The sequence below is a fragment of the Melospiza melodia genome, chromosome 3 (assembly GCF_035770615.1).
Source record: "Melospiza melodia melodia isolate bMelMel2 chromosome 3, bMelMel2.pri, whole genome shotgun sequence".
Taxonomy (NCBI): Eukaryota; Metazoa; Chordata; class Aves; order Passeriformes; family Passerellidae; genus Melospiza; species Melospiza melodia.
The window spans coordinates 108,134,633-108,256,528 of record NC_086196.1 but is presented as its reverse complement, the minus strand read 5'-3'; the positions used below and the strand labels follow the sequence as shown (position 1 = coordinate 108,256,528).

General features: G+C 39.3%; 1 protein-coding gene across 5 annotated transcripts; it reads right to left on the bottom strand.

Annotated features, from left to right (window-relative positions):
* Positions 1-1,245: 1,245 nt before the first annotated feature.
* Positions 1,246-87,814, bottom strand: SPTLC3 (serine palmitoyltransferase long chain base subunit 3). 5 transcript variants are annotated; one of them, XM_063152531.1, is made up of 16 exons: positions 86,360-87,814; positions 84,155-84,236; positions 84,006-84,080; positions 82,527-82,781; positions 82,035-82,203; positions 51,492-51,683; positions 49,796-49,950; positions 48,667-48,815; positions 37,900-38,024; positions 35,200-35,293; positions 26,006-26,111; positions 18,447-18,666; positions 16,197-16,323; positions 5,129-5,264; positions 4,023-4,152; positions 1,246-1,719 (listed from the first exon to the last, which is right to left on the bottom strand). In XM_063152531.1, exons 5-16 carry the CDS (start codon positions 82,149-82,151, stop codon positions 1,606-1,608), a joined length of 1,665 nt encoding a protein of 554 aa, XP_063008601.1. In that variant the 5' UTR covers positions 82,152-82,203; positions 82,527-82,781; positions 84,006-84,080; positions 84,155-84,236; positions 86,360-87,814; the 3' UTR covers positions 1,246-1,605. The 5 variants fall into 5 exon arrangements, with proteins under 5 accessions (XP_063008601.1, XP_063008602.1, XP_063008603.1 ...); XM_063152532.1 differs by lacking the exon at positions 84,155-84,236 and having other exon boundaries at positions 84,006-84,126; XM_063152533.1 differs by lacking the exon at positions 86,360-87,814 and having other exon boundaries at positions 82,035-82,200; positions 84,006-84,727.
* Positions 87,815-121,896: the final 34,082 nt, after the last annotated feature.

The window sequence follows — 121,896 nt, the reverse complement described above, 5'->3', positions numbered from 1 at the left end:
GTTATATCCTGAAAGCTGCTTTAACAAGCAGGGAGTAATATAGTGTAATTGGTACTCCGCAATTTAATTGTTCTGTTCTTAAATCTAATATTGCAGCTGTGGGTTAAGTTTACACCACAGCTTTCAAGAGAACATGAAAGTGTGGTACATCTGTGCAACAGAAAGCTAAACATCTCTCATCTGATGTGTTTACAATGACATTTGATAGCGTGGAATTGTTTGGAGCTCATTCTTAAAGCTGCAGAACTGCTTTTCAACGCTGGGAAAAAAAAAAAGGCAAAAGCCTCCAATCTCCTTCCAGCACCAGCCCACACAGACCTGATGCTTGTGGCTGCTGGCATTGCAGGGAACTGCTGGCTGGAACAATTCCTTCAGGTAGCCTTGAGCATTTGTCACTTGGGCAGTGGACAAGGGGACAAGGGCATCTTCCTCTTGAGAAGATACAATAATTATTTGAAAAACAAATGACTCAAAAAAAACCCCAACAAAAACAAAACCAAAAAAACCTGAACAGAACAACTCTTGACATGCATAAACCAGACAAAAATATTTCAAGAAATGTTATTTCATGGATGACTGTAGCATGTATAGAAATGGTGGAGTTTTCTGTTTAGCAGGTGGCAGAACTGCTTATGGTATCTTCAACTTCACATAACTAACAGCTTCAGCATTATGTACTTGTTAGTCAATTTATGAGGCCCATAAGTAGTTCAAGAAACTTAGGAATGAGCCCATAAATGTCATCTGCAGTTTGTGAACTGCAAGTATCTGACTGTTTTGATCAAGGTTTTTATGGGAAAGTTAAATGTTTATTAAAATTATTTACTACTGCCCCACAAAAAGGGAGCAAGCCTGCTGAAGAACTTAGGTAGTGATAAGATGTGATAGGTTGTGGGTCAAATGAGTTGGCAGAAAAGCATTTCTGTTTATGTTTAAGCCCAAATTTTTATACAATTCAAAGTTTAGAGTGCATTTAGGTGCCGAGGAAAGGTCTGTGGAGAGGAGGAATTTTCCCTTTCCCATAACCTGCTGTCAGAAATACATGATCTCATCAGGCTACTTTTCTTGTTCTCAGCATTAGCCTTTTTCTAACACCTTCTGTCCTTGGAGAAATGCATGATAGTGCAACTTAGTTAAAGAAATCACTTTCTGCTCATTCCTTTGTAGCAGTCTACACCAGCGTCTTGATTAATGCTCTTTAACAGATCAGTCTCACTGATGAAGCTCAGCTATATTACACTGGAATCTATTAACTTTTTAAACTTTATTATTTCAGTCACAATTAAGACTATCTGAAGCCTCTTCATAAAAAAGGGCCATATCAAAAGCTGTACGTTAACAACCGGATCAATGGATGCATTCACTCTGCATCAAAAATACCTTAAGAAGGACAGATCTCCTGGGGAGGCAAATCTGTATCAATATTTCAGTCTCTTGAATACAGAAGTTTGATACAACGTGATGCAACACCTGAGCTTCCCCTCCTTTCAATTAACTGAGAAATAAAAATTGTCCTTAGAAGGGAAGAAATGCATTTGTATTGTTTCGTTTTCAGGTTTTCCGCCCTTTCATAGCATCATAATGTTCTTTTCATGGGTGGAAAACTTAATCTTCAAGTTCAAGCCTAGATTCTTCATACAGTTCAGGATGAGCTGACTTGGAATATCGGGAATATTTCAGATGTAGAAAATCACCCAATTCATCCAGAGCATTCAAAACCTGTAAGACCATGAGACTTTGTCAATTCTATTGGAAAAGAAATGAACTTCTGCTAACTTTTACTTTACTGCAGAACAAGAAGATTATTTTAAAAAATCAATTAAAGTTTAAAGAACAAATAGGCAAATTTTGCATTCAGTCCACAACAGTGAACATCAGTGCAGTTGTAGATGTACAACAGCATCTATGAGAAAGGAATTTACTCCTTCAGTAGGTTATGGGTTATTAGTAAGTACATTAATTGAGCACAGATGAAAAAAATTACTTTTTCCAAAAGCACAGAGAGGTAACAACCAAAATAAAAAGTTATCTTTGCATGTGCAACAGAAATGTGTGAGGCTATACTTCAGTATTCCTCTGTAGCTCCCAAAGATTGGGGTTGCCAATGCATTTTCTTAGGTAGTACTCTGTTCAAAGTGCTGAGCAGAGACAGCATAAATAGTCTAAATAGTTTAAGATCATTTTAGTGAATGCCATTATTTTCTATATCACAGGGACAATTTTTTCTTCATTAATAGTGTAATGCAATTTGCTGAACTGTGTCCCCAGCTCTCAGTGGATACAAAAATTAGCTGAGGAACTCTGTACCATAGGGAAGCAGCTCAGTGTTTTGCAGCATCTGACCCCTATTCAAGAGCAGCCAACTTTTTGGCATCAAAGAAGGAAACTGCAACTTTGATTTTAAGCCTGTTTCTGTTAAGCCACTAAAACAAGCTCATAAACAAAAAGTAATTTAGAACAAAAAGAAGTAATTTAGTAATGGTTTATGCAGAAAGATAGCTTCCAGGTCATTAAGGAAGTTATTCTTGGGAGCTTGCCCTTGCATGGATCTTCTCTCTTTAGCTGCAGGCTGATATACAAAAACATTTGTTTTCATTGTGCTTGTTACCTGTTGTTACCCTGGATTTAGGCACAGCCACAAAGTGTTTTGTCCTAAAAGCTTTCTTTCTGCAAGTAATTAAACTCAGAGCATTTCCATTCCCCCATGCTGAAAGAGTGCCACAAATACTTGGCAAAAGCACAGCATGTTCAGTGATGGCTGGGGAGTGACAGACCTTCCCTGGAAGCAGCAAGGTGCAGGTAGCAGGAAGTGAATGCACCATGATGGCCCAAAAATGAGGTGGGCTTGACACTTGGGGATGGGGAGAAAGGAAAAAATCAAAGCAGCAACATTAAGAGATAAATCTTCAGATCAACTTCATTGCCTGTTACATAAGCCAAAATCCTTACAGTCAAACAGCAAAAGCTGGTAAGGACCAACACAAGAACATAGCCATGCTCTGTTCTACAAAATGGTACCTTGTTAATAACTACTGAACCTTTAAAAGCAGCAGGAATTTTACACTGCACACATGCAAAGCAGGTTTTTTGATGTTGTTTTAAAGCTACCTACACTGGCATGGGAGCTGCTCAACAGCTCCATACATCCACATGTATCTCAGGATGCAAAAGGAGATTCAGGAGCTCTCTGAAGGCCCCAGTGCTTGTCTGCATGAACCACAGGCACATTTAACCCAAATGCCTTTCCATGTTCAAGGATTTTTGGCTTTGACCATCAACATTCGTGCAAAGAGAGGAAAAGCAAAGCCTGAAATTTATTGTTAAGCCTCTTTGCTTCATGCCTGTAAGTTGGCTTATTCTGAGAATGAAAGTATCTCAAGCCAGGCCAAAAACACCTTCGGCAAAAAAAGGAAATGAAAAATTTCAAAGAGTTTATTTTAAACATATTTCCATGTTGGAACAGAGGTTTATGATAGAAGTCTCAACACACTCTTAATGGTATTTCTGATATCAGAGAAAGACACAGAACTGAGACTTTCCAGACAGCACCAATTAAACTTGATTAGGTTCAAACAGTTCCAAAACTGTTTGCAATTTCCACCTGTACCCCCAAGGCTGTCCCATATACTTCTGCAGTTCAAGAAACACATGGAAATATGGAGTGGAACTATGGGTATGGAAAACTTGATTTTCAATTATTTCCATATAGTTTCAGGTTTCCTACTCTGATAGTTTTGACATAGGATTTAACTTTTGTCTTGCTGTGCTTTTCATGTAGGTTTTTATTAGTGATGACAGATTTGGTCACTATTAGAAATAGAAGAACATAAGAAGTTAACTGACTCATAACTCATTTCAGAAAATAAAATGTATAAGGCTCAAATGCCTTTAAAGATCAAGTGCCAAGGCCACAAAAACAAACGTAAAAATGAATTATTGAGATTCAAAGTAACAGAGGCAGAGCTTCTCCCGCTCTCCTTGGCACCTGAGGTTGATTTGGGCAGGACATGTGCTGCACTCACCGTGTCCAACATCTCCCGTGTATGTGCAGCTGACACGCAAAAGCGAGCCCTGGACTCTGTGATAGGAGTAGCTGGAAACCCAACCACAACCACCCCGATGTTCTTTTCTAACATGCGTCTTGCAAAAGCCCTGAGGAGAGAAAAAGCAGAAGGAGAAAAATCAAAAATAAATTATCCCCAATAAACTGAACACAGACAGAAAACATTCACATATAACGCAACAATAGGTTAAATCCTGCTTTCAATTGATTGAATATTCCCACTGATTTCCATAAAAGCCAGAATTTTACCAGCAGGACTGAGATTCTTTGCTGCTTAGCAGCTTATGAAGTCAAGTGGGTGTTAAATGTGATGGCACAGAGGGCTCTGCAGGTAGACACGATTCATTATGCCAATGAAAATCTCTGAATACAAATCAAACCATGTGGGCATTCATAGTCCATAAGGATGGAAGAGGCTGGGCTTGTGGAAGGTACAGATTCTTGGTTCCTGAACACCAATAGGAATAAACCTGAAATCTGTGTGATGGTTTATTTGATCTCACAATTGATCTGCTAGTTAGGAAGGCTTGTGTAGCATGTAGGAGACCTAAAACACACAGCCACCCTAAGCTACCTACAAATACTTTCTACAGCTCAACACTTCCATTATGCTGCTTCTGTCTTCTGGTCTCTGTGTCCAAGTCAGTGCACAAGTGGTGCTTGAGATGAACTGAATGATAAAACATGTAAAAACCATTCAAAGATCAGATGGGGAAAAAAAAGCATCCTTCTGAACCAGTTCATACATCAAAGGCAATGCGTCTCCTTTAATAATTACAAATTCAAAATCAAAAAAATTCAAATTCAAAATGTTATCAAAAGTATTATTCCAGACCATGTTAAAAAGGGAAAAGAGAAAAATTTTAAAATTCTGACATCTGGAACAACTCAAAATTAAACCTAGGGGCAAAAGGAAAACAGAACTAAATGACAGATTCAAACTACAGTGTATGTTTCCCCTGGGAAGCACCTACCACAGAGAACATCATCTTCTGCAGTGTGTACCAAATAACCCACAAACTTCAATAGTGCTTGTTTTGCCAGCAAGGTTTTTTCAGTACTTACCCTATCTTACCAGGCATATAAAGGAGCAAGGGAACAACAGGAGAATCATCATTGCCATAAATGATGAAGCCCATTTCATGCAGTTTTCGTCTGAAGTACCTTGTGTTTTTCTCCAGCTGACGCACTCTTTGGAGCCCTGAAATGAGCCAGTCAGGAGAAAAGTCAGTGCAAAGATCATAACTGGAGTCTAGTCACAGGTAAGAACCAGGGCTAGGGGATAACAGTTTGGCTGAAATGTGAATGTTGCTATTTGATTGAGAAGAAAAACATGGAATGAGCTAAATGCAGCTGCATTAATTATTATGGCATTGTAGGATGGATGGCTGATACTCCTGTACTTGTGAGGTGCCTTCCCATGGACAGAAACAGTCCCTGTCTGGGGGTAGACATCAGGACAATTCCCTGGACTTTGTTGTGCTAAATGAAGCCTGCTAGATGACGCACACTCTTCACCTACAGAGAAGTAGTGCAGACAGGACCTGGAAATCAAGTATTTTCTTTCTCAGCATAACTGACTATTATCTCTGCATCATCCCTCATTTGGCCACGGATCCACAGATGGGACCCCAGCAAAACTGACAGGAGAGAAAACAATTATTTTTAATAAAGGAAAAAGACAAAAAACAGCAGAGAAAAATGTGCTTGAAAGGACATTTCAGCCATTTCTTTTGCATTGCCACAAAGGAGGTTGTTTCTGACAAGTGCAATTGCTTCCCAACCCACTGCATAAAGAGTCAAGTAGTAGGAGATATGTCCTTCCACCATTCCACCTGCATTATCCCTAAGCAGTGAGCTGATCTATGTGCTGCTTTTGCACTGCTGTGAGGTGCTGACAGGAGTGGTGCCACCTCCTCCATGCCCACATGCCTGTCCAGTGCCAGATCAAGTTCACACAGCCAAGTAGAGCCGGGTCTGCATCTGCCTGACCTCGCCAGGAACAAAACTGCCAAGCCACCCTTAAGCAGATGGAGTCTCCAAACCTAACCACTGTTCAGTAGCTTGTGTCTGCCCAGCAGAGGTGGTGAGAATGTGTGGTAAGACTGGGAGTTAGCAGGACACAGTTACACTCTTAACTTTCATTTTCCTGCTGTTCATCAGCCCATACTTTCAGTATCACTTACATTATGTCACCAGACATGAACACTGAAACCTACAGTGCAACTCATTTCCTCTTTTCCCTTTGCCTTTGCACAGATATTATGTTTTCACTCTCCATTTATGTTTTCATTTTACTTTACATTTTGTTGGCTTGATTCTTCATTTAGCACTTTCTGCTGTCACCATTCTCTGACTGGAAGCCAGCTTTCTAATTCTCCATCTTGCTCTGAGTAATCACAGTGGCCAGTAAGGCACTTCTAGCAGCTACATGCTACCTTTGGTAGATTTGTCCTCAGACCACATTCTGCCCCCAACATCTGCTCTGGCTTTTCTTCCTTTTTCCTCTTGGCTGAAGTGGGGAACAGCACACTTACACGAACATCTTCTACATTAATATTTCTGAACATGTGTAGGGTTGAACAAGATCTACTACTTCATTTGTTCTGTATCCTCCAGAGTCAAGGTTCTGCCAGTGTTCTGGTTGGGAAATTTATAGGGAAACTGGGACTTGCTTCACAGTGTTCGGTGTTTTGCTTGAACAAATTAAGAGATCTCATAAAAACAGTGCATTTGTAACTTTATGCACAAAACTGCCCACGCAGACAACCTGTTACTTACAGTCACAGTCATTCAGTTTAAAGCACTCAGTGGAAGAGATCTGCTGGGTTAGAAAAGGCCACAAATAGTTTAACTATCTCTCTAATGCTGCTAAAGCAAAAACAGCTGTGCCAGAGCAAGGAAAACAAATGAAACACAAAAGCATCCTACTACAAAGCTTTCCAGTCACTAATAAAAACAATAGTCTGTGGTATTTCCAAAAATATTTTTGGTGTAGTAGATCTCAAAGAAACAGGAGGAAGTATTGTTGAGGAGGAGAAGGGAAGGGGAGATGATGGTAAGGACAGGGAGTTAGAGAACTAGAGAATAATGTGGTTGAAGTCTAAAAAGATAATTTTTCCCTTTTTAGAAATTGTTAAGATGTTATTAGCACCTCCTCAATGTCCAAGCTATGGGGAGGAGGGTGGGGGAGTAACCTGAACTCAGTGCTCAAAGCCACTGCTGTTTCTTGCTATCTTAGCAGCCCCTGAGCGAGTTTCCAAACTCTCAGTTGGAAAGCATTTGAAACTACTAGATTTTCAATTAGGGAAAGCTTTTCATAAATGCAGATGTTCTTGGCAAGTGCAGTTTAAGCCTTGCTGCCTTCTCCTTTCTATTCATGTGTTTACCACAGAGCTGAAAACACAGTGTGAGCCACGCAGGATTCCAGGCTGTGCTGTTTGCTATTTATCAAACCATATGCGCAGGACCCAGAGTTGAACAGTTTTGTCTCCACTTATTTTTGGTGCTGGAAATTTAGACTCCAGCTAAGGAAACTTTAGAGCTGAAAGAGGAGGTTCAGGCAACCCCCCAAAAGTCAAACCCCTCTTCCTTTTCTAATCTTCCTTTCCTGATTCTACATCCTCAAACAGTTTGTGATGTGAGATCCCCCCCTTTCAAGGCTCCCTCTGGAGCTCATTTCAAGCCAGCCAGTGCTGATGCAAAAGAGCCACTTGGATGTTTTAGCAATATCCCAGAATACTAATTTCATTTGCAGGGATGCATTAAAGAGCCAAATAAAAGATCAGAGCACTCACATATATCTGGAGGGAAAAAAAGCACATTAGGAGACGATTGCTACACACTCTGTATTTGTGGGTGGGTGGCTGGGAGGAACCTATTTCTTTACCAAATGTCAACACTTTCCTTTCTCATGTTAAGTTTTGTGGTCAAAGACCACAGACACACATCATATATGCACACTTCTTATATGCTGTCCCAATAAGAGCAATAAAACCATTAAAATTTGTAGCTGTATTTCAACACTCTTTTTCATTCTTTTATGGGACCTTCCAACATCAGATAAAGAGGCAGATCTGAGCAAAATGTTTACTTTTGTCTCGCTTGTCTGATTTTGTCCCCCCACTGCAGATTAAGAATGATGAATTCAGTTTAGAATCAGGTCTTAATCCAAATTCACTGTGGGATGTTTAACTAAAAGCACCACCTTTAGGAAGCATTTTCTTTGATTCCCGAGGCTGGGATCTTGCATTCTTTAATATTTATTGAGTCAAAATCTGCCAAGCAGACCCTTGAGCTAAAAGAATATGCCTGCATCTATGTGAGTGTAAGAATTTACCTGTATGGGACTAATTAGAGGATCAGGCCCCTAGACAGTAAATATGTGTTACAAAATTCTTACTTTGCAAAATCCTTGAGGATTTACAGTCTATGCAAAGAGCTTAGAGCACAGCATGCAGCATATCCAGAGAGTTATATTCCATGAAATATGTGAACCACAACACAGCATATGTTTGGAAAAAAAACCAGCCTGGACAGGGAATACCAACACTCCTCTATTTGAAACTAAGCACACTAATGCTCCACAGTATTCAGCTAAGGCTGAGAACAACTTTATTAAGTGCCCTATATCTTCTTATTGGTTAAATTAAGAAGGGACAGAAGGACAGAAAAGTGAACAATAAACAATTCCCAAATTTCATAAGTTATCTTCACAGTGCTGGGAATGCACACAGGTGGTTTATGGGGATTTTTCTGAAATAAAGGATTAATTGCCTGGATGGTACAAGAAAAGCAGATTTACTGCATCAGCAATCCACCTTCTGCTGGCAAATTTAGAGTTTTCATTTGGTTGCACCACTTTAAAAATATTTGGTTTACTGCAAAGTTCTAAGATGTCAGCAATTCTGGGAAAAATGCTGATTATATTTTTATGTGACATGGACCATTGCATACTGCTGGATTTAGCTCATTAATTTATGCAGGCTTTTAGAAAGTTTTACAGCTCAAAATTAATACGGTTTAGTTGAAAGAAAAATACCAAAAGAAGGCAAGAGAGATAAATAATAAAATGCAGTAGCTCATAATTTCTTTGAAGCAACCAACTTTTTAAGAGAGCCACTTGGAGTAACAGACTTGTCAGAAGCTTTGTCACACATTTTCAGGGCACCTGACATCAGGAAGGCATTCTGATTACATATCTGATACCTGATCTTAGGCTGCCTTTACCTGGCACAGCCCCATGCACTTCAATAGAATTCTACTGTTCATGCCAGCTGAGGACCTTATCCTGGCAGCAAAAGAGGCAGTAAAACAATCAGCTCTCTAAAACAAAACTTCATTTTCCTCTTCCAGAGATGTCTGCTTTTGCCTTGTGCAAAATGCTCACGAGCAGAGAAGCTGCCTGCATCCAATTCCTGCACAAACATTCCACCCTTGAACTCTTCCTGTCTGTTCCTACCCTTGGAAGTTGTGACTCAGTCTATTGAAAAGAGGAATAAGCAACCTGGAGCCTTTCATATCAAGATCTCAGGTGTAGGAGGTGAAGGAGAGATATCTTTCCTGAACCCAAGCCAGCAAAGCTAACCCCACACCGTGCTGGTTTTTGGCAGGAGGTGGACTCCTCAAGACACAAATCCACCTGCTTTAATCTTTTCCAGCTGTTGTTTCATAGGGTCTTTCTAGATAATTAGTTACACAATTGAGCTTGTACACTGTCAGTGTCAGTGTTCCTTGGACGGAGCACTCAACCCCCTGCCTTCCTCTACTAACAACTAGCTAGGAAAAAGCAATCTTCTATAGGCTGAAAAAAAACCTGGAAAACAATAGCTCTTTCCCACTAAACTACTGCAGATAGACAGATTTCCTTTTTTTTTCCTCTGGTTCCATTATAAGAGTAACACACATGTACCTCCATGTGCATTAAATCACAAATAGAATGCTATAAAACCGGGGCACCTAAAGGAAATATGTTCTTGGATAAAACAATCTTCATAAAAAATAACTTTGCTACAAACTGGAGAGAAATGAAGACATTTACTTCTACAATCTAATGCTAACTAGAAATCTAGTAATTTCAACTTAATTCAGTTGCTAAATAATCCCTTAAGGACTTATTTTAACTGTGAACTGCTGTAAAACACTTTTCAGAGAAGATTAAGAGAAGAAAAATAGCAATTTCAATTGAAGCAGAAATGAGAAAAACTGAAAAGATTTGGTCATTTGTACTTTATTTCTCAAATGAGTCAGATCTGCCTACCCAGCACCTTATCTTTATTTAAATATAGAGTGCAGGGACAGCCTTGGCTAAGCCTTATTTCCTCTCAGCACAGGTCTCCATCCCACTGCTGATGCTTATGTCAGGATACAGGGAACATCTATCCATGGGAAGGATCTTCTAGAGGATTACAGCACTGGTTTAACTTTGAGTATGAAATAACTTTGAATATGAGAAAAGTGACTGCAAATGAGGCAGAATTTGATAAATCCTCAGATATGTTGCAAATCCCTCTTAGTCCAAAGGCCCTGCTTGTTCAGATGCACTGACCCTCTATGGATACATCTGATGTCCTGTGGCAGGTGGATCACAGGGCAGTGTCTGTACTAGAACAGCATGTCTCCCTCATTTTGAGAAAAGATATCAGAATTTAGCTGTGTTTCATCATCCACTGTGATGTTCACCTTAGACAAACAATAATTGTGGCAGCACATTATCATCACTAATATCTTCACTGTAATCATGACTGGGAGCCCTAGTCATGGAGCCAACGCTGTGCAAACAGGGAATAAAGGTGCTTAAGGGCTTTAAATGTTACCACATCCTTACTGGGAGTATTAACTTTAAATTAAGCCAGGGTTCAAGCATTCTGCTTGAAACAATCCCCTCTGAATGAAGCAGCAAAATGAGAATTTGAAAAAGGCTTTATTTAGCATGACTGATTCTGCAAACTGTTTTGAGCAGGTCCAAGGGGTCCATCACTAAGTCACTTTCAGATTTAAAGCTTACAGCAATAGTTTCATGATCAGTCCAGTTGGGCACAGATTTATTTTGCTGCAGAATGGATTGTTCCTCTTGGCTCCAGCTGCTCAAGTCCTGACAGGGGCACTCGTGGAGCCATGTGGCAGATTAGCTCTGGGAACCAGTTTGGCTGTGGGCTAACCATTTTGTGGGAGGGCTGGTTATTTTTCAGCTACATCAGTGCTCTGATTCAGTTCATTGCATGGCTGCATGAACGCTCACACTGGCACAGGGAGAAGGGGCATGAGAAAGGGGATAGGCAGGGGGAGAAGAAACTGAGGACAAGACTGCACTTCCCTGCACCAGTGTTGGTTTATGTCAGGCCATAGTGACGCGGAACGAAGGCTTCTGAATTTACAGAGCATCCTGACAGTGCAAAACTAATGTTTTCAAAAGACTGTTGAGGACAGATAGCAGAGGAAGATGGAAACTGATTCTAAGGAGCTGGTCCAGTTATACAAAAAATCTGAGGCTGATGAAAATATCTTTAAAAGGAACCTTTTAAAAACAATTTCTTTAATGCCAAACCAAAACAGAAAGCAGCATTCTGCCATTTCTCACAGTCTGAATGAGCTCAAATGCAAGAACTCAAGAATTTGCTAAAACACAAATGAAAACAAGTAGTTCCAAAAAGACAAACCAATCAGCACAAATGGCAAAGTAAAGGAACATTTTAAAGAAACACAATCTAAACAACTTCAGGAATTATCTTTTAACAAAACATATTTTACTTGTAGATTCCAGAGGACAAGCTTTTAAATGTTTCAGCATCCCATAAAAACATAAAAAATGCCCACTTCTGTTGGTGAATTATTGTTTGCCATGCATTAAACAGAAAAAATGTTTCCTTTACAAATGCTGCAACTTGCTTTTTACACCAGTATAATCTATTATTAGTCATCCAAAAAATTGCTTTGGACTTGCCAGCAGTTTTAACTCCGTCTGCCTGGTGGTTCTATTTTATCCCTATCAAATTTAAGTGTAAAAATATGCTTTCAGCATTCTCATGCAGAAAGTGGGGAGGAAGAAAAGGTCTGAGGGCACAGCTGGAGGGGCTGTGTTGCATGCAAGTAAGTGTACTTGCAAATTTGTGCGGGGTCCAAACACTCTGAGTCAACTCCAGTGTCATCATGGGATAAAACCACTAAGGCAGCTGTTGAGTTTCCTGAGGTATCTCCAGTGGTGTAATGATAAAGCCATGAGGAAAACACATAAAGAATGTCTATATTATGAATTATAAAGAGTAAATGCCATGGGAACTTCTGCTTCCCATATTTTCTAATAAATGAGCAGAGACACATTTGAGATGAAAAGGCCACAAAGGCTTAAGAGGGATACATTATTTTTTTTTTTAATAGACTACATGAGCTGAACTGCAGAACTTGCTGCCTTATGACATTACAAGAGGAAATACAGCTGCCAGAAGTTCATTCACTTTTGAACAACTCTATTATAGGAACTATGAAAGTGTCTATGATGTTATGGCACTAAGAACAAATGTGTTTTGTTCTACGAGACATCGATTTTCAGAGTTCTGTAAAATATGGCACTGAGAAAAACAGGACTTCTACTCCACTAAAATTTTGATTTCACATTTGCATATTTTGTAGTCATTTCAGATATTTTGTTTCAAGTTCTTCTGGAGCAACTTGCTCAAGAAATAATAGCAATATTGACCTCAACCTTTTCCTCCTTCCTAGGCAGGAACAATGCTGTGTATCGCTTTTGAGGGAGCTACTACCTTCTCCTAAATTAGCATTTCTCACCCTTCATTTTCTTGAGTCACCACAGAAAACATGGCAAAATAAATGAAACTGTAATAGCTGGCTGTGGGCTCTGTAATATCCTCCCAGTGACATTATCACGACATTGATGTCCCACAGCTATCACAAATATTGATGTGGGATGGACCCACATGTTTACACCTTTCAGTGTGGAACTGACACTGGCTGTGGGTAATTTCCAGCTGAAGAGTTTAGGTTTCACAGAATTACTCTGAAGGTGCTAACTTGTTCCTTCCTTGTGGTGAAGCAGTACTCCCTGGGCCCATAAACATCTATTCATGTCCTGCATTCATGCATCCCCTAAACAGATCCTATCCTGGAAATGCCTGTCTTGATTCATTTTCCAATCAACCATATTCTTACTAATTGAAAATAATGGCTCTGGCATTACCTACTATATAATTGCATCTTTGCTACTCTTTTTTAAGTCAGCTGCTTCACAAATTAGCAGAGAATAACCAGCAAGAAATTAAAGATATTATAATCTCTTATCTCTGGGAAAATAAAGAATACTAAAAAAAAAAGGATTTTTCTGAGTGGCAACTTAAATGACCAAGTCAGTTTTCCTTCTCTTAGCTGTCTATTAATCTGCCAAGAAGTCACAAAGTTCAGAAGTAAGAACATGCTGGATCAACACATTTTTTGTCCCTTTATTTCATCCTCTTTCCAACAAGCACCCTCTAATTCACATGGAACTTTTTAGCAAACTCTAATTTCATTATTTATTAACACATTCCCAGTGATTTTTGCAAGGCTCACTCCCTAGAGAAATAACCTCTGGAAGATAAGCCCTTGGTGGACCTCTCCTTATAAAGGATTCCCCAAATTGTCCGGTGGGAAGAGAATGTTATTTGAAATAAATTGCAGAAATAAACTTCTTCTATGGATCAGAGAGGCTTCCAGAGAACACATGGCCAACACTGCCCTGCAGCAAGTTCATTTTACTTGAAACGTCTCAGCTCCACAGCTCATGCTCTCACAAGAACGACTCACAAGGACTCACCACCTTCCATCACAGTGCACCAAAAGAACTCTGCCAAAGTCATTTTCCTTGGAATGAAAAATATCTAAGGAGAGACAGTGCTTTCTCCCTTCTTTCTGTCCTTGCTCCTTTCTAAGCCACCACCTTCCTCTCTCCAATGCCAAAGCAATGCATTTTATGTAGTGTGGTCCAGCACAGCATTTTTTCCCCCGTGTTTTGCCTTGTGGGGTTTTTTTTGTAGTCCACAAGACAGCCTAATGAGGGAAGGCCCACATGAAAGAAAACCTAAAATAATGAGTCTGGCTCAGAAGGACAAGAAACATTTTTACACATCACAGCCAGCTTGCTAGCCTTTGTGCAATGGTCTAAGTTGTGATATATGATTTATTCATTTGTTTTTCTACTCATTTGCATTTCATATTACAAGACAATTTTAAAAAAATTGAAAAAAACACTAATTTACTTCATAACAGATTTGCAGAAGACTTAATAAGTTCTTATTTTGTGCAGAAATCCAAACACTGTCTCATTAAATAACACTGGTTCTTGAAGAGAAAATGCTTCAAACTCTTAGACCTAAGACAGACACGCACATCTTAAAATACTCCATCTTGAACCCAGTTCTCCTGTTATCCTGCACTGAACTGCATGCAGAATCACGCTAGCTGAGGAGCATTTTTAACAGGCTTTGAAGGCCGGGAAATGCTCTGCATGTTCCGTGTTTTACACGGAGCATCTGCGAGCGCCTGAGTCAGCGAGTGCCGGGCAGGCTCAGCGTCAGACCGCCCTCTCACGGCAACGCCGGGGCAGGAGCTGCGCCCGCTGCCGCGGCCCCAGGCTACGAGAAAGATGTCAGAGACGTCTCTTATCTCCAACACATGTAGGCATCAGCACATGCAACCAGGACCTTCCGAATTTCAAGCTGGAAGCAGTTTTTTATGCTCCGGCTTCTCTGCGAAAATGACCGAAGCATCGCTTTATCATCGCGCTGGAGTTTTGCTGCTTTTTGTCCTTGCACTCAGCAGAATTAGGCATTGGGATTGGATTCTCCATTCTTCCTTCTGTACTCTGAGTCTTGTAAATTCTGGCCTCATTAATAGCCTTGTATCTATCATGGCTCGAAGCAGCCCTCTAGGGCACTGCTACAGAACAGTGCACAGAGTATCTTACCTGCTTTCATCTACTCTTTATCTCTTCCATTCCCACCTTATCCCAGTCACATCTATCAGGGAGGACTACTACAGAATTAATTCTGTAACAGAAAACAGCACTGCTGCACCAGTGTAAAAAAGATTGCAATTCAGTGCAGAATCTGTATCTTCAGCTGCACGTTAAAGAATATCATGACTTTCACACATTCCTGGAAGAAAACTACACAAATTCAATCACTTTTTCTCCATGTTGGGATTTAAGTTCTAGAATACTGAAAACATATCAGCATTGCTTTGAAACAGTAATAGAGAGGTATGTCACAGTTGTTTTGTTGCTTGTTGTATAGAAAACACATTGCACAGATGATAAAACATCACAAAGAGGATAAAGGATGTCACACAGAGGATTGGACAGTAGCTGCATCTGCAACTTCAAGAGATGAATAGAAATACACCTAATTTTTCATGAGGACACCAAGTAGTCAATTCTTTTGGGACAAATTGCAAAACTAGGCTCAGGACGCCATAATTGATGCCCGAGTGAGGTAGGAATTATTATAATCATCTTCTCATACTATTATTTAACATACAATACCTGTTCTGAAAAGCTGCACCATGCCCGAGTTGCTTGCCATTTTGAAGGTTTACACTTACAAAGAAGCTAAACTGACAGCACCTACCCCATAAATGAAGTCACATCCTTATGAAACCCACTACAAAGTCAGACAATGTACTCCAAGGGAAATATATGTATTTCAATTTGTTGCTGTAAAGCAGGATGGGCTGGCAACTACACAACCAGAAGTGCAAAATATTTCCATCCCTGCTGCATGTGGATGAATATGGAAAAAACCTCAGGGTTCACAGTACTTAGAATATGAAGGTCTGAGTATTAATTTTACAGTAAGAAGGATTTCTTTTCCACTGCTATTGCAATACTTGGCTGATGGATGATGTTGGGAAGGGAAGGGAAGGGAAGGGAAGGGAAGGGAAGGGAAGGGAAGGGAAGGGAAGGGAAGGGAAGGGAAGGGAAGGGAAGGGAAGGGAAGGGAAGGGAAGGGAAGGGAAGGGAAGGGAAGGGAAGGGAAGGGAAGGGAAGGGAAGGGAAGGGAAGGGAAGGGAAGGGAAGGGAAGGGAAGGGAAGGGAAGGGAAGGGAAGGGAAGGGAAGGGAAGGGAAGGGAAGGGAAGGGGGCTTACCTTGTGTTGTCCCGTCCAGTCCCATGAGACATTTCATTGCCCTGATGATTTGCTCTGCTACGGGGGGACACATGGATGTGGCGTACACAGCACTATGAGAATGAGTTCGTAAAAAGTCCACAAGGTCCTTACACAAGCAAAACAGAGCATGAATGAGCTTTGAGCTGGCCAGACAGCAGACCTCCCTCTTAACTACTGCAGGAGTGGCAATGTGCAGAAGTAGGAGGACATTTCACCAGCTACTGCATTGCATTCTTGACTGCCACTGTTAATACATGGCCTGAAGAAACATCAGGCAGGTCCAAATGCCTTTACTATATAAGTGGGACAATTACAGCTGAAACAAAAGTCTGGAATAGAATAATATTTACTTCTGTGCTCAGACAACTTATAAAGGAGCCAAAATAATTTCAAGACCAATGAACAGCCACACTTGAAATAATGCTGCTCAGTTCCCCTCTGGTAATGAAACAAAGGCTATATGACATCAGTATAGGTTCTCTGCCACATGACTTAGCCCAGGAAAAGCAACCTCACTGAGATCTATCTTTGTCTATAAGCATATAAAACTTTCAATCAGTGTGGCAGGTACAGTCATGTCAGAGTTGGTATAATTGCTTTAACATTTCCTAAGAACACAATCTGTCCTCTTAGAAAAACCATTGATATACTGTAGGCATGTCTAAAACACCAGTAACTCTCCTGAATTCAGACATGCAGTAGGAATTCTGATCTTACTAGGATAATGATTGTTATAAATATCTCCTAGTGCAAAATATCAGAGTAACAGTTACCACACTAAAAGTTGAGTGTGTGTTAGTGAGAAAGGGATGAGACCTACTTGAAAATTGACTTTGATAAAAAAATAAAATCAGAAAAGAAAATCCAGTGAGAGTAACACAAATCACTACCAAAATGCTGTATGAGTCTACGCAGTAACTCCAGTGCTGAGGATAAAGATTTACCTAACCTTACACAGGTTGCGCATGGCCATATTGCAATTGTATTCCTAAGGGTTTGGTTAAAAGCTAAGAAGGCTTCTGGGCTCCAGCTGATGCAGAATAAACAGCACCACTGTGAGTTTTTACCTACAGAAAGGAACATAAGTGGGTGAATGGGTGACCAGCCTTCCAAGGCTGAGAAGCCTGAGGCAATACTTAGTGATACACATAGGCGTGAAAAGAGTGACCTGTTTTCACTCAAGAAAACCTCCCAAGGATTAGAGGATAAATTACATGGGACTTTGCTTTTCATAGGTCTAATCTTTCTATACTTTCTAGCTACATTACCCATCTTATTTTTGGTAAGAAATAAATGTACAGATACAAATTCAGGAAGCCAAGGAAACAAAGAAAATTGATTCTCGATCTATTATGACACTTGGTTTTAAGATCTCCAGGGGCAAACCCAAAAAAGACAGTAAGAAATACACAGTTTATACTTTCTTATAGCCCTTTTATTCTACTGTAGGGCTACCCTTATTAATGTTATCCTGACAACAACCATATGGGCTGAATAAACAGGCTTCCCACTCATTCAGCAGACTGCTTAAAAAACACATTCAGCTGGGTATGAAAAGAGAAAATAATCAGCAGCCATTTGATCTCTCTGTCAAGCAACAAAACCAATGACATTTCACAATGGTGCTGATTATGCTTTCTCTTCTAGACCCCCAGTTAAAGCAAGCTCAACTCTACTTTTTGTTGACATCTGTTGTTGGCAAGAGATTGTTTTGTTAATGTATGCGGAGCAACTGAGGACACAGAATTTACTATTGCAAAAGGCCCCCAGTAACCTCTTTCTCCATTCTCCTAAAAAATGCAACTATGTCAATTCACAACTCTTTAGGAATTTTATTATCAGTGGATGAAACTGTGGTTTCAATCTCTCAATATTGCTTCACATACTGTTTACAAATGTGAAACAAAGTAATGAGCAATCCGCATGCAAATTAATGTAGGGAAGTATATTAGCCAACCACAACATGTCCAAACATTTCCAAGACAAACAACAATCATCAGAGTGGCACAGAATAATCCAACTCAAGCAAATTACATAATATGAACATGAGACAAAAATAAGAAAGTCTGACTGTTTGATGTACATTTGGGATCCAAGCAAAAATGATGCTAACTTTAGAACAGTGCTTGCATTAAGCAGTCTGTTCAAAAAGATACTGAAAAATATCATACATCATACAAAAGCAGTTTGCATGCTCTTGATGTGAAATTGTTTATGATTTCCTCCTACCTTTTTGCCAGCTATGTATCCTCCAGCTGCACCAAAGCTCTTTGTGAACGTTCCCATTAATACATCAACGTCATTGGGACTCATCCCGAAGTATTCCACAACTCCTCGGCCCGTTGCTCCCACTGCACCAATGCTGTGAGCTTCATCCAAGTAGAGGTATGCTTTGTATTTGTTCTTCAGGGAGACTATCTCTGGCAGGCGCACGATGGACCCTTCCATGCTGCTCATGGAGAGAATCAGGGGTGAGCAACAAAAATCCCTGTACTCTTTCCCATACTGGCAGGAAATATAGCAATTGATTGCCTTAGTCCACCAAAGTTCTTTTGGAATCTCAATTTTTACTTACAAGCCAAAAAAACCCCCCAAATTCGCAACCCATTCCCACTTGCAGGTGAGTATACAAAAGAGTTAAATGGTTTTAGAATTCAAACATTGAAAACCAGTCAAAAAGTCTTTGGATGTTTGTAAATTATCAACGTGTCAGAGGAGAGAAGGAAAGGTGTAAAGCAAGGTGGAGATACTTACCCTAAGCAGCACACTACAGTTCTTCTCTACAAAACAAATATTATAAGGAACAGCTATAATTCAGTCTGGTCCTTACTTCATTGTCAGCTACTGTGGCAGTATTTGGGCATAACAGCTCTAGAGCAAATTCATCTGGTGCAGAGGACTTGGGTCCAACATACACTGGAGATGGGCCATGTGAAACCCACAGCTGGTGCCATAAACTCTAAGCATTCCCAGTCTTCACAGAATCAGGGATTAAAACAGGCAGCTGAAATCCAGTCTTGCCAATTTTTGCTTCGATATGAACTTTTTAGGAAAAGCAGCCTGCTACCTAGTAATCAAAAGTAAAAAAAAATCCATTCCTTTTCTCTTTACTTTCTTACAGCCACGCAGAAAAACAAAATATCCAGAACTGGCACAAGTTGCCCAGAGAAGCTGTGGATGCCTATACCTGGCAGTGCTCTAGGCCAGGCTGGATGTGGCTCTGAGCAACCTGGTTTAGTGGAAGATGTCCCTGTCCATGACAGGGGGTGTTGGAACAAGATAGGTTTACAGGTCCCTTCCAACCCAGACCATTCCATGATTCTGTGATTAATGGTGTGCTGAGATTTATAGAAAGGGGAAGAGATGATCTTTTGCACTGTTGGTGGTCGTGTCAGTAAATGGGAAGGCACAGAGGAGGTGTCCAGCAAAATGAAAGCACAGGGAGATAAATAAGAAATGCTCTCTTATCCCATAAAGATGGCATTTGCAAAGTATGGCTGTGAAGACTTGTGTCTTGAAAACCTTTGTGAGATGACCACAGCTATGATTTGATATGCTCAGATGCGCTCAGTATTAATTTCATAATGACTTCTCTTCCACTGGCTTTACTAAGCAAGTCTTCAAAGGCTAAAAACTTCTTATCAAACACAAATTCAGTGTGCTGTGGGCCAGTAAAAGGAGGGCTCTGCAGCTGAGGCCCACAGCTAAGGTGTATCCACTTGCAAATGCAGTGAGTTTCAGATGACCAAAATCATGGACTTTGGTCCCAAATAGCAAGTACAAAAAAGAAGTGCAATCAATAGTGCCTTGGAAATTTTTGGATCCTGGACCAATGGCTTTCACAGGCTGCTTTGTTGCCACTTGTACTGTGCAGCTGCAAGTTTGGCACCACAAAAGGAGCACGATGTGTTTTTAGCACTTGGGAAATTTCTCACAATTTTAGTCCTTCTTCATCCTTTGGTCTCCTGAATAAACTTGGAAACTGGTCTCCAGTTTTTCAGGAGACCTGCCCAAAGACAAGTCTCCATTAGTGTAACAGCATGGGGGAGAGCCACGGACAAGGGTTGCCTGTGCTGTTCACACTGGGAGGTTCAGAGAGCCTGGCTGTGTGTGCCTGGAGGCATATTTTTGGCTGTTGCTGACTGCTGGCAAATCATGTCCTTCTGTCTTGCCCAGCCATCAAAGAGGCAGCTGTAGGACTGTGTGTTGGCACCACGGTCCCTTGCAGCAAAGAAGGGTGGGCTTGTACTGCAATCTCCTGAGGACTGGGCTTTTTCACTTTTCCCAAATAGCACTTGGCAGCTGGGGGAGAAGCAATTTAAACCACCACAGCTATTTTCCTAGTGAATACAAGGGAAGGGCCCACAGTCCTCACATAGCCCAGAGTCAAAGCATCAGTCAGCTAAAATGACACTGAGGCACTGGATGTGCTTGGATGTGCAGCATCGTATGTGCTGGGCTTGGCAGCTTTCAGCGGTGTCTGGTGGGTCTGCAGGGACAGAGAGCCAAGGAGCAAACTGCAATCTGCAAACTGCAATCCCACCTTCCACCTTCCTGCATGCTTGAGTACAACAGCCAGGCATAGAAGCACAAGAATAGTTTTTCCACATTTATATGGTCGTCATTAGGCTTGGTGGCTAATGGAGATTCAGGCAGGAGACAGCATTTAACTTCAAAAAAAAATAAAAAAGGGTAAATTAAAAATGCTGGGTATTTGTGTAATGGAAGGAAAGTTGTGCTGAATCCCAGAATACATGAAGCTGGTACATGGCTGATGCAAGATTTAACCATCTAGAAGATTTACTGAAAACTTTTCTTTCTCATATGAATAGGAGATTTCTCTCGGAACTCTAAGCTGCTTAGCAAAACAAGGCACTTGTCTTCAGTTTCAGTTTTGATCTACTGCTCTTGAAAGATGCTGGCTGACAAATACAATAGTTGTCAGAGGTCCTAATGTGGCCTTGAAGCATCCATGGAACAGATAAAGCGCTGCTGGAGTCATGTGTATGTTCTGTGCTGCCATTGCAACAGGTCTCAGCCATCCTGATGACAGAGATGAGAAGTGTTTTGCTGCCAGCTCTGGTCTCGGTCTCTCTCTTGACCCTGGGAGATGGTTAGTGATATGCACACCACTCTCTCTCAAGTTGCTTTAAGATAAAGCTTCACATAACCCCTTGAGTAGTCCAGATGCAAAGTCGACTGAATCCTCCAGTAAACGTTTATATCAAGTGAGCTTAAACCAAAGAGCCAGAAGTGAACTGTACTGGTTCTGTCTCACTCTGGCCTCTTAGCTTTATATACAAATGTATTGATCTGTTTCCAGATCTGCTCAAGCACACAGAGCACATAAAAAAACTCCAGATGCAGATGAACTAAAGCTGGTTCTGCCCAGGCCAGGTGTTCTCATTACATGGTATGACATCTTGTCTTGTAGCACAAACTCCTAGCTTGGTGGCAGGGATGGAAAGCTTGCAGATTGCAGCTGACCCTCATCTCCCTTGTGTGGTGGATAGGCACAAAAACTTGGGTCAGTACACACTCATTTTGAATGTACTTCCAGAAGTGAGGAGATAATCCTAAATTTTTAGAAAACTCGAGTTTGGAACTTGATTCAATCCCCACCAAATCACTGATGCTCTTCCTGATGCAGCTGTTGAATTGTGGATCCAGTGCTTTGAGAGATGGGAAGTGTGTGCTTGGATTGGTCACTTCAGTTGGAATACAGGCTCGCCCTTGACACAATATTGATGGGGTTTTTTGGCCAGTTACATAGTGAAACTTCTTGGCAAAAGGGGTGTTCCACCTCTTATCTAATTAATCTCTAAACATGCCCTAGAGTACCACTATCTTTTCAACATTTGAAGAGTTTATCTGTTCCCCTTTCAGGCTAGTTTGTAATTGGGAAAAATCCCTCCTTTCCTGGCCTGCTACTCACAAGACAGAAATGTTACACTTTAACAGTTACTTTAGGTACTGTTTTCTTACATAAACTTTGTACATTCATACAACAATCCCTGTTTTGTAGTTTACAGTAATAATTTTAAGGAAATCGTTCAACTCTGCCCTCAAATAGAACTCCATTTCAACAGTGAAATTATAGAAATTTTAACCTTTAATGCTGGTCCTTGGCCAAAGACATTAAATGTTACCTCATTTTTTTCTGGAAGTCCAGTCACTTAATCCCAGAAAATAAAAAACAAAAAAAAAATAACCTGCTAAATTTCCTACACTATTGGCATTGAATCCCAAGGAACTTCTAATGTACATGAAAAGGCATTGGACAATATCAAACTGATCAGAGGTATTTTCTTAGCTGGAAGGGAAAATACACAAAATAAATTAAAAGTAAGGAACAAACAAATGAAAACCAATATGTTTTGATCAATTTCTGATTCTCCATAACTTCTGCCCTGAGCCTTGGCCTATCTGACTCCTAAGTAAAAATGCATGGAAGAGAGCAGAAGCCTACCACAAACCATGTAAGAACACAGTAACTGATTAATCCTGAACTGGAAATGGTAGAAGCCAAGGAAAACATTAGCTGGAATTCAAATAATAAAAATACTATTTAGCAAGTCAGTTTAACTTGTGCCCTGGTTACTGCCAAAACTTCTTCATGCTTTTTGGAGTCAAGATTGATGGCTAGATGGTCTCCCTCAGTTTGGAACACAAACTGAATATATTTGCTCCTAGGCTGGTCCAAGTTCAAAACCAGCTTTCACTAGGAGTCACATTTACTTTTGATGATTTTTTTCTTTTTAAGATAATAGAGACATTAAAAAGCAAACAAAAACATACCTAATGCTATTTATTTGACATGTAGCTTGAGTGCTTCCCAAGTCAAGGGGCCAATTTTGCCTTAAGTTGCCTTAACCAAGGCAATCTGTGGTTTATGGTTCCAAACACAAGTCTGATTTCCAGAAACGTTCATGTTGGCTAACAATGATCCTTTTCAAATTTTGCCAGCTGGTAAGTGTAAACACTTTAAGATACTCCTAATGGAAACAGAAGGCAAATTTCTTTCCATACCATAAACTTCATCATACTAAGACTATGGTGCCCGTATAACAGTATTTTTTTAAAGCAGGAAAGCTTAGTGTTTTCTTTTACTTCTCTGGAAAAAGCATTTCTGTAAAAATTTGCCAGGCCAAACTTGCAAATCAAGATATTTTAACTTGGAGAATGGCTCTGACCAAGTTATTTAAATTCTACATTTTCTGTCCCTGAAGCATAACTTAAGGAAAAAAAAAATAAAAAGCGGTAGTAACTATTGTAAGAAGAATACATTAACAGCACTCTAACTCCTGTTAAACCCTCTGGATGAATGTTAATTTGACATTTGGCAAACCTTCAAGAAAACTATCATTAGCCAATATGGGGCTGGAAAATTTTAGTCTTTCAAAAACCCGGGCCAAGAAAGGAGAGAACATACACATGAAAAGAGTAAGAGTATTTCTACTCTGTCCTTCTCCAGCTTTCTTTTTTTTGGTTTTTTTTTTTTTTTAATTGGTTTTCTTGTTTTTTGTTTTTTGTTTTTTTTGTTTGTTTGTTTGTTTGTGTTTTTTTGTTTGTTTTTTTTGTTTTTTTTTAATTTTTGCATAGTTCTTAGCTACCAACAGGCTCAGAGTGCCCGTGCTGTGAGCCTGCTCCTGCATGTCCCAAAGGCTGGAAGCGGTGGCAGGAACATGCCACGGTGGCACATTGTGGCATTCACCCTCAAGCCACAGCAGATTTGCTTTACAACCAAACCACACTCTCCAATTTCTGATCTGCTTAGACTGTGAAAACAACTAACTAACTAACCAACCAACCAACCTAGCTACTGCTAGGGACAGTTTCCAATGAGAGACTATTAGAAACCTGAGCTTTGTTCTTTCAGAACCTTATGTCTTTCAGAAGCATAGGCACTCAGGGCATGAGTGGTCTTAACATTATTTAGCCTTTATGGAGCTGAAGGAACTTTATGGTTCCTTTAAGTAGGTATTCTGAGGTTTAAGGTGCTTTTATTTTGCATTCCAACTGAAAGTTTTTGAATTCTGGCAAATAAAAGCTAATTTGAGAATGAACTATAAAAATATAGGAAAAGAAACATAAACCAAAAGAAACATACACCAAACATAAATCTGGAAATACAGTTACAAGTTAGTATAGTTAAGTAGCTAACAGTGGGTTTGTTCCATTTCTTGGACTGATCCACACCTCTGTGCTACCAGTCTACCTTCTTCCCTAGTGATCAATACTCAGGGCAAAGGATTTAAAAGTGAACAAAGCTCAGCAGCTGGAGCCTTTTCTGCCAGCCATGTGACCCTTGGGAACATTTGTCAGTAAAATGTTGGTGGTCCACTTAATTTCTGTGTGATCAAAGCCTTTAAATCCAAGCTTTCTTTTAGTAGTGCCAAGCAATGTTTATTTGTAGTTTTGCTTTGTTTATTCTGGTTGAAAGGACATGTTCAGCCTGCTTTGGATCAGCTGATCTGTTGATCCTGTTTCACCTCTGAGTGACAGGTGCTTAGATAAGGACTGATTTGGTCTCGTTGCAGATGGAAAATGTTAGGCAAAAAGAAAGCACTGACAGCTAAGAAGTAGTGATGACATGAGATCCTAGAAGATTTCTTACAAAAAAAAAAAAAGCTAATTGGCTAAGCTGTGCCAGCATTTTGCTGTAAAATGGCATAAGTGACTGCCCATTGAGACTGGCTGTATTTCAGCAACACATGATACAATCCCCACATATAGAGTTTTAATGTCACTTTCATGAACCCTGTCATGGCCTGTGAATGAGTGGTTCTGGTTTCCTTCTCTCTGGGGCAGGTGTTGCTACTCCCCAAACCATCCTTGTCCTGCTCCCCCATCTCCTGTCATCACTGCAGTAGCCTTGACTACATCCCTGCAAACCTTCTTTCTGTTCATATCCCTGCTTCTTCAGCCCTTCCCTTCTCCAACTCCTACCCAGGAGTGTGTCCCCCTCCATGAACTCCCTGGTTGCCTTCTCCAGACTGGAGCAGTGGCCAGGATGAAGCCCAGGATGATGAGCCTGGCTGGTGCCACTGCTTTGCAGCTCAACTCCAGTGATTGTTTGCTTTTCTGGTTGTGTGTAAGCTGCACCACACTGTGTAGCTATCTGACTTAGGTGCTCTATAATTACATTGTATTATTGAAGCTGCTATTATCAGATGCATTCTCAAAGGCACTTCTCTCATTTGAACTCCTCCAGGGACTAGGGCTATGTTAAATACCACTACATAATTCTTTGAAAGCCAGTCTTTCAATTTTCCTGTTTAAGTGTGAGTCTATTAGATCCAGCACTAGTTACTAAAAAGGTGCTGATATCACTTAACCTAAGTTTAGCTTAAGATTTCAGCAGCTGGGCAAGAAGTGGGCATGCAGAGCTTAATCAATTCTGTGTGGATGTCTTTTGAGCTGCCCATGTGTAATGAGCAACTCCTACTCAGCAGAACCCCTCACCAACTATAGTCCCACAAACTTTATCACATCTGTCACAACATACATCACCTTACCTGTCTTGCTCTCAGTACATCTCCCACTCAACTGTGATTTGCTAAATCAACATTCAGAACAATGTACAGGATCTAACTGGAGTTACAGGATACAAGGTTCAGGCTGTCATAATGGAAATCAACATATTCATGAGATCACAGAAAGTTAGTGCAACTTCCACCCTCATTAAGATTTCCCTCAGATACCTAGAGTCAGAGTTTGCCCCACTCAATTCATCATTCCGTCCTCAGAAATGATAGAATACTCATCTTTCTACCACACAGACATACCTGTAAATGCCCTCCACCAGGATGATAATTTTTCTCCATGCTCTGTGGGTGCGAGGCTGTCCATATATTATTGCATCTCTCAGCAGCTTCTCGAGGCTCTGCATATCTTTATTTAAAAATAAGGAAAAGGAGGAAGGAAAAACATTAACAGTTTTTTGTCAAGAACTTTCAATTGGGTGCTACTTTTCCTAGTCAGAAAAAGACAACATTAAAAAAAAAAAGTGTCCTAAAGATAAACTTATTTTATTATTAGGCAAGACCTAACAATTCCTTTCACTAGTGTGAATGCAATTTAGTGACAAGAAGAGTTATAAAAAGCTTCCATTATTCACCTGATCTGGGAAACTTCTAGAAATACTCAGCATACATTTGTATTTAAAGGCAAAAGGGAATCACTTTGCTTCAGTACTGAGGCTAACTGCCAGCAGTTCTGTGTAGGGGCTGCTGATACTCATAATTTATCAAGGCTTCACTTGTGAGTTTTGGTTGCTTTCCAACCACAAGCTCACAAACAACAAGCATTTCTTCAGCAAAGGCTTTGACAAGGTTGCATGAAGCACATAAGGATGGCAGCAAGAGAAGTCTTGTCCTCCTCAAGAAGGAAAGAAAGTGGAAGGTTGCTGATGAGAGAGGAAGAGGCAGGTGGATACAAGCACATGGCATGGACACACTGATCTGGTGCCCAAATGCTTGGCACTGGCAGGACTTCAATATAAGGAGGCCTAGAACAAGGTTATGATCCTTAGCTGCTTCCTTAAGGGCTGAGTGTGGGTCATCAAAAATATCTTGAAGGAAAGCCATTGAAATTTTGAAAAAGATGGAAGAAACAAGAAAGTATACCACAGAAATCAGGGTTAGGCCAAATGTGACTCTCAATGCACCAGCATTCTGGTGTCGCCAATGAATGGACACTCTTCAAAATGAATTATTTGGGTGCTTTTCAGGAATCTGGATTGGCATTTCAGAATGTTTCCCAACAACATCCTGTAGAGTCTCATATTACCCAAATAACACTACAGATCAGCTCAAACCATGGGCTGAGAAAATCAATGGCATTTTCCCACAATATAACCCCATTTGCTTCAGCAACACAACACAGTTGATACAACCTTCTACAATAGGACAAAGTTAATATGTAAAATGAATTGTTCTGAGGAAAAAAAATACACCTTAGAAATATTAATACTGATCCTAGTTTGGTTTCTGCCCCAGGGGAATGGAGCCATCTGCACATTAATTGGCCATTGTGAGTAACCTGTGCCCTGAGAGAAGGCCAGGTTATGACCTGAACCCTTCCAGATCCTGATGCTTCACCTCTTCCTAGGAACATTCAGTGATGCTGGTGGAAGGTGAAGTTCTCAGTAACCAAGCTGCCACTCTGCACTTGACCTAGCAAGTCCCTGCTGTAGTCTACTAAGCACAAAATAGGCATGGACAATATCAGCTGCCCCTTGTTTCAGCGGTGCAGTGGCCTGCACACCTGAGTGAGCTCTGAGATGGAGAATGATGCTAGGAATAATGCAATGCAGACAGCACACTTTCCACTAGATGGCAATCAAGGAAATGAAAGTTCTTCAGTGCTTTATATGGGAAAGTTAAAACCAAGCTGAGAATTTGCAGCTGCTCACTTGCCTTTCGTTTCAAGTAGACAATATTCAGAAACCCTCTTAAAGGGCTCCCTCAGGATGACAGAGAGCTCACAGTAAAATGTGGACACCCCCTTTTCTCCACCAAATTATTCTCTACTGATGTCAGTGTCTTCTAAATCCTTTTGGGACCTCTGAATCCCTTTTCTCAACCACACAGGGTTTTTCAATTCAGTGTTCTATATGTCAGTCCAGATTGGCTCTTGACTTCAGAAAAGCCATTCTGCCTCTGAGCTAAAAGCATGGCTTGAAGATTTAGTTTTAGCACACGCACATGAAAAGAAGAAAAAAAGGAAAGAGGAAATGAAGTGAAAAGTATGTAATTCTGTTTTTAAAAATACATGGCTGTGAATAGGTCCTCTGTCCAAACTACCATGGAACATGAGACCTCAGACTGGAAGAACCTCTCCAAGGGATGAGGTTCCCTGATTTTACACATAATATGTTCTGCTGGAGTACAGGCTAAGAACATATCTGTTTGCAGGATCAGGGCTATCTCACATTCTTTCTGACATCTCATTTTGAAAAACATGTATGTGTGACCCTTTCTGAAGCCTGTAATAGTCAACACATAATTTATTCATGTGCAAATGAATTTTACCAATCTATTAATTGCTTCATTTGGAAAGAGGAAACAGGCAGAAAGAAAAAAAATCTTTAGTAGTCCCCACAAAAGGCTGCTTCTGTTCTTCAAGGTGAAAACAATGCTCTGTGTGCTTGTGCTTAAGCTTTTGAGAAAGTGGGATCTACTAAATGCCAGGAAAAACAACAGCACAACCCCAGATGACTTTCAGATATCAAATTATTTACTCATTAAATATAGTTAGATTGAGAGACATTACAATATTAAGATGATGAGCTGCACGAGTCCATCCTGAATAACCAGTTATAGAGAAAATAACAGTCCTTCCTTGTTTGACCATCACCAGCCCAGGGTTTGCAGCAGCAATGGCCAACAGCTGCTCACCAGCCCAGGAGGTGGAGTTAAGAATTTGACTTGATTAATCAGTCACAGCACAACCAAATCTATCCACGTTTCACTTTCCACCTTCTCCTTACAGCATTTTCCCCAGATATGGAGGATAAAGTTTCCTAAGAGGGGACAGTGGATCTATCAGTGGGTTGGTGGACTTGCATCATCCTTGTTTGAGATGTCTCATAGTTAATTCAAGAGCAATAGCAAACTGCCAGTGGGCTGGAGCAAGTCTGAACCTGGGCAGGCAGAGTGTCATGCTGCCTGCAGTGCAGGTGGGACAGCAGGCTTCTGGAGGGAGCACAGCATGCTCAGGGAGACATGATGTCTCCACCCCTCATCCTTACACTGCAATGCTGGGGATGTCATCACCATTCCCCTGTGTGGGCTGGAAACCTGTGTGATGTCAGCTTAATTAAAATAAACAGGCTGCTGTTATTCTTATCACATTCTTCTTTTTGCTTTGTGCTTGTAACTCTGATTTTCAGTTTCTCCCTTCTGTACGCTCATGCAAGGTGGCACTGACCCCGTGGCTGCACACAAGTATCTTTGTTTGGAACGTGGGAGTGGTGATCACTGCAGCCACAGCAACAGTCTGAGACTCCCCTCAATAAATACCAATCTCTCTGAAAGTAAAGGGCAATGGCTCAAGAAAGCTCCCTGTGCGCACCTGGCAAGTCAGATGTGGCTTTCTCAAAGCAGAGAGGGGGAAGGCAGCCACAGCATGCAGAGAGCAGGACAGACCAGTCTCCTTGCCCTGGCAGCGTCTGTGTGTGTCACAGGGAATTACACCCAACTGGATTAGGCTGCAGTCCACCTATCTGGGCAGCAATCTTGTCTCTGATAGTGGCCAGAGGCTTCAAGGAGCACAAAACCTTAGTGGGTAATGTGCCTTTCATCCTACTCTGTAACTGCTGTAACACTGCCCTCTCTTCTGAAATTCAAGGGCTACCTACACAGTTGGAAAAAAAAAATTAAAAATTAAGGAACCATTTTGTACAAAGCCACCACAAACTCTTGGAGTTTTGCAACCAAAGGGATCTCTTTCTAATTTTTATCTGCTTACTTATCTCTTTAATTTCCCCCCATTTTATTTGCTTGCTTGATTAGTTGTACTTAGTTTCCACTTTTATTTTTTTTTAAGTTTTCCTTTAATTTCTTTCTTTTTAGCTAGAGAATATATTTGCTCTGAAAGGTGAAGGCCTTCTGCCACCTAGAATTTCCTTCATTTTTAAGTACAGCTCCTCCAGGTAGCTGTGCATTCTCAAGGTGTCCTCATGGCACTTGTATCTGAACTGCAAAGCAGTAATTTGACTCAGTAGAGGGAGAAATGTCAGAGTTTGGATGAACATTAATTCAGAATTGTTGTTCAAGCTGGAAACAGTGTTTTGTATGAAAACCTGGACAGCTCACACCTGCATCACACAATTGTTGTCAATTACTTGATCTGTGAGAAACTAAAAAATCTCTTACTACTTTCACAACATTGAAAAGGTGCATAAGGAGGAGCTAGGAATGCACTGCCCTGATTGCCATTTCAGATGCAGATTCAAGCACCAGATTAAGGCTGGATTTTCAACTGACCAATGTGCTTGGTTATGCTTTGCAATTTCCTGCCCTCCTCATAGGATCACTTGTTCTAACTGCTCACTGAATGTAATCAATGCATTGCAATCCCTTGCAATGAAGAGAACTGCAAATATTTTTTTCCCCCATGGCCTGAGTTCTGTGCCTTGTCCCAACATTCCCACTGACTTTTCAGGCAATTGCAAATCTAAACCTGAAAATGAGACTGCAGTTGAGTTGCTTAATGGGAAAAATGTAGTAGAATTAGAAAGAATAAACAAATCCTAAGCCTTGTATGGTGCCTTCTTTTACAGGCTGGTCAGAACAGAAATCGCTTGGATATAATCAGTCCATAACACCCTCATTTGTTCACTGAAGGAACACCTGATACCAGTATAAGACCCAGAACTGCTGTGAGAGAAACACCTTGATAAAATCACAGCCTGATTAATGGTTAAATATTTGGTTTTGCTTTTCAGGTTTTATTGGAAGGGTCAAGGATTTTGGCTAATACTTAACCAGATAAAGGTCAGAGGTCCTGAAAAAGTGCTTTTAAATGTGTGATGTTAATAAAAGATTGCCTTAGAAATTAAAAAGAAAAAAAGAAAAAAAGGCCAAACCCAGTCAATCTCTCCATGAGCCAGAAAGTAAAAGCATCTGAGTTTAGCCCCCATTTAACTGAGGGACCCCCAATCCTGTCACTTGGGGAAGGCAGGAGAGACTCCCTGGAGACCAAAGCCAATGAGGGTAACATCAGAAACCTTCTAGCAAAAAAACTGGCCAGGCCCAGGCCACTACTGCCCCAGTGGTGGAGAGATGTTTTAGCATCCCACCTTCTCCCACTGCACACTGCAGCTGCCTGGATTCCAGTGCAGCACTGCAGCTCTGTCCTATCTTCCCAAAAAAATCACTGCCTAGGAAATGGCAACCTGAGTGGTGTCCACCCCACAGCAGGGAAGACAAAGGCAGGTGCTTTGTGGGCAGGTCAGAATCATTTTAGTCCATTAAAACACTACTGCATACATTTAGGACTGCTTAGACCCTAAAATAAAATTGAAAAAAAAATTAAAATCCCCTAGACCTGTGATTCAGAGCAGGGGCTCCAGGGAGCTGAACTTTGCTGCTTGCAAACAAAACCTCACAGATGCCTGACACAGAAAAACTCCTTTAAAGGCCAAAACCCATGTGCCAATATTGATATGCCCTTAGCAGGGTGAAGACTGGAGACAGAGCTAATGAGAGCCCACAGGAAGGGAAGGCCCTGTTCAGTAGATTTTGGCTAAAATGGAATATTCTGTTACATTTCTCTCACACAGATGACCTGTAGGTGTGTGTGCCTGTGCATTTCTCTCAGCCCAGACCTGTAAATTCCTGTCTGTTTACAAGGAAGGGATTGTTCACTGGCAGCCAGGATGCAGGGCACATTCCTATGTCCAAATAAAAACAGACTTATAGGTCCACAGCACATTTTTTTTCTATTATTTACTTTAAGGCTTGAAAACTTTCTCATACACCCATGCAATGTTTTTGTCAAAATGAAAGATATTCAGATGCCTTTTATTTCACCTAGGAAAAGCATAGATGTGTAAGGATTTTGTCTGTTCTAGAAAAGCTATATAGAAATTTATGGAAAGTGAAATGTCTAAGAGAGCTACCCACTTATTGAAATAGAACTTCATTAACTTCTATAAGAATAAGAACTACATTATACATAATTTAGGTAATAGGTAGAGATTCTTTCTCATCTTACAAATGAAACAATCCTCTATTAATAATAAAATAATAATTATTTACTTTTGAAAGATGACAAATCAATCCTCTATTACAGATTTCATGAAATAAAGTAATAGTTTTACAGAATTAGCTACAGTACAGTCTTTGAAAGATAAAGGTATTTCATAGCAAGTTTAAAGTGGTAGATTTTACTCTCTTTTCTGTGAAATATTTTTATCATAGAACAAAGTTTTGTATCATATTTCTTTAGACAAAGAGTTTTTCCATAACAGAGTAGGGAAAGTAACGAGGAGAGAGATTTATGTCTTGTTAGAACCTGATGGTGAAATCAGTGCTTATTAAAGATCTTAAAGCAGTAGCTCAAAGTGCAAAGTTTTCTATTCCTGCACAGGGCCAATCCAGCAGAAGGAACCTTGCATTCACAGCAAGCACTGTGACATGGAGCATGGCTCAATTCTCCTATTCTTAAGCATGACAACAACAGCATAAGCACAGTCTGACAGTTTGGGCATGCCTGTATATGGCACATACCCACAAATGAGCAAGAATGACTCTGGCAGCACAAGCAACACAGCTCTGGTCTAACAAAACAAAATCTGTCTGAATGAAAAGAACCCTCCCAACCCAAGCTGGAATTTTTGGTCACTTAATTAGTACAGTTTTGGTCCTTAATTTTTTTGCTGTACTGTCTTGTGTTACACTACTCCCTGACAGACAGATGGCACAAGGCTGTCTGCTCCATTTTGGGTGAAAGCATGCATCCTACAAAGGCATCAGCCCTGCTGGGTTATGCTTTCCACTGCTATCTCCCCCAAAACACATCTTATTTCCCCCAAAGCAAAAGGCATTCAACATGCATCTCTGCATGAGTGATTTTAGTTAGTGATGTGTAACTCATGGTATGATTAAGGAAATACTAAAAGCCACAACTTTCTAACCACAGAAATAACTAGCTTAGAGGCTCAGAGTGGGCTCAGAGAAAGCATGGGCATGTGAAGCTCTCTCTAAATGAAGTTTAGAGTCAGGACTACAAAATTGCAACAACAAAAGCTGTCACTCAATTCCAAACAGTACTTGCATGTCTGAACCCAAGAAATTCATCTGACTGCCCTAGAAGGCTTGAGACCCTGATGGAGGCTCAGAGACCTTGGCATGGAGTCAAAGACACCTCTGCCTTTGATTTTAATCCTTAGAAACAATTACCAGCTTTGTGTGAAGAGCTGCGAGCCACAAGAGTTTGAGTAGAATGCTAGTGAATTTATCACCAAGTGAAAATGTAGAATTTTAAAGTTTTTAGAATGGGGGTTCAAGAAACAAAATAGAAGAATCTAATCCAGTCTTTCTCCTTCTTCTTAGCCTCCATCTTCTGCTGTGATAGTAACACTTTTAAATTAATTTAGAGTAAAGACAAACTGTCTAACATAAGTGATAAGTATTAGAAAATTATTGTAAATAATTTACACATAATTTTTAGTATAAAAGATAACACTGCCCCAAGGTGGTCAATATGCCATAAACTGATGTGCTAGACAGATCTCAGCAAGTCAGAGAAAGACAATGTATTAAATAAAGGCCAATAAACAACCTTGAAAATGAAAGCCAAAAAATTCTGCCTTCTTCTTCAGTCTTGAAGCTGAAAAAGCTCAAAGTCATCTTGACACCAAAGACCCTGTCACTTGCAAAAGTTCCCAAAGTTTCATTTTGGAAGTAAGCTAAGGTGATGTCCCAGCAATGGCATATAGGGCTTTAATCTTTGGCAAATAAGAACTTTAATCTTGAAACCAATGAGTTTTTCCAAAGCAACTTGGATGGGCTTCCACCGAGGTTTGCCAAGATCCTTAAAGCAACTGTCTGCATTTTCCAGTGATAGACTAGTGCTGTTTGGGTAGCTCACTATTATTTTTAGGCTCACCCATTATTCAGAAGAGCATCAGCTTTAATTTACTGTCAGTGCAACAAGCTGGTTAGGCATTAGGTTCTGGTAAGGGGAGTAAGATATTGAGGAATGGTCAGAAAACTGAATTCCTTAAAGCAAGCATGACAGCTCCAGGTGATGTTACTCTTCACAGCTGAGAGTAACATACTCCTCAAACTGAAATGTTTTCTAAAATGATGTGGGAAGTGACACAAGCCAGCTGGCCTGCACACAGCATAGGTGGTTGGAGAGGCTGAGAGTGTTTGGATTTGGGTAGTAAGAGGTCAAAATTCAGGGTGTGATGCAACCTGATTGAATGGGATAAGGCTTTGAACAACCGAGCAAAAGTTGAGAAAAGACTGGTGTGGCAACCATGCTTAGCATATCCACATTTGTGGAAGTGGACCAAGTTGGGGTATGCTACAGTTATTATATGAATAGTTAATTCTGTAAAAATGTTCAGATGGTCTTTAATACTTGAATGATCTTCAGAAATTGCTTCTTGCCCAAATTATGAACTGATATTAAGTATAACAACATCTTATAGTATAATTATGGTGTTCTTTTCATTCCAACTCCTCCTTAGGCCTTTTACAGCATATGCATAATTCATTTTTGCTTCCCTTAAGCAACACTTAGTAAAGACAAGGGATTGTATTAGCCATTAAGAAAGGTAATCAGACCACTCTTCTGATTTCTCACCACTACACTAGCTTCTAAACCTTTCTTGCCTGCTGGCAGCAGTGAAGATAGAAAAGGGAACTGTAATGGGGAATAAGGGAAAAGAAGAAGCTCTTGTCATTAAAGGCAGTCCTAATATCTCTGACAGTAACCAGAGCAACACTAACTAAATACAAGTGAGAGAGCATGAGCATTTTAGAAGATAACTTTACAATTGCAAAGTTAATGTGTGATTTCTATACTAAAATACTATTTCAAAGAATGTTTGGGATGATGCTGTTGATATACCCATCTCCATCTTTGCTATTAGATCTCTGGGAATTCAGACTAACTGCTTCAAAGGAATGCCATGGTAAGGTAATTCTGGTTTCACTGAACCTGCTGGAAACAGGCATGTCTGTAAGTATGTTTCTACTGTTTGGGCTACAATGACAAAAACAATAAAACTTTTGTGGCAGCACACAGTCATTCAGCAAGTCAAAAAGACACAATAGCAATTATAGTACTGCACTTATAATTTTTCCCATCAGAAACCACTCATAATATTAAGCAGTTGATCCTCCTGCCTGGACAAAAGCATCATCTGGCAACTGACAGCAAAATAAGCATTAAAAGAAATCATTCTTGCCTTTGAGGTGTGAATAACTCTGTCTGTATAATTTTCCAATTCAATACTTACTGTTATGCTTGAAGATTCTGATAGTGGCACCTGAAAGCCTTGCACCGAGAACGAGAGAAGTGTGGTTCAACTCATCACTTAGAATGAGGCAGCCCTGTGGAGAAGGAGTACAGTGAACATCTGCATCAAGGAGGCTTCAGACTCGTGTGCATGTGTGTGCCAGCATACACAGGTGTCCGTGATAGAGCATTGCACCAGTTCAGCTGTAAGGATTAAACATTAAATGAATTTTCTGCCACTTTTCTGAAGGTGCTGGAATATGATACAAGGTTTCTTTGAGTTAGGTCTTATAAGCTCTTGGAGATTTATATCACACACCAGATAGCTCAGCCACCTCAGATGGCATTAAATCAGCAGGATGGCTTCTGTGGTAGTGTTGGAAACAGAAAAGTTTTAATAAAAGGCAAAATAACAAAAAAAAAACCTAGCCAGGGCAAGAGGTTCTTGCTCCTGGTAAAACACCTCACAAAAGCCATTAGTTCCTTTGTTCTCTTCTTTTCCTAGTAAATTGCTTGGGCAGGACTTTTTGGCTCATGTCCAGTTGTTTATCCTTAAGTTTGAGGTGAAGTCCCCAAGGTTTATGAGGTGTCTTTTTACCTAATTGAGGAGAGAAACTTCTAAGATTTTTTTTTTTCCTTTTTTAAGAGACATAAAATTGTTTTGTCACTCCGTCAATAAAGGGGCACATTCCTACAGGGGTGCACTGCAAAGGCAGGCTGAAACAGTGGGATCAGATTCTCAGGCATTCCCAGGTGATGCACAGGGGCCCAATATTTCCTGTAAATGGAAAGCAGAAAATAACCCTATTAAAGACTGAGTGCTTTATATAAAATCAGGCAATGTTGCTTCCTCTATCACCTGTTTACAGCTCATTTTGAGTTGTAAGGAAAATGCAGCCACCACCCCACATATAAAGGCTGCATGGCAGTAGGCTAAGGAGCAGTAATAATGAGGCTGGCCTGGCATCAGCCCTTTGGACTGCAGAAATGAGATGAGGAGAGACTGATGCCTTGTCACTCTCATCTCCATTAGGATGTGAGTGAAGTTTAGGAACCAGAGTCTTGCTCTGGTAAATGCATATAGAGTTGACCTGTAGTATAATTTTTATTAATTAACTCAGCTGAAAACTCCTTTTGTTTTTAGAAACAAAAATAGAAATGTGGGAGAAGTAAACTTGTCTATTATATTGAGAAGGGGCAGGACTCACAGTTGAAATTCAAGCTCGAACCCTTGTTTAGCTCTGCTTTCTATTGAACATGTTTTGCTCTGTTTCATTATGCAAAGGGCAACCCATAATTAAGCAAAAACTTATTCTGGTATCATAGATTAGGCCTAGGTTGAGAGATACTAACACAATCTCCACAAAGACTGGTTTGCAGAACTAACAATAAGTGTAGATGCAGCTTGACAAGAAAATGTAGCTGCTAGACTTAATTATAGAGGAAAACATAGGAGTAAATCTCTCAAACATAGGATATAATATTTAAATAATATTTCTATAATATTTGTAATATGTAAAATAACACATACTGAAATTTCAAATATATATACACACACATATTTATTTACTAAAATACATACAGTAATATCTTTATTTGTGCCACTTATATCTATCCAACCTCTGACAGACGCTTGAATCTCAACACGAAGCCAGGTAAGGGAGGGAAAATTATTATACAGCTAAGACAAGTGCATATCTCACACTGCATATCTCCAATTTCATAAATTTACCTTCATTAACTCTCTGCATCTGTTCCCCTTGAAACTGCTGGACAAGTTCTCCAGCACTGCTGCAGACTGAAGTTCATATTCTGGATGACTGAAGCAACTCTCCCTGCCCAACACTTGTGTACATGTATTTTAGAGATCTTGCAAAAGCTGCAGTCATCTTCAACAGAGAGTGAAGTGACTTCAGCTCTGCGCTGGTGTTTCAGAAGTCCTGGTCATACACCACAAAATGAATTCATTCTACTTCCACCAAGAAGGAGGTCATGCTTTGAGCTTGCATGGGACACTTCAAGGTGCTCCACAACTGGACAAGCCAAGGAGGAGTTACCCATTTCCCAGCTATCAGTATCAGCACAGTGTGTGTGATGTCCACAGCTACCAGTGACAGGATGATGGAAATCCATGCCTTTGAGTTAAATACTCCAAACTGGAGAGGAGGTTCCTTCAGCACCAAGAACCCGACTTTTGTAACATGATCACAGCTTTAGACTTGATTTTGCTGCCAGCTTTCTTGGCAGGGCTGGCTGGAGCTCTGTTCCCCAGGAATGCTAAGCACTGTGCTTTTCCTTTTCTCAAAGTGTTGTAAAAACTATCCTAATCATCATCTTTCATCACAGGGAGCTGGGCAGTATCTCAGCAAGTAGCCTAAATACTTCATCCCACAAGACCTGGACATGGGATTTAACCTTTGGTTACTTTTTAAGGAGAAGCAACTTCATCAAGAGGAGCTAGAGAGCTGCATCACTGATCCTTAAGCAGATGTTAGGTATGTGTGATAGCAACACTCAGTGCCAGCACAGGTGATAAAGAAGCATATTTAAAGTCACAAGGTCATCAGCTTTATGAGTCACACATTCCTGATACCAAGCTCTGTTCCTCGATGGAGCCTTTCCCCTCACTGAAAGCCCAGAGTACTGCAACAGCAGTTAAAACAATTAATAAATGTTCTGTGTTCCTGAAGGGAGTACTCACCTTTCCAACAAGGGCTGGAATATTCATTGAGTTAGTTGCAAAGCCCATGCCAAACACCATAGCATCTTCCACACCAAGGAACTTGGCCACGAGTTGCTCTAGTTCTACATGTTTGTCTAGGGTGCCTGCAGAAAGAAGCACAGGGAATATTAAATCTCGCTGAACTGTGAAAGTTAGTATGACACAAAACATACAAAAGAACAGGCTAGAAATGTGTCATTAAGCTATGTGACATTAAGTTCTGCTGAGGGTTTTCCATTTGTATCCTGCTCATGTGGGCTAATGCAAGAGGTACAAACCAGCTGTGACTGATGCTAACAAACACTGCTGCTGTTAGGGCAGCAAAGCAGTTGCTATGGAAAACAGCTTTATTTTCCCACAATAACTTTTGACATAGTTTATTCTGAAGACTAATTTGTTGTCTTTTTCTCTCTCCTGCAGTAAGGACAAAAATACCTTCTTCTTGTAGGAAATGTGGGACAAATATTTTAGGCATTCTTGAGTTCTCTCCAGATGTGAAAACAAAAATGGGTGACAACAAAATTCTTCCTTTTCTATTGTCTGTCGATATATGTGTACAAAATTCTTAATTAGGGTTTTATATGGCTAGAAAAACAAAAGCATTCTCCATATTTTTCTCTGCCTTGGAAGGTAAAAGCTGATGAGAACTCTGCTCTTTCTTTCCTCTCAACAGCAAACACAAATGATAATGCAACACTAGACTCTTCTTTATTGCATATTAATTATCTAATATTAGTACTTGAAGTCTCCAAACAAGTAAGGCTCTCCAGCTATCCAACAAAAGCAGTATCCTTCCTGCCCAGCTCACAGAGAAGGATGACAAAGTACAGAAGGCAAACAAACAAAAGAGTGGTGTTAAGAGACTGAGATAACAGATAGCTTTGAACAGTAAGGAATCATCTCCACTTGCCAGCTCTCTAGTCTTTGGTTGCCTGGCTGTGCATTGCAGGGACCAAGGCAGAAGGAACTCTTACAGGATGATCTGTGGGGAAGAAAAGAGAGTGGCTCGTGGATTCTGAGAGAGCATTTCCCCTATGAATAAGGCTGTAATCAGAGAACAGAAGAAAAAAATTAGGCAAGCGAATATGTTACCTCACTTGCAATGCACAAGCTGATGACACGACAATATAAAGGGAATTAAAATGGATGGAACAAGAAAGCTGTGTTCACTGTGATGGACAAAAGGCAGATGAATGGAAGAAATGCAGAAGCTTGGCTAGAATGTCTCAACAAGAATGATGAGTCAGGAAGATGATCTTACCTTCATCATGGAGCAAAGCTCATAAAAAAAATCAAATATAAATGTCAGGAGAACAGTTTCAGCAATAGCAATAAGTCAGCTGGTTACAGTGAAGGTGTGCTTTCATTTTTTTTTCTCATTAAATATCTAAATTAAGAACGACATCCATTTGGAAATAGAATGTGACAAATATCTATCAGGCAGGCAGGTAACTCTCCAACTATCAGGGAGATAAGGAGCAAGGATCATGTGGCTTCTTGAAAAGCCTGGATTACATGGACAGTAAAGAACAGCAGAAGTGCTGAGATTCTGCCAGAGCCTTCCTGAGTTGTGCTAGAGCTGAGCCTACTCCAGCAGAGCTTCAAGAGCATCTCTGCACTTCTTGTATCACACTGCATGTAGCTGGGGCTGGGTTGCCTCCGTGCTCTGAGAATGAGGTAATGGGACACAGAAAATGTGGCTCTGCAGAAACTCCACTACCTGTGAACTGAGTCTGTGTGAAGCTCTTTGAGGATGGCTATTTTTTGAATTTGTATATCCCAAGACACATGAGGATATGAGCTGGCTCTGCACACAGCCACTGTTTAGTACCCAGGTTCCATGAAATACAAAACTGTTTCAGAGCTGGGCTGCTCACTGGAAATGTGGGTAAGAATCTGTCATAAGGTGTAAGTCCAGCAGGACGCAGCATTTATTTCTGAGGTTCTGTATTTTTTGCAAACTAGGCCCATCTAGTCTTCAATCTACAGCACCCATGGAGAACTAAGAGTTCCAGGAGGATCAGCTACCTTAGTGCTCCCTGCAGATGATATTTTTGTCACTCCAGGGCTATCAGCACACCAAAAGAAGATGAAGTCTGAAATGGAAGCTCAAAGCCAAGCACACTATGGTCACAGCTTGAATTAGAAGGTTTGTGAAAGCATGAGAAACAAGCAGTGTGTGCTTTGCAAGGCAGGCATATTAAGGCATGACACAATTGTCTCTGACTCTTCCAGGGATAAGTCTGACACTGGGGTGGAGTTAAATTGCTTTTTGGGGTTGCATCACATGTTTTCTGTTTTTATAAACAGGAAAGGCCTGACTCAATATACACTGTTCTGTTAAAGCTCCTATTAGATGACCCACAAAAGAACAGCACATTTTGCCCCTATTTTTATTGATTTTGTCATGGTGAAGAATGACTCATTTTGACAGTGACTGATTCCCACTTATTATTTACTAATCCTAAGCGCCAATGCAGATGATACTCTACATCACTGTTGCCTACAAATCCTGGAATACAAATTGAAATTGGTTAGCAAAACAAAATCCTGAACGACAAAGATTTGCAAACTGAGCCCTGGTTTTGAATCATGTTAATTGCCATGGCAATATTGGTGGTGGTAAGTAAGGTGTTACAGAAGCAATACAACACACACCAGTACCGTCAGTGGGAGGTTCATGGCAGCTGTATACATTGAACAGAGTTGAAAAAGCATATAATTATGCAATTATTTAATCATATCAGGAGATATTTCTACACAGGATGTCCTTGGACACTGTACAAATGGCATCAATTCTATCACCTCTCTCCACTGGAAGAAACAAGGGGTCAGTCATGTGCTGCTGGGATGAGGTTTGTCCACTAGCATTCCCAGCTGGTCACAGCCACCACCATGACAAGCATAAACAGCACTGCCAGACAGATGCAAATTTGATCCAAAGGAACTGGCACAAGCTGAAACATCTCAGCATCTCAAGCTATATAACAAAGGCAGTAATTACACAGCTCCTCATTAAATACAACCTTAGAGATGTCAAGTAAGGTTAGCTTGGCCCTTAAAATGTTTTGTATTGTGCTAGATTCAAGACCAGTATCATGATCTAGTGAATGAAAAGTGATATACTAGATATATCTTTTTAATCTACTGTATGCACACTTGCCCTATAAACAGAAATTAGAATTTCCCCACTGAGTGACTACAGCTTGTCTTGACCCAACAAATGAGGATACAACTAAACAATGTACACCAAATCACCAGGAACGATTTAAGACAAAAAAAGAGAAAGGTACCTGCATGTTTAAGAGACAAAATCCTTTTGAAAGTTATTCTTCCCTGCTGAACAGCTGTAAGTAATACAATACAGCAGGAGTTACTGTGATCCAAGACTATATAGGTATTAAGATTACAGATCATATCAAAAGTGGACTTTCACAATGGGAACCACCTCCACAGATTCCCACACTTCTCACAGCAAATCCCCTCCTTTTCAAAATCTGATGACCCAGTTCCCTCCATTAACTTGCCACTGCACTCTGGTGACAGGGAACATGAAGTACACTGTGTTTTGACAGGCTTTTTCATAGACTTGCTGTTTTTCATATCCATGCTGTTGGGCTGAAAGTCACTGCCAGATTACTAGAGAGATAAAGCTGGAAAATGGACTTCCCATGATCCATAGAGTCATTATTTAGTTTGACATTTTCAGCTTGGACTTTCAGTGGTTTATGCCACTGGTTAGTCTGCCCAATACAGTCTTTCAGGTTCTTACACGCTAATGACACAGACTGGTTGAACTGCCAACACTGGCAACAGTATCCTGTCATGGAATTTTAAGTTTGGAATTCTAACAGCCAAAGAAGACAGGGAAACACCTGCTCCCCTCAGGTTAAACAAAAGCTGGAAGAGTAAACTGATACAAGCAACAAGGCCTTGAAAGAAAAAAGAGCAGCTGGGAACCCTGTGCATCCCTGGCGTGACTCACCAAGGTGACTGAGAACCATATTACACTATGGAAATGAGGGTTTGTCAGCAGCATCCTTGGGAGGGTGGGGAGCAGAACAAAACATCTCAACTTCCTTGTCACAGCTGAAACTTAAGGTCACAAACTCACTCTGGCAAGATGAGTACACTGCATGGTAAGATGCTTGTCAGAGATGAAAAAAAATCTGTATAATTGAAATACATATGTGCTTTTACAAAAAGCAAGATTGGATGAGTTATTAATAGCAAGATGAAGAAACAGAAGCTGTGGAAATTATATTAATTCTTTACACCATGTTACCAGAGCAGATGGTGCATATGGTATCACTGCCCTACAGACCCACTAGCAGAGGAAAGCCTCAACTTGTAGAATGAGATTTGTTGGAAAAAGAAGGAGAAAAGCACACGGTAATGTTATGCAGTTGCCTCATTTAACACTGTCTGTGCAGAAAAGAGTCCTAAAATAAGGGGGTTTTGATGAATCATTTGATAGAAAGGAAATGCTCAAGTTTTCTTAACATTGCTACCAACTGACAGGGCTTTCATACCACAAAGATGCCATGGGTGTCATAAATCTAATAATGTACCTGTGTAATTTAGTGATTCTCAGAAAAAAAAAAAGTAGATTAGTTTTAACAGAACTTCCAGCTGAATTTAGATCTTCTGGGTTTGTTTCTTTTTTTTTTTTTCTTTTGCCTTTAGAAAAACACAAAGTTAAAATTTCCAGCATCTTCATGCCAAAGCCTGAATGGCAGCATCTTAAGTATCCAAATATTTGCATGCAGATAAAATCATATATCAGAGATACTTTAGGTATTAAACAAGTCACACAGCCCTTAATTCCTACAGATGCCTTCAATTCCACCTGCTAGAAGATGGACTATCCAGACTATTAATCTTGCATTGCAAAGCATACTTTTGCAATGGTGAAATACAAGGAACAAACCTGACCCTATGATTACAAATTGATTGTAAGCTGGATTAGTTATTTATGAAAGGGTAGGCACACAAAGGAAAAGGATGTTAGTGAACATGACAAAACTGTTTCCTAATTTATACCATACCCTATCAGAAAATAGCTAAGATTATTAAATATGTGTATATATACATATATATATACATGCACACAAATTCTCATTTTTGTGGCTTTTTCTCCTTAAGATCTCACTTGGAAACTGTAAATTATGGGATATTCAGTTCTTTATCTCTTTCTCCAAACTGAAAAATGAAACATTTATTCATGTTTGTACAGTATTATGTTTAAAATGAGTCTTGGCCCTAATTAAAGCTTTGAAGTAGTATAAAAGAAAGAATGGCCAAATAACTATTTTCATCTTCTTGAAATGCTGCTAGAAATTCACATTAGGCCTTAAAACCCAGTGGAAAGAGCTGAATGAGTCTGAACTACTTTTGTATTAAATGTTGGCACAGATTTTCAGATCAGCTTTTTAGAAATGAGATCACAATCAAGCGTAAAAAAAACCTCAAACAAAGAAAAAGCCTCAAAACTGAGTGCAAGTTAGGTGCTAAAGGGCAATCTCCTAACATGCCCTCCAGAGTGAATCACCCTGCAAGTGTTCTGTGCAGGCTCCATCTTGTTTTTTGGTCCGAGGCATAATCACAGGAGAAGGATTTCAAAAGGCAGGAATCCTGCCTGGCTGCTTAAGCAGCACTAATCACACGTTTGCTCCGGTTACTCACGTATGTCATCTCCATGAGGAACACTGGGGAGTTAGATAAACAGAGAATTGTTAGCACTGGCTGTCCATGTGACAGTCCTGTCACCAGCCTGGCCCTAGGAGCACTCAGAGCATGATAATCTGCCTTATCTTAAAAAAAAAAAAAAAAGTGTAATTTTGCTGATTTTGTTATCTGCAAGCAGCAAGCAGGAAACTAATTTGCATGTTTCTCAACAATTCGCAGTCACATTGCTTAGAAAAGGCTGACTATAAACACTGAAAACCAGGATGGGCTTAGAGAAAAGGCTTTTGAATCTGCCTTTAACAGCAGCCAACTCCCACTCCAGCCATTAAAAAAAAGGACTTTACATTCAAGTTGTCATTCTTTCATTTTTTTTCACTATATGGAGGGAACACTTGCTATTTCATATTTATTAGGTTCCTATGTGCTGGCAGTTTTATTAAGCTAAAATAATAACACTTTTGAGAGAAAAATTAAAATACATATAACAGTAGAGATATTTTTGTGGGGCAGTTTATATGGAATGCCCTAACATTCCCAACACTCCAGTTAGTTGAACAGTTGGTGTCCAGTTACTTATGGAATCACAGAATGAATCACAGAATAGTTTGTGCTGGAAGGAACCTTAAAGATCATCTCGTTCCAATGCCTTGGACAGAGACATGGACACCTTTCACTAGATCAGTTTGCATCAAGCCCCACCCAGCCTGTCCTTGAACACTTCTGGTAATGGGTATCCACTGGACAGCCTGTTCCAGAGCCCCACCACCCCCACGGGGAAGAATCTCTTCCTGAAATCTAATCTGACCCCGCCCTCTGTCAGTTTGAAGCCATTCCCTCTTATCCTGTCACTCCACACCCTTGTAAAAAATCCCTCTCAAGCTCTCTTGTAGCCACCTTGAGTTACTGGATGGCTACTTAAATCCTTCAACATTCATGAGTAATTTTCTCAGACCCAACATTTATTCCTAAAAGACAAAACATCCTACTTTTTAATGTTGGTTTCTTGACGTATAATGAATAAGGCAAAGAAATTTTTAAAATTACGTTTTCCTGAACCTGCAGGAGAGACTGCTGCTGAACAAAACTTTTTAATTTAAATAACACCCATGGTCAATTTTCTCTGGTTTGGTAGGTGCAAATCTCTCTGTATGCTCTCTTGGCATCTCTCAGAGTTCATAAGGACATCCTGAATCAGGTACAGTTTGGGTATTTCTAGTAACTATCAGGGAGAGCACCTCTGCACACATGGCCACTCTACCTTAGAACACAAGGGAGAGGGAAGTTCTGGTATTTGCAGCGTTATACATACATATTATAATATTGCCTTTTTGCAAATATTAAAATGGATTCTATATGTGTGATGTTAAAGTAACTTTGTTATAAAGATATAGTTTTTTATTTCTGTTGTTAATTAAGCTTAGACATAGCAGTGAAATAGCTGTGCTTATGTTAAAATGCCTGCTTAGATGGGATAATATCTAATGAAGACAGGATGAGGATCCTGCTACTGATATGCCAACTATCAGCATCTGCTGTCTGAAGACAGAGTGGACCAAGGCCCAAAGTGGAAGGGAAAAAGAGGAACCAAAACCACAGCCAAGAAACACACATGCTCTAAAAACGCAGACCCGAGGAGAGGCCATGTAAAATAGTTCCCACAATATGTAAAGTAGTTTATGGATATGCATAAGGATCTATGAGTATGCAACAGGCAAGTGTAAGGGAAAAGGTATTTAAAGGGTGTCCCCAAAGGTGACAGTGTGCTCTTGGCTGAGTGCCAAGATGCACCTGGCCATAATAACCTTTGCTCTATGGTCCTGGTCTCCTTGTTAAACTTTTTACATTTTCACAGGAGAATGAACATGCTTTTCACAGCAGTGCTGAGCTCTTCAGGTGTGGCAGCCTCCAGCACTTAGGTGAAAACCTTCTACCAGCTTCATACAATGCCATGTACATCTGGTAGTGGGAAAGGACAGTGAATCCTGACCACTCTTCCACATCACACATTATGTTGAAAATGTCTATAATTTCTCCACTGAAGTTCTTTTTTTGAGACAGATGACAGGCATTTGTGACAGCTGGAGACAGCAAGCTCAGTAGTTCTTCATCCAGAAGCTGTCTGTGGTCTTTGATGATCCCTGTGGCTCTTACACTTTCCAGTTTTGCTAAATATTTTTGATCATACCTGCACAGAGTACTCAAGACAACAACAAACAGCAGCTTTATGCAGTAGTGTACTGAGGCTCTATGGTTGGCTTTCTGTGTACTTTCTAGCAATTTCTAGAGTTTGTTCTGCTTTCTGATCATGGAACAGCAAGCTAATTCTTCCATGGATGTACCCCTTATAACTTCAAAATCTTGCTCCTAGGGGCTAATAGCTAGCTTGGTCTTAAAAAAAAGGAAAGTATTTTTATTTCACACTGAAAGTCCCACAAACCCCTTAGAAACATGTCTGAAATGACACTGTTATAGTAAGACATTATTTATTATAATTATTATAATTAAGAAGAGCATGGAATTAAAAATGGATTGAAAAGCCTTAAATCTTTTTATGAGGGATAAGCCTTGGAAGGTCAGCCACTGTTTTCAACAGCTTAAACCCTGTTGTCAGAGGAAACTACCTGCAACAGCATTCTGATATGACAGCATTGTGTGTCCTCTCCACAGCCTCCATAGTTTTAGGAGGAGAAGTGTAGGCAGAAGACATAAAGGACAGTTTTACCATCATGTATTCTTTCAAACACCACTCACATTACTTTCATTTGTGTCCTCTTTGTTTTACCCTCTATCTGAAATCCTCTGGAAGTAGTGGAATGATTTCTCAGAAAGAGTCACCACTGCTTAGAGAGAGATCTTGGTGAAACTCAGATCTGCCAGACACTTAAATGCACACAAGCAGAACAGTACTTTCAAAGTGAATTAGCTTGAAAACATAAATACATTCAAGTGCTCTCTTGAATAGAACCCTACAGGCAATTTGCAGCCTTGGCTCTTGCAGCTCACTGCGCTTCTACTTCAAAACACTTTAGCTCCACAAACAATAACAACAGAAGTTTTGGAATGTGATCTGCCCAGAGACAAACTCATCCTGTTCCTTTTATCTAAGATGAAGCTGAGAAATGATAACTTATAAAGGTAAGATGTTTCATTTAGACCCTTCCCTATCTCTCTCTTTAATATATCTAACTCAGAATTTTTCTGTCATACTGTGATGAGAATGAAGCAAAAGAACACAAAGGAACAAGGAAAGAGGGTATCCACTCTGGATAAGAGGCTGTTTTCCTTAGGTTGTTTATACAGACCTTGGTGACAGAGCTCCAAAGAGCCAGCACCAACAAAGGAGCGACCGCTCAGCCCTGCCCTGTGGAGCCACCTCTCTCCATGGAGCACACAAACACAGCCCCTCTGTTACCTGCCCAGGATAAACTGCTGTGACTGCTCAGTTACACCAGCTAAGCCAGGCCTAAACACCCTGCTTTCCTTTGTCCAAGCTGCTCTCCAAAATCCACTTCCAAAAGACTGAGACTCACAAGGCTTTTAGGATGCTCTTTATCTGCAGCCCATTCTTGCATTGTGAATGGCCTTGATGCAGCTCATGGGACTGTTTGTTGTGAAGGCATGAATGAATCTAAATCCTTGCTCAATCAGTCAAAACAACTTTGAGTACAGCACAGATGAAGAGGATACCCTAGAAATCTCTCTACATCGGTTCTCAGATAGATGGGATGAAGTTACTTAGTAAGATTTTTAATATTTGAACACAGAATCCTCTTTTAATAAGAAGTTGGGTTGGTGGTTTTTTGGTGTGGTTTTTTTTTTTTTTTTGTTTTGTTTTTGTTGGTTTGCTTTTAAGAATAAATCTTCCAGTAAAAAACTTCAGCAAAAGCTACAGAATAAGGAACGCCAGCCATAATCTTAGATGTCCTGAAAACAACTTGAAATGTTCTTAGACAAAATGGAATCTGGCAGAAAAAGAGAGAAAGCTTCCTTCAATACCTTAAAGGACTAGCAATGGTGACCACTTTCAAGCATGAAATTCAGGTTAAATAATAATATATTGCAGTCACCAGATGGGTCACCTGCACAACGAAAGTGGGGTCAATCTGTAAATCCTCTCTGAGTGGTGTCACTGACATAATTATTATTGGCAAATCAAACCACAATGACAAGATAAGAAGCAGATCACAAAGTTTGCATTACTTTTTCTTCTGAAATTGAGACTTTAAATAAAAAAAACTAAATTAAATACAGTATTTTTTTCTGTAAGTTTTACGGAAGAACATAGTTTACATTGGAGATTAAAATGTAATTTTTTTAGGTTACTGATTAGAAAAAAGAAATCTTTTATAGACTTTATAGACTTCTCCATTCTGGGAAGCCTTATTTTTTTTAATACTCCCAAGAGTGATAAAGCCTGAAGGGAAACCTCCCCCTGCATTTCTCTGGTTTGAAACTGTTTTTTTTTTGTTTTTTTTTTTTAATGTAAGATGATTGTACCCTAAGGATTGCAAGGCTTTGTGTTGAAGGTAACCCTGCATGCAGTCTACAGACTAACAAAGCAGACAATCATAACAGATAAAACCAAAAATGTCAGATGCAGCCTTCCTGAATTTATTTGCTAATGGCAAACTAGAAATTTCTGTTTTGTGCCAGTAGTATCTGATAAAACATTCCAATACATTCTTAGAACATGGGATTAAAAACATTATGCAAAAGATCATTTAACTAATCTGAAACCTCTGTGTGTGGTAACTGATATAAATCTGTGATGCAGTTGAATTTGCCCCAGAAAAATTGTTGAAATCTATGTGTGTTTCCATCATTAAAAATCCCAGGCCAGTAGATGACACACTTGGTTTAGCTTTTCCAAAAATCAGTATTGCTTTTCCTTTTGAAAAAACCCCTCATGTGAGAACAAATAAAATACAGCATTTCTTTTAACGGTGAAACAAGTAATTGCTGGTGTGATTCTTTTTATCTGTATCCAATTCTTTTAAGATGTCTGAGAAGAAGAGTGTAGTTACAGGACCTTTGGTGGCCATGTCTCTGTTTACTCACCCATCTCTTGCCTGGTACTGCAGACTCCTGTCCCATATTTTTCTAACTCTATGGTCACAGTTTTCAAAGCATTAACATCTGTTTCTGCAAAGCCGAGGTAGTTATAAGAACCCATATTGATTACATTCTTGATAGTCCTTCCTGTAAACCTGTAATTAAAGCAAATTTTGAACAACAGTGCAATTTTCCTTCCAATCCCAAATGAAAAGAAAAAAAAACCCAAAATTTTCCCACCAAATTTTGTTCCAGTGTTAAATTTCTACTTGTGAATTGACAATCTGCATATTCTAACAGCCCAAAAGTTTTTCTAGCCTTCCTCTTTTCCTAAGTACTTCTTCATGGTCAGAGTGCTTTCTAGAAGTCACACTGTAGATGGCAATAAACTGGTGTGGGATCACTGTCTGCTTTTATGGATTTAAATAAACAAACAAACATAGGACTTTATTTAAGGAACAACTTACAGACATTAATTTTTCAAGCAAATTGTCAACTGCTTCCATTAAGTCACCAGTGTTCTCACACACACACAGAACTTAAACTTGATGAAAATATGGGAAATACTATGATACATTCTCAATAGCTCAAATATAGCCAACCTACACGAAAATATGGGAAACACTATGGATGCATTCTCAATAAGCTCAAATATAGCGAACCTACATTGTCTATGCTGAATTACACAGCTATGTGAATTCCCATAGCTGTGTAATTCAGCTGCAATACACCAAAACCTTCAAGCTCTAACCTGCTTAAAATCTACTGCCAAAGACTCCTGGTGAAGGTAGGAAGCCATATTCATGCAGTGCAAAAACTTATGATATAAAACCTAACCAAGGGATAAAAGAAATTTTGTTGTAATATTGAGAATCAAGGTCTGTTGTTATAAATGGTGCATGAGCAGTCTTGTGCTGACACAGCCAAACCCATTTGCAATTGAGCTGGAAATCTATACTGCATTTCCAAACAAATACTCAGAAGAAAAGGGTCAGATTGCCAGCATGGTGCTGACTGCAGAAAGAAACATGCTGGTGGATATTAGACAAGGATCTGGACACAACTTTGTGTGCTTTGCAGAGGTGCCAGGAGCATGCTCAGGAGGCTGAGAGCAGCAGAGTGTAAGACGACTCACCTAAATGTCCAGTTGTAATCATCTGTAACACGTTCCATGAGGTCAAACTGTGGCCCAGGGACACTGCAAATGGGACGGTTCCAGTTATCCCGTATTCTCAAATAGAGGTTCCTGGTCCAAAAGTTCTCAAAATCTTGATAAAGTGGCACAAAATCCTGGTTTGAAAACATGCACAGGGTTATGTTGCTGTGAAAATATCTCCTTCTGTACCCAAGTCATTCCTATTAGCAAGGAAAAACTGATTCATCAATAAACAGAGTGTCACAGCAGGCACATGGTCCTGTGTCACTTACAACTCCAAACAGCAATACTGTATCCTTACTATAATTCCTTTAAAACACAATGTTGTATTTCTTTGAGGGTATTTTATTTCTGTTTAAAGATTAGGAGTTTTTTCATTTCTTTTTTGGTTGGTCAGGTTTTTTTTTTAAATGGTAAACAAGTTGGTCTAACTTTCTCTATATGTACTGAAAGTTGGAAATGGAAAAAAAAAATCAAGATTCTTTCACTTGAAGAAACCAATTGCTTCAAATTGAGCATTTTTCTATGTGTGGAGCAGATTGCAGAAAAGCAGGATAAATAACTCACTACCTTTCATGAAATGCTGGACACATAAGACAAAAGCTAGTCCAATATTTGTGGTTTGGGCATTACTGGCCTAGGGTGGCAACGCAAACATCCAGTTATGACAATTTTTTTGGTTGAGAATGAATGAATATCTATGGATTTTACTTGGAAATTAAATTTAAACAAAGCTTTTTCTCTATATGAAACAGCAATATATCCGTGTTGAGCACTGCATACAATAAACTGATAAAATAACATGGCACGCAGTTAACATATGTGGGAAAATTAAATAAACATGTAATCCATAGTGAAAGACAAAAAAACTTAACTGGCACAACTGGAATTAACAAATGGCCAGATCATGAAGTGAATCGAAAGTGATATTTCAAAATCTAAATCAGGAAACAATTTCAGGAGTTTTATTTGCAAGAGAAACAGTAAAACTCTTCATGTTTTTCCTTCATTATGCCAGGTGTTACCGTAAATGATGAATCAAACTGCACAGAGGAGGAGGAGGAACAAAAAATTGTAAGCAAAGTTGGAAGGCAGTTGATCTTGCTAAGGTGCAAGTTTCACTTGGAACTATATGGGATGAAAAAATGTTGGGAGTTACAAGAATTCAATTATTACAAAATCAGAACTTCCTCACTATGAAAGGCACCGTAAGATAGCTAGATGGGACAAAGGAAAATTTGGGTTGAAGAGATTTGGAAAGATGAAATATTAAACAATAAGGCATTTATGAATTTTCTTTTTCTGTGAATTGACTTAATAAACTGAGATTCTGTTTTGCTGAGAGTATAATGGCACTCTTAGAATGAGGTGAACATGTCCCTGGGTAAAAATGATGATTTTATGCATATTTTTTCAATGCATAATTTTTCAATATTCATATTTTCAATATGAAAAATGCATATTTTTTCAATATAATCAATGCATATGCATGATTTTTCCATTGTATGCAAAAATGCATACAACTCCACTGGCAGGGTGTGTCACTCCTCTCACCCCTGTGCAATGTTCTGTAAAATGAAAGTTGTCTGCATTGTTACTCCCACAAGTTGCTGTAAATCACTTGCAACCAGAGGAAAACTCAGCTGTGGATATAGAATGACTTTTTCATACATACTTTTTGTTGTTCTCTCTCCGCAGCAATGTTACGTTTTTCTAGTCCCCAGGCTCTCATAAAATCTCGCAGGTAGCCAAATATTGTTCCCACTGCAAACCCCACGAAAGTAAAAACTGCAACATACATTGGTGCCTGTTCAAAGTGCTCAATAAATGTTTTTTTGTAGAGGGTTCCATTTGATACTCCATTCTTCTGAAAAAACAGAAGAGAAATTTCTGATTAATACATTTAATCTCATCGCAGCTTTGACCTTGGGGCAAATCTTTTTCTCTAATTAGGAAAGACATTTAGACCTCACACTATGTATCAGCTGAAGAGGAGGACCTTTAACATTGCAGTTGCTACTGCCCACTACAAGTATTTCCATTTTCCCTCCTCTCATGCCCTCAGCTGCAGATGTCTTCAACACCACTCCCTTGTCTATTTTGAAACATATGAAACTTATGAAAGATTGGCTGTGTATTATTGTGCAATTGGACAATTATTTCAAAGGTGATTAAATGGAAACCACAATACTCTGTCTTGCAAGAGAGTGCTATAAAAAGGGAAGGGCAGCATTAAAAGCTCACCTACACTATTCCTGACTGCTTCTGGAAGTCTTGAGTAACCAACCCATTGCAGCAACTAACCTATATAAAACAAATCCTGCCTAAACCAGGGCAGCTTTGCTATGATGTTCTCCAGACCTGAGAGAGTATCCAAAACTTTATGATCCCTGCCTTCAATTTCTGTTATGACTTCACAAATGCTTTTAATCCTATTTTCAGTAACATCTCCCCTAATTCTAAGGCTACTTAAGACAAAATAGAACAGAGGAAAAGTAAAGCAAAAAAAATTGAACAAGACACACAGACAGCCTTGCTTGTTGGAATTAGTGATCCCATTGTGAGCAAATTCTAGAAATTTACAACAGTGTGTGGACAACGTATTTTGTCACTAACATATATCAAGATTTCAATTTTCAAATTAAAGAAGCTAAGTTTTTCAGTTGCCATATTCAATAGGCTCATTAGACTACTCTTTGGAAGAGTGGTAACTCCCTTATTTCTGCAAAACAGGATGGCCTTTACAGATACTGTCTAGTAACAGCAAATCTGCTAATACAAAATTGACAAAACACAATCCAGAAAAAAATAGTGTCCTGTTAAAAAAAACCTAAACCAAACAAACTAGTACCCAAGACATATATTTTGACATATTATAAAGCAAAACTGCCAGCATATGAAGAAATACCATTTCTGCCTGTGGGAAGGATTAACTAAAAATGTAGATTACCTAGTTATGTAATGTAGCAAGCTGAAATAGAATATTCATATTAAGAACAATTGCCAATTCACTAGACTTGTAAGGACAGAATATTATTGATCTTCATATTGCATTAAAATGTCTTTACCCTCACAGGATTTAGATTTCTGTTGTAACTTGCTGGTCCAATCACTGGATTCCCCAATGGTTTTGGAGGAGAAAAAGAAAAGAAAAAGTAAAGCATTTTTGTGCACAAGAGAAAATAGAAAGGCTGTTAAGGAAACTTAAAAAAGAAAAAAAAATGCTGGTTAGGCTGAACAGAAACATATTTAGACTTTGGAAACACTGCCCTGCAAGGGAGAAGGAATGCAGGACTGGCTCTCACCATGTGAGGGAACACCTTTGAAGAAATAATACACCTGCACTCCTACCTCAAGCTAATTGCTCTTTTAGGGCAACCTATTTACCATGAAAAACATTTTATGAGTGTGAGTTAAATACATGGTGAAGTCAAATTTCACATGAGTCACAACAGTTGTGTGCACATAGGGATGAGATAAAGCAAATATTTCAGAAAGGATTAGGCTCAGTCCTATTACTTTACATTTGCCATGGGCTAAAAGCTTGTTTATGGTCATCTGTGGAAGTTCAAGTGGCATTGTAGTTTGATGTTCTTGAATCAACTGGCATCAAGCTATGATGATGTGATAATGCACCTGAGCCCAGAGGAGAGAGTTATGATGTTTCTGTTCATTGATTTTATGAAGAAACACTTTATTGCTGTAAACCTTATTGGTGAAGGGACAGGAAAGCTCCTATCAGATTTCTGCACTGAAACATCCTTCTTCCACAACAAAACTGTGCTGTTGTGCAACTCTCATTGCAGCAGGTGCCATTTGATGCAGTCAGTGTGACACAGTATTTAACCAGGTAACCACTGTCACCTTAACACAAACAGCTGGGAGGAATGAGCACAGATAGTAGTGAAGTATGAAGAATGTGCAGCCAGGTGTGACCCCCATTCTCCAGGCTATGAAGGACAAACCCCAAGAGTCTTCAAACAGTTGGTACAAGGCTGGGAGAACAAATTCAGACAACACAGTGACACCTTGTCTAAAAATAAAGTGAGGAAAACAAAGAGTATTTAAACCAACCCTAGAGTCCCAGAAATAAGTAAAGAGAGAGACTCAAGAAAGAATAATCAAAACAAGTCGATTTGCTGCTTCTAGAGAGTGGGAGAATGATAGCGGGGATGTTTTTGTTTCAGCATTTCTGATCCAAGCATGGGGTATATGAGTGACTGACTGAATATCATGTGGATGTTCAATTTCAGCCAGTCTAAATTGGCTGAATTGGTCAGTGAAGCAATGGCTGTCATTTTGCACTGCATTACTGTTGACTTTTTCTGTGTTTATGATAAAGTTTTATCTCAGAAAAAGGAGGTGGATTTGTAGACTGTGCTTTAGAACAGCAGCTATACAGTGAAGGGAGATGTAAATCAACTGCTGCTGGCACTGAAATCAAATAGAGCAGATTTCCTACAAATGCCTGAAACCGTTCAGAGATCATTAGTCACACCATTACACAGCAGATGCTCTGCTGAATTATATCCTATTACCTGTAATAACACCTGCAGCAGACAGAACATTTTCTACTCCATACCTTAAACTGTAGCAATTGGTTGGGCAAAGATTCTAAAAAACATATAAATTCTTCCAACTTTAGCAACTGGTGGCTTTGAGGTTTTATGACTCTAAGATTGTCTTATCACTTGTAACAGCCGACGGGGGATAACTATGAATGTGTTCATCATTTTTGAACCTAAAAATGTTGGGAAATAAATTGTGACTTTTGACAATTCATTTCATCTGTAAAAATGTGTTTCCTTTTTTTATAATGAAACTACCAGACAGTTTACTTTGACTGCTGTGCTTTCCTACTCAATTACACAACTCATAATTTTCTATACTTCAATAAATTCTGCCTCTCCATTTGTCTCTTCCCAACCTAGAGAAATCCTAACCTATATAATTCTAGTCCAGTCTCTGTGTCCTTACATAGATTTAAACTCAAAAAAATAAATTAAAAAATTATTTATTTTCATGCTCAGCTTTCTTTTCACTCGGCAAAAATCAATAAAATCCTTTTGAGATGGAGAGGATGAGAATTAAAATTGCATACCCCACTTGAGGGCACAGTAGGGATTTATACATCTGCAAATGATGCTTGGTCTTCTTTTCTGTTGCTTTTAAAAGCCTGTTAACATTCTATTTGCCTCCTTGCCACAGTTTACAGTTTCACCTCTTATGATTACATATATCCTTCCTCAGTTGCAAAAAGACCAGATTTATAGAACATTGCTGTTTGTGCATTTTTGGGACCATTTTCCTTTCCAATTAATTATTTGGTTTTTATTTAGAGATCTGCACTTTTTTTCTGATCCTTTGCCAACATTATACAAACTACCAACGAGAAACTTCTCCAGTGTTTCTTGTTCAGAACTAATTTTTCAGCAACCTGAAGAATTCTGTACTGTCAACCCATATTGTCATCTATTTCTCCTTTTTCCACACCACTGATGAAAATATGAGAGCACATGTCCATTTGGGGGAATGGAATCCCCCAAATCCTGGGGGATTCCATTCCCTGCATTTTCCTTGTTATCTTTTCAAAAATTGTTTATTTGCAACCCCTAATTTCTCAAAAAATTGCAAAAAGGGCAACATAAACAGCAGCCCAGAGTTTCTCAGCAACTTCATCTTTGTCTTCCTTTAAAAATCTTGAGTAAATACCTCTTGTGGATATGTTAATCCACAATTTACTGGCTTGTTTTAAAAAATTCTGCTGGCATCTCAAATCAAAATAGTTTCTCAGTGGCCTGCCACAAAGTACATTTACCTTCCAGGCACAAATGCAACATAAAGACACTCAACACAGAAAGGCAATGGGTGAAATTCAGAGAGAATGGATGTTTTACCAAGGAATTTTACAAGTCTAGGATTTCATCAGCTTCTTGGAAACCAAAAGTGTAATCAGGATATGCAACTTTTGTATGTTGATCCCCCGCTTAGCAGGTTTCCAGTGAGATACTGCAGCAAGACAATTCCTTGCAGCAAGATTTTGAGGCCAAGGAAGTCATTGCAACGCAGCAAAGTCAGCTTTAAGTACAATACCTCTTAGATTCCCATTTTCCCATTAGCTGTAGTATTTCAAAACTCTCCCCTAATGAAGAATCCCTTCCAAAATGCCTTCAGGTTTTCAAATGGAGAAATCAACCCTGACAACAAATCTCAGAGTGCTATTAGAAAGGACATCAGTATAAAATACTGAATATAAGGGACACACTTAAAATTTCAATTTTAATTGAAATAGTTTGCTCTAATAATAATGTAAACTAATCTTGAAGTCTATTAAACACACTTCTGGTAACACCTTTACAAGTAATAGTTACAATATATATTTTATATATTTTCATTAGCAAAGAAAAAATGATAGCTATGCAATAGCATGAATAATACTTAAATATCTGTTCACACTATTGTTAAAATTAGGAGATAATTTTTCATTGCATTTAGGTCCTGCAGCCCTTGGAATTGTGCTGATTGGCATGAGCCAAATTTGCATCAAGGGGAGAATGAAGAATTGAACAGCACAGAGTGCCACAATACCAAACCTGTGTTCTGGCCATGAGTAACTCCCCAGCAAAGAAGTAACCAGGTATGCTGGGTGAGTGGAGCTGTATCAAGGAAACTGAGCCCCAAAACCTCATGTTTTCATGCAAATCTGTTCTACAGAGACAACAAGTTCTAGTTAAATATTCTCCTGCTATTACATCCACTTCCAATATACCAGCAGTAGGTGCAGATAGGTATATCCCTGAAACAAAACTACTGGGAGAACAATAAAGTCTTTGTCTTTAAATAAAAGTTCCCTGGCAGGAATAAAATCTGATCCAGAGATGGATGTAACTTTATGTATGTTTCTGGATCAGATTTTATCAAATTTTTTAATACATTCTATTAAAAAACAATGCAAGCTGACTGATCTCCATAATGCTTCCCATACAGATATGCATATGAAGAGAGAGGTGTTGAAAACTGTGAACCCAGTGACAGCCATGTTTGCTCAATATCTGACAGAGCTACAAGATGAAAGTGAAATCTTAAGCAAATTAGGACACTGTGCTCCTACAGCAGAAAAAAAACCCCATGGGAGGATAGACCTAATTGCTAATGCAACATCTGATTGCTTGCAGACAGTTTGGCTCTAAATAGATGTTTCCCCCCCAGCATTTGAAGAGCATCTGGGACAGGACCCTAAATGTAGATGATTTTAGATGTCCTAGGATGTGTGAGACAGCCACATGGGTAAGAATATAAATAACTCCATAAATAAGGACATCAATGAGTGACAGGATCTCCAGAGGCCTGTAATCTTCTGGAGCACTACAGGATTCCATTTCAGCCAAGTGAAGGGCATGATCCAGCTGAATCCCACGGCCACTGGACAGTCACACTTTTAAGGGTCTGGTGCGCAATTCTGTCTCCTATAGATCATTGTCACCAGAGGGCTGGGTCCCAAAGAGTAAAACTGTCAGGTTCTGTGCAAACTCACCATGTTGACAGTCACAATTACTATATTTTCCCAAAATCACTTAGGAATCCATTAGACATTGGAGCAATCTGGGTGATTGTGTGCAGTTCCCAGGAGAAAAAAAAGGAAATTGAAATTATGAAAGCAGAAGTTCCCTGTAAAGAATATACTACTGACACAAATTTAGATTACTTCATAAATCTCCCACTTACTGGCAGTGATATCCTTCACTTTAAATTAGTGATTTATTTTCTGTAACAACACCTTTTAGATCTTATAGGCTCAAGTTTCTAAACTATAAGCCAAAAATAGCTACATGGGGTATTCATAGATTACTGAACTATAAGAACAGGACTTAAGTTAAAAATAGTTGTGAAACTTATAAGTTTCTAATTTATAACTTAGAAATTAATTTATAAATGCTAAAATGAAGGTCACTGCCTCTTGCAATGAGACAAAGCCACAAGAAAGTGGCTACAACACAAACTACAAGTAGCAACCAAGCCAAAAAAAGCTTTCGTTGTTATTAGTGTCCCTGCAGAATACTTGTTTAGACTGATAGCTGATTTCTACTGAAGTTTCATGAAAAAATAGACACCTGGTAGTAATACAATCAATAAAAACTAGGAGTAAAATCTCCAAGACACTCCAGAAGTTTTAGGAAATATTCGACACCCTTGAAATAACTTAGGAAACCATGTACTCTTGAACATGCAGAGATTCAGGATTTAATAATTCAGAAACTCTAAAAAGTTCACTCCCTGTAAACACTATTAAATGCTGCTTGTTCTGCTGTTTGAGGTTTGTTAGAAGGATGGGTCTTCACCACACTTTTCACAAACATCAGGAAATGGCTTTTCATTTGTTAATGAACTGTCATCTAATTGCTGACTAAAAACTTGCAGCCTCTCTTCAAGACAGCACACTAGAGGCAAACACCACAAAGGTATGAAAAGACAGGATCTTCACCTTCCAGACTTGCCTAATCTTTTCAGCTGAACACAAATTAAACTCAACATATTAATATTGCAGCAATTCTTTCAGCATCAAATACACAAGTCTTGCAATGCTGACTATGGCATTAAGACTATGAAAATACAGATGTGAATGACAAACACATGAGAATATATTGTGAAATGTTGTTATGTAATGAGGATAAAAATACTCATATGGTATAATTTTCAGGCTAATGCTTTACTCTGATGCTAAAATGAAACTTTTGATCGCAATATAGGAGGCTGGGAGGATACAGAAGACTTTCTCATAAATAACATTCAGGAAAATATTCAACAGCGGCAAGAGTTCCAAAGAAGAAGAAATATGAACTCAGAAAGTACCCATTTTATCTTAGTTTTGTAAGATTTTATTAAGATATTTATATGAATTTAGTAAATGTCTTATCTGATATATCTGAAATTCTACCACTGCACACATTATTACAGGCAACATGGACTCCAGTTTCAATGAATGTTTAATTTCTCCTACTAAGAAACTTCCTTCTGTGTGCGATTTTTGCAAAACCTACAGAAAATATTGGCAGGTGTTTTCATCTTGCATGAATTTAGTCCAGCAGGCAGAACTGCACATTGCAGAATGGCCACAGTGCTTGTCAAAAGAAAAGCCACCTCTAACTCCTTATAGCACAGAAGCTTAGACTGATGCACCAAGACTCAGGACAAAACCCAGTTGCAAACCATGAAAATGCAATCTGACGAAGGGGAGAAAAATCATAGGAAACACTGTTCTGGACTTCAAGGTTCATAAATTGCAATGTAAACCATAACAGCTACTACCCAATACCAAATAACTAAGGCACTTAGATGAAACAGTACAGGGGGGACAAAAAAAAAATGCACAGCAAACTCTTTTCCCGATGGCTTTACATTTGTACATTTCAAGCAATAGTAAGAAACACTAGACAGAAAATGTAACATGATTGTCTTATACAGCTGTTACTCTCCTACTACTTCCAGAAACTTCAAAGTGACCCAATGTAAATAGGAAGGCATGAGGACAAAGACGGAGCTTAATAATTTTAAATTATTTACAGACAAAACAATGAAGTTCACTGCCCAGAGAGATACTTACATACACTTAAAGGTATTTCCTAACCTCACAGCAATTACAGAGCAGAAAGCCAGGCATGTGGAATCAGAGAGAAGTGGATGAAACCCCTGGGTTACAGCAATCCCCACATAGTTGGTGGTGTCAAGTTGCCGTGTTTGCTATGATTTCCAAGGCTTAGGGTAAATTACAGGATTCACATTGCTTAGCTGCATCAGAATATTTCCTGATCATCCAAATCCTATGGCTTGGGCTTTAAAAATACACAAACAAACAAGATTATAATGATGAAGTGGTATCACTTCAAAGGCTGCCAGTTTCTGCACGACTGGTGATGATCTGCTATCAGAACTGATCTAGCATTTAGAAATTAATCCTACGGATAACACATATATTTTTGATATGAAACTGTTTATTGAGATGAAGACTGTAATAGTGTAAAGATTCTCAAGATGTGCTAAGCAGACTACTAGTGATTTTGCCCAATGTGGATTCTGAGTTAATACCCACATGATGCAATCCACCAACTCCTACATATTTTCTACACAGTGACTTTGCACCAGAAAATGTTTAGGTTAGCTATCAGATTCCTCTTCATGCAAAATTCCCTTGTAGAGAAAATGCTTCATCTTCTGCTTAAACTAACATAATGAACCCTCATTGGATCCCTGACCTTTCCCCATTATATGGCACAACAGCCTCAAACAGGGCCAGGATTTTGCAGAGATTTAATAATGAGTTTAACACACCTTCCCCATCAGAATGCAAGTGGCCATGGATGCTGGATCATGCCAAATAAACATTCAGAAGCAGTCTCAGGCCATTCTTAGTTCCTAAGAGTATGGCACCAGTTTGGATAAAGACTTCTGGAAGGCACAATAACCTTGTTAAAAGAGGACAAATGTATTCACACTTCTTACCTGAAAGCTGCATATCATCAGGATAATTTGCACATTATTTTCCTGATTCTGAGAGTTATGCACAAGTTAAGCTGAAACTGTGTGCCTTCCAAGACATTCCTATGATTGCAAGGAGTACCTTATCATATTTCAAAAATGTGATGAAAGAGAAAGTCATTGCCAATCTTGTTGATGTAATCAGTTTAGCTGGATTTATGCTACCTCCTCCAAGGTAATTAACTACTTTGAAATTATATTTTAGTACAAATATCTTGACATACCACAGATGGAGAGGAGAGAGAAAGAGAGAGAGATAAGAAATTCCATAGCAAAAATCCCCAACAGAGAAAGCAGAATTTCCCATGAACAGCTGAGAAAGAGGCAATCAAATTTGTGCTGCTAGCTTGACAGACAGGGGGATTAAAAACTCAGTAGGAGGATGACCATCTGGGTAGACAAGGACCACCTCTGAGTTAGGATAAGAATTCAGCATCAAAAGAGAGCCCTAGGGTGAAAAAAAAAATCAGAATAAATTCAGTTAAGGCATAGCATATAGGTTTGTAGGACAGAAGATTTCGAGGAAGGTGAAGGCAATACCCATCCTTATGAACATGTCAAGAAAATTAATAGCTTGACACCTTCAAACACAATAAAAGATGTTTTAAGCAAGAAGACAAAAACTCATTTAGCCAATCATTAGGCAACTTGGTAGCAGTGACCATGGCTAATTAAAGTCAGCTGTCCTACACCAAAGCCAGCATCACAACTGGTACATGTGATCAAATCTCTGCACCATTTAATTTAACAACGTGATGATGGCTGCCAACCCACCTATCATCAAAGTGTCCTCAGAGAACCCCAGTCTAGAGTAATCCACATTCACCAGCTTGTTCCCAAATGTAGAAAAGGTACATAGTTTAACCAGGGACAACCAATTACCTTTTTCTTTTTCATCTAAAAATCTGCAGAAGCAGTAACATCCTGCTCCAGCTATTTTTTTGTTTGAAAATTATCAGGAAAAGTGGTTAAGTAGTGCCCGCACCTACACCTATGAGAAACTCACAACTGGATGCCTCCAGGTACGGCAGTTCTGCAAGAGGTTCTCTCTTCTTCCCATCAACTTCAATTTCTGCCTGGTACTACTGGAAAAGATGATCTTGGCCTATATGACTTCTTAATTGCTATTTAATTGTTATATTAATTAACTGTTATTAAATTTACTAATTCAATCAGAGTTCAAAAAATTTCATTTTACTTCAATTGCTTGAAGATCAGTTTTAAAAATCTAGAAATAAATTGATGCCTTTTTTTTTTTTTTAAAGCACATTATACACTGAAATGCTCTTTCTAAGTTGTTCCAGTAATTAGCTAAGTAATGACACTGAACATGAGACCTGATGGCTTTCACTCATCTGAACCTTCTGTACCTATCCAGGTTTGCAGAAACACCCTTAAATAAAAGCTCTCCTCAGATTTTACAGCAGCCTAGATACAGACAAAAAGGGAAGTCCTCACCCTACCAGGTACTGATTTTCACCAGTGGATCAACGCCTACCTAGAGGCAAACACCTAGAGCCTGTGGCTCTCGGCTGAAAAGACAAGGGTTGGGAAAAAGAAGCACATGAGAAGTTCAAGAGACAAAAATCAGGTGCAAGATTTCTGAGGTAAAGGGGTGACTGAAGTGTTTTGATGTTTCAGCAGAGGAAGACACCTTTTCAAATGCATAGCAAAAAAGTTGAAAATTAGTGTTTGAACAATCTTAACCTTTTTTTTTTTTAAAGAAAGTAATGGCCTTCTCTCTCATGTCACCTCTCTGTATGCAAGTACCCATCTACTAAAGCTTTTGAACTCACAGAGCAATTCCAATCAAATCTGATTAGCCTTCATGACATCAACTCTTCTAAAAGCTTCAGGAAAATGTGACCTTGATAGCACAAAGGGATCCAAATCCCTGAACTGAAGGATAGACAGCAACAACTTGGCTCTTTAGCCATTCTTGGAATTACACAAGCACAATTGTAATAACCCATGAACCAGCATCTCTTTAGGTCTGAACAAGGTTCAGCACACTCTTCCTCTTTCCCCTCTGGAAAGAAAGGATGTGTAGGCAAGCTGGGATGTTCCAGGGTGGTGGAAGATGCTGGATATGCAACAACATGAAATCACAGCTTGTGGGAAAAAATGCTTACAGCCATTTCACAAGTCTTTCTCTTACCTCCATTATTATTTCTTCCCATACTGCCATGGGGCAAATTGGAAGACAATACTCAAAACATTGCTGCACTTTGGAAGTAATTTCAGGAGACATTAATGGTGTATTACCTCAAAGTTTTCATTTATACTGATCATAAAATGGTAGAAATCAAGGGACTTAGGAAAAGCAGGAAATGGGACAGCAGAATCACAGATTTCAGGAGAGCATAACTGTACCCAGGTATTGCTATAGGAAGCAACATCAAAAGTAAAAGGAGTTAAAGAAAAAACAGCCATCTCTTAAGAAAATCATGTTAAGGGCAGAAGGACAAACCATTCTAGAGCTACTAAGAAGTACCAATGCAGGTCTCAGCTGAAGTGTCCATCCAGCTTTTTGAGAAAGAAGAGGTGAACCAGATGGAGAGAACTGGGAAAAGAAGCATAAAGTCTGTTCAAGTAAGTTATGAGGAAAGAATGAACAAATCTGAATTGTCTGGTTTAAAGAGAAGAGAAAACCCTAATGACTGGCAGCCCAAGAGTCTTCAAATATGTAAAAGATAACTGCAAAAGAAGGACAGTAATCTGTGCTCTGTTAAGCATCAATATGCTTAAATTACACCCAAAGTGATCTAAATCAGATATTAGAAAGAACTTTGTACTGATAATATCAGTTAAATGTGAATCTAGAGCAATGAAGGTGTTTAAGATTGTTATAAACCTCTGGTAGGGACATTTTATGTGAAGTCAAGGCTGATATTGTCTATCAGAAGACAGAAGAAAGCAGTGCTGTCAGTCCTAACAAAACCCCAAAACATAGTGACACATCTTATGAGGTAAGAGGCTCCAGAGGAGCCTTCAAAATATTCCAGCAGAAAACCAGCCCTGGATAAAAGTGATTGCAGAAATAGACTAGATAACATCCCAAAACACATATAAGCCTCATGTCCTATTTTCCTACTTACCTCACATTCTTAAAGCTCACTATGACATGAAATGTGGAACAGAAATGACTGAGAACTGCAAAAACAGCTGGTACATATTTTCAGAGGGTGAAATGTAAGCAGATAGAAAGAACATCTGATTCAGACATGCTGGAAGAAGGAAATAGGTATAAAGACTTTCTGCTTAAAATCAAATTTATCAATCAAATTTGGGAAGTACAGAGATACAGCAACAATAGTTGGCAGAGCAAAGACTGGCAGGGTCATCTAGAAGGATCTAGAAGCTCTGATTAAGAACACTCTTCTGAGCTACCAGATATGTTTCAAGAGCAACAGAAGATGCCTAGACATCAATCTGATTTCTTGTCAACATAATCCAAAAGGAGGGCTCATTCAAATGGAATGTGGTTTTAAAGCCCAATAAAATGTAAAGATTTTAAAATACTAGTAAAGTAGTCTCTTACTTCTGAAAGAAAGAAGTTCCTGCTGAAACTTATACATGATAAGCAAATAACAGTAAAAGTTCACACAGAAGATAAAGAAACTTTTTTCAGATGACTTCATGTTTTACCTCTACCCTTTCACATTTGCAAAACAAAAACAGAAACAAAAAAACCCCAAAATACAAATCTGAGCATAAGAGAAATGTTGCACCCTTCTATAACCACTGTTACAAATGTATTTCTGCAAAGAGTCAAATAATGGCAATGACAAAAGGTCCCAGTTTTCTCTCTCAACTGCAGTGGAGAGAGGTTTCAAATTTGTTCCAACAACTTTAGTCCCTCCAGAACTCCCCTGAGATGATACTTACATACTTAGAGCCTACCATCCAGCAGAGAAAAGTGTATAATTTAATTGTGAAAAATGTCCACATATACTAAACTGCCCCAATAGTGTGTTCCATGGTAGAAATCAGTCAATAGAGAATGAATAACATTGAGCTACAAGGAAAAAACCCCAACAAACTACCTGAGATCTCATGACAGAAACTCCTAGCAAAATCTGTCCAAGGAAACACTCCTGTGGGGAAGTATTTAGAGATTTCAGACATAATGCTTTACAGTGGATTATGGAACAATTTTAGTATACTCTGATAACTCCTGAGTTTGTGTTCTTTCCCAGTCCACAGGGAAAGCTGGGCACTCCCCTCATACTCAATATGAAATTAATAATAATTAAGAAATTGAATGTGCCCATCCTGACAGTTCCCTTATGGACCAATGGAATAACATCAGCCTGTGCAAAAAATATCAGTTGATAGAAAATCAATGGTAAGCAGGACATGCAGAACAACCATCATAATTCAGGAATATCCCCCTCAGAGGACCAAATTCATACTAGAGAGTATTGTCTCTTTTTCCATCCCTCCTTTTTCTTTATTTTCATGGATCAAAGCTAATCTTAACGCTGCTGGAAGACAGCAAGTATAGTAAAATACTATTTGCACTTCCTACACCATAATTTTTTGTCTGCATTCTGCTTAGGAAGAAGACAGTGGAAGCCCTTGAACAAAACTCGGGTAGAGCTGTGCCCCAGTAGGTGATCAGGCAAATCCACATCTCCCAGTGGGGAATGCAGCTAATGCAGTACGAGGTCCCAAAAGCACAGCTTGGTACTTGGGGAGCACAGCTGGGGGCACCAGAACAAGGCCCTAGAGAAACTTTGAAAAATGATGAATCTTGCTTCCAGATAAACAGTTCCAGCCTAATCCCTGAAGTGCTCTATGAGCTCTAGCTTTAGGTCAAGAGAGAAGTGAATGAACGGTTTCCCCTTTTGGATGAAGGCAGTTCAGACTAAGCCCAGTGCTCAGTACAGCCATTCCATGGAGCTGTTGTCTAAAAATGATACAGAAATGTCCAGTGAAATGCAATGGCTTCCCCAAGAGATGACATCACTTCATATAAAATATTCTAAAGCATAGATTCTGTACGAGTCGTTTACTTGACCAATGCATTTCTGCTTTATTCTGACAGAATCCCAGTGAGCCAAAGCATGGGGTAAAATCCAGTATCCTCTGTTATTTGTTAATGAACAAAACAGATCAGAATTTCATTTTTAAAACCCTGACCAATGGAGGAATATCCAAATTGGGATTCTATCAGCCAAGGAGTAAGGTTGGCTCCTACACCAAGAGAACTGAATATGTAACAGACATTGCAGTGAAGATGTACAGGAAGATACAGGAAGAAAATGTAATTATGCTTAAGGTTCAGATTATCACATAGGCCTTGACTGGAATGGAATGTAAAATCTTTAAAGTATCTTCTCTCAGGTGCATCACACCATGTAGATTATTGACATTAAAATAGTATATAACTTCTGAGGGAATAAATCCACGCCAAGAATGGAAAATATTTGACACAGGCATTCCTGCACCGTCAAGAGAGAGGATCACAGACCACAGAATTTTGAAATTATTTTCTGTGGTAGCCATTCCAAAAATCTGACAACTTAGTTTACAAAGCTGAGTGGAATTATTTTGAAATTCCATATACGTTCCTTTGTCTCTGTAGTCAACTTGAGTTAAGTGCTAACAACTTTTTCCTTTGTTACAACTCTCAGTAGAATTATATGGAAGCCTTGCATTTCTACACAAATCTTTACAATTCTATCCTCATTTCCTAAGATCCATCTCAGTTCCACACATCCTTTAAATCTGCTTTTGCTATCTTACAAGGTATGCTGCAGAGGACACCACATTTCCCCAGAAACACTACAATTTTGGAGATGGAAAGAAATTTTTTTAAAAGTTAAGTATACCTTTGAAGAATGTATGATAAAATGGATTAAAGCACTTTTACAGACTCAGACAAAGTGAAGAAAAGTATTGCAAGAAGTTACAAAAGAGCTAGAATTTTCCTAATAGGAGTACAGAACAGACCTGGCAGTAGCAGCTGCTCTGTTTTAACTAAACCTTCAGTCAACACTAAACTATTTCATTTCTGAGTACTACATGCAAGTCAATACACATGCTGGCTGTGAAATTATTTGTGATTCTGCAGCTACCCACTTCACAGTCTTATTTCTTTGCTATTTATGAAGAATGAAAAACAAAAAGAAAATCAATTCCTATGAAAAAAAGCCAATAATTTGTTTTTAAAATTTTAAAAGTTTTATAGTAATAAAATGATTATAATTAGAGTAATAAAAATTTGGACAATTAGGATTAGGACAATATGAGACAATAAAAAACAAAGAATTATCGATGGTCCGGGTACCTCTTTCTGGGCAAAATAAGCCCAAAAAAGGACACATGTCAAAAGAGGATTAACCCTTAAAAACAACAGCCTGCTGCATAATCATACACCTCATCCATGATGCATAAACTCCATTCAAACACAGGATTCTGTCTGGTCAGTGTCAGCTTCTTCCTCTGAATCCTGACAGCACCTTCAGGACTGAGCAAGGTGGGAAGAAGTTCGTTTTTTCTGATAAGAGAGCAATAAATTCTTTTTCTCTGAAAGACTTAGGTGTCCTGTGGCTGCTATCTCAGTGCAAGTCCTCTCTTTTAAAAAAAGTATCTTACCTAGCATAATTTCTATTTTAACACATTGTTATAACCTAAAACTATATTTAACGCACTACTTAAGAGAATTAATACAGCCTAACTTTCTAACATAGTACATACAGTATTTATTTGAATATTTGCGAAAAGCCAATCCTAAAATACACATTTTTCACAACTCCCTTCAAGACTGCAGCTGCTTGCAGATCTCCATCTCCCCTCCTTGAACCGCTCCTCCCTGCGCTTGCTCGCCGTCACCCCGGCTGAGCTCACCTGCCGCAGACGCAGCCCGTCCACCTTTCACCTCCTCTCGCCTTTCCCCAGAGCCCGGGGCTACGCCGGCACCCCCAGCGCAGCCGGCACGTCCCGTCCCTGCCCCAGTTCTCACAGCGCATTTCGCTCCCCGCGGCGGCTCCGCCTCCCCGCAGCCGAGCCCCACCGCCCTGCGAGCGCTGCTGACGGCAGCTCGGCTCAACCCAGCCAGCCGGACCCGCCGGTCCGGCCGCTGCTTTATCGGAGTCCCTCATTTCCACCCGGCCGGGCCCGCTGGCACCTGGAGAGAGCTCCTTGGCCCTTCGCGGACGCAGATGGAGCTGAGCCGGGCTTGGAAATGACGAGGAGCTTGTGAAAAATGCCAGTCACTTGGGGTTTAAAATTTTAAAAGTTTTACAGTAATAAAATGGTTATAAAAATAGTAATATAATTAGAGTATTAACATTTGGACAATTAGGATTAGGACAATACGAGACAATAAAACAAAGAGTTATGGACAGTCCGGGTACCTCTTTCTGGGCAAAATAAGCCCGAAAACGGACACAGTTAACAGAGGATTAACCCTTAAAAGCAACAGGCTGTTGCACATTCATATATCTCATCCATGATGCATAAATTCCATTCAAACACAGGATTCTGTCTGGTCAGTGTCAGCTTCTTCCTCTGAATCCTGACAGCATCTTCAGGGCTGAGCAAGGTGAGAAGAAGTTCGTTTCATCTGATAATGGTGCAATAAATTCTTTTTCTCTGAAAAATTTAGGTGTCCTGTAGCTGCTATCTCGGTGCAAGTCCTCTCTTTTAAAAAAAGTATCTTACCTAGTATAGTCTCCTATTTTAACATTATGTCATAACGTAAAACTATATTTAACACACTACTTAAGAGAATTAATGCAACCTAACTTTCTAACATAACACATATAATATTCATTTTAATATTTGTGAAAAGTCAATCATAAAATATGCAATTTCACAAGTTACAACAGTTCAACTGTGATTCCTTGTCGCCGCTATTGACACATGGATAATTAAATATAAAAATATATTATATTAAGAATTGTGAAAAATGCATATTTTATGATTGGCTTTTTGCAAATATTAAAATGAATATTATATGTGTTGTGTTAGAAAGTTATGCTGTCTTGATTTTCTTAAGTAGTGTGCTAAATATAGTTTTAGGTTATAAGATAATATTAAAATAGAAATTATGCTATGTAAGATACTTTTTTTAAAGAGGGGAATGAGGTACTCGCACCGAGATAGCAGCCACAGGACACCTAAATCTTTCAGAGAAAAAGAATTTATTGTTTCATTATCAGAAGAAACGAACTTCTTCCTGCCTTGCTCAGCCCTGAAGATGCTGTCAGGATCCAGAGGAAGAAGCTGACACTGACCAGACAGAATCCTGTGTTTGAATGGAATTTATGCATCATGGATGAGATATATGAATATGCAACAGGCTGTTGCTTTTAAGGGTTAATCCTCTGTTAACGTGGGTCCTTTTTCAGGCTTATTTTGCCCAGAGAGAGGTACCTGGACTGTCCATAACTCTTTGTTTTTATTGTCTTGTACTGTCCTAAATCCTAATTGTCCAAATTTTTATTACTCTAATTATATTACTATTTTTATAACCATTTTATTACTATTAAACTTTTAAAATTTAAAAAAAAAAGTGTTTGGTATTTTTCACATAAAGAAATACGAAATAATTTGTAAAAAAAATTACAAATTGCTGCAGACATGAGTGTCTCATTTCCAAGTATGTCTTTCTCAGTCGTGAAAGTGGGACCTAAACCAAAGTGTTTGTTTATAGTTGTAACATGCTTATGACATAAGCAGCTTTATATCCAGCTGATAATCACCCTTAATATGAAACTAACCAGTATCAGGTAGCTTGAGAATTCATTTTTCTAAGGCAAAAGTGACCAGTATGCAGACAAAGACGTGTTTCTCTCACTGTTCAAGACATCCTTCCCTTTCAAAGCCTTGCACATGTGCACTTTTTTATTCCTCCCATCTCCCCCACCAAAATGAATTCTGTTTTCAAAACAGAGTGTCTCAATGCACTGCTAATGCTTTTACCTACTCAACTGTAAAAACACTGCTGTTTATGAGCTCTGCTAAACCTTACATGTTGAACAATATCGACTGAAAAAACCCTCCAAAATCACAAACTCCTGTTCAATTTTGCAAATGTGAGTAGATAAAGCACAGGTGTGTCAGCTTGTTTTAATCATAGCTAAATGAAGCTAATAAAGAAACAAGACTCCAGCATCTGCTTCAAGTTAAGAAAAATATTCCTTTATCCAATAGCATAGAAAGTAACACTGGTTTATTTGCCTCTACCACAAGTTTCAGGAAGTGGTGTCGAAAGATTTATCATCAGACTTGGTAAATATTTTTATCACCATAATCTCACAGATAAAGCTGTTTCTTATTCCAACAAAGTCCAGTTGGCAAATATAATTTGTTACAGATGATTGATGCCCATCTCTGTTACCTCTGCTGAAATATTGCATTGCAAACCTGCGATTTTCTTCCAATTTTCCTGTGGAAAATGTTGAGGGTTTTTTTTTTTTTTGGCCATGCATCTAAGTGGGTAGCACAGCTAAGCATGCCACACACTGTGCAGTAGTGATTGAATGTAGCCTTGAAATGTAGCCATAAATCAGGAAGATGTCCAGGACTAGAAAAAAGAAATATAGGAATAAGCAGCAAACAGTGGAGTTTGAGAACAAATTATTGTCAGTCAACCATGGTGGTTACTTATTGAGAAGTGTCAAAGTGCAGAGATGTTTTGATTAGCTTCTCCAGCAAAAAAACACTCAATAAAAAAAAAAAAAAAAGAAGAAGAAGATAGTTTGAGAACTATTCTCTGTCAGTCTCTTTAAGCTATATTTTAAAGGTGCAAGCCTTCTTGGATATCTGGTTAAAAGCTTAATGTCTTTCCACACTATTCAAGTAATTCTGTGTGTAGCCCTGAAAAATAAAATATTCTCGTCATGGTCATGTTAATTTCAAGCTTGAAGTACTCAAAGCCCTCTAAAATGCCTGTCCATCAACCTCCAGCCTGAGCTCACACAAATTACCTGTCACAGAGTCACAGAGTGAGAGGTTTGCATTTCTGTCTTTAAACTGATGTCCTGAAACACAGCTCCAATGAGGATGGTGCTGCTGAGCAGGTGAGAGACTGGATCAACAGGAGGTGAACTGAAATCACACAGCCCTTGTGAACAGGAGAAACACCAGCCAGACAACAATGATGGGTCTGGAACTGCAAAGCTCCATGTCTGATCCCTTTTGGATTTGGATCAAACTTCTCTAAAGATGAAGAACTGATGCCTGACTGGGTTAGAAGTGAATTATGGAAAAACAATAATATTTAACATGAACTCAAGTTTTATCTCTTAGATAGACTGGTAGAACAGAAATGTCCCATGAGAAATGACACCAAAACACTTCATTCTGACTTAGTAGCATCAACTAGAACATGAGACAGGGCAACTGCTTTACACAATACTGATGACAAATCACTGATATTTGAAAAAGTGGCACACTTGGACAAAAATCCCTGTGAATAAAGGAACGCTTAATAGACACTGATCCCTTGTGTACCAAGTAGTTCACAAGCAGAGAACAAAATAAAGTGTCTTTATCTCATAAAGTTTATGGACTAAAGGAATTCCTGAGAAATGCAATGGTAAGATACACACCATGCAGAAATGAGTTGGAGCAGAAGTAAACAGAGCAGTGTGAGCTCTGGGAATAATAAATTCTGGGGGTTTTTATGTGTGTCTCATGTTGGCTTTCATGCAAAATAAAGGAACACTCTGACAGAAACTTCTTTCTTATTTGGAGCATATGTCAAATCTCCTTCCTGCTGCAGACTGCCCAGGTCACTGGAGGAATGAGTTCAAACTGCAGCTTCTATTTATTTCAGAAAAGGAAGGTGCTGGGCCTTTCTCATGTGTCCAAAAGCCTGCTCAAAGCAAAGAGTGGATAATATGAAAATGGGTCACGAGTTCGTTCACAAGCTGCTAAGGAGTTGACAGACAGATAGCATCACTATATAAATTTTGTTTCTTTAGGAAACTAGCCAAGATTTTATAATGCTACCAGGTTGAAAGCTCAAACTATGTGGGTGGAGTTTTTCCTCGCATATAACACTCCTCTCCCTGATCACATACATATTCCCCCTTCAGTGGGGAATAAAGCCAAATATGCCTGCCTGAGGTTTTAAGAATCTGCATAACTTGCCATTGATTGAAATTTTGTTTCCTATAGATGTTAACATCTTTATAACAAAATCACAAGTTTACAACACTGGTTCTCAGCAGGCATACATTGAAACAGTAAAAAAAGCCAATGTCTCTGATAACGATCCCAAAAAACCCAGATTGAAATCATGCTTCAATTTACTTAAATAAATCCATGTGATTCTCAGCCCACATGCAAGAATTCTAAAGGTCTTTGGTTATACTGAATCACAGATATAAAAACCTCCTAATGTTACCCCTTATCTCTGCAAATTTAAAATATTTTCTACCTGTTGATAGGTAAAGCTAATTTTTACCTTCTGACTTGCTTGATTTAATTATGCTGTGGTGGAAGCATAAGGGAATTAGTACAAGATTTTCAGAAGTGTAAATGAATGGGTACTTTGGGTTGGCGATGAGATGGAAGCTAAAAGAGCTCCATTTTTGATCTGCCATGCTTGGTCATACTATACTGTCCTACTATTACTAGTAGAGTGCCTGTTGACTTTAATTCTTGCCTAAGCTCCAGAGATGTATCTCTGCTACAAAACCTACTGTGATTTCTTTACCAAATCATAGAGATGAATGAGGAAGACAATAAAAGGAAAAGATTTCTCTCACCTCAACAGAAATTTATTAAGAGCCAAGAAGCTAATGAAGTGCAGAGAACATTTTGTTGGAAAGGGACAGGTGACCTTGTGTGCTTTGGAAGACATTGTACAGGCAGGGAGGTGGAATGATCTCGCAGACATTACTTTATGCTGAAAACTGCTGCTGTAACAACAAATCCTCTGCTAGAGCACCAAGGGGCCAGTTCAGCTCCCCATCCTAACAATAGACATGTGGACAAAGGACAGCCTCCCTGAAGCCCTTCTTGATCATGAATATCTTTGGCTCAAGACAGTGTGCACAATTTTATTTCTTTACCTTTCACTGGTGAGTAAGAGATGCAAGGAGGTCAATTAATTCCTCTTCAGGGAGGTAATAAATTACACCTCTTCTTGGACAATAGGTTCAGCCCAAGGTGAAACCAGATTTTATTAAAGTTGCATCTCCATTCCCAAAGCACAAGTTTCCTGTCTCTGGACACAGCCTCATAATTATTTTGCTAACTTGCTAGTGCTCATAGCGTATCCCACATTTAACACTATGCACACCATTAGTACACATCTGAAAACAGACACAAATTATGGAATTGGTACATTTTTCAACACTTGAAAACAGATTTTAAAAAAAGCAATTAGACTTGGCATGTATCAACATCATACTTATCTCAGAATGAAAAACAAAAATACCAACTTCTTTCTTTAAAAGTTGTAGATTTTGGCAAACACATATTTTTTGTTTTGGAATCTGTACTTCCTGCTTGATTATGGGTAAGAAATAGATTTAAGAAGCAAAAGTTCTGACTTCAACCTGAAAAGACACTGTTAAAATATGTATTGAAAGCTAAAAAGTAACAACAGACAAGTCTTGGCCACATGGGATTCTTCCCAGATAATTTGATAAAGTAATTTCTTACTTGGGATAAAACTGGGTTTTACACAGAAATGAGAACCTGCTTTGGAACACCCCTTACTACTTATTTACCCACAGATGCACCAATCCAATACTTAAAGGCTTATTTCCCCAAGAGTTTTTTGTAACCTAAAGCAAGTGGAAAGAAACCAAGGATAAGACCCACAGGGGGGGATGATTGTGATTAGAAGAGAGGAAAAGGGGTGGAGATTGCATCAAAGCATTTTGATGAAGAGTTTTGTTTTGTTTCTGTTCAAAATAGAACAATCAAAAGCCAAGAAGATTCCCCCTTCAAGATTAACACACCCTTATATCTGCTAGAACCTCCCAGACACTTTCACCACCCACATATGCAAACATACAAGCTGTTTATATAACAGTGATGTGAGGAAAATATTGCACAGGGGAGCAATTTATAAAGACCCTTTTATAAAAAAGAGATGACTTCAAGAGACTTGCAGACACACATTTTGTGCTAGAGACAAAATACAACATTCCCTCTGAGCATGACTGATGTCAAGAGATTGTTGGAAATTCCAAGCTCAAACTCAGAAACTTGCATGAAAATGATCTCAAAAAGCAGAGGAAACATGACTTTTCAAATGCCTTCTTGGACCATGAAATGCCTTCAAAAAAATCTTGTTCAATTTGAATTGTTTTGTAGTTTGGTGTTGGGATCTGTGTAGCATCCAAAGTTTTGAGGTTGGTCAGCAGGAAATACATTTGATCTGATCATAGGGCTGGGATTTTTTCAGGGAATGGCTGACAATGAGGTACAATGTGACAACCACAGGTGGTCCTAAATTTATTTCTCAGGTTGTATTTCCTGACCTCCAAGGTCTCATGTAAATCACTAGTCACTGACACATGGCTGCTGGAACTGGGTGGAACCATCTGTGTCCTGCCCTCTCCAGGCAGCAGTGGGGCTCATCTTTACAGATCTCCCCCACAACAGTGTGCATGAGAACCTGGCTGCAGCTTACCTTTACCTGCAGGAAATGCAGCCTGGTGATGACAGGGGAAGAAGTGTTTCTTTCAGAAGACAATCAAATTTTTGTGGAAACACAACAAATGGGCAGGAAATGGAAATTCTAAGCTAGATTGAGGCATTCTCCTGCAGAACAGGCCCAGGAAGCTCAAGAACATACAAATTGGAATGCTGCTGTGATACCAGGTGTAAGCTGACACCTTTGGGCTGTGAGATTAGCCAGGCTGTAGCCTCAGCTGGCTACATGTGAGTCACATAGAGAGATGTGTGGCAACTCTTTGGGCTGTATGAATCAGCAGCAGCAACAGGGAAGCAGAAACTCAAATGAAAATTCCTGGAGGAAGCAGAGTGCAGCATCATGGAAGCTGAAATGGCTACAAGTCTCACCTCTGCATCTCAAATTTGTCTTTTTTTATTTCTTTTTTAAGTGGATAAACCCTCATGTGAAGACAGGTTGATGGAGAAGACCACATTTTTTGGAAGAGGGAGAAATGACAGAGCACATGCCTGTGCTTGATCAAAGGAGTGAAGTCAAGGATACAGCTGAATAACTTCCAAAAAACCCCTGAGATGATCAGTAGAACAGATAAGGCATTACTATGTTGCATCTACACTGGATGTTCTAGAAATTCAAAATACCTCAGGTGGGAGAAAGACACCTGGCCAGGATGGGTTAAATATTACTTTGTTCTGAAGACAGGGGTGTATATAGATGGCATCTACACTGGAAATTCAGCTCTTCACCTCACAGTTTTATACTGGAGGTATCTCACAGAATGTTCTGGTCATCTATCTGAATTCATGTATCTTTAAGTGCAAAACACTTCAGTTCCTCTTCAGTCTGGCACAAAACACTGCTGGTCCTGATGCCTACTCTTCTCCTTAACTGGTGTTTTTCTTCCATATTCCATCCCATATCCATCCCACAATGACAACTCTGACAACAGCCTCGCAAAATTCCTGGCTGGGTTGCTTTCTCAAAGTATTTTCTGTGGAAAAATTGGCTGCCAGGAATGGCAGAAATTCTCTGGCTGAGCCACCGGTCATTGTAGGGAAATTTAATTTCCTGCTTTGCTGGTTAATGCCACAGTCCTAGCCACAACAAAAATTACTTTTCTTTAAAAGGAAAGTAAAAAATCAAAATCCCACAAGAGAGTTCATATGTCTGTTGGCAGAAGAAACAGACTTGCATATCATGATGAATTAGGATCTTTATGGTTGTCTTGTACCCTATAAACCAGGATTTGAAACACCACTGCACACATGCAAAGAGCAAGCTGTGAGAGAGGCAGCATGTTACTAAACATTTTTCTGGTGAAATCTGGTCAGATTTTATAGAAACTGTGGGAACATAACAGAAGATTATTGAGGAGAATTATAAACATGCTGAAGTGATCTGCAGCTGAGGTGCAGAAAAACACACATACCAATAGTTGCTCAGCTTTGTGTGTTGGCTAAGTTCAATGTCTGTGTTTCAGTAAGAGGCCTGATTTAGACTTACTGGCACTCAACCAAATATGCTTGAGATTCCTTCTCTGCTGTGGGAAAGATCACAGCAGGGAGGTAATCTACACCTGTGACAGCCCCTGAAATACAGGTGAAAACAGCAGGTTCAGAGATCCTCTAGCAAGGATTGAGCAGGAACTGAGTTCTCTGGTGTCCCTGCTCATGTGGGTCTGCCTAGGTGCTGCTTTGGGGATCCCTAGTTTCAAAAGGTAATGGAAATAACCTGTTCTCATTTCATTCAGTGTTCTGTGGTCATCCCTGGGTCCTGTGTATGGCAGCTCACAAAGAGACCCAAACTGGCCCTAAGCAATCATTATCTTATCATTCAACTCATTATTATTCATGGCCTTGCTTCTGCAATGGAACACATCCAGCCACATCCCTCACTGACATCGCAGGTAGAAGATGCATTTCACCTTTCTCATTTCTGAAAGCCAGACTGCTACTTAAAGCTTGCAAAAGTAATGAATTCTCATACTGAAGGGATGTTATCAGGCAGGCAATAGCAGTAGCCACACCATGGCTTTCTATTACCCGTTACCTCCATTGAGCACAAATAAGCTGCTTGCCAGACAAATATTCATTGAAGCCTGACTGAGGATCTGCATCAATTCCATCCATTTTTGGATCACTACTGCTGACTCACCACAGAAATGCTGCCTCCTTGCACTGAAAGGTCACAAACTCACTGTGACTGGATGGCTTCTGTTTCATCTGCATATTTAAAAAGCAAGTCAACACCAAATTCCCAGCAGGGCGCTCAGGGTTTTGCCCAGTTGAGCCCTGAAAGGCTCCATATATCCCACTGCTGTTACTCATATCTTGATTCCCCCTCCCTCTCCACACATGTGAAACCCCTCCAGCCTGCAGGCCAAGGATGAACCATTAACCACCACTCTGAGCCTGATGACCCAGCCAGTTATTACCCACACAGCAGTCTGCCCATCGAGACCGTAATGCCACAAGCAGCACATGAGGGTGGTGGGACCAGTGTCAAGGTAGGTGACATCTATTACTTGCCTCTCATAATAAAATCTAGTCATCTCAGCATAGAAGACAGTCAGTCAAACATTATTTATCTCTGGTACATCTACGCTTGCTGTTCCAAATCTCTATGCTCCCAGGAGCAACCTCAGCTAGAAATGACCTGTCTTTTGAAGGCAGGTGGGACATTTCTCCTAAGTTATCAGGGATCTTTGAGACCTGGGAGCTTCTAAAGCTGATAGTGTGTGAGATCCCTGTGATATCACCTACCACACATGAGTGCTTCCCTCCTGGATCCCACGCCCTTGTATGGGTTGCCATTTCTCAAGAGATCCTTGAATCAACCTTCTTTCACTGCTGGTAGTTTGACAACACAGAGGCTTGGATGACTTTGATTGTGAAAAGTGAGTCAAAGAAAGCACAGAGCACATCTTACCTGCATCTGTGGTCACTAAGTCATCCACCCCATTTGTTGATGGGACACGTTTTCCTTGTTCATTCATCTACTACTAATGTAACAGTGAGATCTGTTCTTGCTTCCCTTGATATTCCTTGCAAATGTCGACTCCAGAAGATCTTTGGCTTACCAAAGGCGCCCCCAGAATGTTTCAAAATTTCTCTTTCAAAGGCCATTCTTGTTTCTATCTCTTGTATACTGCTTATTTTTGCACTGGAGCTCAGCCATGAGTTATGTGTGTGTAGCTAAGCCAGTCTCCCAACATATTTATTGCTTTCATGAGAAGGATGAGCTGTTACTGTGCTAAGAGGAGGCTGACCTTAAAGAACTGACATGCTGAATCTTTCAAGCCAAAGTAAATTACTATCTGCTATTTCTGTAAAGCCTTTACCTTCCAAAATTTAATTACCTGCATTTAGAGGTTTCCAGGTGTTAAAAGGGTAATGACTTCAGACCAACCTTATATATTGAGCTATGTGAAAAATCTCAGCCTTGCATTTAAAGTCTCATGCAACACGCTCAAAGCATTGCTACAAGAGTCAGAGACTGTTACATGTGCCCACACAGTGGTGACACCTCGGCTGCAGAAAGATGTCCCCAGTGTTTCCTGCTTCCAATGCATTGAGTTCATCACATAGCAGGGCAGATGACAGAAACAAGGGCGTGGATCCGAGACCTGTGATTATCATCTGAGAGGGCAGGTGCAGAGCAACACATTTCTCAGGCTTGAAACCAAGGAGAAAAGGAGGCAGGAGCTGAGGATGAGGAGATCATATCTGTGGTGCAGCTGAAGCAACATGTACAGTAATTGGCAGAGAATTTGACTAAAAACCAAATCTCAACATTTTCCTGAGGGAAAATTGCAGTTGCACTTTCCACGAACACATGCACAATGAAAAATGCCCAAAATGCTGAGCTGCTCCAAGTGAAACAGGCTGGACTCAATGAAGTTCCCTTTCAATTTGTTTTTACCCAAACCAATATCAAAATATGAAGATATTTCAGAAAAAAAATCCTATTATGTTGGTAGATCATTACAGCTGCACAACTGAAGCTGCAAACTGCTGGAAAGGCCTGATCAGCCTTAATGATCTCTCCTTGCTCTTCCTTTATTAATAATAACCCTTATTGCTTGACTCTGATTGTGGGAATTAGTTTATTTCTGTTCCTACCAGACTCTTTAACATTTACATTGAGTATGCATCTCAAATGCCCTATTTACACCAAGTTTGCAAAAACACTTGAAGTGCTGCCCACATTTGTAAAGAGAAAGCAAAGAGATCACAGGAGGCCTTTACAACATAAAAGAAACTTACTGCCATGAGAACAGTTGCATGGCATATTCCTTTCATGACTCTCTTTCTAAACAATCAATGTTTTCTTTAAGATGGTCATTAGGCAATAAATGACATTGGAAAGCAGAAAAGAGAGGAAAGAAACTAGTGTGCCAAGAGCATGGAAAGGACTGAGACTGGATGCTGGAATGTTGAACCAAATAGCTAAGTAAAACAGCTAGGAGGAGATTCAGATGTAACAGGACAGAACTTAAACAATTTCTGAATTTTGGACCTTCCAATTGTTGGAGACTATCACATTTTTGGGCCATCAGATAAGTGAGGCAGATGTTTCTGTGTTGGATCTCATCCTGGGTTCTTTTTTGCTTTCACACAGGAGCTTGAAATCCTTGGAAAAGCCCATAGTCTTGTTGACTACACATTTCTTCCAAGCCCTGCCATTCTCAGTGCAGAACATAAAAATAATGAGTTTACAAATAGCTTTATAATGTCTTGGGGGCTAAAGCATCCAAGGGAATAATCTCTTGAAGAAATTGAACTGTTACATGTGTTTTATAGGGAAAAAATGGTAGTAGATAAACATATTTATTGTTGTAAAAATACAATGTCCCCTATTATTGGTACCCAATCAACAGCAATGTAACAGCAAAGAAGCCATCGCTAGGAAAATACCTTCTCCTGGCCAATACAGTTACATAAATAAACAGGTTATGTACTGAACTGTGCTTTGGGCAAAGGCAAGCCCAGACTATGGATTCTGGAAGAACATGAAGCATCTGCCTCTGTTAAAAGCACGAACAAAGTGGAAGACATGGTCCACAACCCACCTCCCAAAGTTTAGGTCTTACTACAGCCCAGCTTCCAAAGAATACCAGGATGCAGCATGGCTGTGGGGACATGGTTAAGCCTGATATCCATTAGTACATGGAGAGTCTGTGCTGTCAGCTAGAATTGAATAAACCTGACTTAAAACAATCACAGAAGCTATCTGAACAAGCAGTCCCACTCCAAAGCACTCCAGCACTTCCCCAAAAGCAACAGCTTCTCTTCTGTTAGGATGCTTCACTGCTTCTTTATCACTCAGCTACCTCCTCTCTGTCCTTGGCGTGCCACAGATTACTAGAAGCAAACAGAATCTCCCTGCTCCCCCACATTTGATCATCCCTAATTACCTTTCCCAACCCATTAAACAAAATCCTTTCTTTAGAAACCCAGGGGGGTTTGTGGGTATCAGAATTGCTTCTCTATTTCTATTAAGCACGCACAGACACACAAAATGTTCTTACATCATTAAGATGCAAAACACATTGTTCCTAAGCAAGTGTTTTCACAAACAGTGTTTCCAAAGCCAGCATTTCCTGAAGCCAGTGCTTCCTGGGGGCTCCCTTGGAAAAAAAAAAGGGTTTATAGAGCTGATTGCTGCAAAGCCTGATGTTCCAGTCAGACAATTGCATAGGCCTAGAAGCCTTCACTGTGCCATTCACTCACTGCAGTCTCTGCACTCGTTGCCTCTCTCTAACCACAGCATCTCTCCCTCCTCCCCTCCTTGCAAAGTAGCACAGCTGTAACTAAGCCCAAAAGTTTTGGAACTATCACAAGTCTAGAATCACCAGTCACATCCCCTGAATATACCAGCACTATATTTCTGCTATATAAGGTGTTTAATGGTCAACTGCTGCATGGGTAGTAAAATACATAAATGTGTGTGTCAGAGTGTTAGGGGAAATGGGGGCAAGCTGGCTGAAGAGCAAAAGAGGAAGAAGGAAGAATGACTGGAATTAAGAGAAACCTGGAAGCCTTGTGGAGGCCTCCTTGTGCACCAAGCTGCCATATTCCCTGTCTCTCAGATCCCAGCTTGCAAAGTGGGAAGCACGCCCCAGCGAGGAGTGGCCAGTGTGAGTACACATCTCCAGCAGTGAGGCTCCTAAACACACAGGGAGGAAGGAACAGAATCTGCTCCTGTAAAATAGCATCAAGCATAAGCACTGAACAGGGTGAGGCAGCTGGGGCGGGGAAACAGACCAGACAGGAATGGGGAGATTCCTGCCAGGAGTGAGATTCCTGGTTCATTCAGGACTCCTGTATGTTATTGTTTCCTTCTTTCTGTGTTTGGAGCAGGAAGAAAGGGGAAATGGTATGTAATTGTGAGCACAGGGCTCGACCCAGACTTGCCAAATCTGCCTTTGATAAGCCTCCTGAACTTTCTAAGCCTTCACCTCCTCACCACTTCCCTCAGCCACGGATGGCATTTACAAGTGGCTCGGTGCTACTGTCAGATGTCACACAGCAGGGTAAAACACTTTCTCCTCCGACCATATGCTTGTAAGGCTTCACTAATCTTGTAGGTGCAACTAATTTCCTTCATTTCTTTGCCACCCCTTTCAGACCAATATTTATTTCCTTTTTTTTGCTCATGCTCAGTAATATTAGTCATTACTTCTCTGCCTGTTTACTTCTCTTTTTTTATTAAGGAGGAAATCCTAATTAATGCCTTTCTGGGATTTCAAAATTACTTATTTGCAGCAGGTTAGCAGTAACTTAATGGCAAAACTTAGTCCTTGAAATCTGTCACAAGTGGAAAACAAAGACTTAGAACCCCATTGTGGCAAATAGCTAATGTACAAAATGACAAGGAGGGGTATGTGATATACAAGAGGATACTGAATTAGGTTTCTGGAAGCGAATCCAAGAAAGGCTTTTTCAATCATTGTGCAAGATTTTTTGCTTTCCTCATCCAACACAAGCCAGTGATTGGGAAATACTCATACCAGGGGAGACACCTAAAGCCAGACAACCATTAAGCATGACACTGGGCGTGCCCTCATTAGGGTACTAAGGCCTGTGAGAGCCCCATTTAGAGAAAGATAAAAGATAGCAGTTTATTTGTAAAACAGCAGAGCCCTCACCACAGTCCTTGTCCAAAGCTTCCTAACCTAGCAAGGATGGTTAGGTGAGTGCACAGGCTCCACAGGCACCCTTCTCCATTCCCCTGTCACTACCACACCGTGCTGTAAAGCCAGCCCTCTTATAGTCACTACAAGACTTTCTCCTAATGATCACATCAAGATCCAGAATTAGGACATTCCAAGACAGACAGCAAGCTCCCAGTCAGAACAGGTATCACAGAGAGACAGCCTTTAAGATTTGGGCTCTTTTGTTAAAAGCGTACTTTTAGATTTGTTCATTCTTCAGGATGTTACATGCCAACAGTTCTACAAAACATTCATGTATGTGAGAAGTGCTGCTTCAAAGAGAACAGCCTAAGAAAACAGAAAGTAAACAGGCTTGGAGTTTAAGCTTGGATTTTGAGCAGTCCAAGGCTGGATAGCAGGCATCAGCAAAGTGTAGGGATCAGCTACGCCATCCCTGCATAAATGTAAACACCATGAAAAGGCAGCTTTGCCTGCCTACGTACTTCTGTTGTTATATTTGTACAGCAACAAATCACACTTTAAAAATTACTACACACACACTTGAAGCTGACAAAACAGCTTTCCACTAGTGATTAGTGCATTGCAAAGTCAAGTCCACCACCGGTTAAGCTTCAGAAGGAAGTTACTACTTGTGTTTGTTGTGTTTGATACGAACTAGACACAAAGTCAGTCCATGGGATCAACAGCATTTGCATGAGCACTCCCAACTCTCTCTTCAGTTTAGGAGAGACAAAAGCAGCGTTAGGTCTCAAGACTACAAATTCACACACAAGCCTAATCTGTACAAGCTGTTCAATGGACACTAAGATGATCATAAAAATAGCTTAATAAGTAATGTTGCAACTACCTATTTGTTTTCAATATTGAGGCAATTAGGGTAAACAATTAAACCTTACCTTCATTCCTTTAGTGATTCCATTTTTCTTAAATATTCCACTTTTTAAGACGTTATTCTGTTTCTGATGATTGTGATGATGTAGATGTCCATTGCACACAGCACTGGGATTAGCCATCTGTTTAAATTAGTCAGATTCTCAGTTCTTAAGGGTGTCTCGGGTCTTTCTACTGTAAAAAAGACAGTGGGATGAGAAGATAAAGTTCTTGGTTAAGGCCTGAAAGGTATCCAACTGGTCTGTCAGGATTTTCCAGGATGAGAGGAGGAACTATCTTTTGCAATCTCTTCAAAACATAAAACTTTCTTTCATACAGCTTCAGCTCCAGCAAGCTAGAATGTGAAATACATGGCAGGAGGTGTGCTGTTAAAATCTCTGGAAATTACTGCTCCTTGCTGGCTCTTGCATGAACACGGCTCCTGTGAGTCAACAAGGCTGCGGCAGCTATCAAGAAGTGGGTGGATTCAGAGGCGGAGACACTTAAAGATACATTACCTCTTAAATACCTCCAAGGGAGAAACTTTGTTTCTTTTCTCCGAATAACACTCGGTATAGCGCGAGGTCACTCCATAGAAACTGCCAAAATGTTTTGAAAATTTTAACAGTGTAATCTGTACAATTACATGGTTCATCTTAAGAGTATTTTAGCTGTAAACCAGCAGTATTGCCCTGAGTAGAGCAAAGAAACGCTTCAAAAAATGTCTTTTAATCTCTTCTTATATGAGTAGCATGACAGACACAGCATTATACCTGCAAAGAAATGGAAAGCATTTTAGTAATAAAATGAAAATTTATCTGGAGCTAGATACTACAGACATGTGCCCAAGTATTCACTAGAGTGAACTGTCCCTTTAAACTCAGTTTGGCAGGAGTAGGATAAATGGCATGCTGTTACAATGAATGGGAAGTGGATTTTTATAAAGCTGATTAATTCAGTTTTAAAACAAGTCAGGCTTTAATCACATGTGAAACTACTAGGACAACTAACATACATATTTTCTTTTATGAAAAAGGTATTTAATTGTAAAAATGCATATACAGTCTTTGCTGACTCAAATTCTCGTGCTTCAGATTTTTGTGACAAAAAGTAAAAGTAGAAACCTCTCTGGTAGCATTTAATAGAATGTCTTCCTCCCAAAATAATTCAAATTAGTGTGGAGATAGATTAAAGGAAAGCTGTATTACGATATCAATTTTGAAAAACAGTTTGGAGGAAAGGCTGGGAGAATAAAAATACTTAAAGTTCTTTAATTAGAAAAAATTGCTATGGCATCCTGGCAATGAAATGTAAGTTATATACAGAAAGAGCAGCCTAGAACTTGAGTACATGGAATGCAGGAGATGAAATGTTAAACAAACCACTGTGAAAATACACAGGGAAACACACTGTGTTGGTTTTGAAAACTTATCTTAGACACATATTATGTTGCTAAAATATATTTTCTTCTTGAAGTAGTTTGCAAAGTGAGATATCATCAATGTACTAGAAAACTTCTGGGTCTTGCTTAAGAGTGATCTAAACTAAGTGATCTAAACAAGACTGTAGTATTGTGGGGGAAGAAAATATCCCTTAACTTATTAAAATGACACAGAAGCAGTAAAACACCAAAATTTTTTGCCTCACAGTTTTACAAGATTCACCATTAGAAATCAGATTTTTAAAAGTTTTATCTTTTTGGTGCTTTTCTTAGGCAAGAATACCTCATTTCTGTATAATCAGTTTTGTTTAGGTTTCATTGAGGCATCTGTAAGTATAGCTCACTGAGAAATGAACTGTGAATATAGTAATGTCAAATATAGTGGCAAAATGGATTGTTGGTCTTAAGTGGCTAAGAGTTCATATTTGCAAAGAAAAAAGGAGACTGAGGTGAGGATAAGCCTGCAGAAAAAATGGTTGGTAACATCTCCTGCACACCTATCCCCTATGGGCTGCTGCTAAATGGAACAAGGTAATGCAAGGAATTCTCTCTGCACCTGGCAAGCCTCTCCCATCCAGGAGCTTTCTTCATTTGGGATTTGTGTCCTTGATTGTCACAGCAAACCAAATTCCTGTAAAACATGCCATCTGCTCAGTCAGTCACTGGTCATCTTCCCCCTGGTGTGATAAAGACAAGGACACTCACCAGAGTAGGGCTGCTCCCCTTAGCAGCTTCCCATGTCCCAGCCAGCACCTCTGCCAGCTGCTCTTCCCAACAGGCTCTGCACCTTCCAAGGCACAAAGCAATAAAATTAACATATCATATCTGTCTTTTTTCCTCCCCAATTAAGTTCATGAGGGAAGTGGAATCTCCAGTTAAAGCAACAGTTCAGATAATGCAAAGGCTCTAGGTCTATACTTGTTATCTGTTTCAACACCCGTGAAATTACCAGGGTCCTTACATGAATAAAATAGCAAGTTAAATGTGTTATGGAAATTTTAGTTTTCAATGTCTATATTATTTAAGATAACAAACAAATAGAATTTTAAAAAATACCTCATTTAAATAAGCAATTAAAAAAATAAACTCAGAGAAGAGCTGCCCATTTGGATATCTGTTAACCGTGACCTAAAAGCCAGGGCTCACAAAACAAATACCACTAGAAGATGACTAAAATTCCTACCCTGATTCTATTCAGAGAAAAAGATTTATAGAAGGGATGAACAAATACACAAAAATTATCTGTAAACAGAATGTGGTATTTCTCCTGAAAAAAAAAAAACCCCAACAAAAAACAAAAAAGCAACCAAGGAAAAAAAACCCCAACAACAGCCCCCGGGAAACCTGCCCAAGCTCCCCCAAAACAAACAAACAAACAAACAAAAACCCTGCAAACCCCCAAACCAAACCAAAAAATAAGCAGGAAAAAAAGCCAAAAAACCAACCAAACAAAAAACCCAAATCAAGCCAGAAAAAATAACAACCAGAAATCATTGTGCCCTTCAGAACTCTGTCTTACTCAAAGCCATCTCATCTATTACTCAGACTTGTATACATATATCTGTCATGTTACCTGTTACCTGCATCTAAATCTATTACTCAAATGTATGAGGATCTGTGCTGGACACTGGAGGAGGAACTCAATAATTGTCTGCTTTGCAATACCAAAAGCACCACCAGCAATATCCTATTTTTATTGTTCTGGGAAATGGAAGGAAATCATCTGCTGTGCTGTACAAGAACTGTGTGTATTTAACTGCAGGAGACACCAATCCTACTAAGATTGTACGTGCACTTCTCTTTAGTGGCTTGGGTGCTGGTCATTCTTCATACTTTGACAAGAAGATTGTTGATTTCTAAGATTACCAGCAGACCACACAACATGTTCTACAAAAATGCTAGTAAGGTTTCCAAGATGTGACTACAATTACTATAAATCTGTAGGAAAACCATCAACGAATCTCCAGGTTCTAGGTTATGAATCCCCAGGTTCTAGGTTTTATTCCTTGCTTCCTGTTAACACCATTGCCTTTTTGCTAACTCACACTGAAATCAGGAAAAAAGTGTTTAAGTCCTTTTTAAATGCTCTGAGACAAACTGCTGAGGAGTATGGTACAAAAGTGAAGTAAAATATATGCAGTTTAATTAGCCAAGGTTTAGCAACAGAGCAAAGAGAACAGAGAGGGGTAGGGCTCTGTCTAAGTAGTCTCTCAGTGTTTGAAGAAAATCACTTTTCTAGTAAAAATTCCATTGTTACACAGGACAGGTTGAAAGGCTGAACTCTGCTGATGCACTCAAGAAACAGGGACAAAACACTCTATTAGACTTTTGGCCCAGTCAGACATGCAATGTCATTGTAGTGGTCACAGTGTCCCCATTTAAAATAACAATACTGGATTCACAGTGTCCCCATTTATAATAGCAGTACCGCATTAGCTACCAACTAAAAAAAAAAAAATAAGTGTTGCAAGAAAGCATGAGAGCTCATCCCAGAAAATTGTCATGTCATAAGCTGGAAGGATTTCGTAGGATTCCTGCTCATTCCAGAGTACAGTTACTTACAGCAGTGTTGTGAAATGGCCTTGCAATCTAATGGCAGGACCTTGATAATTTCAGCTCCTGACAGATTCCCATTTACATATATGAAACAATAAGGGTCTAAACAAAGACACCAGGTTTATGCTTGTTTTGAATGGACAAATATCCATGTCAAAAAAGAGCTGAAGAAACTGGGAATCCAAAACTATTCCTCTGTTAAAATCCAAGATTCTAGGAGTGTTTAAATTGGCAGCAGAGCATGATGGTAATGAAGTACACAGTAAAAACCAACTTTTTTGTTCTCACAATGATTTCCCTTAAAACAGAAATCCATCTCTTAAATTCTGTGTACCATTGATGACTTATACTTACATTTGACGAATGTGGACACATGGATGTTGAAGGCAATTCCTGCCTTGGATGTGTAGAAGACTTCATGAACAAATGGGGAGACACCACAACAACAAAGCAAGTACCAGCCATCAGTCCATCAGCTGGTCAGTCACCCCCAGGGAGTCTTTTGAGCCATCCACATTTCATCAGCACCAGCCATAGACTAAATTCCCTGAATCCTTACATGGAAAAACTCCCATCTGTGTTTGCTTCTTTACACCCTATCTAGCAATACATATGTGGGATTGAGTAGGGATATGCCACTACACCTGGAAATAAAACTGAAAGATGCTTTCAACTGCCCTTGCACAGCTTGAAGGATACACAAAATGGTTTGATATTGGTCAGAGAATAATCTAGAGCAACTCAGAGCCATGGCACAGGTGGACACATGCAACCAGTGTTGCAACAGGGCAGGGCATGGCACAACAGGCAGGGCTCCTCTGTGTCTGGCAGGTCCACACAGCCCTGCAGAGCCCTGGGGCTGGCACAGCTGCTTCTGACACCTCTGCACCTCCTTGTTCTTCATGGGGCACAGTAAGATGACAAGACGATGCTTGAAAACCTTAAGCATTTAAAGATGCTGTCAGCCTGGTTTCTTAGGCAATATTACCAGAACCAGTTTTCTGACTCTATCTGGGTGTCAACAAACTTTGAGTACTCCTAGCAGTAGGAAATTGTTGGGATTTTCTGTCTGATACAAGTGTCTGATTGATACATGATACACAAATCTGGTTAGGAATTTGTACTTAACCTGAGGACAGTTGTAGAACTTGTGACCTTTATCTCCTTTCAAGGATTAAGGCTTCATAAATTGCACAATTGATACAGTTCTGTCCTTATCTTCTGATACAAAAATAAAATAAATCTGACTAGAATGTCATAATCAGATAAAACTAACATAAATTCAAAAAAATCACACCAAGACAAAAAAATAACTATATAGCAACTAAGAGCCTGCTGCAAAAATCCAGCAGCAAGTGCAAGAGAGCCCAGTGTGCCTTCTGCTCTATCTTCTGGCAATTACAAGGCTGATGCCATTACTACACTCTTATGTGGAAATTTCTCATAAAGTTGAACCTGCAATTCTTACACCTTAAATAAAAAAGCTTAGATAGCTAGACCCACTGATGCCAATAGAACAACTCAGCCAAGCCAAAGGCTGAAAAACCACTTTACAAGCACTAGGTAGAGGCAAAATCTCTTTCATGGGACATTTCTCTACTGACTTCTTTCAGCAGCAATATGATCCATAGCCATGTAACCTCTAGAGCCATGCAAGGCAGATTTCAGTTTACTTTTCCAAGACCTCTGCCAGTCAGGCTGATTAATTTGCAGAGCTCTGTCATTTGCTGAGAACCAGCATGGTCTTGTCATTGTTTCCACTGGACATGATGAATGGAGCAGGGGCAGCTCTGTGCCATCACCACGTTGATTCAGACAAGGCATTCTCCACCACAAACATCTGAAACATTAAGACAATTGATATTTAACCAGGTAGACTATTACTATTATTATTATTATTATTATTATTATTATTATTATTATTATTATTATTATTATTATTATTACTGAAAAAACTGAACAAAACAGACATAGCTTTAACCTATGTTTAATGATGAAATGTCAGTCTCTGAACAGGAAATTATGAAGTCATTTCACACAAAAGTTAAAAGTTATTGCTTATTGTTCTTGCAATGTAATTTTTCAGTGCTTCCAGAAGCCTGAGATTTATGCAGGCCCAGATGAGAACTCGTAATGCTACTCAGTTGGGAAAAAAAAAAGTAGCATTGCAAAATACCCCATTTTTTAATCTAACAAGTGGCTCTGTTTTGCAATTCTTACTCATTCACTGAAGCACTTCATTGAATTAGACCCAGTGAGGTCAATAGCCCTACCCAATGCAAGTAGTAGTCATGCTTCAAAACCTTTTTATTAGCATTACTAAACTTATTGACATGATACAGTAGATTATTTGCCTTCCCTATTGCCAGTGAACAAATCATTTCAAGACATGCCACAGAATAAGATTTTTGTGGTAAATGTGACTCCATACATGGGCTCTCTGGACTACAGTTCTGTTATTCACCATTTCAGTTTTATTCATCCTATCTCTTAGGGAAGTACAGGTTGAGAGAGAAAAAAACCCAAACAAAACTCCAAAACCTGTGTTTGCCAGTTATGGTAAAGGGGTGGTAGCTGTGTTGCCTTATAAAAACTTTATATTTTTTGTTCAGTTGCCTCATGATACTTTATTATGGTTGACATTAGATATTTTTACCCTACACTGTCAAACAGATGGCAGAAACCAAAATACTGTTCGCTTTACCTACCTATAAACATTCAAACTTTCAAAAGCTTTTTCAGATCAAGTTTTTTCTATTTTCACTTGTGGAGAATTTCTTTTGACTATTGAGAGTTTGGTCTGCTATGGCTTGGCAGAAACAGTTGCAATTCTGTTTTAAGCAGACTTCACTGCAATTCTTTCTCAATTTCATGCCTCACTGAAGTCAATGGAGGTCTGAAGAGGCACCAAGTGTCAGATGGGAGACTAAAAGGGGGAATGAGAAATTCATTCTAGAAGTTGTTGCCAAATACAGGAAAGGCAACAGTCCAAAATTATCTCAAGAGCTTTTTAAATCCATGAGTTCTGAGAATGGTGTTTCTTGAATCTGGTTTAAGACTTATATTTCTATTTATCATTTTAAGAGCAAGCTTAAATGTTATTCCTTACTTGAAGTTATTTGTATTAAAGGTTCAGTGCAGAAGTCTGAAACAGCCCGCATTTTTTACAGAAGCTTTAGGAGTACAGTCTGGTATTCCAGAAACACTGCCATGTCTCATGGAGCTACAATCCAAGAGTTCAGTTCAAAGTTGGTACATATATCAGAAAATAAAATAAATTGAAGGTTTCCCAGAGCAGCAGGTCCTATTCAACACAGCTTCAGTCACAAAATATTTTCATTAAACCCCCTTAAGTTTACTGGAGTCTTTTAACTCTCCTGCCAAGACATTAGGAAACTGAAGTTTCTTTCCTGTGATATTTGTTTGTTTTTATATTCCATGTAATCTCTAACTTTCATATTATGCACAGTAAGCTTGTCAGACCTCAGTAAAGAATTGGAATCAAATGTTACCATTTTCCAGTCTCTACAGTTCTCTTTTGAAATAAATCCCTATTCAAACAAAGCATATTTCATATCATTGGAGAAGAATTGGGCAAGTTGAGCCTTAGACAGGTGTCATTCCTCTATCCAGCCTTTCATCCCTTACTTTTAGACAGGTGTCATTCCACTATACAGCCCTTCATCCCTGAGCTGGGGAGGGAACTGTTGCAACTATCACAGCCACATTTAGCAGCCTATTGCTTGCAGTGGCTTTCAAAGCAATCTTTTCCACACAGGAAGGAGGTTCTGAGCTGCTTTTTCAATGCTGCTAAAATTTTAAGCCATCAAGTGGTCAAGTGCAGCTTGCTCTGAGAGCAGTGCATGTCCTCCAGCTCCTGCACTCTCACTGTGGCTAACAGACATCTGAAACTGCCTCTTACCTGGAGTAGCTCCTCTCCTCACCTGCTATGCAAACAGCAGCTGATGTCAAACAGTTACTGCATCATTACAATCTCTTTGCATAAGATTTCCTTCTCTTCTTTTTATCTGCTAAAAATGGAACAGAGGTGACTCATGACTGAGATAGGCAAAAATTAAATACTCAGCACTAAAGGCTCTGCTAGGGTTTTCACTGCCTGAACTGGATCCCTGCTTATGCTCATCCATGGGATAGATGTATTCCTGGTACCCCCTCAGCGCCTTGGACTGTGCCACAACCATGGGGGACCTGGCTGGATCCCCCACCCCAGCTTCTCCACAGTGCCATGCACTCACCATGGCAAAAGCAGAGCTGCTGCAAGGTCTTCACCTGGCTGATGGTTCAGAGCTTCAGCTCATCCCCTTCACCATGGGGCCTGGCTCTGGTACTCCTGCTAATCTGTGCAGGATGGACCAGCATCACCCCCAGCAGGGTGGGGGAAGGTTTAACAGACTGTTGTCATTGAAAACAGGTGTATAGAGGGAAGGAATAGAGCAGGGTTTGAGAACTGTCAGGAGAAATTCTCCAGATCAAGGTTTACTATTGTACTTCTGTGAAAGAAATGCCAGGGAAAAGCCCTTACTCCTCCCTTCCTTCCCACAGCATCTGCCATGCTTCAAACTGCAACCTTTGCCAGTCCTAGCAGCCAGGTTAGCTCATAAGATTTCTGGTCCTGGTGATGCAGACAGCTGAGCCATGGCCCTTGGACTGCTCTCTTTGTGTAAGGCAGTGGTGGAACAGATCTGGCAGGAGCTCTTGTTCATGGGGATCAGTTTCTACAGCCTTGGGAGCCAACTGATATCAACATGTGCCTACAGGATGTGCCACTCATTGTCATGGAAGAATTTCAGAATTATGATACTGTTTTTAGCCTTTTAAAGCAGTGTGACAATTAATTACATCTTTATCACTCGATTTCTGAGGCCAGGAGACACTGACAATCATTAGATTCAAGATTAGAATAATTAAATTCCAGATTAGGACAGTTTTACTCAGACAGTGTAGCACTCTTCTAGACCAAAGCCTGGGGTTCCATCAGTGATCTGAGTTTGACTAAAGCATTTCTCAGGAAAATTCCCTGAGAATTGCTCAACAGTGGGAAATGTAACACCTTTGTAACATGTTCAAAATTACCCAGGACCAGATTTTGATGCTTAAGACGAACGAACAAACACTCACATAAATCATTAGTTCTGTATAAAAACAAAATCTAGAGAGGAAACCAAAAAATTCTCTTATCACTCTTGCAGTGAGTCATGGCCTTCTTCTTAAGAAGACACATGTGCCTCTACAGGGATTTGCTGACTTCAGGCACTCTGTCCAGATAAAGACTTATACCTGGGTCTATCTAGGCCTAGATTATATTTGTTTATATTCTTACTATTTAATTCACTATCTTACTGAACTTGATAAGAAACTTAGATATCAACCCTGACACCAAGCACAAGAAGTTTCAGACCAAACCCACTTTACACATGATGCTTAGGGACATACTTTAATTAACTTCCGGAAGTAATTAAAGATAAATCCCAGATTTCATATACTATAGAACAAGGAAGAAAGCCATCCACACATTTGCTCCTTCCCACATAAGCCTAACCAGAACTGTTTGTGGACTTCACAAGAATTCAAAACACTGCTCACTATCATGACCTTTTGATAACACAGATCATCTTTAACTTAAGACTTTTTACCAAACCAGTCACTCCACACACCAAGACTTTTCCTGCAGACATCTTTGCCTTCCTACAGTTCCATACATACTTTTGACACTTCCAATCAAATCAATATAACTGTTTACAATGTAAAGTTAAGGCTGAAAATAATTGTTTATAAATTACACCAAAATTCCTGACCCTTCTCATGACCATTCCTCAGATCATGATTATCAAATGTGGTTACAGTTTGGATTCTAAGAGATTTTTTTCCAGGGTTGCCATGACCTTCCTAAGACCTCATGTTGTACCTTTGTTATTCAGCATCACTGTCAGTAAAATACAAGTTATTTTGCAATCTCCTAAAGGTATGAGACAGGTAATTATTACTGAATGAACACCAGCAAAAAGCAAAGACTTTTGGGTTAACAGAGCTAATGTGCAACAAAAGTCAGGATACTGCCATGCTAAGTCTCTCTTCTGACCTCACAGCATACATGATAATGTTTGAGCTGTATTTTATTAGATACAGAATTTTGGTCTGTCCCAAATCATTCAGCAGGGCTGTGAAGGCTTTCTAGTCAGTTCAAAGCTGGTTCTCTTAACATGTATTTACTGGACTCCCATTTGAGCTAGATACTGGGAGACAATTCTCTTCCCATACTCAGCATTCCAACTGGCACAGTTTTATCAATAGTCTAACAGGATCTAATGTTTTTTCCTGTAGATCCAGCTCCTGAAGCAATGGAACTTTGTGAGAGTAGTGTCTTTTTTTTTTTTTTTTTGAAATGACTTTTAGTTATTTTTAGTAGTACTTTTTTTTTCTTTTAAACTGACTTCAGTTCAGTGCTTTTTCTAGTTCATAATGGTCCTCTACAGGCACAAAGATAAAATCATGATATCTTAATGAAAGCTGAGATGATAAATAGCTGTGGGAACTAGGCTTCAAAATAAACAATCAATATAGTGAGACCCATGTTGAACCTGAAGCCTTGGTAATTCTGGCTGTGCAGCATTTTGCAATTTTTATTATCCTCTGAGACCAAGTTTCAGTGTTCCAATAAAATCAAGTTAATGAACTGCATTTTTAATTTTCAACTGACCTTCTACACTTGAATTTTTTTTCAGACCTTAGTTACAGATAAGAAGCAGTTCACATTATTATTTCTGCTGTCCAGGGAATGAATAATCATATTTCATAAATTTTTTCCTATGCTTCAATATTTCTTTTGGGTCAAACCCAAAATTGTTTAGCAAGTTTTTCCCAAACACTTAAGCCCACTCTAGTTGCCTTTTTTTTCTTTTTTACCTTTTCAACTTGTCTCTAGAGGGCAAAGATTCCATAACTGATAGACCATTTTCATAGTGAGAGACAGAAGTTCAAATTCATTCTCTGCCAGATTCATAACAGAGATTCTCAGCTCCTTTCTGCACCAGGGACTTAAACCACCAAATTCACTGCTTGCTTTCATTCTCTGCCTCTATAGCCAAATAAAAGTTTATACACATTCCCTTAGGGAAAATCTTTCAGTGCAACAGATGCAGAAGAGTACAGAAATAAGCACTAGATTGGGAAAATAAATTCAAAACTTCTTCAATCTTTTTTCACCTCAGAACTTTCCAATTTTTAGCAGTGAATAGCATGTTTTGTTTTTTTTTTTTTAATTTAAAATAAATATATTTTAAAATCACTTATAAATCCACAGAATGTGGCCTTTGAACCTTTATGTTCTTTAGCTGAAGACTATTTAGATATTTTTTCCAAGTGCACCTCACTGTGATCCATTAGTACTGGACTCCAATGAGCCACTGAAATAATACATGGCAAGGTGCAGGCTCTTTGCTGTAGCTGTCCTGGGGCCCCTCTTAGCCCCTTAAGCTTCATAACCAGCAGGATTAATGTCAAACAGAGCTCAGTGAGGCACAAGAATTAACCAAAACCTGGAAGAGCACTGGGTGTAGCTATTTCACCCATTCCAGTCCTTTGTCAGCTGCTGAGTTAGAAATCCAAAACCAGAACAAACATGAAGTGGTGCTTTTCCTGGGACATTGCATGGAGCCCAGACATTTGCCTAAGCATTTATTTTGTGTTCATCAGCTTCTGTTCCCAAGAACTTTCCTGCCCAGTAAGGTGTTAGAGATGTGAAGGGTCATTTGTGTGATTAGCAAAAACCTGCTATGCAAAACTGGAGGAATAAAGGACCTGAAAGCTGCTTGGATGAATGAACTTGTACTGACCTCTGATGGCTGGGAATGTGCATGAAACATGGTCCTGCAATTATCTGTGCTTCCTTAGGAGCTCCAGTGCTCTAATTAAAGTAATGTTGACACAAGAAGGAAGAATTTTTGAGGTGGAAACGAAATTATTTATAAGAGAGTCCTGGGAATTTTTTTGCTTTCATCATCATTCTCTTTTGAAAGCATGGTGAATATGTACTATCATGTGTTTGCAAAAAAAAAAAAAAAAAGAAGTTATTTTCAGTGGGAAGTTGGGTTTTCTGTCTCATCTGTTTGCTGTTTGGGAATTTCCCAATAATGTTTTCTGAAAACAATTGTCCACCTTATTTGTTCTTTATAAATGGTTTCATAAGGCAGAAAACAAAAACACATGAGCATGAACAGAAAATACTGCCACAATTTCCACGGCTGCTGAATTCACAATACACTAGAGAAGATCCAATTGCTAGGGCTGCTAAGTTAGGAGAAACACTTGCACTTAAATCACTGCCAGCATGGTAGAAACTACCTTGTCTTTATTGGAATGGACCAACCTGGTCCACCAAAAATGGTAGGGGGCAAGGGGGAATCTGACTTCATTCCGACAAGATTTTTCCCTTGTGTTTGTCCTTGATGCAAACTCTGAGAATATCTAGAGCTGAGCCCAGTGCCTCTCCTTTAACAGAGCCTTATGGGCAGCAACTTCCAAGAGTGAGACTATGTGCTAGAAAGTATTTAAAACAATCCAGTATAACTTCTTTAAGAGTATAGTCAGGAAATCCTGAGTGCAGTGGGAATTAAGAAATTATTTTCTTTACATTGATACACAGACTTTTTTTCCTTTGTGCAGTGAAATGAAGAAGCTGAGTGGCACAGGAATAGGGTTAAAATCTCACCTATTAATTCAGAGAAGAGAAACAATTAAATGAGAATCATGGGAAATGGAGTTTGTCTATTTAAGCGTAGGAAACCAACAAATCTCAGGCTGCCACTCTGAGGTGGAAGGATAAATTGTGCAGAGATAGCAAATGCTGGTCCTAAGCTAATCATATTTGTTTCAGTGGAGAGCAGGTGACAGTGAAACAGGAAGCTCACAGCTGGACAAGCACTTTAAACATGACTAAATCTGAGCAGGTACCTCTGGGAAGGAGAAGAGCAGAATGCCAGGTGAGTGAATCAAATTGAACTATGCAAGTGAGTAACAGCCAGGAAAAGAAGGAACCCTGCCTATGGGAGGAGATTGACTACTTCCAAGACAGAAATTCTACTATCAGCATTGGAACCTCCACACCAGCATATATTAGGAATTCTGCACCTAAAACAATGCATTCATTGCTCAAGATGCTGTCATTAGCACACACTAGGTTATAGGGTTGTTTTGGTTTTTGAAGCAAAACAAAACAAACAAAAAAAGCAGCAATGTCAGAATACTTCAGTTTCACTGGGAGATATGTCAGCTTTAGGCAGATGCATAGCATGGATCCTATAAACTGAAGTGTCTTGCTTTCACTATGCTTTACCACAGGAAAACAAAGGTGTATTAGTTACCCTAAGGTAAAAGAAAGGAAGAAAGAGGGGGAAAAAAAAGCTGCTTCAGCCCCAGTGACAAGTAGTCAGTTTAATTTATTGTAAGGTAAGCAGAAAGTCTATGCTTGGACAGGAATACAGCACTGGCCTCACACAGCTAGCCAGAGGCAAACACCTCAAGTGTCACCTTCCCCTTCTGTATTTGTAGTGACATAATCCACACCTGTTAGCTTGCTCTAACAAGCTCATCTGTTTTGAGCAACAAAACCTTCTTCTTATCTTGGTTTTGGGGTCAAAGGCAAAGCCTGGATAAGGTTATTAACAGAATCAAACATATTCAGAATTCCTGGGAAACCATTCCATTCTATTAACGAAATTGGTTTGGTTTTGTTCCAAAATTTCTAAGAGTTTTTCATTAGCTTTCAGTAAACATAAAGCCCCCATCACCATGTCTGTCAAAGCTGTCTTACCTTTCCCTTGCCATCAACACAAACACACTGTATCAATTCCCACATCCCACTCCAGGTTGCTCTGAGAATGAAGTTATTCATGCAGGATAAAAGGTGTACCTTCCTCTGGCATGAAGGATCAGTCCTTCTTCCCCAGAAGCTTCTGGAAGTGAATACCCCCAGAGACCTGCAGTCAGCAATTTCAAAACCAGGTCATTTAAACTAAAGGGGAAAATCCAGACTTTATAGATTCAAACGGAGGCAAAGTCATAAAATTCATATTAAATATAACAAAATCACAACCAGTCTAGACCTTTTGTCATGATTTGCTGACAAAGCAAGAGTAAAACCTTACCTAGCAGAAATGCCAGCTTCTGAAATCCAGCACACAATCTGTCAGGCATCTCCCCTGAAATCATGTAAACCTTTTCCTTCCATTCTTTCAGGGGCCTTATGCTCAGCTAAGAAGACTCTATTAGCAATGTAAGGATGTGAGGAATATTCCTATTCTAATAGTTCATACATAGACTGGAATGCCTTTCCAGCTGAATTGTCCATTGAGTTTGGACTCAGACCACAAGATTTACCTCCGGTACATATTGAGAATATTTCTGTGCATTAAGGGTATATTGCCACATCAATGGGTGATTACAAGAAGGGTTGTACTCCCTTCTTATGATTTCACTGATCTACAAAAGGATATGTGAAGAACTTAGAGGAAAAATGCCCAGAATTAATTTACACTCATTTAAAATTACATTAGATTTAACAAGGGGCCATTTATTTCACTCTAATTTTTTATTGAAATTCAATCTGTCTTTGCTCAGAAATGTATGGGGGTGTGATTTTCAAATTTTTCCTAGCTTTAACTGTAATTGGCCACAGCAGGGACCAAAAAAAAATCAAAGTCAGAGACCTCTAGAAAATTGCAGTTTGTGCCAGATAAGAACATTGATAAAATTTCCATTGAAATTGCTGTGATTTGGAGCTTAATCCTGAGTACCAGCATGCAGCTGTATTGGCTATTGACAGCAGCAATATGTGAGAGGCTCACAAAATCCCTGCCCAAGCACACAGCACCACAGTAACATATTAAGAGCACTTCTTCATGTTATTGTCACTGAAAGAGATATAACCTACTCAATCATTACACTGTGGTCAGAGGGAGAGCCAGTATAGCCACTATTTTACCTGTATCTAATAAAAAATCTAGAGACAGACAGCAGAGTAAAGTTACCTCTTTTTTATTGGGAATTGAACCTACATAAATGGTCTCAGATCCTGGAATAGTTAAAAATAGTCCCAGTACAAAACAGAAGCCTGGGAGAGTATCTCAGATGGGAAAGATGTGCTGGTCAGCCCCTCAGCACAAATGGCAATAATAGTGACTAGTCTTGTTTATCAGTGTAAATCTGTGTCAGGAGATCTGGGACAGTCAAAGACCCACATATTGACTTTTTCATTTAATGACCTGTATGATGAAAAAGGTTTTTAATAAAAGCCAACAGCCTACAAATCATAAAGATCCAAGATACCTAATTCAAACTTTAGCAAAACCCCGAGTATTTAAAGATAAATTATTATCTTCACCTGTGTGCTCTTTACAATGTAGATCTGAAGGTGTCACACAAGCCCAGGGATGAGCAAAACTCCTGTTCTACACTGTCACACATTTAGAGATCAGCTGTGCATTTGCTCTCCCCAGGAAGTGCATCAGTGCTGAGTGCATCACCCTTGATAACACCTGGCTACATCGTCCTGCAGCACACAATTGCTGCTTGGGAAATACAGGAATGTGCTTTTTATTGATGGAGTGATAAAACTATCTTTTGTCTTTTTAAAAAGGAAAAGAGCTTAGAATTTTTTTAATATTTTTTTTTTTATTATGTAAAAAGACACTTCATAGGACTTGGGGGACTTCACTTTAAACTTAAGGATTGCTAATTGGACAGGAGCTAAAAAGTTCTGCCTAAGCAATTTATTAGAAAAAGAAGAGAACAAAGAAACTAATGGCTTCTGTGAGGTGTTTTACCAGGGGCAAGAACTTCTTGCACCTGGCTCAGTTTTTCTCTGTAAAGAGTTTTGTTATTTTGCCTTTTATTAAAACTTTTCTGTTTCCAACACTACCACAGAAGCCATCCTGCTGATTTTATGCCTTCAAAGGTGGCTGAGCTATCTTGAGTGTGATATAAATCTCCAAGAGCTTATGAGACCTGGCGGGAAGAGACCAGATATCAGGGAGAAGATGCAGAAATGCTCTGTCCAACCAGTAAGGTGCTGATGGCAGAGGCCTGCCTGTGTCCCAGGTGTCTGCAGCACTCCCAGGACCCATTTTCACAGGCATACATTTCCCTCTCAGGGCACTGGCGCTCAGCCTGGATTGAAGCTGTGCACAAACACCACCTGCCCTTGCAGGGAGCACCGTACTCATTCCTGTCTGGGCTGCAGGCAGCCTGCCCTGGGACTGGGAGCCAAACAGGTTTCTGCATGAGCCAACAGATGGCTGTCTTGCATTTCTTTCCATTAACAACCACATTTGCTACAGAGAAATGACTGTCGCTGCTCTCTGCAATCTATTTCCCATCAGGATTCTACACGATTTTGCAAAAAGAAGGAATAAGAAAGTCTCTAAACCATTCTACCTTGTATATGGAAAATATTTTAACTATAACTTGAGTGCTGCACTATTTAAATATGTGACTGCTGTACTAAACATTCCTTTTTTCTTATTAGGCCTCATCAACTACTATGCCAGATTATTTATTTAAAATTTTAAATAAAACTTTTCAGTCTATCTACATTCAGCAGAATTAAAATAATAAATGCACATGGATATAATCATCATCCAGCACTTTTCTTCCAACTAGGGAAGAATATCAATATTACCTAGGAAATAAAAATACCTGATCAATATTACCTAGGAAATAAAAAAAATGACTCAGTAGTTCCGCCTGGCCTTCAGAATCTCTAAGTCAGCAGTTATTTATAAAGCCTAGGCAGAGTTGGCTGAATACCACAAAAAATAGTGAATAATTTTGTCACAAGCACTGTCAGCTCTTTCAGTTATTACTTGTGGCTTATTATTCACGACTGCATATGCGTATCTGCATGACAAATGTTTTTTGCCCTGAAGATGTTTATGAATCCTAAATACTTTGCAAATAGTCAGTGAATAATTATTCATGTTGAAAAGTAATATTGCAAGTCATTATGGGTTAGATATTTTTGGTGATTTTCTCATTTGAAGACTAAATTATCTAATCATAGTGTAGAAACAGAAGACTTGAGTAAGCAGACAAATCAAATGCCTGAAAAAATTACCAGATATGTAATGAACCAGTAGCAGGGGATTTATAAAAAGCCTTTATAACAATTCCTTTTTTTCTGAAGTGGGAAATATTAGAATTTTTTTAGCAATTAATGCATTCATAGAAAAGCTGATCAGTTCAGGAACAGAAGGAAAAAAATTAGTTCAGTAGTTAATCAAGAATAACTTTGAACACTTCTAGTCTATAATGGACTTAAAGATTTACAATAAATCAGCATTTTCAGAATGAAATTCCCAATCTACATAGAAAAATAGTTTCATATTAACTATTCTAGGATAAAATCAAGAATCCTGATAAAAATGTTTATGGCTCAGCCATTAAGAGAACAGAAACACTTTCACACAAGTAACACATCAAATAAATTATTAACTCTTCTGAACAGATGTTGAAAGGAATTTATAGCTCATAGTTGCCCAGGTAATCATTCTAAACGAATATGCTTGGCAAAACACCACAGCTAAAGTTAAAGTGAAAGGAAAAGTTAAATGTGTCAAATACATTTTCTGCTGTTCCCTTCTTCCCTTTACACATTATTTCTCAGTCTGCAGTTGCTTGGCTTACAAAACTGGGCTTGCAGGGGAAAGAGGGCACTGATGGTTAAGCAAAAGGTTCTGTTAAGACAGAAAATAAAAATCTACAGTTACTTACTTTGGAGAGAGTCCACAGGGTATCAAATCCTCATCTTGTCTTTTCCCTCACTGTTGGGAAGAGTTCTTTTTTGACATGGTAGAAGTCAAACATGAGCATGAGCTCAGAATCAGAGGAAGAGACAGATGATGATTTTGTAGAATATCCTTGTGTAGAGTCCCACCAGAGTCCAACCTCCCAAACTTGCCAAAGACTGTGAGGAGGATGATGAGTAAATTCACATGCTGGAGAGCAAGAACAGGCAGAACAGCAGGGATGTGACACTGATTACATTGACAATACTCCTGAGGTCTTTTTGGTTCCATCCACCCTGACACTTCATCCTGTAACAACACTTGGACATAGGAGAAGGAATAAGAAACTCACATTTCTTCTGCAAATGAATACAATCTTGTGTTTACTGTGGTGTATTTTTTGTGAGCAGGTTAGTAATCTGCAGTAATCAAAGGGCAAGTATTTTTGTGTAACATAAAAAGGAAAACAATGACCAGGATTTTTTTTCTGGAAAAATATGTAGCCCACATTTATATGCCAGCAGAAGGTATTAAAGAGCTGTATATCTGTGAGGTGAACAACCACAGAAAAATTGTTCCTGGCCTAGTACTTGACACAGTTTGCAGCCTAAGGCAAATTTTATTGTTTACATGACGGTGACTCACCAAGCAAACACCGACACCATCTCTGCTAAGAACCAAGTTCTTTTCAGACTCTCAGCTACTCTTAAAATCCATGGTCTCATTATCTTCCATACAGGAGATAGATTATCTTGCATACAATGTGGTCTTTCTTATAGGACATTTTTTATTTAAACAGAAGAGTTTTCCACAGCCAGGATGATGGGAATTGTCCAGATTGCTGGGTTCTGCTGAAGCTGCACAACTTCTTCACAGACACTCATCTCCATGTGGGGCTGATAGAGAGACTGACAGTGTCTCCTCAGAAGCTGAGTTATCACCCACAGAGGAACAACTACAGCCAGGTCTCCTTAACACACTCCAAGGTTAGCTTGGCATCTAGATGAAACTTAAAATCCTTAGCAGCCAAAAATAACTTGTGCCATTAGCAGTAGAGAAAAGTAACATCCTTTCCTAAGAGTGTATTGGAAAGGTCACTGTGAAATATTCCCAAAATCTCTATCAATATTAGTACCTTTTCATTCCAGCCTTGATGGACACTATCCACAGCTTCTGCTAAGCAGGCTGCATTTCATATTTACAGCTAATGCATTCATAATGGAGCTGTCAATCCTTTTATTCTTACTTTAATTTGCTTACTTTAACTTGCAATTCTTCCCTGGAGTCTCCATCCCTTTTTGCCAAATTCCCATCTGCTTCAGAATATTGTAACTTTTTATGTTTCTGAGTTGAAGCTAGTGAGACCTGCTGGCCTGCAAGTGAGCAGACTTAGCACCACATTTCTAGATATGGACTGAACACCTCATCCTCTATCAGAGTCTTTAAGACAGTGCTCCTCACACCCAGAGCTCCTGAGTTTCTGCAGTCACTCACAGCCCTGCCCAGGAATGAGCTTTCTACTGGGAAATCTTTCACTGTTGCTGATGTAGGGGATACACAGACTACATTCCTTAACCTTCTCATCATGATTTAACTTCATGATCAACACCCCAATCTAATTGGAACTGATTTAAAAGACACAAAAGGGGCAACTTTGGCTGCCCCTTTTGCCCAATGCTTTGACTTCACGTCTCCACACTCATACCTATGTTCATTTTAGGAGTGTTGGTAAGATTAGTTTGCTATGAATAGATTTTCTCTATATGTACTTATGCTTGGCTATTTCAGATTAACTGGCAAACCACAGGAATCTCATTCCTAGATAAAAGAATGGTCTTGGAAGATTCTCATGGTACCACAATCCAGTAGGTCTTTGGCAATACCTAAACGGATGAAGATTGCGTAGGTTATTACAGAAATTGTGTAGCAGAGGGTCTTTGTGAAAGAGATAATAACAGCTATCATAGGAAAGAGGTAATTTAGAGTGCAGGAAGATCCCACAGATCACCCAGTTAGGTTAATCTCATAAAACACTCATCCTTCCTTAAACAGGGGAACCATCTCTGCTTTTACACTCTTCAGGAGAGGAAAAATATTTATTGTGGAGGAATCATTTACAGAAGTAACAACACAGCTGGAGAAAACATCCTGTTTTTCTAAATGGAGTATGTTGATAAAGATTTCTTTAAGCAAGTAATACTTTGTGTAATGATACTAATATTAAAAAACCCCAAACCTTTCATACACTTAAAAGAAAAAGAGAAAAATGTATGGAAGTAAAAAGTAAATCACACACATGACAGAAAAAATATCCAGTATTATCTTGAGTTTGGAGACAATAATCATAATTTCCTTCTTCTATTTCATTAATATTTGTCTTCTTTTACTATGATGTGCTTACTAATAGCATGTCTAAAAATTCTGAATACCTGTCTCCATCCAGTCACTTACTAGAAAAGTTTATGAATGAACATTCTCCCTTTCCTGACTGAGACAGCAAATTGACAAGGAAAACCACTTAAATCTTACAGGTGCTGGTGCATATTCAGCCTAAGAATGGTAAGAGTCAAAATAATCCCCACAGAAGTAAAACAAAAATGTTTGCAAAAGATAGAAGTTCCATGGTTCCCACTACAACCAACACTCTTTAATTCCATTTAGGAGAGATCCGATTAAAATTAAATCTAGAGATATCCTCAGTTAGAAACTGACACACTGCTGGAGAAGCTTATTCACTCAATCAACATAAAGTCAGCAGTTTCTTGTCTTGGTGTGGTTGACTGTGTACTCAGCTTGTACTAAAGTCAGTGATAAAGTGATATTGACTGCAATGGAGCAGAGCTGACCAGACTATGGCACTGCCCTTTAGGAAATGCCACTCATGTGTAATAAAACAACAAAGAATTAGGACAAAGAAGGTCTATGTTCATCTCATAGCTCTTTCTTAAATTTCCTGTGTGAGTGAAAAAAACCAAAAGGCATGCCATCCCTCTGAATTAGAATTGTCAGATCAAAACCAAGGCAAAGAAACTTTCCATTTCTTCACTCCTCATATTAGTCTAAAAGGCTAAAGAATATTTATCTCCATCTCTTACTATCCTGGACACCATATTTGTAGAAACATAGAATCATAGAATGGTTTAAGTTGGAAGGGACCTTAAAGGTCATCTAGTTCCAATCCCTTGCTGTGAGAAGGGACACTTTCCACTAGGCCAGGTGGCTCAGAGCTCCATCCAACCTGGCCTTGAACACTGAAAATCTGTTCCAGTGTCTCAACACACCTACAGTAAAGAATTTCTTCTGTGTATCCAACCAGTATCTCCCCTTTCAATTTGAACCCATAAGTCCTTATCCCATACAGCTCCTGTGGAGTCACTCTCTGGCTGATTTGTAGACTTCCTTCAGACACTCAAAGGCTACTCTGAGGTCTCCACACAACTTTCTCTTCTTGAGGCTGTACAGCCCCAACTTTCTTAGCCTGTTCATAGCAATGAAGTGCTCTTGTGTGCACAAGCCTAAAACTGCTGAGTCTGACACCAAGAAAAGGCTTGTTTGAGCTCCTGGGAACAGGCAGCTGTTGGACACGTTGCTCTGGGACTCACCTCATCCTGTCCATTTGCACAGACACCCTGAATTTGAACACCTATGAAGCAGAAGCAGCTGAGCAGCAGCAATAGAGGACTTTGAACTGGCTGCTGTAGTTTTCCAATAAACCAGGTCTGGTATCTCTGCTCTGTGCTGTGGCACTGATGTTTCCTTTGTTACAGGCAGGACATTGCTCATCCCTCTCTCCCCAAGTACAAATGTCTTACAAGTCAATTCTGTGGTTAATGCAAGCTGACAAAAGGAGGTTTATGTACTGCACAACAATACCACTGCCACTCACTCAAACACAAGATACTTCAAGGGCAGCCTGCTCCTGTGTGACACAACTACTGCTTTGCCAAACTGAACAGATGACTTGCAGTGGTAATGCTGTTTTTTGCTTTGAGTCCCTCAGCTAGACTGTTAACTTCTCTCTTGCGGCAGATGTGCAGATTAATCGCTATCTCAGCCTGCAGCAGTCCAGCTAATTTAAACACAGATGCACTGTGGAGAGTACAGAGCCTGAAGGAAGAACAGCCTGCTAATATCTACAAAAACTGAACAAGAAATAGACAAAACTAAATTAGCGATCTATTAAAAATAAATTAATGACATCTGCAAATTAAACTAAATCTAAAATAATCACTCTAATAGCAGGGTCTCTGGTGAGTGTTAGTGCTTAATTTTTTCTTGTATTTGATGAAGGCATCTATTAATTAAAAATATTTGTACAAGGTAGAGGCTTGACAGGAATACTCTGCGCAGCTGTTCTTAAGGGAGCTTCTTCTGTTAATCAGCTATTCTGGAAGAAAACGCCTCTAATATGTGCAATGAAAGCAATATTGTACTTCAATAAATCATATTTAAGGTCTATGCTTTCTAAATACTCTCTGCAGCTAGAGTTGGATGAACAAGGCTGCTTTCTACAGATCATATAATACACTTCCCTTTCCATTGTTTAGCTGGCTTGAACTGAAAAGAAACCTTCTTCTTATCCTCCTCCTTTTTTACCCCCTCCCCTGTATTGCTAACATCAGATTGAATTGTTGAACATCAAAGAACAAAAGAAGATTATCTGATATGTATGAATGCATTGTGCAAATGAGGAGGACAAAGCTAAACATACATTCAATAGGAGGTATGAAAGTATTATCAGACATTGAGGCAGGGACAAACCAAGACTGTGTCATTAATGAGGCTATTCAAGTAATTTTGATGAAGTTGTGGTTCTATTGTCATCCAGGACTGAAAAGAAATCACAATTTGAAAAAAGAATTGTTAATCATTATGCAGCTCTCTGGGGCACTAACTTTTTCAGAATTTTATTCTTTGTCTCCCATCCCCTCCTTTTCCCTATTCTTTTTTTCCCCTCTCATCTTTTCACTGCTATAAAAACAGAGAGGATTAGAAGTTGTCCCTGACAACATTTCGCTGTAAGGTTGTCAGTTTTGTCTTTCAGCATTTATTAGTTTGAACTCTGTATGAGGCACCTGTTGGGTGATGAGAATAAATCAACAGAAGGTCACACATGGGTTGGTATTGTACACTTGCCTTTTTAAACCTGTTGGGAACTCACTGCTTTCATACACAGGAATAAATGCTGGAAAGAGGGCAAGCCAGGCTGTTCAACTCTATTTCACTAAGGGAATTAGGTGTGAATTGTGAAGGGTCCTTGAAGAAAAGTTAGGGTTAAAGTCCTGTTGCTCATGTTGTCACAATCAACTCAGGCTAGTGAGGGCAGGAGTCTGAGGTCATGACAGCAGTTAAGCAACCCAGAGTTCAGCTCACCTAGCACAGCTTTTGTGATGCTGCACGGAGAGAAATGAGCACTGTGAAAGGACACTCGGAGAAATAAACACAGAAAGGGATGGATGGATGGATGGATGGATGGATGGATGGATGGATGGATGGATGGATGGATGGATGGATGGATGGATGGATGGATGGATGGATGGATGGAGCTTTCTGAAAGCTTTGATAGAAAGCCCTGGCTGAGCAGTCCATTACATTTGCTAAGTCAAGGATGGATGGCATAAAAGCAAGTGATGAATGTGTTAAATTGCTAAAAATGGATCAGGGGACAACCTAGGACTTGTGCTTGATGGTTTCTTTTGCTTATGCTACTGCTATGATAAAACACTGTGGCCAGCCAAGTGGGAACAACAGAGGCCCCTCAAGCCCCCTCACTCTTTTAATTCAAGGGACAGAGCTAAAGTCAACTCTGGAGTAAATAACATTTCTTTCAGAGAAGGGAAATAAAATAAATTTTTTTTTAGCACACAACTTGATACACATCATGACTGATGAGAATGCCCAGTTACCCATGCCCTGTACAAACTACAGCTGGGCTTCACAAGATCTGTTTCTCAGCAAGACTGCCCACTTCTTTAACACTGCAGTATACCCAAAAGACCACCTCCTGAGCAATGGAATACTAACTCCATTCCTACTTTGGGATTGGGAGGGAAAGGGATGCAACCCTCCCAAATCTAAAAGCTTTTCTCATCTGGCAGTCAGCTCCACAGGCACTCATTGCCCCATCCCAAGAAGGTGCATGAAAGGAGAATTCAGGACTGAGGAGGCCATAAAGAAGAAGCAAGGGCTGTTGTGCTCCAGTCCCTGTCCTAAGTCATGCTTACACATTTTGATTAAACATAGCTAAGTATCTTGGACTTTTCTCATTTTCTCACATGCCCAGAAAAGAAAAATAATTCCTCCTTCCTTTCTTCTGTATGACCTCCATAATGTTGATGTTTTAAATTGTTTTTCTATTATTAAAGATACATGCTATTGATACATCCATAATATTTTGCATCTGTGGCCACTTATATCTCCTTTTCCTTTCATCAGTAAAATATACATTTAAACATTTATCTCTCAGGTTTTTTAAATCCCATTGGGTGTTTGATGAAATAATTCTTTCTCTTATATAATTTTTTTCACTCATCCCTGCCACTTTGAACTCCAGACAATGCCAAAGTCAAAGCACAGCCAGAACATCTTTTTATGTGCTAAGTGAAACCATTAAGAGTTGGAAGTTAAATTCATTCTTTTCAAAGCTCATGACAAAGCTTTTGCTGGTTTCAGTAACTATAACAGTTTTCCAGGTTATTTCAATACATGAAGAGAAAAATGTTCCAGTGCAATTTACTGTAATTTTATATAGCTTTAAGGAATATTCAAATTTCAGGTAGTTATAAAAGGCAAAATCCCCTCCATTTCTAACCAGGAAGACAGTTTCAAATGTTGGTTAATCAGATTACTTTTTCCATAAACTCACCAATATTCCAATTCCAGTTTTATAAATGCCATATGTACTAGCATGGTAGAAATACATATTTTTCAGCTTCAAGAGATTATTCCAGTAATAATCAATTAAGAACTCCCAAACCTTTAGCATTTGCACATCATTAAGACGCAGCATAAACTGGCCCGTACCCCAGGCACTTCTTTGAACAATAAATTCTGATGATACCAGCACATTAAGCAGCAAAGAAAAAATAGATAATGGAAAAAAAATGAATCATCATTTTGTTAGTGAACTGGCACTGTTAATGTTTTTTTCAGTTCCATTGATGCTTGCCATGCTACATACAACATGCAGTGCCAGATCAGCAGTTCACGCAATTTGTCATTTTTCTGACAAAGTTAATGGATCAGTGTACGTTTTCTCCCCAGGTGAGAATGTGACCCAACATTTAGACATGACATTACTTTGATAAACTTGCAGTATAAAGAAGATGGTGACATGACAGGCAAAAGCCTCACTGGGAAGGCAGAAACAAAGACAACTGCAGTCTGTCAGCACAGGTGAAAGAAGAGGGGCTGAGGAACACAATAATAGTGATAAATAGCAGAATTTTATTTCACTACCTAGAGAAGATCTGAGGGGTTTGCTGGCCATTTTACAATTCTTTCACTTGACTTGTTTACTGATGGAAACGTTTGCCAAGGAACTTTGGAAAAATAATGACATATGAACAATCTGTTGCGGCATATTGTAGTGGTGGTGTTTGTGCTGCTATAGTTACCAAGATTTTAGCATTTTTGTAATTTGTCTTGAAAAAACTGGAATTTGGCATGAAGTTTCTGGGTACCTCTGTGTTCCAGTCAGATGGTTTTCATATTTTTTGCTACATTTCTTATGTGAAGAAAAGCCTCAAGATATTGCTGTGTCAAGGAAAAGGAAAAAGCATGCTCAGAAAAGGAAAGAAGCAGAACACGGGAAAAGAACCAAATGCATTGCAAGATGAGGAGGAACAGGTGCAATCTTCTTTTCAAGGTGAGAAAAGTATTTACAGGATACTCACAGGTCTTATGTAACTGCAAAATTAATCAGGTTATGCCAAAAATGCCTTGTGATTTTTTTATTTAGTTTGATTTCTGATCTGACACTAACACTGTAAGGCTGGTTTTCACTGCATGATAAGCATAGAGCAGAACCTCATGTTCAAGTACTTGAAGTTCCACATGGCTCTGCTGTGGTGGGACACAGAACCACCCACCCAAAATGTGGCAGTACAAGCAAACACCTGTTAGAAAGAAGTCTAGAGAGGAACTGAAGAACAGGGAAAAGGCAAAAACGGAACAAAACACAACAAAATTGTTGATGACTAATCAAACAATAAGAGGACAAAATATATAAAAGGAATGAGGGGAGCTGGGAAGTGCTAAGTGTGATCAAAATACTGGTGTACATTATTCCATTTGGGAGCCCTCCCATAACATCCTAGGGCTCTGTATACAGGTACTCCCCAGCCCAGCTGAGTACACGTAAAATACTAATTTTCTGTCAGGAGAACAATACTCTGCCTCCCTCTTCCCAAACTACAGCCCACACAGAAGATCCTACACTCCTGCCAGGCATCATCTCAAGCACACAGAAAATCTTACTGACACATCTTAGATTAATAAGGCATTTAGCCAGTGTTATGGAAGTCTTCATGGCTTGAATGTCATGCCTTATCACAGTTCTGCAACAATTTTCTTGACACTTTGAACTTTCCAGAGGTCTTTCTGAGGGAGAAGGAGGCTGAAAGGAGAGTATTACAGTGCTGCTAATAGGCCTATTAGCAATCACATTTGTTCTATAGACAATATATAGATAATTCTGTTTGCTTTTAGCATTTTACCTTTCAAAGTAGTTTAGCACATGGACACATAGAAAAGTTGACTATAGCAGCATCAGAAATAAGTGAAAAATTACACAGTGTATTATTAACCAGCAGAATTGATTAACTAAGGAAAATATAGCAGTATATTATATTGTTGTGATTAAGTGGGATTAGACATGCACATGTATCATGACATATAAGCCATCAACATTTGCATGGAAAGATGAATATCCTGTATTGCATTACCTGAAATACATACATAGCCACATCCATGTATATATTTTATAAGATATCAATGTAGGTATTATAAACAATTATGAGCCAGAAGAACAATGGCTAGCCCAGAGCTCACTGAAGGTTATTGGAAAGGAAATTCGCCCCTGGGAAGTTTATTCCACAATGTATCTTCTAATCTACTCTTTAGGAGCTCATGGCAGCCACAGTTGTATATTGGATACCTACTTATGGCCCTCCATCCTGCAACACGACTCCTGCATCCTGATGTTCTTCCCATCAGTCCCTGTCCTGCTGTCTCGTACCATGAAACACAAATTACCCATAAAAATGATAATTCTCTTATTAGTTTTAAAGGTCAAATCAAATTATGTGGAAAATATGTGGTGGTGTGACATATAATTTGCATAACTGCCACAAAAACACTGCACTAAAGCTGTGTGGAAAAATAATAAATAAAATAAATCAAGCTCCACTCTGAGGAAAACAGGATCAGCCAGATTTGTGGTGAGAGAAAATGAGGGCTGCAACACCAACATACAAATACCTGCAACCCAAAAATCCCACCACATTCAGGTCTGAATTTACTCACCCCTTCTTATCCCTTTCCCCCAAATATACATACACACACTGAAAAAGGGAAAATTAGATCCTTCTCACCAATCTTCAATTTAAAACTGATTTTTTTCTAGGTGTGGAATGTCATTTCCAAAGTCCTTATATAGCATACCACACTTGAGTGAGGCAGGGACACAAAGATGACATTGCCAGTCCTACCTCATCTCCCAGACAGGAGAACATGGGAATAATGAGGTGTGAGCAGAGTCAGCGCTGGAGCCCTTTGCAGAATTTACTTTTCCCTTGCCCAGGCTATCAAATCAAGCAGGTAAAGGACTTCATTTGGCTTTTGGATGAAGGTGCTGCCAGCACTGGCCTTCTCTTCCAAGGCTTGCCATAGTTTGTGAATCCTGCTTCTCCCTATGCGGAAAATTCATGTGGGAATAAGCAGGAACTTCAAATGCATGGGGTGCAACTCCCAAGATCCCAATGGATCTCACAAAAGCCAAAGCAGCAGACAATGTGCCTCTACAGGGAGGAATGAACTCAGCTTGTAGCTTAATTAATGACTTCCTAAAAGTGCTCACTCACAGGAAACAGACCCTGGATCAATGTAGTCTGAATCCATCTAAGAAAAAACCATAGCCCAAACACCACATTTCAAACAAAACCTGAGCTGTTTAGCACCAAGTTTTGGATTTCTTCTAACACCCTGATGATGCTGGACTGCTTGAACTGGTTAACATGGTGGCTGGGCTTGGCTTATGATTTCAGAATTATTTTACACAGGAATTAGACAACTCAAACAATTGGCAATAAGCTTGACATCTGCCCATTTTTCTGAAATCTTAGGATGTATCCCTCTCCTCTTCCTCCCTTGCACACCAGTCATTAAATCATCTTTCTGCTTGGTGCATCTGGTAGCCAACACAGTAATATTTATTTCTGAGATGAAGACAGCAAGTTATCCCTCTGTGTCAAGGAAGCATAAACCCCAACTACATCCTTGGTTACTCTGACTCAGTTTACCAGTATTTCTTCTTCTTATATGTGGATTTATCTGTACTCTGTTAACTATAGATACATCTATTCCGCTTCTTTTTAAAAATCAACTATTACAAAGGTAGTCTTACTCTCCTTTGATTAATTAAGGTTGATCTTACCTTACAATAATTAAGATGACAATAGGTGTCTACACATTAGAAAAATGGAGTATGATGGTGGAAGAAAAGGTGGGTTTATTAATTACATTACATCTACATTTTGGATTTATAACTCAGTTCATTTCATATAATATATATTTATCATCTATGTTCTTAATGGAACTTTTTAATCAGCAGAAGTAGGAGAGATCACTTATTCATTTGACATATTACAAATTAATAAAAATTCAATGAATGAGCACCAGAAACTTTGCTCTTCTGAAGTGCAAAGCTCTCTTACCAAAGAGAAGAGCTAAAATTCTTTCAGCTATCAACGGGCATTCATCTAATTCACTGCATATATTACAGGAATCCCCACAAGGTATCTATTCAAGGTCAAGTTATTTTACATTTCCATAATATTAAAAAGAGGAAAAAAAGTAATACAATGACACACTGAGAGAGGGCATTGGGTAATTAGATATGGAACATTTGTGATCCAGGCATTCAAAAAGCTTTAAATTAATTTTAGAAGTAAGCAATACTGCTCTTTTTTTCCCCCAGATCTGATTAACAGCAGACTCAAAATATTTCTGAGCTGAATTATACGAGCATCATCATAAAAATCATTCAGCAAATGCCTATCAGAGACACCTGGAAAAAATTTAGGCAATACTGATCAATCACCACAAAGTCCTTACAGTTCTGAAACATTACCAAAAATTCACAGATATAGCAGTTGAGTCAATTTCCTTTTTTCCCTATGCCTTCATAACATTATGTATATGTTGGTGAGTATTAAAAGTATTAAAGCTTAGCAAATAAACAGCCAAGTACCGCATCGTCCAATGTCTAATTTTTACCTCTTCATCCCACCTTAACCCCAGGCTTTTGTTTTCCCTGCCTGTGTGCTCTATCTTGTCTCTGACAGCAGATTAGAAGGGTGAGAGCCACCATCCTTGTTTCTACAATTCCCAGCACAGCCAGGCCTGCAGATGTTAAAGTAATAATAATAATAAAAAACCACAGTCTGAAGGGACACCTCAAGAAAGAGAAATGTTCTTTGGCACAATGTAGTTGGATCTTCCCATTCTGAGACAGGGGGAGTAGGGAGGATACACCAGGCTTTGAGGTTGTGACAGATGGGGATTGTGCTTAGATCTAGATTTGATTTGGGTGATTGGAAAAGATTTTTTATGAGAAATGTCAGATGAGAGAACACCCTGGACATGTAGAAGAGAAACCCAGCTGCTGTTATCTGACCATTGAAATGTTCCTAAATAAACATTTTGATGTGAACATACTGAATTTAGGTTTCAGGAGGAGCCTGGGTCTGTAGAGCAATGGACTCTCCTGAGAAGCAGCAACCAAATGTTCCTAAATGCAAATTGCCTCCTCAGCCACCCTCCCTGCTGACACTCAGTATCATCATTTGGAGGCTGTGGGTGTAACACTGGTGTTACTTGAAATGGTTTCAATGGTGCAACAGCAGTGATTTGTCTACCTAAGGCTGGTCTTGACAGTAGCTGCTGAGACATCAGTCAGACCAAGAAAACCATAATTAGAGATTATTCTGACAGCCAGTCTGTCAGCAAATTGTTGCCTAACCTACAGCTACTCATGGCCCATTCCCAAAAATGAATAAGGCTCGAAACAGATCATAACCAAATGTATTCCAGTGCAGGAAGAGCCAATTTTCTGACCCTTCACCCCCTGCAGAAGACACCATGCAACATTACTTACGCTTGATCAGACTGACAGCAGGGAGGAGGAGCTTCAGATCTGGCATAAACAGCAGCTCATCTCAAAGGTTGCAGCTGCTTGTCTAGAAGATGTCAAATCCTGAAGTGAGTTCTGTGAGGTGTTCATCTTCTGATGGCAATATATTATTTTTTTGTGTGATTAAACCTTGTAGCAGTTTAGAAAGATCAATTTGTTTTTCTCTTTTTATTCAAAAGGGAACCAAACAACAAGATCACAAAAACAAAGCCAGTGAATGAAATGGAGCCCTGTAAAGTACATTCACAGCCATATTTCAAGAGCTGCTGCCTAGATTTTTGTAAGAGGTTTGGAAGCTTTTCCCTCAAATGATCTCTGTGTGAACTAAGGTACAGATGAATAGAGAATGCAGAACAAATGACATCATGCTGGTTTGGTGGGCTTACATCACACACTCACTAGGGTTAACATGGAAGACTGTTCTAAGCCTTCTGTCACTATGTTTTACAAGCAAGTTGCAAGCAGGACTTCTGTCAGCAGAAGTTAAGTGTACCAATTGAGGGCAGTCTATCATCTGCACAAGAACTTGCTTCAAAATGGAGTGTGTGTTTGTTCAGTAACATTTTTTCAGCCAACTAACTTTTCTTCCTCATCAGAATTTTTTTTCCAGCAGATTTTTCCAGCCTGTTACAGAATGGATGTTATGACACACAAAAAAAAATCCAGTCTGTTCTTGTCTGTACAGAACAGAATATTGTTTTCTGGCTTAGTCTTTCAGTGATCACCAAACAGCACAGCAAATTATTCCTGCAGGAGGTCTGAAGCAATTTAAGCAATTTTTTTTTTTGGCGGAGACCTACGGTTATTTCTCAGCAGTCACAATAGAAAAATATATAGTGAATACCTTTTTGCTTTTTAGCATTCATAGGGTTTGTGACAAACATGTTAGGAGCTGTCAAATACACTAGCCATACAGAGCAAGGCTGCTGCACTCCATGTTCCCAGGTTCCATGAGCAGTGAGGCTGACTGTCTATCCCAAATAGGTGCCCATAAAACACAGGTAGTGTCTATGCCAAACTGGTGCCCATAAAACACAGGTAAATGACCAATAGATGTGTAGGCACATGGCCAGCTATACTGCTCACAGCAGACAGAAACACCAAGCACTCACACAAACAGCAATAGCTTCTTGTTTTCCTCTCTGGCTGAACAGGATTAAAGTCTCTTGATGGAAAATACACACACGCACATATAACAGGTGTATCTACACATCTGTATCTAACTGGCCTCAGTCTATCCACCCGCCTGCCCCCAATCCTTGTTCTCCCCAGCTGCAGCACCTCAGCAGCCCCAGTGCAGCTGCTGGCCCACAAACACTCCTCCATGCACATTAGATATCCCTCCAGTGACTGGTCACAGGCACTCACAGCCTGTCCAGCATCTTTTAACTTCTGTTTGCTTCACAAAGAGACACTCACATGCAAATGGATCCCACTCCTAGCTTATGGATCTTCTAGTCTCCCTAGCTGTGGGCTTCTGGGACTCTCCTAAAACCAACTTGCAGGCTCCCTGGTCTCACATCTATCTGACCATGACTCACAGTTGCCTTGATACCCAGCTCACAGGCCTCTTATCCTGGTAATCCAGTCTTACACAGATGCACACACAGTTGGTCCTTTTGCTGTCACTGCAGGCACATGAGCCCATCCTCTGGTCCAATTCCACTCCCTGTCCTTGAGACCTCCTTGCACACACAGATGCACTCAGCATAGAGCCCCTCACCCAGCAGGACCTGTAGAAATTGAGATAACTGAGAATACAGGACAAACTGCAGTGAGCAATAGATCAGTAACTTTTGCCCCCTTTCTATTTCTCCTTTCTGTTCCTTCCCAAGGAGAGGGACCTTGGTCCCTCTCCTGTCCTTTGTCTCATCCCTTAATTCAACGATGCCAACAGCAGATTAAAGACTAACTATCCAGTGCTCCATTTTTCCTGTAGAATGAGGCATTCCTCAGAGGCAGAGTGAATTAAGAAGTTATATTGTACTGCAGAAACACAAATAGATGTAGAGCTCAGCAATACATTTGCTATGCAACCAATTTAGTCTACAAGTTAATACAGAATGCTTCTGTTCTGCATTCTGATTTCAGCGTTACATGCTAGTGCTTTCTAGCTGTAAGCTTTATACAGAACTACCAAGATATGTGAAATCAGTATATTTCTATACTTCCTGTATGATATTTTTAAAAGAGAAACAATAATTTTGCCACATTCTAACACTCATAAGGTATAGAACAAATATATTTCTGCATATATGAAAACAAAAGTACACACAAATACAATTGAAATGCAAAGATTTTTGGATTATTTGAAGCTGACAACAAAGTGCTAAAACTGAGGTATGACCAGCATGCCAGGGCTGATTGTACAGAAAATATTAATTTCAAACCCAGATCCTGTAGTTTCCATGCAAATCTCTTTTGTCCCAGCCACTTTCTGATGATTTACTGTAAATGAACAACCTGGCATAAAAATGGCTCACTCAAGATGGGGGCTGAAACAAGATAAAGCAACAACCTGACTGCTTAAATGGTCCGAGATCTTGTCATTGATGTGGTAACAAAATCAACAGGGCAGTTTGATGTGAAGCCTCTATACCTGATTAATGGGACCAGTAACTCTTTGATTACCCATAAAGGGGATCTTGCTGTCTGCAGCATTGAGGTGAAGGAAACCTTTAGCAGCTGAAAAGCTAAGAAGGAAGGGGAAAAAACCCAGCCCAACAACATAGAAGGAATCCACAGCATTTTCAAAAAAGAACAGTGTGTAAAAATTAAGATTACATAGGATAATGAAGAAGCTGAAAACATTCTGCTCCTGAAAGCTAGCACAAAGTGTCAAAACTATCCTACAAGAGAAACTAAAAACCTCTCAGAGTTTCTCAACAGAGATGTATGAAAAGTGACCCACCAGCAGCTGCTCTTTGGCAGAATCAGAGAGAGATGACAGATGTACCAGGCTGTGTCCTGGGGAAGGCTGGGGTGGTGACCCATCCCCTGTGGGTCCATTCCCTAAGAGCCAGTCCATGACACACCTTTGAGGAGAGCACAGAGCTTGTAGGAAAGAGCAGCTCCAAAGGAGAGAAAAGCCCCTGCAAGAAATGACAATGAAAGCAAGAGGCAAGAGTTCAGAGCTTCTGTGGTGTGTAATAGAGTTGACACAGAAAGGTGACACAAGTAAAGACTGAAAATGAAAATAACATTTTAAATGGTCTGATCAGGCACTGTCAACAATGAAGTACATCAATGGAGATTCACCCTTTTTAAAAGTGCAGACATGAACCTAAACTTGGCATTAAAACTGCATAAGCATTGTTCTGATATTTCTGCCTAGCCAATGTCTGAGAGCACAGGTAAGACGGGCAGAAGGTATACCAAATAACAAAGGGTAAACTGGAAAGGTGGTAGAAAGGCAAGGCTGGTAAAGGCAGTGTACGGCAGACTAACCTGCAAACACCTTTTTCCTCCTCATGTGAAAGGAACTTTCTCTGGGTCCAAAGGAACAGCCAGCTGTTCCCCAATGTTAGACAAAGTTTTACCATCTAGCACACAGAGTAGGCTCAGTATTATTCAGAACTGTGATTCAGTTCTGGCTGTAATTTGGGCATCTGTTGAAACGTTCTTTTGCATTAGAACATGCAATTCTAAGGCTCTACCCTTGGACAAACTGTGATTGTGACAGACTTGGCACTCAGCATAGACATCAAGAGTTATGGAAAAGCACAGAAATGACTGGGCTGTTTTTCACAACTACAGAGCACCCAGTATTCTGAGAGCTCAGGGGATTAAGTGTTAAAGTTTTGGTTCCTTCTGTAGTAAAGAAAACAGATGCATATATGTATTCAGCTGAAGATCTCAAAAAGTTAAGATGACTTAGTGTAATTATAATTTGCACCCATATCATCTTTGAAGACAAGAGATGAATCATCTGCAAAATTAGCTGCAGATGGAGGCTCAGGTCTTAGGAGGCTTCAAAGATTCCAGGCTGCTTGGAAAGGTTTCAATTTGTATCCACAGCAAGTTCAAAATGAAAGATGAACCAAACCAGCTAATACACATTGCAATAGAGTGTGAGGATCTCTTTAGTCTGTCCCCTGGAAGAAAATTCTGGCTTAATAAAAGGCTGCTAAAAAGAAAAATAGTATTTCTTTTCATATATTTTACCCACATTGTAAAAATCTCTTTATTGTTTTTCTGTACTGCTGTTGTGTGCCTGCCATAATTGAACAGCCTAATGCAAAATGAAATATTATACAATCTGAAAACAAACATAATGGGTATTGAAAAAAATCCCTGGCAACAGGCAGAAGTTAAACAAACAAACAGAAAAATTATCTTGCAGAGACACAGCATTTCTATTAAAGAAGGCAAAGATGAAATGCCTTTGTGTTTGAAAGCAAAGCATTTCTAAATTTCCCTATATACTTGCACATATTCAACTCTGGCTAGTTGTACACTTTACAAAATCTTTTGTGATTTTTGAGCATGGCTATCTACCTCTGCTATCCTGGAAAAGACATCTTTGCTATTCAAACCTGTCACAAAGGCTTAGAGAAGAAGAAATGGAACCAGACTGGGTGTTGGGGTTTCTGCTGACCAACATTATCACTCAAACATGATCTTGCAAGAAATATTTTAATATTTTTTAGATTAATGGTTCAGGTTACACAAGGAAATTAGGCCTACATGGTACAGTGCTTAGGAAGAATAACCAATGGGTTTGAGATGTAGAGTCAACAAAAGCAAAGAGACAGTACTCCCAGTGTTTGTAGGTTTGGTAGCGTGGTTTTGTTTTAAACCTGTTCATATCAAACAGTATTAAGAAAGCTTTATGTCTTGTTTTTCTTCCCTTTTAGTTATTTAGACATGGCAACAAATTAACCAGTTTTGACAACAGTTTGGAGGACAAGCTGATGAGGATTGAGTTGTAAATCATGCAGGGATTTAATTTAAAAAACAGATGTTGAAAAACTGAGAAGCGATCACTGATTGAAATTTCTAAACTATTAGAGAATGACAAAGATAAAAATGTAATTAGCATACAAACCTATATCTTCCAACAATTTAGACAGGAACAACAACATTTAATCTGGAATTTTCCAAGTTCTACTAAGATATCTGCACCCATTGTCATAACTCAAACCTCTGGCAAAGAATCTTAGTACCTTTTATTGTCACCACATCTGTGAAGGTGACTGCCAGCTTCCTATTGCTCATAAATATTTTATGCATTTCTTTCATATAATAATATAAAATATACATACATATATACACACATATCTATATATGAAATGTGTATATATATATACATACACACACACATACATACTTTTATGAAATATTTACATTTCTTCTCAACACCCTGCAGGCCACAGCAGACATACTTTGCTGGCTTTACAAGCATGACATCCCTCAATGATAATTTGAAATGAAAGAGATTAAATTGCATGTGAGTGTAGTATCAGTTCTAAACATGTCAGGGCTCTAGGCACTTAACTATATGAATATTTTGGAATATTCAAATATGGCCTTTTCAAAAAATACTGGAGAATAATGCTAATTAAAAACATTTCTCTTTGGGCAGTATAACATTCTACCAATTCTTAATTGCCACACACATTTCTCACAACAGTCCACTTGACACAGCACAAGTTTTGTGAGTGAAAGATTCTCCTTATCTCCATTTTTCAGCATTTCATTTGCTATTTTGGGGTCCTTTAGCTGATATTGTGAAATTTATTTCTGGAATGAGTGATGGCAGATAGTATGGGAATTAATTAATCAAGCTCCATGGATGTCTAACAACACATGCACATCTTAACTACTTCTCTACATAAAAAGGACTTTTCCACTAATAGAATGAATGAAGGTTGAGGAATATATGAAGGAGTCATAGAGGGAAGATTGTTCATGAAGACCATCTATTCAGGAAATTTTACTGGAAGCACATTGGTATTTGTGTTACTGGAGAGCTGAATCCATACTGGTATCTATCTATCTAGATTTGAACTTTATGCATGGATTATTTGAACAGTGAGTGATCACTGTGTCCCATGAGAAGAACTAGGAATAGAGTGAAAGAAAAGACTCACTTTCAGGGTGATAGCAGTTCAATGAACAGGAGTCATTTGTAGCACTGTGGCATCCCTATTGCCCAAGAAATGACACACCATGAATCTAATTTATTTAGACTCCACAAAGGTAGATCTCTTGTGATAGCTCTGACCCAAGAGCCTTGCTATTGATTCCAAAGATGCAGGGGGAATGGACAAAGACAGGGCTTAAAGGAGGTCCAAAATTAATGCATTCCCCCTCTTCCTGGCTACCACCCATAGCTCGCTCACTGCTCTCCACAAAACAAGGTGTTTTCTCCTCCCCTCTGCAAAATGTGGTGGAGAAAGTGTCAGGAATAACAAGCAATAGTGCAGGAAAAGTAGCAAACCCCTACAGAATATGTAATCCTTTATGAAAAACTCTTTCAGAAATACTATAAAAATATCTATCTATTGGATACCTATCAATCAAAACTGGTCAGCATGGGCAAGCTTTAATTTGCTCTGAAACTTGGGACAAAAAAATACCTTTCATTCAGGGCACTAACACATAACCCATGCATAGAATATATTTTTGCTTATGAAGTATTAATGTTAATATGATTTCATCCCTGAGTTAATAGGATGATAGGTCTATTTCTATACATATGCTCTTAAGAACTAGTTTGAGGGAGCTAGTTTTAGTCCATCCATTGAATAATAAAATAAACCCTAAATGAGGAGGAAAAAAATACCAAGAGCTTGAATTTAGGGTTAATTCTTTCAAGCTCCATAAATCTTCAGTGTGTGTCAAGGAGTATGCAAGGCATACCTGTACCTGAGCAGCAAAGATTAAAGATCAATAGCTGTAATCAAAATGTGGTTTTTTTCCCCTCTTTCTCAAATGGTAGCTACGAAGACCTGAGAAGAACTGAGAATATGTCTGCAAAAAGCAAATAAACTCCAGAGATACAATCTGTGCAAACAGAGACTGGTTAAAGGTGCTATTGTTGAGAGCAAGCATTGGAACATTTCCAGTTCTCTGCAACTTGTGGAAAAAAAAAGAGAATAACCAAGAAGCTGATACTAGTATTCTCTGTGTACAAATACACAAGGAAAACAACACAGAGCACAATCACTGCAGACACAAGGTTGTAGCGATTTAGGGCCAGAAAACAAAGAGCTTCATTATAATTTTGCTTCTATGTTTAACCCCAACTGCACCAGGAGTACCATAATCTTCTGCCAGAAAGGCATAAAATTTTTGTGCCTTTCATGGATAATTCCATGCAAGGTAGATGGAATGAGAGAGATGCAATTTATCACACAGAAAGCCACAAGTTTGCACATGCAGGTCCATGAGAATAACACAGTAGTTCCCTGTCTACACTGCCAGCCTTCAAATAGAGACTGGTTAAAGGTGCTATTGTTGGGAGCAAGCACTGGATCATTTCCAGTTCTCTGTAACTTGTGGGAATAAATGAGAATAACCAAGAAGCTGATACAAGCATTCTCTATGTACAAATACACAAGGACAACACAGAGCACGATCACTGTAGACACAGGGTTATAGTGATTTAGGGCCAGAAAGCAAAGAGCTTTATTACTTTATTATTATTTTATTTTTGCTTCTATGTTCAACCCCAACTGCACCAGGAGTACCATAATCTTCTGCCAGAAAGGCATAAAATTTTTGTGCCTTTCATGGATAATTCCATGCAAGGTAGATGGAATGAGAGAGATGCAATTTATCACACAAAAAGCCACGAGTCTGCACATGCAGGTCCATGAGTGTAACACAGCAGTTCCCTGTCTACACTGCCAACCTTGGGAGTCCAACACCCACCTCCAGAGAGCACCACAGCAGTGCCAGGCTGCAAGCAGCTCACTGTGCTCCTCCTGAGCAAAGCTTTCCAAGAGTGCAGATCAGTACCTAAACAGGTGCCAAGTTTTTGGGCTCTGATGCATGAAAAAGACCCAATGTCTGTTAAAGTTAAGAACTTGTTAGAGAGTGCCATAAGGAGCTGGATGGAAGCAAAGAGACTGGGATGTGACAGGAAAGAACAGAGATAAAGTCATATTTTGCCAAAAGGATGAGCATTAGCAGATTAATGGCCATGTGATAGTCTAAGTGCAGTTCTTATCTATAAGGCTGAATGATATTTTCTGGTGAACAATACTCCCAGGACCAGTATCAAATAAGGGGGTAGAGGAGCTACATAAATAATAGCTTGAAAATGGACAGGTTGCCTGTGCCACGTCTTGAAACTTTCCAAGTTGGTCAAGTGCAATTATCTGCCTATGAGCACAAGAATGTCTAGAGTATCTGCAATCTAACATTAAAGAAACATGCATGTTATTTAAAAATAATGTTTTCCACATTTTCAAAGCTATGTTTTCAAGGTAAACCTATTAATTTATCCTTCATCTTGTCTAGCAAAAAATCTGACATTAAGTAACCTGACATGCATGAAGCAGCCTGTACTTTTGTGGGTGGCAAATCTGTTCACTGACAAACGCCTAGAAAATCTGTCACACAGCAGGCCCTGGAGGTCCCCAAAAGCAGTAGGACAATCTGCTCCAGACCTGCCTGGGCCTTAGCTCTAGGTGCATAACACACATGGCCATATTGCAGGGCGTTGCTCTCTCTTGGCAAGCAGTGGCCAAGCATCTTTGGCAAATGGCAAGAGAGCAGGCAAGAAAATTAGAGGTTGTGAGGATCACCATTAAAATGGATTTATTGGCAAATGCCTGTTGCAAGACAAATAACTACAGAGAGGCAGGAGCTTCAGAAACACACCTGTGTTCACCACCTGACTTGCCAATCACTACAAACTGTCCATTTCCATGCCTGCAGTTCTGCATCAGAACACTCAAAGCTCATTCTTTGATATTCTGAGCATTTGTTGCTCCTGTATTATTATTGATATGAGCTACAAGATGTAAAGTTGAATTTTTGTATAACTTATTGTATAACTTAATTATGTAAAAGTATTTACATAATTAAGGCCTATTTCAGTTTGAAAACAATCTGGAGAATGAACAGGCTTAGTTTTCCTGTCAAAGCTGCCTTTTTTCCTGTGCCAATCCATTTTTGGGTACAAACTGCATAAAACCTACCTCTGGATAGCAGTTGATCAAATCTATAAAACTCAAGGCTAGTGATGATAAAATATAGCAGCAGTAAAATTATGCTAAATTATCAAACCCATGTATTTATGAGTCTACATGAAAACTAGGAAAGTTCTCATAGTCTAAGGAACAATCAAAAGGCATCACCACAAGAAAAAGGAAGAAAGAATCTATATCTCTGAAGATGTCTGCAGAATTTTGATTTAGTACAGCAGGTTAATCCATCCTAAACTACTATCAAGCAGTAATGACACCATTCATCATTTTAACTGGAAGTAATGACAAGATCTCTAATGCTGTGTGGAGAAACAGGAATTTTTGTTCCTCAAAAGATACAGAATTTGGATGCTCCAAATTGAAGTGGAAAAGGCAAAAATTATACCCAAAGTATTTAACAGGGACATTTTAAAAAGCCAGTTTAGTTCTTCAAACATTCAGATTATTTTGATTTTTATTTTTTACTATGTAAAAATTTGAAATTAATCTTAACCACAAAAATCCCAAATTATACCAAAT

Excerpts from the sequence above, each read along its gene's own strand:
- SPTLC3 (XM_063152531.1), bottom strand. The coding sequence starts at position 82,151 with ATGGCTAATCCCAGTGCTGTGTGCAATGGACATCTACATCATCACAAT. Across the intron at positions 51,684-82,034 it reads GAATCACTAAAGGAATGAAG|AAGAATGGAGTATCAAATGG; the intron begins GTAAGGTTTAAT and ends CTGTTTTTTCAG. Across the intron at positions 49,951-51,491 it reads CGGAGAGAGAACAACAAAAA|GATTTTGTGCCACTTTATCA; the intron begins GTATGTATGAAA and ends TTTTCAAACCAG.